Here is a 144179-nt window from a genome sequence, read left to right on the forward strand (position 1 = left end):
TCTCTATCCTATCTGCCTTATCCCCCAGCACTTGAGCTAGGCTTCCAACCATGGACCAGTCTTCCTGGCCCTTGTCTCTACTGTCCTTAGGATTTTAGTCTCTTACTATTATTTTATATTCCATAAATGAGTACAGTTATTTTATGTATGTCCCTCTCTGACTCATTTCACTTAGCATGATATTCTTCATGTACATCCACTTATAAGCAAATTTCATGACTTCCTCTTTCCTAACAGCTATGTAGTATTCCATTGTGTTGATGTACCATAGTTTCTTTAACCAGTTCTCTGTTCTCAGGCACTTCGGTTGTTTCCAGTTTCTGGCTATCGTGAACAGGACTGCAATAAACATACAAGTAAAGATGTCATTTCTACTGTGCTTTTTTTTGCACCTGGGATATATTTCCCATAGCTGAGTTATATGGAATCTCAATTTCTAATTTTTGGAGGATTGTCTATGTTGTTTTCCAAAAAGGTTAGACGAGTTGACATTCTCAGCAACAATGAATGAAAATTCCTTTCTCCCCACATCTGTGCCAACACTGATTGTTCTTATTCTTTTTGATGTGTGCCAGTCTCTGTGGTGTCAGATGGTATCTCACTGTTGTTTTGATTTGCATCTTCCTGATTAGTGATATAGAACATTTTTTCATGTGACTTTTGGTTATTTGTATTTTTTGAGGAAGTTTCTGTTCATTTCTTCTTCCCATTTTTGATGATATTGGATATTTTTTCTTGTAAAGTTCTACCAGTATCTTAAATATCCTTAATATTAACTCCTTATTTGATGGATATTGAGTAAATAATTTTTCCCAGTCGGTGAGCTGTCTCTGTATTTTGGTCACTGTTTCTTTTGAAGTGCAGAAGCTTCTTAGTTTAATGTAATCCCATTTGCTTATCTTTGTTTCCAATTGCTTTGTCAGTGGTGTCAGGCATCCTTAAAGATGCCTTTAGCTGCAATGTCATGGAAGGTTCTGCCTACATTTTCCTTCATGTGCCGTATGGATTCAGGTCTGATATTGAGGTCTTTAATCCATTTTGATCTGGCTTTTGTGCCTGATGATAGACAGAGCTCTAAGTTGTTAGTATTTATTTATTTGTCTGCAAGTAGCTGTCCAGTGTTCCTAGCACCACTTCTCGAAGAGGCTTTCCTGCTCCACCTCACATTTATTGCTCCTTTATCAAAGATTAAATGATCATATAGTGCCTCAGAAAATCAACTAAAGAGGAACCATACAAAGAAAATTACGAAATACTACTTCAAGAAATAAAACAGGACAAAAGTAAATGGCGACATGTCCTACTCAAGGGTCAGAAGAATTAACATTGTCAAAATGGCAATACTCGCCCAAAAAGCCAGTGCAGTCCCTACATGCATACCCAGGGAGTTTTTCAAAGAAATAGACAAAAACACTCCTGAACTTCATAAGGAACAATAAACCCCCATGAATAGCTAAAAGAATCCTTGGGATAAAGAAGATGGGTAGCATCACCTTCCCCAACTTCACACTATACTACAAAACAGTAGTAATTAAAACACCATCATATTGGAATAGAAACAGACCCCCAAGACTAATGGAATAAAGTTGAATATCTTGGCACAAATTCTCAAATATTCTCAGATCTGTACATTTACCTGTTTGCTTACTTATCTGAAAGAGGGTGGGAGGAGTTTTCATGCTCTCAGAGCACAGCTTGAGAGGTCACTCCACCCTCAAAGGGGGAAAAACGGATTTTGAGGCCAAAAGAAGCACTTATTCTTAGAGGTTACCCCTGGATTTTCATACAGGAATAACTACATGGGATGCCAGAGATCAAACCTGGGTCATCTGCATGCAAGGCAAACACCCTACCTGCTATACTATTACTCTGACTCTAATTTTCTTTTCTTATGCAGAATTTTCTTTTCTTATTCATATTGGATTAGGGTTCACTCAATGACATGCTATTAACTCAATAACATATTTACAAATGCTATCTCCAAATATTGTTATATATAAAAGCAAAATGATTTGGGGGAAAAGCACAATCTAATTTCTAATACTTAGGTAGTAAATGATAGGTCTAAGATTTGAACAATTGTTTCTGACTTCAAAGTTCATTTTTTCCCTACCACATAAAAATTTCCCATGAAATTACTGTACCTTCTATTGATTTTACTGTGTTTCATTATACACCTATGCTTCTTACCTTTACCACCTGAAAGAAGCAACTTGGGGAAACCAAGGTTCTTTTGCTTCTAAGAAGATGAAATCATTGAGCTACAAGAAAAAGAGGCAGTAGTGGGTAAATAAAAGGATTAAAATATAGATGAAGGAAGTGGAATACTTATTAGTTTAAAAGAGACATTTATTCAAAAAATAGATTTTTTTCCAAAGTCCTAGATTCTCTTTTATTATTATTAGTGTGAGCTAGTTCAAGGGGAACATAAGAAACTCACTAGTTCTGCTATTAATGGCTTCAATTGTCTTTATTATAATTCTGTTAGATGAACAGAACTTTTTTTTATCATTTTAGAGAATAAGGAGTTGAAGTTCAAAGAGTTTGTGTAACTTGCCCAAGAGGTAGAACTGGGACTTCATTCCACTTCTTTTGATTCAGAGTTCAGTGATCTTTTGCTTGTCTGGCTGCCTCCCTATTCAGTATACCCACAGGATGCTGTGTGAAGTTCTATAGGTAGTTTGTAGATTCACCACAGGATATGCTTTCAAAGAACTTCTTTTGTGAAAAATCAAACTATCATACTCCTCATCCTCTTTACTCAGCTCCTGCTGAAGCCTGTGGGCACACAGATGGAGATATATATTCACATTTACTGAGTCCTGTGCTATATTTCACATGCAAGAATGCATTTCCTGAAAATGGGACTTACCCAGATGGAGGTGGGCAGAAAACTGCTACATAGTGTGATGGAGATATTCATAGCTCACATCTGTCCTCCAATATCTTCACTTGTCTGAGGACATTTACTCCCATTAACTGATTCTAAACACTATCTGTAAAAGTTAGAGTTGGTAAAAAGAAGTGGATTCTATGGTCACTGTCACAGCAGTTTTTCACTAGTGAGTTGTGAAATCAATTTTTTGTGTGAAGACCAGTATTTCAAATATAAAATAAAATAAAATATAAAATATTAAGAGTGCACTGTATGAAATTAAGAGGAATATTGTTTTATGAAAGTTTTTTGTTTCCTTTGTTTTTATTCTATATTGAAGTTCACATACTGTGCGTCCTTATGAAAAATGCATTTCTTGATAAATGGCAATGAAAAAAAGGTTGGGGAGAAACAACCTTTAAAAGAAAAGACAGCTCTTTATACTTTTTGAATTGAGGATACTTTTGATAGTACGATAAAAGCTATGGTTCTTTTTTTCAGAATAAATGCACATAAATCTATATCTTGGATATAATTTTAAAAGGCTTATACACAATGTGAATCTCACCCAGTGATCTCAAGTTGAGAACACTTGCTTGAGCTAAAATGGCATACTTTCCCTAGAAAGGAAAGAAGTGACTCTAGAGATTTTTTTCTGAATCCTTTTACTCAACATTTCCGTATTTCAGCTAGATACCTTTAGTATTTTAAGAGTTAGAAGTCTAAGCTAAACATGATGAGAGAGCTTTTTCATTTATTTAGCTAAAGTTAACACACTCTTACTAAATAAAATAACTGATCCTACAAGGTTCAAGTTATATCATACCACCTCAACCAAACTAAATTTAAGCAGGTAAAAAAATAAAATGAGCAACTAGATGAACCAGGTTGATCAGAGAGAGTTAAGGATTAAAATGGAAATAATTGGATAATATATGTGAAGTGAAGAAGGGATAGGTCAAAAAATTTTTTTTCTTTTTTGCTTTTTCTTGGGTCACACCCGGTGATACTCAGGAGTTATTCCTGGCTCTGCATTGATGAATTACTCCCGGAGGTGCTCAGGGGACCCTATGGGATGCTGGGGATCGAACCCAGGTCAGATGCGTGCAAGGCAAACACCCTACCCGCTGTGCTATTGCTTCGGCACCACAAAAAAATATTTTAATTGGAACTTCGTGTCAGAGAATGTGTCTCTTTAATTGATTTGGATTATTTAAATGATATTCATGATTATACATTCCCCATTACATTGTACTTACCAGAATGCTTTACAGTATTTCAAAACACTTGATCAATATTTATATATTTGTAATTTTATTGGCTTCATTTTTAAGGATTGTTGAAAAGAAACGTCATATTTAAGAGTATATCTCTAAGTATTAGACTGTCCCAGAGTAAATTATCACTTTGTTCTTTACTAGTAATGTAGTTCTGGTTAAATCATTTGGTCTTCAGGTTCTTGAGGCTTAACTCTAAAATGGGATTACTAGATTCTTAGTATTTTTAATAATACTAGTTATACTAATAATTACTAGATTTTTAGTATTAATAGATTTATTCAATATGGCAAACACAGTAACAACATGTCTCACGATGGAGACATTAGTGGGCCCGTTCGAGCAAATCGTTGAATAATGGGAGGACTGTGACTGTGACTGTGAATAGATTTATTACTGGTATTAGTATTACTAGATTCTCAGTAACAAAACAGTATTACTGGATTCTTAGAATAATATGATAATTAAATGCTAATAAATGTAAATAATACATTTGGATTTTGTACAAAATAGTACATTTTCTAATGTCCACTTGCCTACTTCAAAAACAACGATTTTATGCATGTACTCCAAACTTTTGAATCAATTCTCTGACCCTGCAACAGAATTTGTTTATGTGAAAGTTATAAGGAACTTGCTTTCAGGTTTTTCTCGATAATCCTCAATCCCACTGATGTTACCATAGAGTTGTATGTGTTTCCTCTCCAGAAGTCTAGGACTCAGAAAAAATTAACATCAGTGTACACACACAAACACACACACAAATTAGTAAGCAGTCTGAACTTTCTGGTCCCACATACCATTTAACTGAATCTCAGATTCATACCCTAATGTCAACAAAACCTTCCAAATTAAAAGAATAAAGCTTAAAAATCACATTACAAACTCGGACAAGTACACACTTTAAAAATTTCTTGTAAAGACCAATGATGGTGTGACATTAATCTAAACAGACATTTCCTGTAACCACTTATGCCCCATAATGAATCAGCAACTTCATGGAGATTTTGCATTTTATCTTTTGGTAGTTGTCTAAATATTTAATTGTTTTGGATGGCTCTTCCTATTATTTGTTTTTATTTTTTCCCCCTCAGATTGAATATCATCCTGAGGTGCACAAATACTCTTTTTTGTTCATGAAGCTCAAGGTCCGTTTAAAGGCAGGTCTTGGAGAACTGAGTATTTGTAACTTGCTCATCTATTTCCCTTAATCTTTTAGAGGGTTTGAGATATGTGTAGGGAAGAAAAAACAGATAAGCCAAATTGGATTTTGAGATGAAGAGTATCTACAAATAGACCAAAATTGACCATGAAAATGTAGCAAAACAGTATATATTTGGAGAAAATAAAAGTTTTATTGTTTCCCCCTTGGCCTTAAAACAAAATGTGTATGTTTTGTTTTCATTTAAAATTAAAAAAAAAACCCTCATTTTAATTGCATTAACTTCCATGATCCAGAGACTCACAAATGAATCTTAGAAGAGAGTATCATACCACAGAGATGTCTCCCCACCCTGTGCCAGGCTGATTTCATCCGGGCACTTCAGAGAGGGTAGGCGTGTCCCTCCACCTACCCCATATGAAAACCAGCAACCACAAATCTCCAGAACCCAATCGCCACCATGCTCACAGTTGACCTTAACGGGCTCATCCTGAGTACCCCCATGCATGACAATGAATCGGCTGAAAAAATCCAGGTATTCAGGCCTTGTGACTGAAAACTCCAGGCCTCCAGAGTCAGGAATAGGTTCCTTACCCCTATCTTCCCACCCTTCTGACTTCCTGGCAGTCATGCTCATGAACTGCATCTGGGCACCATTTAAGTGCATTAACGGCCATGATCCAGAGACTCGCAAATGAATCTCGGAAGAGAGCAGCATGCCACAGAGATGACTCTGGACATCTATTTACAAGTTTAGAATTCCAGGAGTGTGTGCCACAAAAGTGGCTGTGCAACATTTCATACTATTCAAAACAAGTAATACAAAATGAATTATTTAGCATGTTCGTAGGGCAGGCTTGGGTGGTGGTGGGAAAACTCAAAATAATGGTGGTGAGATTGGTGTTGAAATTTTGCGTGCAATAAGTTAATGTCAACAACTTTATGGAAATAAAATTTGAAAATTAAAAAAAGTCTTCCTAATATAAACCATTCCACCTTCTTCAACCACACCCCAGTCCAATGAATTTCTTTAGAAATCATTCTTATCTCTAAATTTCCCATAATTACTACTCCCCTCCCCTTCCCAAACATTTTTAATTTGTATAGCAAGACTGTACTTCAGAAGGGATATTTACTAATGGGCATACAGAGTCAGTAATCGAGTCTCAGTTCAATTGTGATGACAATAACTAATTTTTCATCAAGATATTTAGACATCAGAGGATAACATTTGTATATGCACGCACATGATTTTAATTTGTGTCATTTCTTTTTATTGCTTAGGCTATACATTTGATATACCAGTTTGGTTGAAGTTCACACTTGCACCTTGAAATAGCATTTAACACAGGACCTTCCTGCCTTCTGTGGAAAGGAAAAAATGCCTTCTAACAAATGGGTAGTTGATATTCCCCAGAAACACAGTCTTCTCATGTGTGACTTTATTCTTATTCTCATATTGAGGCTGTTACAGACTATACCAGAGAAGCTCACTGTAGTGAATGGAGCTCTAATTAGGAGCCAGGAGAACTACATTTGACACTCGTTTTGTTCTTCACTCGCTTAAATTGAACCTGCACTTAACCCTTCGGAGAGCCCTCTTTCTCTGCCATTTGAAGCAAGTATGTGGTTGAAGGAATTATGTGATCCTGTGGGTCCCTTTCAGTTCAATAAGAAAGTAAACGTATTGCAATATAGCATTGGTATGTCTAAGTAATAGCTTATGTCAAGTGAAATATTTTAAATAATTTGGTGTTTGTTTTAATGTATGACTTACTAATAATTTAAATAATCAATTTACTTTATCTGTGATTTTATATCCAAAGCAGGTCCGGTTCTCATTACTTCTGATGAAATACTGAGACCCTTGATCAGGATGTGTGTTGGAGTACAAGGAGCTTAGGTTTATCAGGTCACACCCATCACAGTGCTCCCAAGTCACTCCCATTACTTTGTCTGTAACTACTTCTTTGTGCTCTTTTCCCCAACCAATCTGTAAGGTCTCATGCTTCTTAGACACTGAAGCTGTACTGTAAGTTAATATTGCCTTTCTCCTCTCCTTATGTCCTTTGAACAGTTTAATACAATGGCCTTTTTGTATAGATACAGGAAGACAATTAATATTATGCTTTATAACTTAGGATTTAATTGACTTTGAATATTATTCACTCCTGGGCATCTGCTTTCTCAACTTAATCCTCAGTTGTCCTCACTTCCTAGCACCCCAAAAGCAGGGTCCCGACGTGGGACTAGATGGAACCAGGGCAAGCCGGTAAGTTATATGCTACCCTGGCATCGCGATGGTCCAGGCCAAGGTGTCATGATTCTTAACTGTAAAATCTTATCACGCCGAAGGTTGTATGTTCACGGGCTCACTGGATGGCACTGTTTCACCGCCTGCGTTCGGTGCTCTTGAGCCACTGTGTGTGGCCTGGATCGGAACGGCTGTTGGCCAAGGGCAGACGGAAGAAAAAACGGGGGCCAGGCCGGTCTATATCAATAGTAGTTTATTCCAATCCTCTTGACTCCTGTCTTTCTCTTCCTCCTTCTCTCCTGGGCCCCAGTCTTGGAAGCTCTCTCCTTCTGGCTCTGACTCTGGATCTCTGGAGCCCGAGCTCTTTCACTTCTGACCCCTTTTCCGAGCTTACGTCTTAGTTTATATAGCAGTCACATAAGGCGGTGACATAAAGGTGGGTTGAATACTGACGAATCAACAAAGAGAGGTAAAACCACTCCTCGAGGAGATTAACTCAAGGATAAAATCTCATCTACAGAGATCACTTCAGATTACTAGGAGATCCACCCAAGGGTGGGATCCCAACAAGGGTGTGTTCTTCCTTCAGTTAGTAATCTACTTAAATAGTTGTAATAAATCTACTTCTAATATTTCTAGCAATGTCATTGTGTATGAGCACAGTAAGAGATATAAATTTAGTTTGGTTCTTCCTGAGAACATCTCACTATACATTTCGCAGTTTCAGGCCAGGTTAATCTTCCTAGCTCCAGCAGGGTCCTAGTCTCGTCGTTACTTACTTTTGGATCATGACAGCATTTGTCCATGATCATGCCCTCAACTTATAGTTGAGTATCGTGGCTCTTTGGCCTGGCCCATTTCGATGCCAGGGTAGCTCACTGCTTGCCCTGGGTCCATTCAGTCCCTCATCGGGACCCTGCTTTTGGGTTGCTAGGAACTAAGGGCAACTGAGTCAAGAAATCAGATGCCCAGGAGTAAATATTATTCGGAGTCAATCAACTCCCAAGTTACAAAGCATAATATTAACTGTCTTCCTGTGTCCACACAGAAAGGACATTGCTTACAATAAAAGTTCAGTGTTCTTAGCTGGGTGTGACCTGACAAACCTAAGCTACCTGAGGAAGGACAAAAGAGTGTTATCCTACACTTAACTATAGGTTAAGAGTTTGATCATAGGCAAATGCTGTCATGATCCAAAAGTAACAATGAGACTAGGACCCTGCTGCTAGGAATAGGAAAGATATCTGGCCTGAGCACTGCAGTCTGAGATCGAGATGGCCCTAGGAGAGCAATTCTATAAGCTCAACGTATTTCTTACTGTGTCCATACAAAATGATTTATATTATGTATGCTTGTATGTTGGTTGGACAAGGAGAGGAGAAACACATCCAGGTAAATCTGTTCTAGGGTGGGTTGATCTGCTAAATGAGAATCTGTCCTAGAAGCAGTTTTCCTGGGTGTCCTGACTAGCTTGAATGAGACTGAACCTTTCTCCTCTTCAAACTGCCTTCAGTAAATGATTTCAGTATATTGAAGCAGTTTCCCTTATCTCACAGGAACCTAGCTGGTCTTAGATATGCAGATCCCAGGTGCTAAACCAGGCCTGATCTTTGAGATGTAGATGCCTGGCTCCAGGCATGCTGATCTTGGAGATGTAGATTCTAAACTCTAGCAGACTGATCTTTGTTCTCCTAATCCAAGTGCTTGTAGTTTGTAAAAGGTGAGGCCAAGATTACTGGCAGGTGGATGTAAAGAAACAATGTATGTTTTGCTGCCTCAATGATCTTTCTGTAACTCCTAATGATGACATCACTATATTGCGCCCTTTAGAGGTACTATGATCTATATAAGGGAGATTTCAGGGCTTTGGGGGGGGGTTGGAAGCGTGCGTCAGAGAACCTGGGAAGATGGGGCTGAGGACACAAGCTGAGAGAACAAAGGCGCACGTGCTTGAGAGATCCTGGGGTCTCCACAACATACATCTCTTCCATGTAATAAACTGCTGCTAAGACCAACCAGCCTGGCCCTCGTTTCCTTCCTTTACCTGACCATCGCCGTCGACCTCTGTGGAGTGGGGAAACAGCCTGAGACTACCGAATGTGGGCAGCAGGAGAGATAGGCCACTGCCATCCCCCTGCCGCCATTTTTTGTGTGTTTACACAGATGTGAAACCACAAAACCTTGAACTGATCTGAGTCTCAGTCACCTTTATTCCACACAGCAGCATTTCCAATCAAACTGATGTTCACGATTCTATTTCTGGCAGCAAACTGCTTGGCCACAGGATTTGTACAATTTCTTTTTTTTTTTCTCTCAACACAGCATTTTCTCAGTTCATGTAAACTCTGTGTTAATTATTTTGGCTGTTAGCTGAGAAAGAAGAAAAGCTCACATTTGCTAAATCAAGAATGACTAAGTGGATTCAGAAGTGCTCGCTCTACAAAATGGTTTACACTCTAAAGCTAACGCAGACTCTCTAGTTGCTTTAGTGTTTTCCTCACAGGATCTTTTAATCATTTTTTTTAAAATAAGATTTTGTTTTATTGGGAGTATTTGTTATTCCTTTTATTTTTCGTGAGAAGGTAAGGCGCTAAACCCAGGTTGACACCATCAGAAAAAGAATCTCAATAGCTTCTAGAAGAGGGGGAACATAATAGTTTCTTCAGCTAAGACACTGAAGTGTTAGAAGGTATGGTGTTTTTATAATGCCCTATAAAACTATGTCCAGTGAGTATATGACCTATGATGAGACAGAGACATAAGATTCTAATCAATCTGTTTATTCTACACGACTCGGTGCCTAATAAAGAAGGACCAAAAGTTAATTTTAAGATTTGCATAGAGGTTAGTGTAATTTCAGGATCTAAGTAAAGGAGAGAATCTGGATGAGATATTTCCCTCTAACTATCAGGGTAGTATACGTTTTTAGGTGCAGAGGAGAGAATTTAGCATCCTTCTTTGGTCTCAGGTGATAATTACGTTTTAAATGGTTAGAATTCTCTGGCTTCTATATGGAAAGAAATTGAGTTAGTTTATAGAAAAGAGAGGTAATTCACAGAACTAGGAACTGAGATGTCACAAGGATGGGTGATCAGACATCCTATGTGTCTGATTTTTTCTTTTTCTTTTGCACATATCTTATTCAATATGCATAGAGGGAAAGATAGCTGCAACTCTAGCTCCTGGGATCAGACTGTCTTATTTAAAAAATGAACAACTCCTCCCTTCCCCACAAAAAAATCAACAAAAACAACAACAACAACAACAAAAAAAAAACAAAATGAGAACATAGTAAGCCAAGGACCTTTAATTCCAACTCCACATTTATGAGGGGATGGATTTTATTGTTCTTATCAGATAAACATTCTTCCTTAAAGCGATGTTGGTAAGGAAACACATACCTGGCTACTTCCACTGTCTTTTTGTTTCTGTTGCTACTATAATTTAGCAAAGTCAGTCATAGATAATTACCTAAAAAAACCTTTGATGAGAGTCTAGCACCTGGGATATTTCTAGTCACACTAATGAAAGTATGGCCCAATATATATTCCCAGTGTCTCTGCCTTTATATGATTATGCAGAGGGAAATTTTCTTTCTGCCAAAATAGAAAGGAAGGTCAAAACAAAATACAAGGCATAGTTTTGTTGTTATTTATTGAATTTTAGGTATTATTTAGGTATTGTATACCTATATAATACCTAAATAATATAATACCTATATAAATAATAGGTTTAGGTATTATAACTTTCTACTGTGAAAGGGGAATTTTTTATTTTTTCAATGCCCAAAATATTCCACTGCACTAGACTGCATGTCTAGCAAACTCTCTTTCTCCCTTATGTAAGCAGCACAGCCATACAAGTCTTCCAATGCCTGACACATACTTACATTAAACTTTTTAATATTACAGTAATTACTATTTTTATGATTATGAATATGTAAATGTTATGGTAGAATCAGTAAATTATTGTGTCAGACAGAATAGGATAATTCATATCACAGTAATAAATAATACCAGAATCTAAAGAATTTTTTATCATGCAAATTCTTCTCCAGATTCAAGTAATTCTTTTAAACACTTTTTTATTTTACCCAGCAATCAAAAATATCTGGTCTTGTGACTACACCAGTTCAATAATAATAATAATAATAATAATAATAATAATAATAATCTCTATGGCAAAGGAGAACAGAACTTTCAGGGATTTTTTTAACTGATGTATATAAATGATTATATATGATTCATGCTCAACAATCACGGGTTCTGACATATTCTTCAGGTAATTTTAAAGCTCTTGAAATATATGACTTTCTTTATAAAAGTTTTTTATTTTTATTGACATATCATGGTTTACAATACTATTGAAACTGTTTTATAGCAGAGCTAGATCAGTCTCTCCACCAGTAATTTATGATTCGACTCACCATTAACTCAGGTTCCTGTCCACACTATGCACCCCTTCCCTCAACCCCAGATTCCTTAGTACCTGTCTCTTTAGTTCATGTCTCAGGATTGGTTTGCATTGGAATTTTTCTAATCCTTTTATTTATTTATTTATACCATATGATATGATTGAGTGCATTTGATATTTATCTTCTTAGATTGTTTCTGGATCATAGCTATTGCTAATAGTGTATTTTAAATGGCACCTTGTTGGAAACTTTTATTTGTTTATTTTTGCAGAGGTGGGGGTTTTTAGATCACACCCTGTGGTATTCAGCGTTTAATCTTGGCTTTGTGTTTAGGGATTAATCCTGGCAGCGTTCATGTGACTATATGTGATGCTGGGGCTTGAACTGGAATCAGCTGCATGCAAGGCAAGCACTTTATTGTCTTTTCTGGCTCCCTGAAACATTCTCTCATTTACAGATAAAAACCAGTTTTCATGGCAACTTGATCACAAAGAAATTTAGATCACATATTTGCTAATAATTATGTTTATATATAGACTCAGCTATACCAGAAAGGAAACAGTCACCTGCAAATGAAAGTAGTTATCACTATAAATTGTGGAAATATTCTTATTTTCCCCATGCCCATAGAGCAGAGTGTAGCACTGTAGGACTGTTCATAGATTTGCTTGAGCGGGCACCAGTAACGTTTCTATTGTGAGACTTGTTGCTACTGTTTTTGGCGTATTAAATATGTCACAGGTAGCTTGCCAGGCTTTGCCATGTGGGCGGGATACTCTCGGTAGCTTGCCAGGACCTCCGAGAGGGGAAGAGAAATAGAACCCGGGTCTGCCACATAGGGCAGAGTGTAGAACTAAAAAAAAAATGAATGAAGTGTCAGATATAGTGGCCTTCAACTCTAGTCAATTTGCCACACGTGTATTTACATTTTCAAACAATATCCGTTGTTAAAGTTCAAGTACCTGATAGGAGTTAGTACTAGGGAGAGTATAAAAATCTTAGTTTGTGGTTGGAGATGCTTAGTAGATGAGAAGACAGGAAAGAGTTGATAGAAGAGGAGTTCACACAAAACTTTAAAAACTTGAAATTAAATAGAATAAATAAATGGGACTAGATTTGAATTATACACGTAAACCAGAGACCTTGCTAATTCAAGTAACTCATATATATATTAGAAGGTAAAGCACATTGCTCATTTGTTTTTTGAATAATTTTTTCTAAAGTTCTTGACTTTTGTGTCATATTTTCCCCTTTCAACATTTGATCGTCCTAGTCTATTGTTTTCTTGTTAATGTAATATGTCTTTGCTTTGGCTCTATATTTGCTGTAGCCTCTCTCTAGAGAGATTTATGAATGCATTAGATTTCTAATCTTAGAAATTTCTAGAAAGGAACCGAAAGATAACCAGCCAATGACTTGAGATGACAGAACAGAGATTCATGGTTAGCATTGCTTTTCTTGTGATTGTTATTCTATCACTCATCTAAAATTGGGAATAAAGATTTTATAAAATAGAAGTGAGCTTATAGTTTTATACTGTATTCTAAATTTTGTAAACATTAAATGCCTTTCAATGGAAAATCAAACATTTTCTAACATTCATAATTAATGCCCATGTCTTTAGTCAGATTCATGACATTACCAAAAATTAGGTTTGAAAGCCAGAATACATCTTGCTCTAAAATGATGTCTTGTTTAATTTTAACTGTGTTACTATGGAAATGTTTTTCTCAATCAACCTCTGCTGCTCTGAAGCAGTTATTATATTTTATTTTTAGAAAACAATGTTTAAACCAAAGTGAAATATTTATTCTCAAATATACACTTGAATCTTAACATTGTCCTTTTAGTCTGATTAGAAATGAATTTCTCATATTTAGTGCTAGATTTAGAGATCATGTAATTTTTTTAAATTTCTTCATTTAAATCTCTTAGCCTTCATACTGGAGTGCAGTTTTTTGTAATTTGTAAATTGTGAACAGAATGACAAAGCATAAGAAATTAAAACTACTCACTCAATTCATTTTCTATTCCATCGCAAATAAATTTTATTTGATATTATTTTTAGAAATTATAAGATCAAGTGAGTGAAAGGGATGAAACCCTATGGATGTTATTTACTTCTAAAACCTCAGTAGTGCCTGGTGGTCCCAGAATTCTGTCTTCTTGGTGGGGTCAAATAAGTCAGTATATTTTTGTTGTTGTTGCTCTTATTGCTTTAGTCAGGACAAATGAACAGAGAAAAAGATAAGAAATTGAATTCTGCTCTTTTGGATCATGTCAGAGAAAAATCATGGTAGATAGAATCAGTGAGAAAAAAATTAGACAAGCTTATCTTTTAAAAATTATTTTTATTGAAAACGGAATCCAAGTCTACACAGAAAAACACAGAAAAAAGTCCAAAAGAGAAAAAAAGCTATCAGTTTCTAGATAACACTATTATTTTCTATTTTGGTATAGGTTTTTCCTCAATACACATGCATACAATAGATAATGATATACATGTTTTATATTTATATATACACATACAAACAAATATACTTATTTTATATGACTATTCATTTTAAATTTAACTATAATTTAAAATTATTGGTTACTATAGCCAATGGTATTACATAAAAATCTAAAAAAAATAACCTATTGAACTATTGCATATTCTAGGTACTACACATTATTTCACATCTACTATGTGTTTTTTCTCTACTAATTGCTGAGGTTACAGTTTCTGCCCCAGAGAGTAATCAGATTAATAGAGTACACAGACAATTTTGCAAGAGTAATAAATTCTGCCATAGAAGAGTGCCAGAATTATGTGTGAATACACATGATAGAATTTGATTAATTCTGAGAGTATGCAGAATTTTTTTACAAGAAAAGTTAAACATCTGAGTTTAGTCTTGTGTATGAATAAGAGTCTACAGAAACTGGGTGGATGAAGATATGCAGAGAATATGAGCTAGTTTACAAAGTATAAGAACAAAACTCATTGGAAAAAATTAATAGAATTCTCCCATCACCTATAACAGGAAAATGAGGTAGGAGAGGTGGAATAATGAATAAGATTGAATAATAAGGTAGGAACAGCAAATAAATACTTACACTACATTTTAATTTTTTTTAAGTACTTGAGACCCTAGGGGAGGATTTTAAATTTGGGAATTATAATCAGATTTGCCCTTTAGAATACAGTCTGGAAAATGAATGATAGATCACTTATGGAGTTCTGGAAATGAAGTGATGTTGTGATGTTAGTGATTCTACGAAAACAGATAATCACATGGCCTGTGAGAGAGATAGAGGCCTAAAGAAGGAGTGAACTTGAAAGTTTTATTTTGGCACTAATATTGTCAGCACTAACATTATATGACTGCATGTGAAACAGAAGGGAGAAGTCATGTTATTTTTGGATTTCTATTTGAAATATGGATGGTTGATGAAAAATTTTAATGAAAAAAGTTTTGGAAAGAAAATTATGAATTTGGGGTTAGATAGGACAGCAGGTAGGATGTTTGCCTTGCATGGAGCCAATTCGTGTACAATTTCTGACACCCCATATGGTTCCCCAGGTGCAAAGCCAGGAGAAAGAACTGAGCATTGCCAGGTGCAGTCCCAAACCGAAGAGAGAGAGAGAGAGAGAGAGAGAGAGAGAGAGAGAGAGAGAGAGAGAGAGAAAGAGAGAGAAGAGAGAGAGAGAGAAAGAGAGAGTTATTTTTTATTTTTTAACAGACTGGATTAGAGATTCATGTGGAATATTAAAATTAAGTCATTGGGAGGAAGGCTTAGACTGAAATTCTATAGTGAATACAATTACTGAAATCAGTGGAAGTATTACTCCAGGGTTTTCCGGTTTCTTTTGGATACACACCTATGTGTGAAATTTCAGAATTATATGCTAACAATATTTAAATCTTTCTAAGATCATCTTGAAGAAAGCCAAACTGTTTTCTAAAGCAGTAAAACTATTTCATATTCCCACCACAATGTTTATGAGTTCCAGTTTCTCCACTCAATATTTGTTATAATTTACTGTTTTTTTTCTCACCAGCTCATTTATTGTGAAGTAGATATTGATATGTATTTCCCCTAACAGCTAACAATATTGAGTGGGTTTTCATGTGTTTATGAACATATGATTTTCATAGAAATATCTGTTCAATTTCTTTTCCCATTTTTACTTGTGTTGCTTGTTCTTCATATCATTGAATTTTAAGAACAGCGGTAGGGTGTTTGCCTTGCACGCAGCCAGCATGGCCGACCCGAGTTCGATTCCTCCGCCCCTCTCGGAGAGCCCGGCAAGCTACCGAGAGTATCTCGCCCGCATGGCAGAGCCTGGCAAGCTCCCCGTGACATATTCAATATGCCAAACACAGTAACAACAAAAGTCTCCAATGTAGATGTTACTGGGCCCACTCGAGCAAATTGATGAACAACGGGAGGACAGTGAAACAGTGAACTATTACCTATTATGGATAAAGCATTTAATGAACTACATGATTATAGGTAAAGAAAAAGACTGTCTTTCAATTTGTGGGCTATCTGTGCCTTTTCTTCATATTGTCTTTTGCAGATAAAAGGTTTTTTGTTTGTTTTTAAAGATGAAGTCCAGTTAGTTTCTTTTCTTTAATATGGGGCAGGTGTTTGTGTGTGTGTTGCGGGGGGGGGGGGGGGGGAGAAGTAGGGAGGTGTCACACCTGGCAAATTATTTTAATTATTTACTCTCTTCTTATAAAATATAATAAACTCTTTTCTAATCTAAATCAAGTGGTAAGGCCTCTTCTGTTTTCTCCAGTTCAATCTCTGGTACCACATAGGGACTTCTAGCCAGACCAGGAGCAATTCCTGAGCTCATATCCAGGAGTAATCCCAGGGCACAGCCTGGTGTGACTCCCCCCAAAATAAAGTAATTTATTATAGTTTGTAGTCTAAGGCCAGGGTTTTATTGTTTAAAACTGTCTATATTCTTGTTTTGACTCTTGACATACCAGATTTTTGTGGTTGTTTTTCCTTTTTGTTAGTTTTATTTTGTTGATAATGATGTTTGCTGAGTTTCCAGAACTAACTCTGTAGAATCTGATTTTTTTTTTGCATTGTGCACTGCTAAACATTTATTTTTAGCTTAGTGGTCATATCCTGCACCAGCGTATTTCTAGGAAAATTAAAATAATTATTCCTTATATCTTTATTTTAAAATTTTAGGATATATCTTTTATGTAACCCAATTTGCAACACCACCTCAAGCATCTTCACTCTTTTAAGTAAAGGATTTATGTACTCTTGCACAAAGCTATTTAACTATGGAATGAGTCAAGTTTATTTAGCTGCTGCTTAGGTGAAATAAAAATTAAAGTTCTTACAATGAGGAGGGTAGACAGATAAACAGCAGCAGTCTTCTCCTGATGAAATTTGGGGAACTCCAAATCTATTCTATTCCTTCCAGTCACTCCAAGGCTGGCATAAAGGCTTTGGGACTAAGGGGGCTGGAAAAAAAAAAGACAAACTATGATGTCACACATCTTACTGTTTTTACCAGATTCTAGACATTTTTCTTGACTCATATTCTTCAAAACTTGTAATTAATTTTCAGAGTTCTTCTAGTAAAGCCTTAGTTTTATCATGTTTGCCAGGGTTCTCATGGTACTTCTCGTATGGTTGACTTATGAAGGCCTATACTTGGTCATCCAAATTTTTTGATTTGAGTTTAAAATTTCATAATAGTCTATGATCTTCAGGCAATGTTGAAACCTGCTGGTTTCTTTTATATAGAATAAAGAATAAAGAGTTATAAAATCTATGAAAGAGTTGAATTATATAACTGCTATGCTTCCTTCCGGCTCTAACGAGTCTTTCAGTGCGTTTTAGTTCAATACTGTTCTGAAGTACTTTCTTGCTGCATAGATTCAGAAAAAAATCAAGAACTTAAGCCATTATGTGCTAAATAGTTTATATTAGAAAAGGCCTTTAGAATTCCAGAGGATTGATTTACAAATAAACCTTGGAAGATAACCCTACTGATCTGGGTAGTACATTTAAATAAATGAGTTCATCCCAGGTCAAGTAATAGAGAGTATTTACCAAGACATATTTTAGATCCCTTAGAAATGAGCTTTTGGAAGAAGCGTGCTATTATATCCTAAATATTTGGTTTGTGTTTTGAGAACTCCTGGATTGATTGTTCTACCTGAACTCTTTGCAAGAGTGTTTATTAAATGTTTATATGTGCTCCATTTTGGTGCTTGAGAAAACTTTATTTTTACTGTGCCCGGGATTAAACCCAGGGCCTCATACATGCACAGCCTACTGCTGAACTACACTCCTAGACTCGAGGAGAAGACTTTGAAGCAATATTTCAAAGGAACAGGGAAAGCTTGAAGCTAATAAGTGTATTCAGGAAAGAAGAAAAAGGGGATGTGAGAACTAGTCATTGGATGCCTGAGAATTGGTGAGATAAACAGAGCATGGTGAGACCAGGATTAGAGAAGGGACTCGGGGACACGGGGAAAGAGGGAACTGGAGGCCAATTAAGGCTGTGTTGGATTAGAACAGGGAGAACAAAACAAAAAAGGATTTTTTCCACAGAGACTGAATTCTTTTTCCCGCTAATATTCTTAGCTTGTTTTCATTGAATTCACTGATATATTCTGGTAAAATTTTATTTGGGTACAGTGTGAAAATTTACCTCTCATTTTAGTACAAAACACTCATTTTTTTAATTAGCAGATTAAAGCACTAAAGGTTAAAGAAAACTACCTCTGTGATTTTAAAGGTACCAATGACTCTAAAACAAGAATATTGATAAATCAATGCTGCATTTAATGCGATTTTATTAAAAACTACTTATCACAAAACTTTTTTTGTATTCTCCTTCCTTTCTTTCTTTCTTTCTTTCTTTCTTTCTTTCTTTCTTTCTTTCTTTCTCTCTCTCTTTCTTCTTTCTTTCTTTTTTTTTTGTATTTTTTTTTTATTTATTTATTGAATCACTGTGGGAAAGGTTACAAAGCTTTCAGGTTTATGTCTCAGTCATGCAAATATCAAACACATTTCCCTTTACCAATACTTATTTTTTACCATGAAGATCCCCAATAAAACCCCACCCCCCACCCCTCCCCGTCCCTGTGAGGCAGATGAATTCTAGTTAACACTCTATCTGCTTTGATTAGATTCATTGTTTCAATAAAAGATTCACCACTATTATTTAGAGTTTACCCCCCCCCCCCCCAAATCAGACATGCTGAAAAAGCATTGTGAAGTGATTTGCTTTCTATGGCTGGGTTCAAGAATTAAATGTTGGTTTTGGATTTCTGCTCTTTTACCTATTGACCCTGGAAGTATTTCTACTGAAAGTCAGATAGTTAAGAAATTGGTTTCTGTGTTCTGGAGTCCTGGCCGTGCTGGAGAGCCGCTCGCGGGGGGCAACCGGTGGCCTTGGTAGGGCGTGAAGGGCGGACCGAAACGCCCCCCTTCCCATGAGGTTTTAGTCGCCCCCACACTCCCGGCTCATACCCGCTGTCCACAAGGCTCCCATGTGGCCGCCATCTTTCTTTCCAGAGTGGAGAGGGCGAATGGGGCAACACCCTTTCCCCTCTGGCAGACTTGATGGCCTGGATCAATGCATAGTCCGTTCACTTTTCTGCTCCAAGCTGCTGGGTTCTGCATTAAGTCCTTGTGCTTCTGGGGCCGTGGCCGTGCTGGAGAGCCGCTCGCGGGGGGCAACTGGTGACCTCGGTAGGGCGTGAAGGACGGACCAGAACGCCCCCCTTCCCATGAGGTTTTAGTCGCCCCCACACCCCCGGCTCATACCTGCTGTCCACACGGCTCCCATGTGGCCGCCATCTTTCTTTCCCGAGGGAGGAGGGCGGAAGGGAGCAACACCCTTTCCCCTCTGGGCAGAAATGATTGCCTGGATCAATGCATAGTCCGTTCACTTTTCTGCTCCAAGCTGCTGGGTTCTGCATTAAGCCCTTGTGCTTCTGGGGCTGTGGCCGTGCTGGAGAGCCGCTCATGGGGGGCAACTGGTGACCTCGGTAGGGCGTGAAGGATGGACCGGAACGCCCCCCTTCCCATGAGGTTTTAGTCGCCCCCACACCCCCGGCTCATACCTGCTGTCCACAAGGCTCCCATGTGGCCGCCATCTTTCTTTCCAGAGAGGAGAGGGCAAATGGGGCAACACCCTTTCCCCTCTGGCAGACTTGATGGCCTGGATCAATGCATAGTCCGTTCACTTTTCTGCTCCAAGCTGCTGGGTTCTGCATTAAGCCCTTGTGCTTCTGGGGCTGTGGCCGTGCTGGAGAGCCGCTCATGGGGGGCAACTGGTGACCTCGGTAGGGCGTGAAGGATGGACCGGAACGCCCCCCTTCCCATGAGGTTTTAGTCGCCCCCACACCCCCGGCTCATACCTGCTGTCCACAAGGCTCCCATGTGGCCACCATCTTTCTTTCCAGAGAGGAGAGGGCAAATGGGGCAACACCCTTTCCCCTCTGGCAGACTTGATGGCCTGGATCAATGCATAGTCCGTTCACTTTTCTGCTCCAAGCTGCTGGGTTCTGCATTAAGTCCTTGTGCTTCTGGGGCCGTGGCTGTGCTGGAGAGCCGCTCGTGGGGGGCAACTGGTGACCTCGGTAGGGCGTGAAGGACGGACCAGAACGCCCCCCTTCCCATGAGGTTTTAGTCGCCCCCACACCCCCGGCTCTTACCTGCTGTCCACACGGCCCCCATGTGGCCGCCATCTTTCTTTCCCGAGGGAGGAGGGCGGAAGGAAGCAACACCCTTTCCCCTCTGGGCAGAAATGATTGCCTGGATTAACGCATAGTCCTTTCACTTTTCTGCTCCAAGCTGCTGGGTTCTGCATTAAGCCCTTGTGCTTCTGGGGCTGTGGTCGTGCTGGAGAGCCGCTCGTGGGGGGCAACTGGTGACCTCGGTAGGGCGTGAAGGACGGACCGGAACGCCCCCCTTCCCATGAGGTTTTAGTCGCCCCCACACCCCCGGCTCATACCTGCTGTCCACATGGCTCCCATGCGGCCGCCATCCTTCTTTCCAGAGAAGAGAGGGCGAATGGGGCAACACCCTTTCCCCTCGGGGCAGAAATGATGGCCTGGGTTAACTCATCGTCCGTTCACTTTTCTGCTCTAAGCTGCTGGTTTCTGCATTAAGTCCTTGTGTTTCTGGGGCTGTGGCCATGCTCCAAACTTAACTCTGATTTTCAGGGAGAAAGATTGGGTGGTTTACTTCTCATTGATCACTTTGTATATAGAGAGATGTCACGCGGCCGCGTGAGCGGCCGCGCAGTTTTGAGAAAAAGTCCTCATTCCCGCATACTCGAGCTGTGTTTGTAGAGGCTTCTGGTCACCAGGGTTTCATCTGGGGGAGGCGGGATGCGGCGCCTACTCCATCTGGAACTTGCGGGTGCTCTCGGCTCTTTTTGGAACCTGTTTTTTCTTTTTTCTTTTCCTCCGGGATCCCGCACCCTCCATGTGTTCCTTCTCTTATTCTGAATGCTTAAAAGATGGCGCTGGGGGGCGGGCTGTGGGCGTGACTTCCGGAATCAGAGGTTACCTGGGAGGTGTAGTCCGGCAGATTTGAGAAAAAGTCCTCGTTCCCGCATACTCGAGCTGTGTTTGTAGAGGCTTCTGGTCACCAGGGTTCCATCTGGGGGAGGAGGGATGCGGCGCCTACTCCATCTGGAACTTGCCGGTGCTCTCGGCTCTTTTTGGAACCTGTTTTTTCTTTTTTCTTTTCCTCCGGGATCCCGCACCCTCCATGTGTTCCTTCTCTTATGTCTTCTTTCTTTCTTTCTTTCTTTCTTTCTTTCTTTCTTTCTTTCTTTTTTTTGTTTGTAATTTTATTTATTGAATCACCGCAATAGCAGGTACAAAGTTTTCAGGTTTAAGTCTCGGTCATACAATGAAACACCCGTCCCTTCACCAGTGCTCATTTTCCACCACCAAAACCCACAGTATACCCCCCCATACCTTTCCCCTACCTGTGGAACAGATGACAAAACTTTTTAACACATCATGCCACAACTGCACTTTCCACTTGAATTGTGAGTTTCTATTATTTCTACTTTGATTCATTTTTCTCCCCCTGTTTTTTTTTCTTTCAAGTGACTTATAACACATCTTTACGTCTACAACTAAAATTGGTTGGCCAGTTTTCCGCTGGGGCTGTCTCAAATATGCATGGCTTTTTGAGGCAACTGGAAATGTTCATGGTGGTCTGGGAATCCCCAGTTTTACACAGTCTGCTTTAGTGGGAAGCTCTATATCCATTCAGTATACCTTACTCACATATGTCTTTTGGCCAGAGAGACAACTGGCAGGCTATTGGAAGGGTATGTAAGGTATGTAAGTGGACTATTTGAATCAGACTTTTGATTAGCAGGGGTTTGGGAGGAAGTCACAGAACTACAGTCTAGAGATTTTAAAGTAACCTGCAAATGACACTAACATTATGAAAGATTTCTCCAACGACAGACATTTTCAATTAGCCAAATTACTCTAACAGGGCGTAGCCTAGGAAGATTTAAAGCAGAGCTAGTTTTCGGTGCCAGCCAAGAGGCCTACTCTGCCAATTGAAAGGCAAACACGTCTTTCCCTGCCAGCTTGCGATGAGATTGTTCTTGCAGTGACAGCAGATCTATCGTGTATGTTTGATTTAAGGTCCTTGATTACCATACCTTTGTAATTATTATCAGGAGATGATGAATTTTGGGAAAAGTATGGGTCTAAAAGGTAGAAATCCAGGAGCCTAATCAACATGCAGTGTGTAGAATGCATCTTTCTTCTTGATATTTCGATGCTTTTCAACAAAATGTTCTTCATTTGAATAAAAATGTAGCACAACCCTTACCAATAATTGTGATACATTTGCACTTTGCTAATCAAAATGTTGTTTCACAAGACTCTGATGGTGTTCACTACATCTTATAGATGGTACAATTTTTCTCCAGCGTGGCTAGATTAGATCACATATTTCACAGGAAGACCTGAGAAAGATTTGTAAAGCCTCCATTGGACCATAAAGTCTCCTTTCTGGGGGTAGAACTTCCACACAAATTCTAAAAGAGAAACAGAATTGTTGATACTTTTTAGTTTGTTGCTACTTAAGATCAATGATATCTGGATTATTTTGAATCTACTTTTTTAATATATATATAGATCCATATGCTATTTAAGAAAAACACATTTCAGAGGGTTCATTAGTTTGGGGGAAGTTGCATTTCCTTTATGATTCATAAGTTCAATCGAGTATTATATTTGCGTACAATCTTACCCAACGCCCCACATTTCACCTGTGATTAAAAGTCACATAACTGGAGGAGCATCAGGGAAGGGGATAGAAAGACTTACTCATAATTATGGAAGATATCACTGAAAAATAGAACTATGCAAATTTATGTAGGTTGTAGCTATGAATAGATCTCTTTATCCACCAACCCTATGTCTCAAATTTCCCCTAAATACAGTAGAGTTAGATTAGAATCTTTCTAAGACTCTTTCATCTCTGAAATATGATCCCATTAACTTAAGTTCTTTTTGAGTTGCTTAGTATTTAATTTGTGAAAATAGTTATTTATTACAATCAAATAATTAGTGTTTAAGAGCTATTTTCTCCCAAGATTTTACTCCTATTTATGTGATTGTAGATAATGGACATTTTAGGAATTTGAAAGCAAATCAAAGCATAACAATATCATAGCTATATTCAGGCATCCAGGTTTAGGATGAGAATAGGTCCTTGGGTTTGGAAAATATTATAACTATCGGGATACCTATGTCGAATAGACTCATTCAATTTAGAATATAAGCACACTTAATTAGATTTCAATGCACGTACGCTAGCATCAGATGCATCCATCGAGGACCTGATGGTACAAGCGCGAATGATCAAGTACGACATCATTGGTCTGACCGAGACAAGAAGGCACGAATCTCACCATGCTGTTTTCGACACTGGAGAAGAATTGTTCCTCGGAACAAGCGATAAAAGAGGTGTTGGAGGCGTTGGTGTCCTTGTCAACACAAACTTTGCAAAGAGCATTGATTCATTCGAATGCCTAACAACCCGAATCGGACGTTTACATTTGAATAGATGTGGCTCACTGCCTGCAGTTTCTATCTTCGTTGTCTACGCACCAACATCTCATTATGATGAAAGAGAAATCGAGAAGTTCTACATGGAGCTAGAGAAGTTCTATAAAGAAGACCACACCTTCTACAAGATCATTGTGGATGATTTTAATGCCAAGATAGGACTGAGAAGATCAGCTGAAGAACTTCACATCGGAACCCATGGCCTAGAATGGAACGAACAGGGTGAGAGACTGTCTGAGTTCATCATGTCGACCAAGACCATTCATGGTAACTCACAGTTCCAGAAGGCAGAATCTAAACGATGGACATGGGAGTCTCCCGGTGGACGATTCCACAACGAAATAGACCACATCATATTCAATCGACGGTTTTGCCTGACTGATGTCGCTGTTGTCCCAAAATTTCGAACGGGATCGGACCACCGTCTCCTTCGTGCAAAATTCTACTTCACAGAGCGGGGAGAAAGGGCTGCAAAGTTCAAAAAGAGAACTCCCAGAACGACCACCAACTGGGAACTCTTTGGTACTATTGCGGCAACATGGGAAGATGCCATTGTTGACAACATTGACGAGGAATACGATCGACTGGTTCAGCACCTCCATGAATGTGCGAGGAACGCCAAGAGAGAGATAGCCACAAAAAGTCGCCTATCTTCGAAAACTCTTGAGCTAATTCGCCAGCGTGGTTTGGCGCATGCCTCAGGCAACCGCAAGCTAACGTCCGAGCTCGCAAAGCAGTGCAGAGATGCGATCAAGGAAGACCTCAAAGAGAGAAGAGCAGAAGTACTGGTAGATGCGGCAGAAGCCGGGAAAAGTATTCGTAACGCCCGCCTGTCCTTCGCCAACTGTAAGACCAAGATGACTGCCCTCCGACGTCCTGATGGATCCATCACATCCTCCAGAATGGCAATGGAGAAGATTATCCATGACTTCTACTCAAATCTCTTCGATAGCCATGTCCACTTGCCGACATACCAAATTCCACAGGATGGGTATGTCGTTCCCAACGTTCTCCCTTCCGAAATCCGACACGCCATTTCGTCAGTAAAGAAGCAAACAGCACCCGGCCCAGACAAGGTCAGACCTGAACACCTGAAGAACCTGCCGTCAGTACTCATCAATACACTGGCTCGGCTCTTCACTCGCTACCTGTCTGAATGCAAGGTTCCATCTCAATGGAAAACCAGCAGGACCGTACTACTGTTCAAGAAGGGAGACATCCATGACATTGGCAACTATCGCCCGATCTGCCTATTGTCTGTCATCTACAAGTTGTTCACTCGAGTCATCCTGAATAGGATTGGCAGAACACTAGATGAAGGACAACCATGTGAGCAAGCAGGGTTCCGCAAAGGATTCAGCACCATCGACCATATCCACACGATAACCAAGCTCATTGAGGTTTCTCGGGAGTTCAAGATGCCGCTCTGCTTAACGTTCATTGATTTAAAGAAGGCCTTTGATTCTGTTGAGACGGAAGCGGTCATTGAAGCCCTAGCCAATCAGGGCATTCAAGCCCAATACATCAGGATCCTCCGTGAGCTGTATTGCGGATTCACTACCTGGATCTCACCATTCTACAAAGAAGTGATCGTTGATGTCAAGAGAGGGGTGCGGCAGGGTGATACCATTTCACCAAAACTCTTCAGTGCCAGCCTCGAGAACATCATGCGACGACTGGAATGGGAAGGAATGGGAGTGAAGATAGATGGTCGGCAACTACACCACCTCCGCTTTGCTGATGACATTGTTTTAATAACACCAAACATCAGCCAAGCGGCACAAATGCTGGCCGACTTTGACCGTGAGTGTGGAAAGGTAGGACTACAGCTGAATCTTACGAAGACAATGTTTATGAGAAACAGCCTTGTTCCTGACGCCCCATTCGCTCTCAATGGAACGACCATCTCCGAATGCAACAGCTATGTGTACCTAGGTCGAGAGGTCAACATGACAAATGACCTGGCACCCGAGCTGCGCAGGAGGAAGAGAGTGGCTTGGAACGCCTTCAAGAACGTCGAAGAAATAGCTAAGAGGACGAAGAACCTCTGGCTCCAGGCACATCTCTTTGATTCCACTGTTCTTCCTGCATTAACATATGCCTCAGAGACCTGGGCCCTACGCAAACAAGATGAGAACGCCATTCAGGTCTCCCAAAGAAGAATAGAAAGAGCTATGCTTGGAATATCACGTTTCACTCAAATGAGAGAACGAATCCGGAGTTCTGACATCCGTCGACGATCAAGGATCAGGGACGCTGTCTCATTTGCCAAGGTGTCGAAAATCAGATGGGCTGGTCACGTAATGAGATTTAAAGACGACCGTTGGACTAGAGCTGTTACTGATTGAATTCCACGGGATGTCAAGAGACCGCGTGGCCGCCCACCTACCAGATGGTCAGACTTCTTTGTCAAGATCATGAACGATCAGTTTGAGGCCCTCCATGTTCCCGGAGCGAAGAGATGCCATTGGGCTACACTAGCACGCGACAGGGACAAATGGAGACGTTACTGGCGCCCGCTCGAGCAAATCGACGACTAACGGGAAGTTAAGTGATTAAGTGATTAAGTGAATTTGATTGTATTGCATATGTAACTTCTCACTTAGTTAGATGGTAAGTTCCTCAAAGTTTGGGATAATATTTTGGGCTTTAAATATAGCTGGTATCCATCTCACACCTCAGAGACTGGCCCACATTCAAAAGAACAAAAGCAACTGATGCTGGCGTGGATGTGGCGAGAAAGGGACACTCCTTCACTGTTGGTGGGAATGTCCACTGGTTCAGCCCTTCTGGAAAACAGTATGGACGATTCTCAAAAAATTAGAAATTGAGCTCCCATTTGACCCAGCAATACCACTCCTGGGAAAATATCCCAGAGAGGCAAAAATGTATAGTCGAAGTGACATCTGCACTTGTTTGTTCATTGCAGCACTCTTTACAATAGCCAGAAACTGGAAGAAACCTGAATGCCCAAGAACAGATGACTGGTTAAAGAAACTTTGGTACATCTACACAATGGAGTACTATGTAGCTCTTAGAAAAGATGAAGTCATGAAATTTACATACAAGTGGTACAATATGGAAAGTATCATGCTAAGCGAAATGAGTCAGAAAGAGAGGGATAGACATAGAAAGATTGCATTCATCTGGGGGATATAAAGTAACAAAGTATGAGATTAATACCCAAGAATAGCTGAGATCAGCACCATGAGGATTACTCCATAACTTAGAGGCCAGCCGGGTATCCTAGAGGAAAGGGCTGTTCAGATAGAGAAGGGAGCACCAAATAAAGGATGTTTGGAGGATCCTCCCAGGAGGGCAGATGCATGTCGAAAGTAGACTATGGACTGAACATGTTTGCCACTCAATGCCTCTTTTGCAGACCACAACACCCAAAAGGAGAGAGAGAACACAGGGGATTGCCCTGCCACAGAGACAGGGGGGATGGGGGGATGGGGGTGGGAGGGATATTATCCATGGTGGTGGAAAATGGGCACTGGTGGAGGGATGGGTATCTGATCATTGTATAATTGAAACCAAAGCACAAAAAATTGTAAATCTACAACTTTAAAAAAAATAAAATAAAATAAAGGGAAAAAAATATAGCTGGTATCTACTGCTGTCTAATAATCCCATAATTAATGCTTGAATTGTATAAAATATTTTTTATAAAAAATAGTTATGGATATGGTATAGATAGTCGATGACATATTTCCTTTTAGTCATTAAATGTAAACAATTTTCTAAAAGGATGCAATAAGGAAAGACTATAGGATTAAATTTTTAAAAATACTGTGTTAAAGTAAATTCTACTCTAGTATAATTCACACTTCCCATAAATTATATTACATGTAAGTGGTAGCTCTACTTCACAACTAACTTGATTATTATATGATTATATTCTAGCTATGTGGCTTCTAAAAATAAAATTGCAAACTGAAAATGAGAAGATTTTGGTTAATAAGGCATAATCTTTCCACAGATTTTGAAGGATTATCTTCTCTCTCTGAACTGAACTATTACTTTGTTTTGTTCATTTGGCACAGTGAGGCAGTTGGTATTGTAGGACTATGCTGCTATTACAGTCTTTGGTATTTCCCTGCCTCCTCCGTTAGATTTCAGACTTGTTGAGAGAAAAGGCATAAATATTTCTGTAATTCAAGTGTCTGACTAGAGTTTTACTTACCTGCAGAGACCTTGATTAATATTTGATGGAATTTCATAGGCAACGCAATAGATACACTGTCCATTGCAAACTCATGATGAAATCAACAAACATAATTTACTTACTACTGAACTTGAAAATCCACAAATTAATCTTAATTGAAAATATTTTTTTATTTGCAGTAATTTAACAGCCCAAATATTTTTGGTATTCTCTTTATCTCCTGTGAAAAGTAATATTTAGAACACTTTGATATTGCCATAGAACATATGCTGGGATATTATGTAGGATAACTCAAATTTTAAATATCTTCAACTCATTTAACATAAATAATAGGTTGAACAGTATTTAGAAAAAACATTGTGCATTAAAATGGGAGATGACTTCCTAATTTACTGACAAAAGATTTTATTAGTAGAAATTTGAGTTATATTTTAAGATATGATATTTGGATATAAACCTTTTACAGTAATACTTAAATTGATTTCCTTTGCACAAGTTTTAAAGAAGTTGGTGACTTTGTTTAGAGAGAAGCAATCCTAGGTCTCCTAAAGTGTGGTAAGTAAAACATTTATAAAGTAGTACAAAACAGACTCTATAGAAAAATATCTTGCTGTCTTTCTATATCTCTCTCTATATACACCTATATATGTATGTATACATACTCTCCATACATATATTTATATATACATGTGTGTGTCATGGTCATGGTCCTCCCGTTGTTCATCGATTTATTCAAGCGGGCCCAGTAACGTCTCCTTCATGAGACTTGTTGTTACTGTGTTTGGCATATTGAATACGTCACGGGTAGCTTGCCAGGCTCTGCCGTGCGGGCAAGATACTCTCGGTAGCTTGCCAGGCACTTCGAGAGGGGCGAAGAAATTGAACTCGGGTCGGCCATGTTGGCTGCGTGCAAGGCAAACGCCCTACCTGCTGTGCTATTGCTCCAGCCCCATATGTGTGTATATATGTATATATAAATATATGTGTATATGTATATATACATACATATATATGGGTCTCTGGAGTCATTTTTAAGATTCAGGATAAAGATTAATTTTTATAGTTCAATATTTCATAAATATTCAATGAATGATTATTTCTCACAACTTATGAGTCTTAGTCTAAGCTTTTGTTTGGGATATGAGTGTCTGCTGGCTATGGGGGAAATGGCTGGAGCGATAGCACGCAGCCAACATGGCCGACCCGAGTTCGATTCCTCCGCCCCTCTCGGAGAGCCCGGCAAGCTACCGAGAGTATTCGATATGCCAGACACAGTAACAACAAAGTCTCCAATGGAGACGTTACTGGGCCCGCTCAAGCAAATCGACGATCAACGGGAAGGCCTTTACCTTTTACCTTTACTGATCAAGAAGGACTTGGTTTGAGAAAAATAGCAACAATACTTATTAATTTATTTTTAAAAAATTGTCATTGGATCACTGTGAGATAAGACTTTACAAAGCTGTTCATGATTAGGTCAAACAGTGCTCCAACACCCATCCTTCCACCAGTGTACATTCCCTAGCATCAGTGTCCCTAGTTTCCCTTTCATCCCGCCAATCCCACCACTCACCACTCCCCAGCCTGCCTCTACGGCATGTGCTTTTCCTGTCTTTCTCTCTCTCTCTTTCTCTCTCTCTCTCCCTTTCTTCCTCTGTCTCTTTCTCTCTGTCTCTCTCTGTCTCTCTGTCTCGCTCTCTGTCACTGTCAGTCTCTTTCTATCTTTCCCATGTCTCTCTGTTCCTCTGTCTCTCTGTCTCTCCATCTCTCTCTGTCTCTGTCTGTCTCTGTCTCTCTCTGTCTCTCTCTCCCTTTCTCTCTTGTTTTGGGAATTGTGGTTATAATAGTACTTTTTTGTACTATTGAATGATGTGAGCACTTAGTTTTTTGAGTTCTTTTAAATTTTTGGGCTAGAGCGATAGCACAGCGGTAGGGCGTTTGCCTTGCACGCAGCCAACATGGCCAACCCGAGTTCGATTCCTCCGCCCCTCTCAGACAGCCCGGCAAGCTACCGAGAGTATCTCGCCCGCACGGCAGAGCCTGGCAAGCCACCCGTGATGTATTCGATATGCCAAACACAGTAACAACAAAATCTCCAATGGAGATGTTACTGGGCCCGCTCGAGCAAATCGATGAACAACGGAACAATAAATACTCAACACTAAATACATCTTGAAAAACCTGGGAAAAATACTTTCTGGATAAACTCTAGAAAGTGTAGAAAGGATATTTAGTGGAATTGTTCACTCTTAAAATATTAAAATGAATGATGGTTAAGGGCTGGAGAGCTATTAGAGCAGGTAGGGTGCTTTCCTTGAATGCCCCTTATGCATGTTTGTTCCCTGGCACTAGATGTGGCCCATGGAACAATGAGCAATACCAGAACTGATCTCTGAGCTCAGAGCCTAGAGTAAACCCTGAGAACAGCCAGGTTCCACCCCCACCCCCAAAGCAGAAAACAACAAAAATAAATAAATAAATGAATATAATGACTGAAGGGAATTCTGTTTCATTCACTAAGTATAGTAGTAATTATCTTATAACTATTAATATTATGTTTTAATAAGTCACATAATGAACCTAACAAAGGTAAAATGTTTCAGAAGTCATGCTAGGTGTTTTATTTGTTTGAGTTTGTTTAAGGTACAAACCTGCATTAATAACTAAGGTTAAGAAGCTTAAGGATTTGAAGTAAATAAGCACTGCAGCTTTCTGATCCCCAGTTTCTTTCCTTTCCCTGAAAAAATAAATCTATGCTCCTAATCACATCGTGTTGATTTTCTGTGGTGATGAAAACTTTTTCTTTTTACTATCTACAATAAAGGTAGTTCTTTGCTTACTGGTTCTGGCATTGTCTCACACAGGAGCTTTCCAATAACTGCCAGTCACATGGTGACAATTATGCTTGATTAAGCAGATCCAGTAAGTACTTGATCGACTTTTTCCCATAAATGCTGACACTCTGCAGCCAAAGGAAAAAGAACACTTGCCATTATTCTAAGCGCTCTGACCATCTCTTCTTGAGCCTCCCAGTAATACTGAGTTTACTGAGAACTATTTTCTCAGATGTATAGACTCAGCCCAGATTCCATGATTTCTTTCAAACAGTCCTTTAGATGATTTGAATTTTTTAGTTCTGTCAGTCCTATAGCTATAACAGTGGTGATTTGTGAGATCTGAGTGTACGGTTGAGAAATCATCCATTTTGTTATTGGTCATTTGATTTCTGAGAATTCATTGCTATAGATATTGAAGTCTTCACAATTTTTCTCTAAAATGACAAGAGAAAGACTACTTTGTAAATCATAAATGTATGCTATTATGAAAATACTAAGATCCCCATGAGATGATACCATAACTAATGATTACGATATACATTTATATTCCACTGGAAAGATAATCTTTCTCAGAAGGTAGTCAATGTGTATCAGAATCACCCAATGAACTTGATCACTATCAGATAATCTTACTCTTTAACATAAAATATTAGGATCATAGTAGCTTAAAGTTTAATTTTATGTGCCTTTGTCATGTGAGTAAGTGATATTACTGAATGGTTCCAGTCTGAAGATTCCTCAGGGATTCAGGAATTTCCTATAGTGGATGCACAATTCAGAATTCTTTGTTTCCAGTCATAAAAATGAAGCAATGGGGGAAGTATAAGAAACTTCAAGGAAAACCAAATGAAGGGAATACATGACTCTCAAAGGAGAGCTTATTGCCCAGATGCTGAATTTGGCCAGAATAGATCAAATAAATCTATTTAATGCAAGGAGGCTAAGAATAACAGTAGGGTAATGGCAAAGAAAAGCAAAATCTAGTAGATATAATAACCTTAATATAATAAAATTTTAATGGGTGACCAATAATGACTTTATGGGCCAATACAAAAAATATATGGCCATCATGAGACTTACAGGTAAGTTATTTTTACATTCATATTGTCTGTACCATGATCTTTGGGAAATACAATAGGAACAAGCAACAGGAATATCTGAAATAAGGTCTGATTTTTATGTAGCTGATCCTCCCTCTAACTGAAGCCCAACCCTAGACTAAAACTAAGATTCAATGAGAAAATGGAGATCTAATTTTAAAGATGAAGTTAATGCTAATTGACCTTTTATAGAAGACAAGTTACAATATTAAAGCTGTGTTTGTATGTATGCATATATACATATGAATGTGTGCATGTGCAAGAATGTGTTTTTATTTTTGAACAAAGCTTATCTGGGGGCAATTTGTTTTAATTGATATTCATTGAGCATCAGGCCATTGTTTATTGTTAACTACTCATGTGAAGAGTTGGTTGATGTCAATAGCACAAACATTTGTTTCAGATAAATGGGTGTTTCACTTGGGTAAGTTTTAATTAAGCAACCTTTATTATACAAGTGGGGTTTTTTGAAACCATGAAAAACTACTATAATTTGCTAATTCTGTTGTCTAGAAACTGGAGATGTTGAATCTTTCCTATTACAAATTTGAATATTACTTTAGTTATGAATGTCCCAACTACGAGGCAACAAGAATCAGGGATACGAAAGTTTTCTCAGTGTAATGGAAAACATTCTAGTCGGAGAATCATTTTTTTTTGTTTGTTTTCCTTTGGGGGGGCACACCTGGCAGTGCTCAGGGGTTACTTCTGATTTTGTGCTCAGGAATCACTACTGGTGGTGTTCAGGGGAAAGTATGGGATGCAAAATATGGGATCCAGGCAGGCCACTTGCAAACCAAGTTCCTTACCCACTCTACTATAACTCTAGTCCAGTTAAATCAATTTTTATAGCAAATACCTAGGTACAATTTAACTCTCCTCAATTTTATAAAATCATTTTACTCTGAAATCATTTACTTTTATTTGTTTTTTTTTTTTCTTTTTTGGATCATGCCTGGTGATACACAGGGGTTACTCCTGGCTCTGCACTCAGGAATTACCCCGGGTGGTGCTCAGGGAACCACATAGGATGCTTGGAATTGAACCCAGGTCGGCTGTGTGCAAGGCAAATATCCTACCTGCTGTGCTATTGCTCCATCCCTGAAATCATTTACTTTTAACTCCTACATCCATACCGCTTGGTCTTACTCATATCACAATCTTGTAGTGAATTATTTGTTTACACATTAGCCAAAGAGGTAAACTGAACTCCTAACTCTTAGTCTCATATCCCTAGATACCATCACTATATTCATAATTACTGAAAATACCTTTACAATGGTATTTTACTTTTTACGTAGAGGAAATATAAGCACCTCCAGACAGTTCTTCCTGGTATACTTTATCTTTTAACTCTAAATAACAGAGATTCTACTAATCTCTGCAGCAAAGACAATAGGATGTAAAATCATGTGAGCGGGTGGAGTTTTATTGGAAAGGGGAACGACATCTGCATTTTCTAGTTTTGAACTCCTAAACTTGTCACTAGGTAGGGAAGACTTTTATGCTTCATTTTCTCCATTGTTTGAGATTTCCTCAATACAATTTATATTAATATTAATATATTAATTAATTTCTGTTGTGTATCAGAAATTGTGTGCAAAACACTTGCTAACACTGTTGCTTTCTTCTGTCAGTAGCTTTCCATGTAATTTTCAAGTCCTTCAACACTTTATAAATTCTTAGGCTTGGTCATTTACAAAAGAACCAAAGTCACAAAAGGACATTTAAGTTAGAGGGGATAAAATTAAGAAAAAAAAATAAGAACGCTAAGAAGTTACATAATGTCCTCTAGCATATTCCCTGTTCTGAGGACTAATGTACTGTAGCAATTCATCAGTCATTCTAATAGTCTTTTAACTTCTGTCAGAAAGCCTACTAAATGCTAACATCTTAAATGTTTAATATTCTAAAACATATTTTCATTAATCATGCAAATTATCTGGGCATCCATATTTTACAGTAACCTCTTTTGAGATTAGAGGCCTAAGGCTTTGTATGAGACCCACATTAGTGAGTTATATTGCAGATGAAATACAACCTAGGATTAAGGAATTTAAAAAATGAAAAGGGATAGTAAAATTCTAGTCTCTGTATGATATAACCTTTATTAAAAACTCAAAAAAATGCTGTTAATGTCACATACCTCTGATTAGGTACAAACCAACTACCTTGTTACATTCTATTTTATTACATAATGATTTCATTGAGATTACCCATTAGAGTTGATAGATGGTAAGTTGTGCCAACAGAAATGACCCCTACATTTCTTTACAATGTAGACTTTGGGTTCAGTTGTAAGAAATTTTAGACCATGTTTTCCTTGCAGATAGACTGCCCCGAGCTCTGCACCTTGTAAACTTCAATTTATATGCTGCCAATCAGGCCAATACCAGGGATTGTTAGGCACTTGGAAAATAAGTCTGGCAAATTCTCCTGAAGCAGATGGGTAAGGAATATTATTTTTTTTAATTTTATCGAATCACCGTGATATAGTTACAAGCTCCATGTTTGGGTTACAATCACAAAATGATCAAACACTTATCCCTCCATCAGTGCACATTCCCCACCACTAATATCCCCGGTATACCCCCACTTTCCCACTCTCCCCCTGCCTCCATGGCAGACAATTTTCCCCATACTCTCTCTCTACTTTGGAGCATTGTTTTGCTATATAGCTACTGAGAGGTTATCATATTTGGTCCTTTATCTACTTTCTGCACACATCTCCCATCTCAACCTCCAGCCATCATTTTCTTAGTGATCCCTTCTCTATTCCAGCTGCATTCTCCCCTTTGCTCATGAGTCAGGCTTCCAGCTCTGGAGCAATCTACCTGACCCATGTATCTACTATCCTTAGGTGTCAGCCTCATATTATGTTTTTTATACTCCACAAATGAATGCAGTCCTTCTATGTCTGTCCCTCTCTTTCTGACTCATTTCACTTAGCATGACAGTTTCCATGTCTATCCATTTATAAGCAAAGTTCATGACTTCATATCTCCTGACAGCTGCATAGTATTCCATTGTGTAGATGTACTAAAGTTTCTTTAATCAGTCATCTGTTCTAGGGAACTTGGGTTGTTTCCAGATTTTGGCTATTGTGAATAGTGCTGCAATGAACATATAGGTACAGGTGTCATTTCTACTGTGTTTTTTTGCATCCTCGGGATATATTCCCAGAAGTGGTATTGCGAGGTCATACAGAATCTCAATTTCTAGTTTTTGAAGGACTGTCTATATTGTTTTTCAGAAAGGCTGAACTAGTGGGCATTCCCACCAACAGTGAAAGAGTGTCCCTTTTCCCCCACATCCATGCCAGCACTGGTGTGTCTGACCCTAGTTTGAAACCCTGACACTATATATTGTCCTCTAAATCCTGCCAGGAATAATCCCTGAGCAGAACATCAAAAATAAACCCTGAGCACTGCTGGGTGTGATCCAATAAGCAAAAAATGAAAAAAAAAAAAAGTGTACAAGAGCCAGAACAAGGTGATCTCATGCTGAAGGGAGCTACCCCAACCTCACGGCTTTCCCATGGTTTAGTCTTTTAGTAAGGCTTCTCATTCATTGAACCCAAGGAATCCGAGAACAGAGACCAAGGATGAAGTATTATCTGGTCTGACCTCACTGACTGGTTACCAGGGGTTCACTTGTGAAAGATAAATCTGGAGAGAAGGCAGGGGGATCAAAAACAACTTAGTTTGATGTAAGCGTCTCATTTTTCTTTAGGTGATCCAAATTCATTGTCACCCTTTGAATAGTTTTCTCAATTTGATTTCTAAAAGTCACTGCCAATAATTGCTTTCATGGTTTGTTCTACAGTATCTTATTCATCATCTTAAAATCTCTAGTAGTTGTGATTTAATGAACATAAGTCCATGTGTAATGAACTTAAGTCTGAGTATTCGGGGTTATAAAAATACAAAGCTAAATGTCATCCATACAGTTCATTATTCTCTCTGTATATCTTTAGAAAAATATAGGGGCCAAATTCAGCAGTTGTCAGGGGCCTAGGAGCTCTTAGTCATATTGGACAGGGAGTATGTGCTTGTTGCTATGTGCTATGCCAAAGATTGGAACTAAGGCCTATCACATACTATGCATGTGATCGATGACTTGAATTACCTCTGCAGTTCCAACAGTATACTTTCACTGTCTGTAATCTGTATTGCTAAAAGAACACTACAGTCTTTACTTTTTATATCCGTTTGCCTTCTAATTATATTTTCTAGTCAAATATTTAACTATTACTTCTTGGCTCATGGATTCTAAGGTACAATAAAAATCCAAAGGGAAATGTATTTGTTGTTATGCAAAGATAGATTTTTCTCCCCCAGAGCATTCTCAATGATTGCTACAGGAATGAATGAGTAAATGTTTCAAGAATGAGTAGTTGCAGAAAACCAACTTACTGCTGTACAGAGTGCATGCAGCCTCCGGTTACAAGTACTCATGAATCTCCTTTTGTTGAGTTCTCTGTTTTTTTTATGAATATGCATATTGGGGAAAAACTCCCATCTGCTCTCTTTTAGCTGATTCTATCACATTTTTGAGCTGTGCATCATTATGGAGCTTCAGAGAAAGATGATCATTTACATTACATATGGATATAAAGGAGAGAGGAGTTGATGAATTGCAAACAAGTATAATTTATATAGACAAAGTATGCCAGAAGTGCTTTTCACCCCATTTTACTTTGTAAATGGAATGATTCCTGCCCATTCACTTGGCCTAGTGCCTAAGAACTCAGAAAAAGAAAAAAAAGATTCGTTGAGCTTTAGCATCAGGATTCTACTCTGTCCCCTTGAGTAAACAGAGTTCTGCATACAGGCTCCCTAAAGGATTCCAGAAGGTCAAAAGGGATCACTCACCATACTAGTATTATTTTTTCTATTTATTCCTCATAATTTTCTAATTTATAATATGTATCACACATAAACACTGGCACTCTTGGGAATTCAAATATGAGAAGTTTGCCTGATGAAGATAGAGAGCAGAGTAATGAAAAGCTTGTATTTTGTTCATAAATCAGCTTCTCTCTGTACTTTGATTCCCCTCAGCAGATTATTCGTCTAAATACCTCACAGTTTTCTAATTATTTAAATACCTACATTTAGAATATAAAACTCATAAGGGCTTCTCTGAGGTTATAGCACAATCAGCTGTGACTATTATATAAGATAATTGTAAAAGACCAGTCCTTGCCAGAAAGATAGCACAGGAGGATGGCATTTGTCTTACATGTAGTTGACCCAGGTCCAAGCCCCCCATATCACAAATTCCCTGAGCACAGGTTTGGGTCACTGCTAAGCACAGAGCCAGGATTAGCCCCAGAACATCAACAGGATATGGATCCAAAACAAATGACCGGGGATCCAGGTGCAGTAAAACCCAAATCTCCTATTAGTTTATTCATTCATTAGTAGAAGTATTCAGTTATATGGTCAATCATTCAGTTCTCAATAATTATTATCTCTGTCCAATTTTAGGAGTGAGAAATACAACATAAATATAACTTAGCCTCTTGCTTAATTGGCTGTGAGTAAACAAATACTCTTTCATGACAAAACGGCCATTTTTCTGCAGTTATGCTAGTTCATCTGAGTTTTCTCTCATTGTTGCTGAACAATACATTGTCCTAGATATTTGATAATTGTGTCTTAGGAATTTTAAATTAAGAAACTGGGGATGGAGAAACTTCTTAAAGGGCTGGGGTACAATGCATGGCATATGGAAGCTCTGGGTTCTCTCACCAATATTTAAGGGTACCCCATCACCACCACAAGCAAACGCTTATTACAGTGCCAGGAGTAGCCCCTGGGTACTGCTGGGTATGATCCACAAATAAAACAACAGAAAATTAAAAATCACTAATTCCTTGAGCAGATTAGAGTAGTATGCATAGTATTTACATATGTCATTGCATTTTTATTTTATATTCATAACATGGTATTTTATATTATCAATGGATAAAATTCAGTGGATTACTTCATAATTATTGATAGATGTTTTTATGCACATAGCATATGTATTGTGCTGAGTACCTTCCATTATCTCCATTATCTCATTCACACAATGGTGTGAAATATTATTATAGTTATTCTAATACCAAAAAAGCTTACAGGGGAAGTAACCTGGTCACTCCAATCAGAATCTCTAGAATATGTGTTTAGATTAACATCAGAAGGGCTGAGATGATAGTATGGGGGATAGGATAGTTGCCTTGCATGAAGTTTAATACCCAGCACCCTATATGGTTCCTGAGTCCTACCAGGAGCAATCCCTGAGCACAGAGCCAGGAGTAGGCATCAAAAAACTCTGGGCGTGGCTCCAAAATCAACATAAATAAACATTGGGTGAAATTAGATGAAGTCAGCAATAAAATGGGAAGGGGCATAAAAGTGATGGTTTCATCTATCTTATTTCCATAACCAAAAATTCTGTTCAGATTTAGAATCTGCTGTTCTTTTACCTATATTTAGTTTCTATTCATCTTGCTTTCAACATTTTATATAATTTTAGCATGACTTCCCACTTTATAAAGGAGTGCTTAAAGCCTGTATAGGATTAGTTATACAATTTTCTTTGTCAGTACTGGGGACGGAAGTGCGTGTGTGTGGGGAGTGATGGAGTATCTAAAATTTCTTCATATCATATTTCTCAGAACTTATGCTTCTAACGGAAGTTTCTCAATATGAAATGTCATCAATTTGGTCTCACTCAGGAAGTGGCAAGGCAGCTTGCCTGTAACCTCAGTCAGTTGGACATTCTCTACAACCTGCAACTCTTTAGCTTCCTTTCCTTTTAGGAGTTTTTCAAATTTTGCATGTTGTTTCTTTATTAATACTGTTGGCAACTCATTTTACATAAAAGCTTCAGGTAAGATTCATCATGATAAAGACCTTCATATTTTTATCAGCAATAAGATGGGAGGACATCCAGGCACAGGGGCAGGAGACTCTGCTTTGTTCTCTTCTGGGAGCTTGGTTTTAGTCTCTGGAACCTGGCTGTTGATGGGGTTACATGGAACTTGTTGGGTGTAACTGCCTAGCTACTGGAAGATGGGGGATCTGGGTAGAAGAGGCCCAGTCATGAACTGAGCAGGCTTGGAGATCTCAGTCCCAGGTCCCACACACCTGGGTTCCTCTGCCGGTTCCTTAAGTGTGAGGCTTGTCCTAGCATGTGGAGACTGGTCTCAGCATGGCTGTGGCTGGATCCTGGAGGTTTTCAGCTTCTGGGGCTCTGCTCAGGGCAGAGAGGGAAACTCAACCTGCCCCTTCAAGGGGCCCCATCCACCCAAATCCCCGATATTCCAGTAGTTAAAGAGTTACACCCAACCTAACCCCATCAAGGGCCAAAATCCAGAGACTATAAAACTAAGCTCCTGTAAGTGCGCACTACATTTGCAACCACACGACCACTTATTATCTGGTTCTCACTCTCAGAGAATCCAGAAGGCTACCAAGAGTATCCTGACTGCATATATGCCTGACTGGGAACACCTGTAAAGGTGATTGCAGGATACCTCAAAAGCCTCCATCCATCTTGGAGAGCCCAGCAAGCTACCAAGAGTATCCCGCCCACACGGCAGAGCCTGGCAAGCTCCCCGTGGCATACTCGATATGACAAAAACAGTAACAATGATGGTCCTCATTCCCATGACCCTGAAAAAGTCCCAAATATGTCATCGGACTACACTAGCCCATGACAGGAATGAATGGAGAAGTTACTGGCACCCACTCAAGCAAATCGATGAACAATGGGGTGATAGTGATAATGATAGTGAAGAGGGGAGGGGAGGGAAAACAATGTAAATATTCTAAACTTTACTTTTATGAAAAATTGTGAGGACTTTTCTACTTAGCTGGAATGAATTTTCTTTAGCTATGCATATTGTGATAGCACACTTAAATTTGTAGATGTTAGATCAGAATCATTGAGTTCTGGAACTTTTTTATAGACTTTCTACAATGACTCAGTTCATTTCAATAGAGAGGAGATGGCAAGATTCTAGTGCAGATTATCTGATTCTAAAGAGGCTTGACTAGGAGTCAAGGGCAACACACATTCCAATACATAAATATTGTTGAGTGAATAAATGAATCAATGAAACTGGGCAGATCAAGAGATTTCTCAATGGAAGCAAAACCAGTGTGATCATCAGGCCAATTGTAATATGTCAACCGTCCAACCTTTGACTCTCCAAAGTCTCAGACTCACATTCCTCTCATAGCAAAAAGCCACTTGTCTAAACCCCCTAGACTGCACCTGACCTTGGAGGAACTATTTTTTCCTTTTTCATTCTTCCTGTGTGGTTAAGAAAGATAGAAGGAGTTGAGGCTACCACAGCAGGGATTTGTAAGTAGGTTAAAAACAAACAAGCAAACAACAACAACAACAACAAAAAAAAAACAAGAAAAACGCACCAACACCTAGTGTGACTTATACTTTTGCAACACGGGTGTCCTTTTCAGATCTGTGCCCTGTGATTGGGTAGTCCCTCCTGAGCATTGGCTCTCTTGAGTGTCTTCTTCCCTTCCCTTCCCTTCCCTTCCCTTCCCTTCCCTTCCCTTCCCTTCCCTTCCCTTCCCTTCCCTTCCCTTCCCTTCCCTTCCCTTCCCTTCCCTTCCCTTCCCTTCCCTTCCCTTCCCTTCCCTTCCCTTCCCTTCTCCTGCCCTCTTGGATCTCATCTCTCTCCTGCTACTTCAGTGTCCTCAAGACCTCTGCAGCACTCTGCTCAAATATATTTCCCTTGACTGAGTACCAGACCTTCATCTTGAAGGTACTGAACTTGTTGTGGCTGAGTATCCTCCACAGGCAATTTTCACCATTATATAATCAAGTAGTGTCTTCGGTGCTTCCCAACCTGTAATTTCCTAGCATTTTCATAAAGAAACAACACTTTCTTGGTCTCTCTGAAGTATCAAGTTGAAGAAAAAATTTAAATGATGGTCAGTGTTGTCTGTCCTTGAAGGCTCTAGGGTAATCTGTTTGAAGTGGTGGCTATCATAAGAATGGGGCCATATAGACCAAACATGATTGCCACTCAATGCCTCTTTTGCAAACTACAACACCCAAAAGGAGAGAGAGAGAACAAAGGGGAATGCCCAGCCACAGAGGCAGGGTGGGATGGGAGGGAGAGGGATACTGGGATCCATGGTGGTGGAAAATGGGCACTGGTGGAAGGATGGGTGTTTGATCATTGTATAATTGAAACCCAAGCACAAAATTTGTAAGTCTAAAACTGTACCTCATGGTGTCTCACTAATAAAAATTTAAAAAACAAACAAAAAACAAAAGTACTTCTGAATAAAGAAAAATAATAAAAGAGGGGAAAAAAAGAATGGAGCTATGATGGAGGCAGAATTTTAGAAGTGAACACAGAAATAATCATGATGTCTTTTACTACTGAATTGTGAATCACGTACCGGATTAAATAAATATGGGTCTGGACAAATATGCTATAGGTTGAGAGTATTAATAGTGTCCTCCTGTATTTGAAATAACACCTGGTGTTTCCTTGTTTTTCCTAAAGTTTTAGTTTAGATAAATGTGGTAATTCTCAAGGTATTTACCTACAGTTTGATTTAAATAGAAATATGAGAGACCAGAGAGATAGCTCACTAGACTGAAGCATGTATTTTGCATGTAAGAGGTGCATCTTTGATCTCCAGCACTGCATAGTTCCCTAAGCATCATCAGGAATTACCCCAGGGCACAGAACTGGTGGTAACTCTGAGCACCAATACTGTGGGTAACAAAACAACAAAGCCAAATACACACACACACACACACACACACACATGTAGGGCCTTTTTTTTCTTATTTTTTGGGTCACACTGGTGATACACAGGGGTTACTCCTGGCTCTGCAGTCAGAAATTACTCCTGGCAGTGCTCAGGGGACCATATGGGATGCTGGGAATCAAACGCCCTACCCGCTGTGCTATTACTCCAGACCCACATGTAGGATCTTTTATATGAGAATAATCACTTTAATTAAGGTATTCTGGCAAACATGTCTTTAATGTCCACCCTAGACCTCACGAAGCACCAGGCACAGGGGATTAAAAAGTTTAACCAAAACTCACCTCTGTAACAAGTAGGTCACTGTCTCATGGAAAGCAAATGCTATACAAATAGATTAAATATATCATGATAAGTTGTACAACAAAGACACAAGTTACCTTTGAAATGATTTTCTGCTTTTGGAAGCATTCAGGATATTAGTACCTTTATAAGATATAAAATTTGGAATTAAAAAAAGACAAACTAGTAAATAAAAATTTAGGGTGTTCGCCTTACAAGCGGCCAACATGGCTGACCCGAGTTCGATTCCTCCGCCCCTCTCGGAGAGCCCGGCAAGCTACCGAGAGTATTCGATATGCCAGACACAGTAACAACAAAGTCTCCAATGGAGACGTTACTGGGCCCGCTCGAGGTGAAGGTTACTAGTATGATCTAGACTGAATTGTCTTCATATCCTATATCCAAATTTATGTTGAAATTTTAACTCCTTGGTGTATGATATTTGGAGATGGGGCTTTGGTAAATGCATACATCTTGAAGGTAGGGCCCTCATGAGGAGATTAGTAAGAAAATAGTAAGAAAAATACCATAGAAGTTGCATTCTCTCATGGTAGCTATATGTAAAATAAAAATAGAACCTTTCATAATACAAATTTCATAATACAACTTTGAATTGAACTAGGAGTAAATAAATTTGTTATTTTAAGTTACCTAACGGGCTGGAGCGATAGCACAGCAGTAGGAGCAGTAGGGCGTTTACCTTGCACACAGCCAGCCCAGCCGAGCTGGGTTCTATTCCTCCACCCCTCTCAGAAAGCCCGGCAAGCTACCGAGAGTATCACGCCCGTTCGGCAAAGCCTGGCAAGCTACCTGTGACATATTCAATATGCCAAACACAGTAACAACAAGTCTCACGATGGAGACGTTACTGGGCCCGCTCGAGCAAATTGATGAATAATGGGAGAACCGTGACCGACAAGTTACCTAATATGTGGTATTTTGTTATGGCAGTCTGATCTGACTAACACATACATATATTCAGGTTTTTAAATGATGTATTTAATGCATCTGGGTTTCAGAAGACAGATTTGAGTGAGTGTGAGTGGTAATTTGATTTGGGCATATGTATATGAAGTTTGACTATAATATCTTGTCTGAGGGACAGAGGAATAGCACAACAGGCTAAATGCATGTTTTCCAAGCAGGAGTACTGCTAAGGATCAAACTGCTTATGACCTCCTCAACACACTATAAGTGACCGCTGAACAGGAGTAACTGCTAAGCATGAAGATCTAATGTGAAAATACCTGAAATAATATTAATATTGAAAGTTCAAAGTATATTTATTGTTAATATAAGGTTATTTTTAATTAAAATATTTATAGTTAAAGATGAAACATGTATACACTTATTAAACATAGATTTTATTGATTCAGAATTGACAATATGTTGTTTATCTACACTTTTATAACAAAAAACAGTAAATAAATAAAAAAAGATTAAACTCCAGTGTAGGACAGAATAATTTGTTCCCACTATTAACTTACTTTTTCAATAATAAATGAAAAAATAAGAACTTGAACAAAAGCTTGTGATATTTTTCTAAGCAGCTGAGAATTCATATATTTGTTAACTTTAATTTTGGAAAGGGGGCTGGAGCGATAGCACAGCGGTAGGGTGTTTGCCTTGCATGCAGCCAACATTGCCAACCCGAGTTCAATTCCTCCACCCCTCTCGGAGACCCCAGCAAGCTACCGAGAGTATCTCACCTGCACGGCAGAGCCTGGCAAGCTACCCGTGATGTATTCGGTATGCCAAACGCAGTAACAACAAGTCTCAAAATGGACACGTTACTGGGCCCGCTCGAGCAAATCAATGAACAACGGGAGGACCGTGATTTTTTGGAAAATTCTTGACTTTTGTCTTTTCATTCTTTTGCTCCATTTTTCTCACCTAGTAGGACTTTACATAAAGGAATACCGCCAGGAGTAAACCCTGAGCATAGCCAGGCGTGAACCAGAAAGCCCTTGCCCCCCCCCCAAAAAAAAACAACAAAAAATCAATTAAAGGGATGCTATGCTATTGATGCTGTGCTATATATCTTGGGTTCCTGGTCAATTTTTAATTTTTTCTAGTCTTTGTTTCAATTGCTATTATTTCTCATAGTTTCTAAGTTTCATGGCTCTTTCCTCAGCTTTATTAGGCTTATAATAAACTCATTACTTTATGATGTAAAAAAAAGAAAGTGAATGTAAATTTTGCTTGGACAATTAGTTAAATGAACACAAGTTCCATTATTATTCATTCAGTAATATACACAAATCCAAAATTAGGTGTAAGAAAGGCGAGTCCCTTTTTTATTTTTGCAGAACTTATTATCTTATACAATAAAGGCAAACAACACTGTGTTATATATGCCAAAGGCTTACAATTACACATAAATTCAAGCAAATGAGATAGTAATATGTTACATTTAAAATAATAACTATACATAATATGTACAATATTTGGGAATGTTAAGAAATTATGAACTTTTATGTACAATCATTCAGATGAAAATGGTTTTGCTTTAGGTTGCATCTACAAAAACTATTAAAATTTAAGCTCCAAAAGGGTTAAAATCGTGCTTCTGTAGCGAAAGTTGAGAATGTCTGTTCAGTCACTTGGTTCTGTGATAGTAATCTTCTGTACCATGTCTGACAGATTTCCAGACTCCAGATCTTCTTTGCCATTATCTGAATTTTCTGATGAGATATAGCAACCGGAGTCCCTCGGGCAGTCATCTAACTGTGACTTATTTAAAGTGGTGCCTGGACTTAAGGATAAGGGCACGGATTCATTTTCTTGTTCTTGAATAGCTGTAAAAGGGAAAGAAAGCAGCAGTTAGACAGAGCCAAGAAAAATTTTATTCATATACTCATTCATCTGTTTCAACATTCCAACCTTGACTTTATTATAATTGAAACCTCTGTAAATAAACAATATGTTTGTTCATTACGAGAGAGATATTTGCACTCAAGTATTCGAACCACTGAAGTTTGCCCTTTGTTGCTCACTTGCAGTTTCATGGAATTCATGTGTACTGCTTGTATAAGTGAAGATCAATATGGGCTCTCATTTTACATTAATGATAAGTTGCCAGAAAAAGCAGATTGTATTCACAGTGTGACTGATGCCTTGTCCAAATACTCCTTAAAGTAACATTAGAAAAAGTCATTTGTAGTTTAAATGTACAATCCAAGTCAACAGAGATCTTTGTGAACGATTCTCAAATCATGATAATGTGGATTAATGAATAAAAGATCACTACAGGGAACAATATTAGGTAGGGCTTCAATTATTTGAAAATTAACTAACAAAACAAAGTATCCAGAATTTTACTCTGTTTACATTCATCAGAAAAACAGACATAGAAACCAAGTTGCTTTCAGATAACAAAACACTAACTACTAAGTCTTCACTATGAATATTGTGTTTGTTGTTTCTATTTAGTTCCTAAGAAGTGTTTTGTTCAGATTAGTAATTCTAATTCATCAAAAATGTATTCTAGAGTGAAGTGGCATCATCTTTAAGAAAGGGAAATTCATATTACAGATGAGTAAAAGGTCTTAAGCAGCCCTGTAAAATAGTTTTCATCTTCTTCAGAATTATTTTTCTTTAGTGTTCCCCACGTGACTGTGAGATTTCTTCCTTTCTTTTCCCTGACACTAGAAAGGAGTTTTCAGGTCATCTGCATTCTGCGGGCACTTCCTCATTATCTAGATGAATCTTAGACTTCCATTTCTTAGCTCTTTTGTGTGTCTTGCTCATTTACCTCCTAGCATCATGGATTCTCCATTTTGAGAACAAAGCACATGCATTTCAGGGTGAAACCTCTGCCTTCAGAACTTAGGAGTTTTTATCACATTCCAGTGGAAAAAAAAAGGTAAATCTCAAGTTCAAATTCCTTAAAAGGAAACAATTGTATAATTTTCTACAATAGACTATTGTAATGATAAACAATTTATCTTTAGAAAATATAACTGTGTCTTTTTTTAATATTCTTCTGCCTTTAAATGCATTTTCTAGACTCCAGCTATTGTCAACATTCCTTTACGGTCCAGTGTATATCCAATTGTTATCAACCTCTGCTGCAAAAGAGAATTGAGCCCTGGTGCCTTAAGGCATCCTGTATGTAATGAATTAACTTCTCTTCAATGTGTCTAGAATGGTGCTAGTTATGTACCATCTATAGGGAAATTGAGAAAATAGTCATTTGTATTATGTTGTGATTTAGATAAGGGGCTCAAATTAAGAAAGGCTAGAAACATGATTAAAAAAATGAGTCTATCATGTTCAAACGGATCATAAGTAGTTCTTTTAACCTCCTGCTCTTATACTCAACAATAAAACCATGTTGATGCAATTTTCCTAAATATCTTCTATGGCTTTATTTAGCTGTGTATTCAAGTGTCAGGTATTTAATCAAGTGATGGTATCACTAGATCTAAGTCTAAGAGGATTATATGATGGCTATTTTAAAAAACAACAACTACCGTTTATCAATTTCCTTTTATTAGTCATAAGAATGTTTAAGATTGGGGGGATCCATTTAATATTCATTAGTCTATGTGAATATCAGTCCTTCGCTTTTGTTTTTAAGCCCTTCTTTTATGAAAAGGCAGCTTTGAAATAGGACCCCAGTCTCTGAGGAAAACCTTTCTCTCTCTTGCCTCTGCTTTTCTTATTGCAAAGTAAATGAAATGAAATGAGCCAGCCCTGTGTTCTATTATACAAGTGTTTCTGGAAAAGGCCAGAGGAATTAGTCCTTTTATAAGCTTCCTGCCACATCAGCAATGATCACCATAGTTGGAGTGTGACCTTCTGAGTCAAAATGGTTTGAGGGGATAAGGCCAAATTTCCAGATTATATTTGAGCCTATTACCTGTGAATAAAATTAAAAGAACTGAGTTACCTTGCTTTAAACTGACATCTTAACTAGAATGTGGCATAGTAGAAACATTTTGCTACCAATGCTATCCTCATTTAGGTTGGTTACCAACAGTGGAGCACTAGAATTTAGGTTTAAAGAACTCTGAGTTTAAAAATCACATTTTTTTTTCTTTTAAAAAGAAGACATACTAAAGATTGTTACTTCATCCCCATATCCCTCCACATATTCATCTCAAAGAGAACAATGTAAACAATACATGAAAAAAGACTTTAATAAAGATATCATTGTGAAATATTAGTAATAAAGATGCATTTGTATTTTTTCTTTATTTTTACTCAGGAACCACTATTTCACATTCTTTAAATTCGACAGATTGATTTGTCTTAAATACAGATTATTTAGTGTTGAAATCTTTTGTTTGCAATTTTTATGGAGAAAGGAAATAGTTTCTCAGTATGAAAGTGACCCAGCAGGGTAATTTATGGAACAGCAGTAATTTGCTAAATGATTTCCTAGTGCAAAGAAAACAGGACTGTGCCTCCTCAAATGCTGCACACCAGGCTTGCAATCAGAGCCTGCAGCTGAGCGGCAGGCGCCCCTCAACTCCAACTCTAAAAAGGAAGGGCTGGTTGTTATGTCACAAAGTGGTGATAAAAGTTAGAAGGCATTCAGTTACTGTATATGGAGGATTGATATTCACCTCCACTTGTTTTTGTTTTGTTTTGCTCCTGACACAAATGACCTAGGTATCAGCACAAATCTAGGTTGTGTTATGGGTGGTTCTTTGGGCAGAGTGAATTAATTCACACTGGGCATCCACATTTTCTTTGTAAGTCATTAAATCCCTTCATGTGGTCAGGAAACAGAATAAAGCTAACTGACCTACCTAGACAATGAAACTATAATGTTTCTAAGTTTTGTCTCACAGCTCAAGATTTTGGGCTAACTGGAAAAGTAACACATGATAAGAAACAGTTTTTCCGCAAAATTATAGATTTTTCATAGGCCCTTGAATATATTTTTTAAACCCCAAATGACAACATGGCAATTTAAAAAATCAATATGTCATATAGTTATTAAAATAAAACACATACATATGCACATAATTCACAAATGAAAACATTTCACATTTTAGTTTTCCTCTGTCATGCTCAGATCAAGCATAGAATTTTGCATTTGGTTTTGATAAAAAGAAAACTCTTGGGACTGGGGAAATATATAACCAATCAGGGACACAGGCTTTGCTTGTGCTCAGGTGCGACATGGTCCCCTGAGCACTACTGTCATTGTGACCCTACAGGCCCCCAGTACAACAGGGACTTGGTCTTGGCATTAAGCCACCTACCTACTAACCTATGCATCCCATGGAGTGGTCCAGAGACTCCTGAGAAGTACTTGGGAGGCCTTTACCCAAATAAAAATATTCAGCTGGTGTACTTTTGTAATATATCCCCTAAAGATTCCAGGTTATAAAAATCCGAGTAGACTGGAGAATCATTACATAATTTGCAGAAAGGTCTCTCTGTTGACAGCTAACAGCTTGCATAACAGGAGTCTCTGAAAGTAGTTCTGCACTCAAAACAGGTCTGTGTGCTATATAATGAAACATCTCTGGGCTGGAGAGAGTACAGTGGGTAAGGCACTTGCACACAGCCAAACCTAGTTCTATCCCAGGCAATACATGTGGTTCCCTAGCGCTGCCAAGAGTGACTGCTGAGCAGAGACCCAGTCCTGTGAACATCCAGCTGTGACCCCAAAATAAAAATGAAAGAAAAAAAAAGAAAGAAGAGGAGGGGGAGAACAAGTAAAGAAGAAGGAAAAGAAACCATAGAGGGTTTTTGTTGTTGTTAAGAAATAATATTTAGGAACACATTTGTAATAAAGAAGTAATTAGAATATTAAAATCTGTGTATGTCTTGCCAATAATTTTTAGGCATTATAAAAGACCTATGGTTCCAAATTTTAAGCTGGTCACTGAGGGACAAAATGTGTCTTGGGGACAAGAATATAAGCTAGCTAATATAATTGTTCACAAAATAATTATATTGGGGTTGTGATATTTATTCAATCTCAATTATATTTAAAGTAAAGAAATCTTTAAGGAAATTTAAAAAGTTCCTAGCTCTGGGAAAATGATTTTGTGAGCAAATGAGAGAAATCATTCTATATTTATCTGTTAGAAAGCTGAAGATTCAATAAAAATGCAAACTACACTTGTTTTAGCATTTCTTTCTGAGGTTTATTAACCTGAGAGTTCAGATTTTGACTTTACTGTACAGTGTCCTTGGCATGAAGCTACTATTTCTTTGGGCCAAATATTAAAAACTAAAGCAACCTAGTTGGGTATAGAAAAATGTCTGTTCAATGAACAATCTCAATATCCATTAATTAAGAATGTGTGTGATTGATTAAAAGAAATATGAACCAAAGACAATAAAAGAACAAGAATTCTGTTGACAACCAAATGAAGATTCTTCTTGGATTTTTGAATTCTTCATTTGTTACTCAACAGCAATTGTCAACTATTCATTCATAACACAAGACTAGAAGTTTTGGGTCACACATGGCAATAGGAAATATAAATTTTCTGTTGATGTAATCATTAAAAAATTATAGTTGCTGCTGTGATACTACAGCAGGTAAGGGTGCTAGCCTTGCATGTCGCTGACCTGGGTTTGATCCCTGGTATCATAAGGTCCCTATACACCACCAGGAGTAATTCCTGAGTGCTGAGCCAGAAGTAACCCCTGCATACAATTGGGTGTGACACAAAAAACAAAAAAAAAAAAGGTATTATACTATCACAGTGCTGCAGAAAACAAGCATTTTATTGTTCTTTCTAGACAGGCATTTCAAGTTCCTTCTGTGGTTGGGTTAAAATTCAATGAATTTTCTTCTCTGGGAATAGTTCTCTGGTGGAAGAGTCAAAAAGTCTCGACTCAATTAACCTTATTTGTGTTTATAAAATGTGGCATTTTATTCATGACTCAAATCTCAGGGGTTAGAAGCAAAAGACAACATAAATAAATAAAATTCATGTAGCCAAATATCTATAACCACAACTAGATACTGAGTGTGTACTTATAAATAAATAAATAAGAGTAAAATGACTGTGTTCATTCTCTACCCTCTATATGTGGGTGGTTAGCATAATTTTTCATGAAAAAATGTAAGTTTCTTGAATCTAGATCCACATCATATGGCAAGTGGGCTGGAAACACCAGGTAAGCGTGTCAGGGGCTAGGGCATCAGGCAACCCTGCCATACTAGCCAGCCAACTGCTGGACTGCTGCTTGGCATGATTACAAATCTCCCCTGCTGACAGCTCATGTTCCAAGCTCCTGGCTGGGCCTTGCCATTTGCCCTGCATCTTTTTGGGCAGGTAGGCAGGTGGAAAGGCACAACTGGGGATAGCTGAGCAATGAGGGCTGCTGTGATCACAGCTGGTGCCAACAGCTTGGCACATAACCCACCCATCCCCCTTCTTTCGTAGTGCATACTGCAACCACAGGTTGCAGCAGTTACACAAAATATAGATAGACAGATTCTAGAACAGTTTCCTCATTCAGTTCTTAGAGCTTTTTTTTTTCATTTAAAATTGAATTACACCTGTGCTAAAGAGAAAATAAGATACTTGCATTAACCATTCTCCTCAAGGGCAATTGTATACATTTGCATAGGACCAATTTTAAGGTACCTTAAAATACTTCTGAATGTGGAAAAATGGAATAGTGAAGAATAAAGAGAAAATTGTTATTATAAAAAACAGTTAACTATCTTATTTGTGGCATTTCTCAGTAATGCAAAAGGCTGTGTCTTTTGCACACACACATTCACTATTTTCTTTTCTTACTAGCTGGGAACATTTACCCAAGGTAAATAAACCATTTTTAAATTCAAATGATAAACAGAGAAGCCCTAGCATGCACAAAATAAACAGATTTTGCTCTTTTGCTCTTTCACAAGCAAAGTTTCACCCCAATTTTTCTTTTTCTAACCTCATCTGAATTCCCAGTTGAGGGAGCCAGTGACCTAATTCTGCTCAGTTCTAATGCAATACAAGAGTAAATTCAGAATATCTATGTGTTGGTCTTGCTGGGATTGCAGAATTCCAAATTCATCCTCTTGGCCCATAGGTAATCCTGTGATCAGCTCTAATACTATTTGCAAGCCCTTCTATCACCTATAGGAGAAGCTTCTTTGGCGCCTGTCAAGTACTGACCTAAAAAGTTTAATCCGGTCTACATTTTTAATGTCTAAATGGGTACAATATTATCTATTTTGGCCTCCGTGACAATAAAACTGGCCTGCTGTAAGGCTTAAGAGTTTTGTTTTTCTCGCTATCCCATCCCCCCTCCTCTTGATGCCTTGAGATATAGCAAATATTCACATGGGACTTGACGTCTTCCCTACATTATCACAAATTTTTAATTCTTCTCAAAACAGGTGCCCACTTTATTCTTCCAAATTATGAAACATGGAAGCACCAAACTAGGAATATATTAATGTTCTGAAATTAACATTTTTCGATGATGAAAAGAAAACGCACACATAAAACCCTAACCAATTTTTCATCCTCCACCCCCCCATACACACAGTAAAGCTAACGATTTTTTACCTATGTCTGTGACATCCATTTGTTTTTAATAATGTCTTAGTTTTATAAAACCATATATTCAAGGTCTTTATCATTCAGGGTACATGAAGGTTGTGCATTTAATCTTTAGCATGGTTGTAGAAGCTGTGATTTACAGAATAGGGAATAGATAAAAATAAGCATGCAGCAACATGGTGTCGAATCATCAGAACTCACCATCTTATCAACAAATAGAAGTCATTCTTCTTTATTTCTTGAGAAAAGAAGTTTCATATAAGACAAATAGCCTTCAGTCAGAATAGCCTAACATGCAATATGCATCTTTTTGACATGTATATTCTAATACTGCTTTAGACTATAAGATTAAAACAAGAAAAATTTCAGGGTTGTATGTTGACAACAGACACTGGTTGAATCTGCATTTTTTCCATTTTTCATTTTCCAGAATTTGACTAAGTGTAGAAATGTTTATATGTTACTGGAGATTACTGAATGTTCAACTTCCAGTGACCTTCAAATGCTGCTTTCTAAAGTATTAAAAATGAAAATTACTGGAAGATTTGTACTTTTTAAAATCAAACATTGAAAGAGTGCCCTATCATGTTTTGGAGATAAAGTCTTTTGTTTGTAGAGAGCCAGGTATAGTAGATGTGTTTCTAAAAGATTTGAAAATGAGATCAAGGTATGTAACCTTGACAAGGTCACTTACTTTTAATTCTAATTTTTCTGTTGTGCAATGAAAAAACTTAGGGCAGATGTTTCTGGTTTTGTTTTAATTACACCTAGCCTCTAATATATCATTTATAATGCCCAATTTTTTTGTTAACACATATGTTGAGTGATGAAAGATATGAAATGAAGAAATTAAGTGGTCATCTCAGATGACCCAAGACGACTAGACTGATGTTACTATTATGAGTTACTGCTAAACTTTTTTTTTTATCTCTCGGAGAGTCAGGCAAGCTACCAAGAGTATTTCGCCCACACGGCGAAGCCTGGCAAGCTACCAGTGATGTATCCAATATGCCAAACACAGTAACAACTAGTCTCACGATGAAGACGTTATTGGGCCCGCTGGAGCAAATCGATGAACAATGGGAGAACAGTGACAGTGACAGTGTTTTATCTATAAGACCTGTCTACTGAGGCTATCTCTGGTCCTTCTCATCATAAATTCTGTTATAGTGCAGACATAGTAGACCTACATCTCGTAGGGGTCATGATTTACAAGGCTTTTAGTCCTCCTTTTTGTTGTTGTTGTTTAAACATATATTTTATTGATTGATTTTTTTTTTTTTGGTTTTTGAGTCACACCTGGCGATGCACAGGGGTTACTCCTGTCTCTGCGCTCAGGAATTATTCTTGGTGGTGCTCAGGGAACCATATGGGATGTTGGGGATCGAACCCGGGTCAGCCACATGCAAGGCAAACACCCTACCCGCTGTGCTATCACTATGGCCCCCTTTTAGTCCTCCTTAAGTTTTAATTTCTACACTCTGAGCTGGTAAAATGGACTTATAGCCCCCTAGATAATTGATAAAGTAGTAGAAAACTTCAATATCTGAATATGGATTGTTCTTTCCATCTGTGCCAGTTTGCATGTGTAGAATAATGAACTTTTCTAGCATACTTTCATAAAAACTATCACTTGCCTACTTAACTATCAGTTAGACCCCTTTGAAATTTATTGCTGGAAATATTTCCTCATATGTAACATGAGCTACATTTTTACCTACCCAGAAGTTTTATAGATGAAAAGTAATTATTTACGAGTGTTCCCCCCCTTCAAAAATCCAAAACAAAACTGAGCTCTCTGCTCATATTTCAGCATCAGATGATTTGGGAGAGTATTGGCAATAATACCGAGCATTATCAATTATAAGAACTCTAATCCTTAATCTGACATTGCTCATGAGGGACTGTGTTTTGAAGTGACAAGCTGTGAATGCAATGGTCTCATTAAATGGAAAGATACTGTTATATCAATTTACACTGATCCATTTTCTTTTGGCTTGTACTATTGAGTAAATTGACTATTTTGGCCTTTGCCTGCTTTTCTCACACCACCCCCCTCGCTTTTGGCATCTCCCCCTCTCCATAACTTCAAAGAATGTATAGAAACACCCGGGTCTGAAGAGGAAATCAATTCTGCAGGTTTCAGAGTAGTATTGTACATGAAAACTCTTTGAAACTGATGAAGGTCTATGTAAATGCAAGAGAATGAGAATAAAGTGAGGTACAGTTTCCCAAATAGAAACTCCTATGAGACAAATGATATGTCTATAATTAACACAGGCTGTGTGAAAATGCCAAGTTGGTGGGAACTGTCAATGAAGTTATAGGAAGTCCCTTGAAAGGAATGTTAAGAGAGGGGGATTCCTAAACCTGAGTGGTCTCCTTGCTCTCCGTGTAGACTGCTATTTGCAATGTTAGAAGTTATGGCATTGCATCACAAACACTGTCCTTAGCTTTCTAATTTTCTGGAACTTGAGCTAGGACAAATTACTCATTTTCTCAATTTCTCACTACAACAATGGAGACTTCAATATTAAAGAATATAATGAATGTAAAGATCTTGATTCAAAGTTCTGCTCATAAAAATATTAAAATAAAGGAGTTAATTGAGCCAGAGTGATAATACAGAGGGCAAAGTGTTTGTCTTGCACACAGCTGACCTGGGTTCAAACCCTGGCACCCTGTAAGGTGCTCTGAACTCTTCCAGAAGTGATCTCTGAGCAGAGAGCCAGGATTAATCCCTGAGTGAGCATCATTTTATGTGACTCAATAACAAAAAATGGTGTTAATAATCATATTAATATTAATTTTAGAAAAGAAGGTTTGTTATTAGATGCTCTGAGTATCTTCTACATCTCTGAAATCACGTACCTTCCTTTTCTCCACCACCCCTAACCCTATAACAAACTGAAATACTCCTTGAAGAGCTCGGTATACCTTAAACTTAGGGTTTTAGGAGCCTGACCAGATTTACTAAGAAGAGTTTTCAGGTTGAGCAATTCTAAAAACAAAAGTTATCTTATTTTTGAAGACACAGTTGGTTGAGCCAGTATTCTGCCAAAAGTAAATCTGCCTGTATTGCTCTATCTTCAGTTTATACTTACAAATAAAGAGAACCATCTCAGATAATGAAAGTGAATGTTGAATATTTTTGCAAGCTATTATAACATTTTGGAAGAATACTATAAACATGTACAAGATGTGCCTAGATGGTAATGAAATGAATTTTTTGTGTGTGATGTGAAGGCTCATTAGCTGAGAGCCATGCTCTGTGCTACTCTACGGAAGTCACATATGACATTTCTCACTAATGGCTCATGCTGTCACTAAATATTTGTCTCTAACTCCCTCAGTCTTTGGGAATGCAGACATCCACTTGCACGTAAATTAATAGCTCTGCAGAATATAAATGAGGTCCCCAGAAAAGTCCTTTCATTTTCTGAGTACAATAAAGAACAAGAGTCCTTTTCCTAATTAAAGACTGGATCAGAGTGGTTTTTTCCAAACCTATAAGAAAATACTTATTTTATGGAAAAGAATATTCTATATGATTTTCAGTAAATGAAACAGCAGCTTCATTTTTTTCCATAGCTGAACTAGTCACATTAAACTGTGATTATGCAATGAGGAGAAGGGTAGGTACACACACTTACTTTCTTCATCAAGGAGACTTTCAGCAGCTGATAGTAACCTCATCCTGTCTTCTGGATTATTAATGTCTAATTCAATGAGATGACTCTCTTTTATCTCCTTTAAATCTTCCAGGGTCTCATAACCATTGAGCAGAAGGGTTGAGGTGTATTCCTGTGTAGGAGGGAAAAATACATATAATATAATAAGATCCTAATATTTTATTTTTAGCTTTCTTTAAATTTAAGGAAAGTAGACATATGGAAGTCAAAGGTAATGCTAGAACTTTAACTGAACATTATTTACTTGTACTGGGTCTCTACATGTGAAGCCTAGAATATTTAAAATAGTATGCTTCATAATTCTGATATTCTGAAAGCACAGATATAAAGAAAAAAATATTTACATTAACCTATACAGAGCTAAATCAGGGATCAATTAAATAAATGAGTCATTCATCCCATTTGGCACTTCATTTTTCTAATAACTAAATTGACAAAGCTAACATGCCCTAAGTGTATCAATAAAATGTCTCTAATAGAGTAATTATGGGAAAAAAGTTTTAGTATCTATATCTTATTTTGTTTTCTTTAATTGAAAAAGCACCTATTCTCTTTAATTTCTTTAGGTAGGTAAATATATATATATTTAACCTATATATTAACATAAATATATATATAAAAGTTATATTTCTAAGCAAAAAGTAGACAGCTATTTGGTTAAAATGCATCGTATAAGCTTAAGAAAGTTCAAATTTTCTATTTAATAAAGTTATTTTATTAAACATAAAAGCAGTGTGAGGAAAGTTTTCTTTCCTTTTTTCAGCATAATATTTTGTCCATCATTTGCATCAATTTATATGGTTTAAAATTCACAAGCTTCATATTTCAAAGTCAGTTATTTATGTAACCTTGTTCTCAAATAAAATATAAATGCAAAGTGAAGTTGAATGCCTTTCAACTTCTTCAAAAAATTCCATTGCACTTGGCCATAATGTCATATCCCTATTTTTGCGACTAAACTTCAGTCAGATGAAGTATCAAAGGTTTAAGCAATCATGATCAACTTCTTGCCAATCCTTTTAGGGAAAAAAAAACACAGAGAGAGAGAAAGAAGTAAGCTTAGTGTTCTTTTAAAGATAGTGCAAACTAGGAGAAACTGAATTAGAAGAGAGTAAACCAAATCTTCCAACCTGATATAAGCATCTAACTATGCATTCTACAGTAAGCTATTTCACTTCCTTAGACCTTGGTTTTCTCACAGGTATGGAAGAAACAAGTGACGAAGAGATTCAAAGTTCCATTTAGGACAACTCCATTTAAAGCAATACAGGAAGACCTCAATAGTGTGTTTACAGACAGGAAGAACTCTAGAGAGTTCATACAAATAATTAATGAAAGTCTAACTATTATCCTGATATATTTCAAAATTATCTAAGTACTGTCATGTCAACTTGAGTAATAGAATCCAAAACCATAAATTAAGTGAAGTCACACATTTACATATATTTATATACATATTTCTATAAAACAGGTATTTCCTTCAATTTTGTTAATATAACAAGAAAACTGTTGGATTATTAAATATAAACTATACAATCTATATGACACAATGATTATAATCCAATTATTATGGGTGCTTAATGGTTTTATGAGCCTCATTTCTTCAAAAGTTACTTTAAAAACTATTAAATTTAATTGTCTTCTTTAATCTGGTTTAAATACTTGCTCTCTAAAAAATACAATTTCCTTTTGTTTTCCTTTCAATTAGTTCCCTGAGGGTTTTGATTTGTTTTGTTTTGTTTCATTTTTTATTTTTAATCTTCACTCTCTCTTATTCATTCTTATTTATATACTTTACCATGTCATCTCCCAGGTAGTTTTCATTTTTTCACTGTACTTTCTCAAGATTAATCTCTATTGTCATTGCTGATTGCCATTAAAAAGGTCAAGGGATATTAGAGCAACAAAGGTCCTTGCATAATGAAAGTAATGAAGAGGAAGTAAAAACTATACTTGGAAGTCAAATATTCCTTCTGTGTAGATTGTGTAATTTTAAACACCGTTACAGACAGATTCTGGCCCACTCTTCTCTGTTATCCATCAAATGCCACCAAAATCAAACTAGCCACAGGCTCACTAACCTGAAGTTGAATCATCTCTAAGAACTCCTGCAGACTCTTGTGCTTTTCGATGCCACTCCTTCGGTGTGCCTTTGTTTTCCTGGGGGCCACTTCTTCATCTGAGATGACATCCACATAGATAAACTTGAAGTTTCCCACCTTATTATTCAACATTCCTGTCCAAATCCCCATTGGTGTTTTGCAGATAATGTCTATGATGTCTCCTTTCTAAGAACAAAGACATAAACTATTAAAAAGATGGGGAGAGAGAGAGAAGAAACAACAGACCCACATGTAGGGCCCCCACCAAGATTTAATATCCAACTTATTTGTATTTTTAGTGTCTCTTCAAAGAAAAGAAGTTTAAACCAATAAAGTAGGTGTTTTTTGCTTGTACTAGTGAGGTACTATGAATGATAAGAACCTCTGCTTTTCCCTTAGGGAAGGTAGCTTGGCTGAAATAATTTTGTCTTTTCTTTTGGTAATAACTTTGTCTAACCCTCTTTTTGACTATAAAACCTTTCCCATATTGTACAAGCCCCCTGTAGAGAGAGCCTTTTTACTTGGCAGATGGGAGGCTGTCTGATTCGTGGATCATTTAATAAAGCCAATTAGATCTCTATTCTAATGAAATGTGTTCTTTTTTAACAGCATAAATCAAATTTTAGAATTCTTGTGCGACATAATTGGCAAGAAAAATGAAGTAATAACCATTATAATAATGAGAAATTATGGTAAAGGGGCTCATAGATAAGAAATCTAAGAGGAATTTTCATATAAAAGTTTAAAGAAACTACTAGCTGTGTTAAAGAATGCTTCAACAGGTTTAAAGAAAAGCTCCTATATGCATTTGGTGATATGTCTATAGTTTTTTTTTTGTCATCTATTAACTTCTACTTGTAGATTACAATATGATTTACAAAATATTTTTGTACACACTGGCTGGAGCGATAGCACAGTGGTAGGGCATTTGCCTTGCATGCAGCCAGCCCGGCCAAGCTGGGTTAAATTCCTCTGCCCCTCTTGCAGAGCCCGGCAAGCTACCGAGAGTATCTCGCCCGCACAGCAAAGCCTGTCAAGCTACCCGTAATGTATTCAATATGCCAAACACAGTAACAACAAGCCTCAAAATGGAGACATTATTGGGCCCGCTGGAGCAAAATCGATGAACAACGGGAAAACAGAGACAGACAGAGTATGTACTCCCATAACACATCTCTTAGGTACATGAATGGATGTCCTTGTTACTCTAAATGTTATAGGAAAGGGAACAAAAGCAGCAGAAAACTTCTCAAGATTTATATAAAGCTAATTGTAGGATGAGAATTCAAGCTAAATTGTCTGATCTTTAAAAGTATGTTCTTTTCATTAGCCTGTCAAAGCAACATGCAAGTAGCAAAGTCCAAGTAACCTATCATCCCTGGGGGGCTCCCCAATTAAGGAAGGGGAGGACAACGGTGTTTGTGATTCTATTTCTACTCCTACGTCATTTGAAATTTTTTTTGCTTATTTTTTTTTGGGGGGGGGGTCACACCTGGCAATGCACAGGGGTTATTCCTGGCTTTGCACTCAGGAATTACTCCTGGCGATGCTCAGGGAACCATATGGGATGCTGGGAATCAAACCCAGGTTGACTGTGTGCAAGGCAAAAGCCCTACCCGCTATACTACCACTCCAGTCCCTTAGTTTGAAAAATTTATGTTACAAAATAAATCCATGTAGGTATTGCATCCATCCAAAATTATGAAAATATTCAGAATTATATAGATATATACATGAATGCATGTATATAGACATGTGTACACTAAGGATAAATTATCTTGTATTTTTCTAGAAAAATTTAAATTAAAAAATTTAAATTGAAGTATAAATCATAGCGGTAAATATATATCTATCTATATAGAGATAGATATAGATATATAGATATACTTCTCAGAGAGCCTGGCAAGCTGAGAGTATCCTGCCTGCAAGGCGGAACCTGGCAAGCTACCGTTGGCATATTCAATATGCCAAAAAACAGTAACAACAACGAGTCTTATTTTCCTGACCCTGAAAGGGCCTCCAATACATCAGTATTGGGAAAGACAAGTAAGGATAGGCTTGGATGATGGAGACATTAATGGTGCCCGTTCGAGTAAATCGATGAATAATGGGATCACAGTGATACAGTGAAACAGTGATATTAAAGTATGGAATATGAAATAAGACACTATGGGATAGACAAACCAGCTGACCTTTTTTCTTTATTCACATTGAGGACTTTAGTTGACTAGAGAATGACACTTACTGGGAAGGGTAGAAAATCTCTTAGGGGTATTTATTTTATATAGAAAAATTATTTTCATGAATTATGTTTTCTATGTTTAAGTCATAGTTAACATTTTTGAAGTAGTACAGATAACTTTCTTCTACAGAGAGGACAATATAGATTCAATTATTTAGGCAATTTTTATGAATCTACACTCAAAATGTGAAGCCTGCCACTAAGAATATTTTTTCATACTGCTCTGTGAATATGTATTCTTTACCCAAATTGGCAACTGTTTATAAAAATAGAATTAATATGATTTAAATATCTAGTCTTTTCAATTTGTGATCATCTGTTATTCTGGCCCTATGAATTATTTATGCAGTTCCACTTGCCTTTAACAAATCCTAGGCTATATTGGATCAACTATGCAGACTTGAAAATCCCTGAAAGCTCCAAGGAAAATTTTAAGCATGACAGTTCTTTGCCATATTCTTCCTATTATCCTTTAAACTTACAAAACATATGCATTCTTAGAAAGCCCACAGGCCACTAAGTGGAGATCCAGTTTCACTTTTGGATCCTTTTGGATAAGACCCTTGATGGAAACAATAGTATTCAATCCTCAGTGGTAACTGTGGGATTTTATTGTCTCCTACAATAGCTTCACAAACATTATCTCTGCAGCACCTGAAGTGGTGCATTGGTATCTGTTAGGAAAGGTTAAAATCCTCAGTGAAAATGTGTCCAGTTTATCTCCTCCTACTCCCCTCACCTAAAAGTTAGCAGTCTATAGCTTCCTTTTCCTAAAGACAGATTTTAATTTATTTCATTGAAATGACTAAGGAGCCAGTTGTGGGTAGCAATAGTTTCCTCGTTATTCAGTTGAGTTTATTTATCTAATTTGATAACAGTAAAGGAAAAGAAAAGGCCTGGATGCTCTAAATATTAAATAACAGTACTAATGCTCCATAACTTGCAATAATTATTGTTTAACTCTGGTTGGTGTTGACAGCATAAAAATTTATGATTTTAGTTCCTTCAGCTAGCATGTATGTGACACGAAAAGAAATCATTTGACATCTATAAGATATTTTAGCACCACAACTTCATTCATTTGCACGATTCTAAGTAATCGTCCCCTTGAGTGTCAGTGGGACTGTGAAAATGAGGCATGATTATTTTGCTATATGACAGAAAGTCTGTGCAGATAAAATTAATCTCTCAAATTCATTTTGTAAGAAAAGGAAAATTATCTTGATCTTTCTGAATTAATCAGACAGATTTTCTTGTAAATAAAGATATGTGATGGTATAGAGGTTATGGAACTTGCCCTGCATGTGGCTGGCCCTGGTTAGAGTCCCTGGCATCACATATGATCCTCCAAACACTGTGAGGGGTCATTTTTGAGCAGAAAGCTAGGAAGAGCCCTTAAGTACTACCCAGCATGTCCTTCGCCTCCTTTTTTTCACCAAGAGATTTGAAGTGCATGAGTGACCATTCTTCCCGCAGGCCTTGAGGAAACTACAATGTTGTATTCTAGGTTAGGATCCTCAAGAAGCTGAGAAAGACCCCCTCAGTTGACTTTCTGCAAGAAATTGGGCCTTAGAGCCCTGCAACTAGAAGGAAAGGAATTCTGTCAGCAGCCAGAGAGCCTGAGAGAAGATCCTTTGATGCCATCACAACCTCTGACCCCTTGACTCTAGACCAATGAGAATTTAAGTAAAGACCCCAGCCCAGCTACCCATGACAAATCATACAGAATGTAGGTATATTACTCTGTACCTTGATTTTAAGGGAATCAGTGTCATAAGGGCTTGGCGTGAAGTCAGTATGCACCCTGGCCCGGCCATGGAATGGTCCAGAGTAGAGGCCATTGTCGTCAAGTCGAAAGCTGTCTCTGTTACTTGTCCCATCTGAACAGCTTGTGATTCCACCTGATGAAGGGATAACAGGGAGTACCAGTTTTTATCAAAGGCTTATCACATTCTGAACCACTGTGTAGATACAACATAGCAGTGGGAATACCGAAACAATAGGGTGACAGTCTCCATATAGGCTTTCAAGTGACAGACCCCTGATCCTGCCTGCTAGTCACGCTTCATCAGCAACTAATGCCCTCTGAGCCACTTTTGGTCTTTGCCCAGTCATTCTGACTATCCTCAACCAACAACCCAAACACTCTCCATGACTGAGTCCAGACAGTCTTTGGAGCATTGGACACTTGTTAAAGAGGCAGATAATATGTAGACTTAACACCCCCCACTCCCTAGATAATTAATGAGCTAGGTAGTAGAGACTTATTGTCTACCCCACATGCTAGTCAATTTTGTATATCTAAACAAAGGCAGGAACTGATAACAGCAGCTTGATCTGTGTGTACTGTTGATCATAGAATCCCATGGTTCCTTGAAGCTAATCAAAAAATAGCAAACTGCTCCCAGACTGCTGACTCTCAAGAAAAAGCCATCTGAAGGCAGGGAAGGCAGTACTTTTGCTTAAGAGAGTGTGAGGGAAGGAGACAGTATATTTCAATGTCTGAGCTTCCAATTGGTTTTAAAAGTTCAAAGCTGATCATTTAAAACTCCAAATTCTTGTCCTCTCTTCCTCCCCTTTCTCATATTGAATTTCAGGGGGAAATGAGAAAGAGTATCCCCTTTCTTTCTTTCTTTCTTTCTTTCTTTCTTTCTTTCTTTCTTTCTTTCTTTCTTTCTTTGCTGTCTGGCTGAGGACAGTGGCTTCCAATGAAGATAACTATTTCTTGACACTTTCTTTCATTTAAATCACTTTCCTTCATTGTAGCATTTTTGTGCTCTATAATGAGAAAACAGCCCTGGTTTTGCTAACATTTATGCAAATGATTATGGAGAGATATGAAAATTCTTACTCTATGTTGTATATGAACTGGTGTTAAAAGGGGAGGGAGAGGAGGAAGTTATCTCTAATTACAGAAATTAAGTTTTATGTGGTAACATTTGAATGGACCATCTCCTCTAACCCTCCCTTCTTGTGACCACTCAAGATTTTCATGGCTTCTAGTCAATATCATATTTGACCATATTTAGCATTGCAGTTTGAAATGTGTAAACTTACAGCAGAAATGAATATAAGTGAAATCTGAATTTCACACATGTAAAAATATATCCCTCAAATGTTTCTGCATTAGCTTTTTCCCCCCTCATGAAATAATTTTTAAATGTATGGGAAAATAGTTTAAAATTCAGAATAATTAAAACATCTGGTCTTTGCACTGCATCTTCAAATAATAGAAGCAGTTGATTTAAAAGGAAATGGAAAGCAAACTCTGAAAAGATTAGATGAGTGTATCAGTATACATGCAAAATATAATAAAATGTATAAGGCATTCTCCACTATCAGTAATTTTCATACAACTAGTGTAGAAAAATCTATGACTAAATTCTGAGCAATTTCCTTCTTAGAAAAATACCAGTTGAACATGTGCTGATTTCTTTTTGTACCTAAATAGAGATTTTCTTTTGATTTCATATTTGTTTATTTATTCTTTACTCAATAATGCTGCATGGAGATACAAAAAGTATATGCTAGAACTTAAGCAAAGATCTTACTCTTTTTGAGATATCAAGGATAAAAGGAAAGAAAAGGAAGAAAAGGAAAGAAAGAAAGAGAAGGGGAGGGCAGGAAGGTAGAAGGTAGAGACAAAAAGGAAGGAATAAGGGAAGGAGATAAAAAGACCCAGGCTTTATTTGAACACACTGAGCATTTTTTAAAATGTGCATCAGATAATAATGATTCTCTTCAACGTACACTTTTATTTTTGGTTTAATCACCTACCTCAATCTTTTTGAGGCATATCCCAAGAGTCCTGCTGATTACAGTGGGATGGTTCAACAAAAATCATAATTTCACCAGTATATTATTTATCATTTCAAACAATCGCAACTGGATGGTTTTAACACATCCTACATTTTTGTTATGTCTCTTATCAGGTAACTAATTGCTGCTAATTTGACACTTGTTGCTAATTTGAGAAACAAAACCCAGAGAAGCAAATTTGTTGCTTTTAAGAAACGTAACCATGGAACTCTCATTTATGAACTTGCCCTTATTTTATAATCTTACTTGATGAGCTATGTCCACTGTAGATACTGTCCATGGAGTCGCTGGCTTCAAGGGAAATTTTTTCCATGCGAGTCCCAATCATGGGGTCACTATTCCGACAAGGCAGGGTATCCTCTTCATCTTCCTCATCCTTCAGTAAACATACCAAAGGTTAGTGCAGAGAACAGATTTTCATGGAGATGTTCACTGTGTGCCTTGATTTAACAAGCAAGATGTACCTTAACAATAACATACTTAGGAACACATCAACATAAAATCTGAGAGTCACTGATCTTTAGTTTGGTTCTCACTGAACATTTTGTAGGGTACTCCAAAAAGTTCTTTAGCTGAAATATTTCCCACATTATGAAATTAAATAAACAGCAATAATCCTTTTTATTTTAAAATTAGGATGATAACAGCAAGACTCTCTAATGAGAAATTTCAGATTTATTGACATATGTGCTTTATCTATTAAAGCACTTTTGTTTCTTTGTGTTCTTTTTTATCATTTATTTACCACCATTACTAATCCTCCGAGATCTGATATTACAAGTATAAACTCTGTATAGTTGTTTCACGTCAGTTATTTGCACCCTACCAGATCACTAGATATGAATAAAACATGCACACTTTGCAATTCTAAAGCAAAGCTTATCTAAGAAGCTTTACAAATTTCATACTGTGCTTGCCACCTAGTCAAGTGAAAAGCAAATCTTGCATAAAATTAGGAAAGACAGACAATTTCAAAACAAATTACATCTGCTTGAAAACATCTCAAATGTTTTCCATATTTAGACTGTTTGGACAAAATTTATGAATTTCTTAATATTCCTCAAAGTGTAATTGAAAGTTTCTCATTTTTTCAGATATTTAAATGTTGATAAAACTTTAGATATGCATGGCATATAATCATATTTATCTTTTGCTTTTATCCATTTCTTTGTTCACTCATTCGGTCATTCATTATAAGTTTATAGAAGAATATTTTAGCAAATTGGCACTGCTTTGAGAACTGGGGGATATCATGGTAAAGGCAGTAGGAATTCTGTAATGAAATTAACTAAATTTCACTAAATTTATGTCTACATATATATGTCTGTGATATTGGAGAGGTTTACATAAACAAAATGAAAAATGCAATTCAGAAAGTAAGTGCTACGAAGGAAGTAAAACTGACTGATGTGGGAGATTTAACAATTTGGATTCAAGTTGTGGGAAGGTAGCCGATTGAGAAGGACTAAATTCCAAAAATCTCTTCCATAAGAAACTCATGCTTTGTATATCAGTGCGGGGTAAAAAGAAGACATAACACATAAAAGATTTAGAGACAGTTTTCAAAATAGATGTAATAGCAGTGTAACTGAACTCAGAATGAACTTGGGTTGTACAGTGGAAAGCAACCAAGCCATGAAGGTAAAATTAAGAGTGAGGGTAACAAGAGTGTTTGAGCTGCCATGTTCTCATGGGAGCCATGCACCCTGCCTATGACCAAAACAGAGAGAAAATATATAAATATTCTAGTTTGATGTGTGGTTGAAATCTTTGGTTCAAGTATTCATCAATATGATCAAAGTTTTCTTAGAACAGTATTGAAGTCTGAGACTCTCATTGATCTTTCCTTATTTTACAGATGTCAGGTTGACATTACACTCTGAAGTCTTTTCGTTACTATTTCTTTTTTTCCTTTTTAATCTTTGACAGGAATATTCTACACAATAAAATTTATTGTGTCTATTCCTTTCTGGGATTTCCTGCCCATAGGTGTAGAGTAAATACACCATAGTAAGAAATGTATTGTGATGACATTGTGAAATTTTAATCAGAGAAATGAAAATTCTCAATTCAACTGCTGAAAGAACTTTCTAGCTTTGATGTGTAGGATGTATTTTATGGGAACAGAGGAAGAAAGAAAACTAATTAGGTGGATATTATGGTAATCCAGGCAAGTGAGTTTGTTACTTGATCCAAAGTAGAACTAGTTTACATGGAAAAAAGTAGATATTTTAGGATAATTTAATTTTAGAATCAAGAGAATGTTCTGAAGAACTGGTATGAAAATTAAGAGAAAGAAAGAATGTCAATTTATTAACTTCCCTTCTACCAACCCCCACGAACACTCTCTTACTTTCTAACCTAATATTGTGGTAGTTCTTGCCTGTTAGCATCGGAAAGACTGAGCTCGAAACTATTTTTCAAGATTAGAGCTCAAAGAATCAATAATTATGTTTTGGATATGCTAGGTTGTGGATATCTATGTCAATGATAATACAAATAAGCAATCAATTGTATAAATATAATAGATTTTAAATAGAGATTTGACTTTGAAAACAATGTTAAGAGGTTGAATATGTCAATTAGAAGGAGAAAAGACACTGAAAGTGCTCACAAAAAAGTCTCAGGAGTATTCAGTAGTTAGAGAGATAAGAAATAAAGCAGAATTAAGTGCCAGGAAGATAGTTTAATGGGCTAATTGCATGAGAGTGTGCTCTGCATGCAGGAGGTACAGGTTCAATCCCTGGCACTCTATGTTGCACTGAGCTCTACTGAAAGTGACCGCTGAGCACATATCTGGGAGTAATCTCTAAACACTACTGGGTATTCCCCACCCCCAAACAAAATTAAACATAAAATGAACAACAGAGAGAGAGAGATACTGAGTGAAAGAGAGACAATAAATAAAGCAAAGTCAAAAAAGAAATCCAGAACAACTTCCAAGGAAATCAAGAAAGACTCATATATTTAAGTTGTCTTAAATAGAAAAGTAATATAAGAAAGCAGAGTGATCACTGGATTTTACAACATGGAAACAACTACTGGTTGTGCCAAAGTTTTTGGATTTATTGGGGGAAAGAGTTCTGTTAATGTAGGTTAAAAAGAGAATGGACATAAGACATATAAACTAGGGAAGGTTATGGACTAGAGAAATAGCAGAGGATAAGGTGTTTTCCTTAAACATGGAAGACCTTGGTTTGATACTTGAAACCCCACATATAGTTGTCACACGGCATCAAGAGTGATGCTTGAGAAGTGTCAGGAGTAGGCAATAAGTAATGCTGAGTGTGACTCCAAAAGCAAACTATTTTTTAAAAAAAAAGACACATGCCGCTCAATAGAATAATAAAATTGAGAGCCCAGATATCAACTTATGATCCTTATATCTATGATCAGTTGAGAGTTAGAAGAGTAGCAAGACAATAGGGGATAGAGCAGTCTTTTTAGCACGCAATATCGATATCTGGATATCTACATGAAAAAAAATTGAATCTGAACTACAACATATTATATAGAAAAAGTAATGAGTCATATACCCAAGTTCAAGAGATACATCTGCAAAACTCTTTGAAGAAACTTACTAAGCAGAAGTTTCTACACATAAAAAATGTGAAATTAAAACAAAATATAAATTGAACTACATCATTTTAGTTGCAACCATTAAAAAGTGAAACTATAATACATATATTGGGAGATAATATATATGTTGTATATTACCAGACCAGGTACTTGGGCCAAGAGTATATTCTAACATGCTTATAATTCAACAACAAAAAGACAATCAAATTAAAATACAGGTAAGACATTGGCATAAACATTTATCTATAGAGGGTATTAACTGACTAATAAATACATGAGAGAATTATCAACATTATTAGTGATTACATAATTGTAAATCAAAATCACATTGAGCTTCTTATTCACCCAAATGAAATGACTAACATCAAAAACATTACAAGTGTTGACAAAACTGAAGAATGTGAAACTCTACATTGCTAGTAGAAATGTAAAATGATGTAGTTGCAATAGAGTTTTCCAGTTTATTAGATAGTTATTATAAGTTCATAAAAAGAATTGCCTTATATAAAATCTTGCACCAAATTATTAATATAAGATTATATTTAACAGCCAAAATATGGAAGTAACCCAAATGTAAAAAGAATGAATAAAGGTAACTGACTGATTTCTTCAGAATATTACTTAACATTAAAAAGGAATGAAGTGGACTGATTAGATAATATAGTGGGTAGGGAGCTTGTCTTGCACTTTGATGACCTGGGTTCCATCCCCAGCATCCCATATAGTTCTCTTAGGATGGCCAGGAGGCATTCCTGAGTGCAGAGCCAGCTTTAATTCCTGACCATTGCCAGGTGTGGTCCCCAAACTAAAACTAAATAAATAAAGGAATGAAGTACTGATAATTTCTTTTAAAATATATATATATATATATATATATATGTGAGATGATCTTTCTAACTTCAGTTTTTTTTACTAAAATGTAATTCAATACTTTCACTCAGCTTCTAAGTACTATGACAGATGTTGAAGTACTTCATGAACTACAAAATACTACAGAGTTCAGGGGAATTTATGAAATATTTTAAAAATAATTTAACAGATACAACATTATACTTACCTTTTCCTCAGAAAGAGCTTTGATGTACTTTTTAGCCACTTTTTTCTTCATTGTCCAAGAGATATTTCTCATTTTTTTACCCAAACCTGCATTATTTGAACTTTTGTGTTGTTCTCCACTACTATTTATGAGTTCCTCTTCATGTACCTATTTAGAATTGTTCGAATTAAAAAAAAAGAAAAGAAAGATTTGATCTTAGACATTTTTGAGAGAATCCAAATTTGTGTTTTTCTTAACATTCAAGGAGACAGTCCCAAATTTCAAACAACATGGATGTAATACACAATTTTAAAGTTTTTCAGGACCAGTTACCTATGTTTCAAAACAGAAAGTAAAACTTGTGATTTTCAAAGGTTCGTGTTTTCACATCAGATTTTAAAAAGGGACTTTTGGCTATTTTTAATAGTGTATTAAAGAACAACGTTAGTTATTCCCAGTACTGAAATGAACAACACTGAACTAAATGTCAGGCATGAAATGTGGTTTTGTTTTGAAAGTCTGTAGCATCTATCAAGGTGGCAAGTGGTTAAAAATATCTTTTGCTTGTAGAAATTGAGATGGTGATTATTTTAAAGAAATTTTAGAGTTACTTAAATCTGAAAAACTGCCTTTTAAAATTTTTCAGATTTGGCACACCACTAATTTTCCATATTTTTAAGCGTGTAAATACAAAGAGTAAAATTTAATTACTTAATAGGATCAAATTCTCATGTAATATGTACACTCTTCTAATGAAATCTCTTATTTGGGCTATTTTCACCTTGTGCTGATTCATAATCTTTTTGACTTACTATCTATATGAAAACATCTCAAAATAAGACAAATTTATAGCCCAAAAAACTCTTTAACTGGACATAAAATGTGACAAAATATAACATGAATATTATATTATGTAAGTATATGAAATTAAATAGATATCATTTCTAACACTTCCCAGTTCTTCCTTGCTCTCTATAGCTGTGAGTCTTAAAATTGGTCCCCAAAACAGCAACTGTAGCATCTGTTGGGGTGAATTAGTATTTTTCAAAATTCTACTAATTCTGATATTGCTGAAGTATAAAAACTGTAATTAAGTATTGTCACTCTAGACTCTTTGTTGCTTCTCTATTGTGCTCAAAACAATCCTTCTAGATAACCCACCAATGTCTTTATTCAGCCAGGTGTCTACTTACATGCCAAGACATAAGTAACTCACATGGCAAGACATAAGTGAGAGATTTTTTTTCTGACTAATCACCCTATCTGATGTCTGTTTCATGAAACAGGATTTTTGTTTTTACTTTGAGTGCCTAAAATATTTGTAGAAACATCACTGCCTCCCATATTTTTGAATAAACAAATTTCATTTGGAACTTTTGAATGCTTTTTCTTTTGGACTATAGGTTTTAATCATACATCCCCAACGTCTCAAGATTAACAAGAAAGGACCCTTAAATGCTATCCCGTCAATCACTATTCACCATTGTTTGATTGGTGAAAAGCCAATTATTTCCTCAATATAAGGTAAAAAAAGGTAAAGGCCCTCCCGTTGATCGTCGATTTGCTCGAGCGGGCCCAGTAACGTCTCCATTGGAGACTTTGTTGTTACTGTGTCTGGCATATCGGTAGCTTGCCGGGCTCTCCGAGAGGGGCGGAGGAATCGAACTCGGGTCAGCCATGTTGGCTGTGTGCAAGGCAGACGCCCTACCCGCTGTGCTATCGCTCCAGCCCTTTGGTTAGAGCGTGGTGCTAATAACGCCAAGGTCGCGGGTTCGATCCCCGTACGGGCCAGCAGGTTCCTCAATATATAGATAAAAATATATAGGAAACATCTCTTTAGATAACTTGAATACTTTAATATGAAGGTTTAATTACATAGTTAACATCATTATTAATCAATATTATGTTTTGCTTCATATCTTAACCCAAATTGCCTATGATATATATGAACGGACAGCCAATTTAAGCCCTCATTGCACTTTATTAATTTCTACATTCAAGGTTATAAAGGCAAAGATTCTTTGCTCAATTCAAAAGCCTTACTAAATTATAACTTGGAGACACTTTCAATTTTTAGTTAGCCTTTTGCTTCTCTTTTCTTAATCAACTTTCTCTATCTTTATCATGAAGTACAAACTAAAATAAAGGTTATAGTAAACCTATGTTAATGGACAATTGCTTAGTCATAAAACAATCCAAAATATTTTTAATTTTAGATTTTGAAATATAATTACTTACATAATCTTGAAGAAAGTAATCTCTACATACTTTTTTAGGGAAGTGGGGAGATTGGGCCACACCTGCAATACTTAGGGTTTACTCCTTCAGAGTTTATACTCAGGGTTTCACTTCTTGCAGAGCTAGTATGGGGTGCTGGGGATCGAACCATAGTCAGTTGCTGTGCTATCTCTCTGGCCTCTCAATATACTTTAATTTTAGTATTTTCTGTGATGTTCTCTTTCATGGTCTGAAAACAACTATGTAGTAGGATGAAAGAACATATGTATTAAATACATATGTATATACATGCCAATGAAAATATTAAGTAATAGATGTTACTTTGTGTCTTTTTTTTTGCCTAGAATAAAGACCCTCCCGTTGATCGTCGATTTGCTCGAGCGGGCCCAGTAACGTCTCCATTGGAGACTTTGTTGTTACTGTGTCTGGCATATCGAATACTCTCGGTAGCTTGCCGGGCTCTCCGAGAGGGGCGGAGGAATCGAACTCGGGTCGGCCATGTTGGCCGCGTGTAAGGCGAACGCCCTACCCGCTGTGCTATCACTCCAGCCTAGAATATCAATGCTAAAATAAAACTATTTTATGGGCTGGAATGATAGTATAGTGGGTAGGGCATTTTCCTTGCACATAGCCAACCTGAGTTCAATCCCCGGCATCCCATATGGTCCCCCAAGCACCACCAGGAGTAATTGCTGAGCATAGAGCCAGGAGGAACCCCTAAGCATTGCTGGGTCTGACACCCCCAAAATAAAAACCAAAAAAAATTATTTTAAAACAGTAAATGCATATAGGAATCTTTAAAGTATTTTGAGAAATAAGATATGATAAAGTTATTTAAAAAATAAATAATAAAATATAGTTACCAGTATGTCTAATAAAATTAAATAAGATACAGTAACTAGATAGCCTGCAAGTTTGTCCAAACTTGCAGGCTATCGAATGTAGCCTGCCCACAGGGCAGAGTCTGGCAAACTCCCCGTGGCATACCAAATATGCCAAATACCAGTAACAATGATGGGTCTCATTCTCCTAAATAGCCTTGAATATAATCTCAGGGCCAGGATGAAAGAGACGTTACTGGGGCCTGCTCGAGGCAATCGACGAATAACAGGATGATGAAATGAAATGAAATGAAATGAAATGAAATGAACAGTAACTAGAATGTATAAGAAGAATTCCATAAAATTAAAAATCTATTTATATAATACATATGGAGTTACTGCATGGGTTTTAATAGTAAACATGTATACATGTATTTTTACTTTTCTCAATATGTATTCTTACATTCTACTATTTTACTAGTGTGTGTGTGTGTGTGTGTGTGTGTGTGCACGCTCTTGCACACAATCTGGGTTACACTTTGCTATGCTCAAGGTTTATTCCTGACTTTGTATGGAACAATCGCTCCTCATGGGACTCTGGAGACCATGTGTGGTGGTCATGTTCAAGTGGCTTACCTCCTTTACTGTCTCTCCAGGTCCATTTTATTATTTATCATCTTTCATTAATCAGGTATCCTAATTATTCCATGTTTTGTATAGATAATATAACAGGATGGCAATTTTGTTATATTATCTATACAAAACATGGACTAACTGGGATAGCTGATTAATAGTAGCTAGTAAATGACAGAGCCCGTGCAATAGTATAGTGGTTAGGGCACTTATATTCCATGAGGCTCACCCAGGTTTTATTCCCCCACACTTTTTATAGTCCTCTGAGCACCGCTGGGCATAATCCTTGATCAGAGTCAAAAGTTAGCACTTTTAGGTGTGCCCCCAAAGCAAACAAGTAAAACAAGTAATTACTGAGAAAAAAAAATTAGTGGTAAAATATAAATATGAATAGTTCATATATAACACAGGTAAAATATTTAGTACTATGATTAATTTGTGGGGCACTTTTTTTAAGTCATATTTAATGTAGTCATTGTTTTCCAATATGTATGCAATTATCAACAAATGAATATTTTCAGTGCTTATGGTGGCTTTTCACTTCTACTGGGTAAATATGATAAATTCACTTAATTTATTTGTAAATAAAATAATCATAACATCTTTAAGCGGGTAGGGCGTTTGCCTTGCACATGGACACCCTGGGTTCTGGGTTCAGTTCCTCTGTCCCTTTTGGAGAGCCCGGCAAGCTACCGAGAGTATCTTGCCCACGCGGCAGAGCCTGGGCAAGCTCCCCTGTGGCATATTTGATATGCCAAAAACAGTAACAACAAATCTCACAATGGAGACTGCACTGGTGCCTGTTCCAGCTAATCAATGAACAACAGGAAGACAGTTCTACAGGACAGTGCTGTTCCTCACTTCAGAAATGCACTGAATTTGGGAGTCAAAAATTTGGGGATTCTTAAATTCATATGCTTCATCCTCAAACATTTTCTGTGTCATTTTCAGTGCATTGTTCAGTGGATCATTAAATGTGGGGGATTGGACGGGAGCCTTCTACATGCGTGCACACTAGCCCTTTGGTCTACTTTGTAGCCCACCTGCTGTACTTCTTGAGACCTTTTTACTCTTAATATGGAGCATGGTACTAGGTACTAAGCATTTGTTTGCTCATTTATCAAAAATATATATGCAAGACAATGCTTTAAAACATCTGTTTTTCTTGCTGTACTTTGCAAAAGTGACATTGGTTTTGTAATTTTTCCATAATGTATTTATAGAGTACTCAAAAAGTGAAATAAAACACTAACCTCAGTTGAATTATCTGATTTTGAGATGGAATTTTTCCGAAAACGATCAAAATTCCCAAAACTACTGCTGCGCTATAAAATAAGAAAGGGAAAGGGAATTTAGCATTTGTGATTTTCACTATAAAATCATTAAAATATTAAGTTATAATTCAATAAGCATCAGTCTATTGCTAATACAATATTGAAAGTTTACTGTACCTGGAATACATAAGAAACTGATAAATTATTATTAATTCGTACAGTAGAGAGGTAGTATGTCTTCATATGCTTTGTGCTATTATGTCAATCACCTTGAGAAAATCAGTTGAATTATTTTATGTTTATAGTATTGCTTTTGAGCTTGGGAATAAATTTACTTCTATGCTGAAATGGCATATATTATTAATAAACAACCAATAAGTAAATAACAATACCACTTACACACACTCACACACACACAAATTAAGTATCGTAGTAGATGAACCATTTATATCATAAATATAATATTTCTATAAAAACATGAACACAAATTCATTTCCCATAAGTCTTATAATTTGAAACTATTAACACTTATAGCATGAAAATCAGAGAGATGTATTAATTTATTGAAAGAAACACAGTCTAAGCTTGGGAATAAAACTGAAATTTTCTATATATAGAGCTACTATAGAAATACAATGAGACTGCTGGGTCAGTTCATCTAGTGTTTTGAAAATAAAAGCTCAATGTTAAGAGATTTGTTTCCTTGGATATGTATTGCATACTACATTAAAATTTATTCTCATGAAACATGTTCAAGTCAGGTAAAAAGTTCCTGATGTGCTACATAGTAAATGATTCTCCTAAACGTGTTCCCAAAAAAATATCTGGAGTTTTGGATTAAAAAAAAATTGGTATCGCCTCACTTTTTTGTATTGAATGGGATGGCAAATGGTTGACATTTGGTTCTCTATATATCTATAAACTGTCAGCATATCTTCTGCCACAAGAACTCTTATCTTAAGCTTACACAATTTTAAAAATAATATTGAAGCAGGCAGGTAGATGGGGAAGGGCTTTCTATGGGAGTGGGTGCTTGGGAAGTAATAAAAACCAACTAGCCCTAAGGCTGTCAGGACCTACCCTGTGGACACAGAAACTAGGACCTGATAAGACCTTTACTTGGCACCAGCACAGACCCAGAGAAGCATCAGCACAGACCCTTGTGAGAGAAATTCCAGGGGTGGAGATAAAAAGGATAAAAAGGTCAGGAAAGGAATTTTAAAGAAGACCATCAAATAGTCCCAACTCTACCCCTTGGCAACCCCTAGCAATGGACTCTTACTTAGACAGCCCCATGTGGGGGCACATTGGGTGAAATCCTATAAAAGCCACCTCGAACAAAGGTTGTGCACACATTATGCAGCCTGGGCCCATGTTCAACCTGTGCCCATGTGTTGTTCCAAGTAAATGCAGTGCCCAAGCACATAGCAGCTCTTGAGCTGTGTACTTAGGTGCTTTCATATCTTATGCGGGGATGTGTTGTAGGGCTCCCTTTCCACTCCGGAGAAGCCTGTGTTCTCTTGAGTGTTTTATTCTCTCTCTCTCTCTCTCTCTCTCTCTCTCTCCCCCCCCCGCCCCCCGCCATTGCCCAAAATTTCCAAAAAAAAAAAACCCTGTTTTTTCTTCACTGCTTGACTCCTCCCAAAATTCTTTTCTTTTTTTTTTTATTTATTTTTTTCCCTTTATTTTATTTTATTTTTTTTAAAGTTGTAGATTTACAATTTTTTGTGCTTTGGTTTCAATTATACAATGATCAGATACCCATCCCTCCACCAGTGCCCATTTTCCACCACCATGGATAATATCCCTCCCACCCCCATCCCCCCATCCCCCCTGTCTCTGTGGCAGGGCAATCCCCCGTGTTCTCTCTCTCCTTTTGGGTGTTGTGGTCTGCAAAAGAGGCATTGAGTGGCAAACATGTTCAGTCCATAGTCTACTTTCGACATGCATCTCCCCTCCTGGGAGGATCCTCCAAACATCCTTTATTTGGTGCTCCCTTCTCTATCTGAACAGCCCTTTCCTCTAGGATACCCGGCTGGCCTCTAAGTTATGGAGTAATCCTCCTGGTGCTGATCTCAGCTATTCTTGGGTATCAATCTCATACTTTGTTACTTTATATCCCCCAGATGAATGCAATCTTTCTATGTCTATCCCTCTCTTTCTGACTCATTTCGCTTAGCATGATACTTTCCATATTGTACCACTTGTATGTAAATTTCATGACTTCATCTTTTCTAAGAGCTACATAGTACTCCATTGTGTAGATGTACCAAAGTTTCTTTAACCAGTCATCTGTTCTTGGGCATTCAGGTTTCTTCCAGTTTCTGGCTATTGTAAAGAGTGCTGCAATGAACAAACAAGTGCAGATGTCACTTCGACTATACATTTTTGCCTCTCTGGGATATATTCCCAGGAGTGGTATTGCTGGGTCAAATGGGAGCTCAATTTCTAATTTTTTGAGAATCGTCCATACTGTTTTCCAGAAGGGCTGAACCAGTGGACATTCCCACCAACAGTGAAGGAGTGTCCCTTTCTCGCCACATCCACGCCAGCATCGGTTGCTTTTGTTCTTTTGAATGTGGGCCAGTCTCTGAGGTGTGAGATGGTATCTCATTGTGGTTTTGATCTGCATCTCCCTGATGATTAATGATGTAGAGCATTTAGAACTGCAGACCAATGGAACAGGGTTGAATACACTGACATCTCTCCTCAATCATATGCTCATCTAATCTTTGATAAAGGTGCAAGTAATGTGAAGTGGAGTAAGGAAAGCCTCTTTAATAAATTGTGTTGGCATCACTGGACGGCTACATGCAAAAAAATAGGCTCAGAACTCTGCCTAACACCATGTACAAAAGTAAGATCAAAATGGATTAAAGACCTCAACATCAGACCAGAAACCATAAGGTACATTGAAGATAAAGTTGGCAAAACCCTCCATGACATTGAAGCTAATGGTATCTTCAAAGATACCACGCCACTGGCCGAGCAAGTGAAAACAGAGATAGATAAATGGGACTATCTTAAACTAAGAAGCTTCTGCACCTCCAAAGAAACAGTGACCAAAATACAAAGACAGTCTACAGAATGGGAAAGGATATTCACCGAATACACATCTGACAAGGGGTTGATATCCAGGATATACAAAATACTGGTTAAACTCCACAAGAAGAAAACATCCAACCCCATCCAAAAATGGGGCAATGAAATGAACAGAAACTTTCTCAAAGAAGAAATCCGAATGCCAAAATTCTTTTCTGTGAGGGAAAACCAGGAACCTGAAAGGTCTGGGGAAGGCCTAGGACTGACTTTCCTGTAAGGAGCAACACTCCTAACAGACTATCAGTCCGAGATTTTCCCAGCTGTTCTCCTGCTGGCAGAGGTGGATGGAGAAAAAGCGGGTCTCCTCCTGACTTTATATAAATCACCTGGGACCCCACTGGCATCAAGATAATGGTACCAAAAAGTGATGTAATAATTTGTAAAAAACAATAACTGGAATCAGTCATCTATAAAACCTTGCATGGTTCTTTCAAAAAAATCACAACTTAAGTTTAAATCAGCTTCAAAGAGTATTAGTCCTGACATACACTCCAACTCATGTCTCCCCACCAGCTATCTTTAAAACTCCTTGTTTCCCTTTTAAATGAACTGAAATAAAAAGATCCTGACATGTGACAAGGGGTGAGCTTGACAGACAGTGCGAATATCGCCCTAAGGATGATGGCTGTGTTAGACACAATTAACGCCTTTTGCTGACTTGCCACCCTTGCTGAACAAGTCCTTCAGCTTGTGGTGAGAGGGGAGAAAGAGAAGGACTGAGATTGAGAACTAGGCTGGCAAATACAAAGGCTCCTCATGCAGGGCTGACTAACCCAGAATGACTTCCCAGAGCATTAATCAGTTCAACTTGCCTCGCAGGCATTTCTATCAGGACATCATTGCCCAGGGATCACAAAAGGAAATTGAGTGCATTGTTGCCCTGTTTATAAACAACCTCAACATAGGGAATCTGTTACTCTTTTATATACTTGAAACTTCCTTATGTCTTAATTGGAACCTATGCCTAGAGCAATGTTGTAGTCTACATTCAGTCTGCCTATTAAATATTAATGAGAGTTCTAGCATGATCCCCACCACTGGATAATGGGTCATGCTGCCCAGGAGGGCAGAGAATAGGCTCACTTCAGCATTTCTCTACACTATCTTCTGCCATTAAGTAATCAATAGTCACCACCTTTTAAAATTAATTCTTCCCTAATTATATCAATAAAGGAAAGCAGATTTCGGAGCAGTGGTTTAAGAAGGCTTAAGGACTACACATTGGGTTTTGTCAGTCATCTCATTACAAATCACTCAACAGCATTAAGCCATGATAGTAGTAATATCCATCCACGCTAAGATACCCTTAAGAAGCGAATCAAAGTATTTAAAAGAACATTTGTGAAATTTCATTATTCTCCAGTTTAAAAGTTAGTGACTTTCTGTGATGGTATCATAAAATAGGTTATAGCAAATGATGAAAAAGAGCTAAAGTCTACTATGAGGTATGGGCAAATGAGCTCATTTATAATTTCTGTTCCTGTTCAGTTTCTAATGGAAACAAGTCCTTTATAAATGCATGTGTGTTTCAATATTGATCATTTCATATTGTACAATCATTTGGATTCAATTTAGCCAATCGTATGCTGCAATCAAAGCTCTCTAGAGGTGGGGTTTTTGACTTGTGTGAGATTTTTTGTTTGTTTTTGCAATAATGTGCACGGAACCCAGGGCTTCTTACATACACAAAGCAAGCATTTTATCATTGAGCATTGAGCAACATCATGGGTTGAGAGGGTGTTTTTTTTTTTTCTTGGAGGGGAAATGGCACCAACACTGGTGGTAGGTATGGTTGAGTATTGCACACACACGGAAGTGAGAAGCTACACACATAGAGAAGAGCAAAGCTAACCCACTGAAATGATGAAATATTGTAAACCAGTAATAAGTTCATGTAAAACACCACTGTTATAGAAACAAATAGTTATAACTAGGAGGAATAATACTTAAAACTTCATTTCACATATACATCATGCTGTTTCCATTGACATTAGATCATATTTCTTTTTTAAAAACCCTATGTAAATCCATACTTTTTCCTTGTGTAATCGGATGTTTATGACATAGCAGATAACTCAATAGGGAAATTTGGCATTTATGTAGCAGAATTACATATGGATTTACCCTTTGACTTAAAATTTTCCTTTCCAGACATCTAAAAATGTATCTGGATGTTACTCATTTATATACCCCTATTCACTATAAATGTTACATTATCCAAAAGCTGTGAATCCCTAGGTACAAGAGGGAACATTTGAATTTGAAAAGTTGAAACAATAAAAATGTAGATAGCTGAAAGAAAAAAAATTATCAAACTATCTCTTTTTTGTCATTGTTGTTTTGGTGTTTGGGGCTTATTCCTGTCTCTGTGCTCAGGGATCACCCCAGACTGTGCTCAGGGTACCATATGTAGTGCCAGGGATTGAACCCAGATTGGAGACATGCAAGGCAAGTGACTTAACCCCTATATTATTTCTCTTGCACTTAAAACTATCTCTTTATACTGCTATAGTATGATTTCTAGAACCAGTAAATGAAGTTAAGTGTAAAATGTATCCAGTAGATGACCATTTATTTCAGGACAGGAATATATGGGTATGTTTCAATATAGGCAAACAAATTCATTCTTTGTCAGTGGAATGGTACAAACTAAGGAGGAAAATATATTAAATTGTTCTTCTGAATATGCCTTATTATATAGTTTGACTTTAAGTACATGTATAAGTTTTTCTTATTTATAAACAAATTAAAAATGAAAACAACTCAAGTGAAAATTAAATAATTTCAAATGAAAACGAAACAAAGGAACCTAATTTCATAGTGAATTGGTGACTTAAAATATATCAAGTGATTTTAAAAAACAGTAATTTAATGCCTGAGGGACAAAGATAATGACAAACTAAATCCTAAGTAGCCTTGAGCCATCATATTGTTATTAGTAATATCTCTCTATAAAAATAATATGTATATTATGAAAAGGGAAATATTAAAATTTTAATTTGACATTGTATAAAATATATTTCAGAGTAATTAAATTGTCATGAGAGAGAAAAGTTTCTTCTTCTACCAAATCATTAGAAAATTAAAAAGTTACAAAATTATCATTTTGTGCAACTTTAATGTAATAATGAGTCAGCAATGATTCTCATTAGCTATTAAAATTACAAGAAAAGATAACAGAATATGTGCTTCATCGTGGAATTAATATTAACAATAATATATGTATATGTATATATGCATGGGCTGGAGCGATAGCACAGCAGGTAGGGCATTTGCCTTGCATGCGGCCAACCTGGGTTGGAGTCCTCCATCTCTCTCAGAGAGCCCCGCAAGCTACTCAGAGTATTCTGCCCCCACGGCAGAGCCTGACAAGTTCCCCGTGGCATATTCGATATGCCAAAAACAGTAACAAGTCTCACAATGGAGATGTTACTGGTGCCCACTCAAGCAAATCGATGAACAACGGGAGGACAGTGCTACAGTGCTACAGCGCATGTATATGCAGATATATGTTTATGTCAACTTTATGTAACTAATACATATTAGTTATATTATAAAAGAAAACATTGAGGGTCAGGGGAAATAGTACTGCAGCTATCCCTTGTCTTACGTGCAGCTGACCTGGGATTCAATCCTCAGCATCCCATATAGTTCCCAGGGCCTACCAGGAAGGATTCCTGAGTGCAGACCCAGGTGTAGCCCCTGAGCACAATAGGGTATGACCCCCAAACAAAAATAAACACAAAACCCAGTAAAATACTTGGACAAAGGATGTTAAATGACTCCAAGAGGATAGAGTAAAAAGTCAAGACAATGAGAAAACCTTGCTAATTTTATTATTCAGAAGAAATAATGAAAGAGGAAAGGTAAAGTCTAGATTAAGAACTCTTAAAAGTTATGTCAACCAAATAAAATGTAGTGATCTTGTTTACACAGAGGTCAAAATACTGTAACAAGAATATTTAGGATACATCTGAAGAAATTTCGAAAATAATCATATACTTGATGACATTCAGTAGTAGTTGAGTAACTTACAATAGTCTGGGGTATTAAATCTATGGGTTTGAAGAAAAAGTCGATTTAGAATCATTGAATGACTGACTCATAGATATGACATGCTACTACATGTTACTTTTTAATTTTACACATGTCTGTGGTTTTTAATAATAAAATGCTGAATTAAAAATATACCTGTGGGGGCCGGAGTAATAGTATAGCAGATAGAATGTTTTCCTTGCATGCCACAAACCCAGGTTCATCCCCGGCATCCCATATGGTTACTCGAGCACTTCCAGGAGTAATTCCTGAGTGCAGAGCCAGGAGTAACCCTTGAGCATTGCTTGGTGTGACCCAAAAAGCCAACATATCTGTGTAACAGCTAAAAACAACTTGCAAAGTGTTAATGTGTGAAAGCATGAACATATCCAAAAACTTCCTCTCAATTTTGCTAAAACAGCACTTAAAAATTCTTTTTAAAATAAGAGTTAATTTTTTAAATTAAAGAGTTAGTAGTTATACAGCTTTCTAAGGAACTAAGTAATACCATTTTATAACTAAATTTGCTTGGGTAATCATTATTTACAAGTATACACTTAAGGAGAAACAAAATTTTACTCTCTAAATTCATTGTAATATGATGAACTTAAATGGATGTGTATATTGTAAGATCATCTTTTGTTTTGTTTTGGTTTTGGTATTTGGACCACACCCAACAGTGCTCAGGGGTTATTCCAGGCTTTGCACTAAGGAATCTCTCCTCAAGGGCTCAAGGTACCGAATGAGATTCTGGGGATCAAAGCCAGGTCAGCTGAGTGCAACGCAAGGGCCCTAACTTCTATTCTATCTCTCCAATCCCTATTGAATTGTCTTTTGAAGATAAGATTATATGCATTTATATGGTACAAATTATCTTCTTCTAAATAATCTATTAGGTTTCATAAAAACAGGACTAAGCAAGTGTCACTTGGGGTGTTTGAATGTATTTTTGTGTGCCCCCGCACACCGCAATAAATAATATAAAAGAACCTGAGTTCTTTTTGTGTAAGTCATCTTTTTTCTCTAATTTTGTCATTTTAGGTAGAAATCATCTAGCTCTGTGTTTGAAGAAACTGTTATGGGAATAAAAACTTGCAAAACAATTTTCTTCTTAAAAGATTTTTTTCCCCATGACGTACTTTCTACTATGTCATTGCGTTTCAAAGATTGTATATGCTTGTTTTATTTATTTTTTATTCCCAGAGAAAACAGCTCTCTGGGAATGAAGGAAAAGTGGAAAAGTATCTTGATAGAAAGAATATAACTTCATAGGTTTCCTAAAATAAAGAATAGCTTAAATTTCTTATTATGATGGCGATTTCATGGTCTTGTTTTGAAAATATAATCATAATTTTGATCAAAATCTAAAGAACTTGACCTTTATTTTCAATTTTTTTAAAACCAATCACTAGCATTTGGGATCTTCAAAAATAACCTCACTTCCGTAATGACTAAATATTTGGGTAAGGCACTGGTGGAAAAGTTTCACAGTCTATTTCAAAGAAAAAATTTGCATATGTGAGTCAGACATCCACAGTATTTTGAAATATACTGGCAAATCAAACATTACACACTCTTCCAAATGAATTTTCACATTTTCTAAATATTGCAGAGAAAGTGTTGTAATAGGTTCTTGGTGATCAAAATTTTCTTTCAGCATAGTTTCGGTAGGAATATTCTATAATAATTGTATACTACATTTTAATAAGCTTTTATCCAAAGGCATTCGAGGATTTACTTTTTCTAACTAACTCAGGTGCTGAGATACGTTGAAAAGTGTGAAACAAATTCAGCTCACTTAAAATAATCTGTTAGGATTGCCTCAGTGTTAAGTAATTAAACTATCACGCGGTGCCAGTGGAAGACCATTGTGTGGGATTTGTGGGGAATGAAGGCTAAACACAATCATATCAGTGTAATATTGTTTTCAACACTAACAACTTTAACTTTGGATAAGCCACCCAAATATTCAGATATGAATGCTCTAAGTACATCTAGACTGTTAGAGCACAATATATCCTACTTGATCTCTCAGATTCAGTAACTTTTCAATCAACTACCAAAAAAATCTAAAGGAAGTGAAGATTCTGACTCCACTATGGTGCATTAAAGTTGTGTCAGAATTTCCATGTTAAACCTTTCTTTCAGAAAATGTCTTCTGCTAAAATTGAAAAAGACTCAAAGAAAAGTACCGAAAGGAAAGAAGCTAAAAATGAAAAAAAAATACAGAATGATCCATAACTTGGAGAAGTGGTTATTCACATCAGCCTATTTAATGTAACAAAAACAAATCTTATGAGGAATAGATTATCAACTGCTTAAAATTCTCAATTTTACATCTGCGTGATACGACAAAATACCAGATCTCCTGATTTAACCTGCACCCTGAGACTTACGTTACAGTGCACTTTGAAGATCTGAAGATTATATTCTAGTTGAAAGAGAGTCATCAAATAAGACTTAACACTGATGTGTCTTAACTTTCTGGGAGGAGGAATAAAATATAGTATGGCAAATATTCAGCCACTTGATATCACTGATTCTTGTAAAATTCTACAGAATAAACTGAAATAGAAGTTTGCTTTTTAAAAATTGTGACCATGATCAGATGACCTTCAACTGCCATGTTTTTTTTTTGTTTTCTCTATTTCAAACTTCCTATTTGACTCACTCACTCACTCTCATTTTTATAGTTACAGTGGACATAACCACTGAACAAACATATTGAGTCCACTCTGATTGTCCTGGAATTCTTTAATTAGACTACTGCTTCCTTGAAATCTTCAAGAATATTGCCAAGGAGCCCAATTTTATACTGTTCTAGCCCTAAGTGGCTCTCTGGATTCCTTCTGGGTGGAAGGTAGATGTGATAACAAGCGATTCTCTCTGTTTATGTCCTGTTGTCCTAAGAAAACTATTTTCTTATTTTTTTACATGCTTTATTTGTAGCCTGTACCTGTTCACTGTCTTTGGGAGAAGTTTGGACACATAATGCCAGTGTACCATACATGCACTCTTCCAGCCTCTACATCTGCTCAATTATTTCTCCAAATATTGCTATAGGCATTTATTTTCATAACAGCTACTCAATTATGTGCTTACCATCCTATTCCTGAACCACAGCAATAATTTTTTATTTCTCAATTCTCAAATTCTTTCTCATTTAATCATGAAACATCACCCCGCCAGAGCTGAATTTCTATCATGCCAGGTCATGTAACTTCATCTTTATTCTCAAAATGTAAATCTTGCTTTCACATCATTCTGAAGGCTACTGAGAGTTTGCCCTATGCCAGTTCATCTACACTTAAATCACAAACACAATCTTCCCTGGCTTGATTGAGGTATTTAATTCTTCAGATTACGGATGAAGAGAATTGAAGTTCAGAGAATGCAGGTAATTCTTCCCTAGTGAACAAACTTAAACCCACACTCAGCATAGTGCACATTCAGGATTGCTCATATCCAATAGTGCTATCAATCTGATTAAGTGAAAATCCTGATGTTTCTTGCTGGTCAATATGGACACACTCATGGTCCTTTCTTCTTTCACCTAACCAAATTGAGTTTATTCTTCAAGGGTGGGAGCTGTCTTGGTATTATTAACTATGTGAGAACACTATTGCTTTTTTCTCTTAAGCACTGCAGCTACTGTAATAAAAATTCTCCAGTCATGAGATTCAGGGAAAACCAGAGCAGATGACATACCCCATTTCACTTTTCAAATTAGATATCAAAAATCCACATGTTTCACATTTACTCAAAAACAAACTGCAGCTTAATAATATTATGACCACAGTAAATAGCTTGCTTAATTTTAATTAAATACTATAGATTTCACAATCTGCAAGTCAGTGTAAATACACTGAGTGAAGTGATATCTATGGTTAAATTGTATGAACGACATCAGACTGTCAGTCTGAATAAGTCAAGGATGTATCCTGGAGAAATTTACATTCTTTTGTCTTATTAAGGAAAGAAATTCAATATCAATGTTACACAAATATAGAAGTTTTTCCTAAAGCATATTTATATAAAAATAGCAGTGCATAATAGAGGTCAGCTTAGAAATTTATGTTAATTCACTTATAAATACTTATACTAATTAGTATATTGGAAGCACTTTGTGTGTATATGTCTATACCTATCTGACTTATAGCAAGGCTAAAGAAACATGCATTAGAATGTTCACAGATATTTGGAAGTGACTGAATTTCGTACAATTTGAATCTTCTTTTATTTATGTGTGTGGAGGAGGTGACACAACTGGCTCTGATCAGGGCTTACTTTTGTGTCTGGGATCACTACTGGAGGGGGTTAGAAACATTTTGTATTGCTGGGGATCACACCAAGGTCAGTCACATGCAAGGCAAGTGTCCTACTAGCTGTACTATTCTCCAGTCGAATGTAAATATTCTTATCTAGCTTCAAAAATTATTACTCTAAGAAATTCTGTAGTTAACTTATGGACTTCTGAGAAATTGTCAAATCCCAAGATGACAATTGCTAAAATTATGAGAAAATAACAGAAATGGTATTAGACCACAGACTGTACATTAAAAGGAGCAATTGTGTGACAAATGTATAGTGCAATTATCTCCTACTCTCTAAGGGAAAGAAAAAAGATTGTTTCTTATGGGTATAATAATTCTGATCATTAGAAAAAGAGTGGTGCATTCGGTCTATAAGTGAGAAGAAAAAATTCTTTTTATTTTCTAGTGTCTAGATGACCTACTGTTCTAAACCTTTACCAACCAGACATTTTTTCAATTCTTTTACAGGCACAGATAATTTAAAAAAATCGAGAGGAGTTGGAGCAATAGTACAGGGGATAGTGTGCTTACCTTAAACACAGATGATTAGATTCAATCTCCAGCACTCCATATCCCCTCAGCACTGCTACAAGTGATCCCTGAACTAAGTAAGCCAGGAGTAAATCCTGAGCACTGCCAGATATGGCCCCAAAACAAGACAAAGCAAAACCAAAAAGAAACAAAGCAAAAAATAAAATAAAATCAAGGAAAATAATAATGAGAAGTGTTCTAAAGCCATGTTCAGGCTAAAGAGATCATTAATGATGTCCACCAAGGTTAGAGAAGATAGCATGTAAAATAAAGAAAATGATGAGAGAGGAATGAGAAAGGTAGTATATTTTCTGAATTTACCATTCTTATTATATCATGGAATTATGGAAGAATGATGGAAGAATGTTTAGTACTTTAAAGCCCATAAAAAATACATTAAAATATTTAATGTCGAATATTTTTGCCTCAAACTTTAGGCTCCTGAATTTTATACCAATTTTGCCAATCCAATGTTTGTAAACTCTATTTTACAATTTTTCAAATAAAATCACCACAAAAGAGGCACACATTCAGTGTCTGTTGCTTTGAGATTATGGGTTAAATAAAAATGTGAGAATTAAGTTGGGAAACTTGAATTTATTTTTAAAACTTTACCATCAAACTCTTTGAGAGAAAAATTCCCAGTTACTTCCATAAGTCTTAAGCATCCTCCATATTCACTGACCTCTGGGTACATAATAACCCTTCTAAAGTCTTCCCTCGCCCCAGGGATATTTTAGTCATGCAGTGATCTCCTTGAACACAAGTAATGACAAACAATAAGCTAATTCTCAAGAAGTTTTTTTAAGTCATTTTTACTACTTTTAAATGAGTGCTTTTGATGCATGATTTTGGTCCCCCTGATTAATGGTCACCGCCAGCCCAGCTTCTGGAGTTGTAATGTTTCCGTGAGCTTCTCTCCAGCAGAGCCCGACCATTAATCCAGTGGCATATGTCAGCTCAGCAGAGCAAGGTCACTCTTCTGCTTCAAGGGGAACCTTTTTAGAAATAATAAAACTGACAGAAAGTTCTTTTTTGCATGCTTTATGCCACCTGAGGTTGAGTGCTGCAGTTAATATCATAAAGCTTATAAACATTCCCATCTCGGGCAGCAACCACTAGCATTATGCTTAGGAATTTAAATGATTATTTTTTTTTAAGAACAGACATGTTTATGTGGGGCAAATATACAGTTTGTAATCCCAAACAGGGAAAGAATGAATGGGAAGAAATAGTAGTTAGTTCATGCAGGGATTCTTGGAAGAGATATTTGGGTGCTATAACTTCTCGTTGTCAGTATATTTTCCTTTCTGAAAATTTGGACTTGATTATATGAATATTTGAGTCTAATGAAGGATGATTTAGTAGTATTTCAGGAAGGGTTGTGGTAGAAGTAAACTTAGTTTATGATCATTCCTAAGTCTACAATACCATGTCTGAGAATTGTAAACTGTTTTTTGTTGAAAGACTTTTATTTAAAGAATCAACCGTTATTTCATTGGCAATGGATACTCTAAAATTTGTAATATTATGTGGATATTTATAATTTTAAAGTAATTTGAATTGTATAGATATCCTAATGTGAAAAAGATAATGGCACAATAGATAACACTGTAAAAATATATATTCATATAAAAATTCATATATTCAATAAAATGAATTACATATTTCCCTAATTTAAATTTTAATAATTAAATATTTTAATTTATTTGCTATAATCATGAAATATTAAGAAAAAACAATCAGACTAATAACATATTATTATACATTATAAATGTAATTTGAGAAGTAAATTTATACATTTTCAAAGTAGATTAAATCTTGAGCTGTGAATTAAAATTACTGAAATAATATGTAATAGAGTATATTTCATTATTCTTTCATGTATGTCTCATATGTGTATGCAGATACATGTATGGAGTGAGTTGGTAAAAGGAAATTAGTCTTTCCAGGAGGCCAGTTCCTTGCCAGGTTTTTATTCCCAGTGTCAGTTCCTCACCTTGACAGGTACAGGAACTTATACTTGTCAAGATTATAGAAATAACCTCAAGGGGACTGACCCATAAACTAAACTGTTAAGATAGCAAAGTGACAATACCTAACACTGATAAGGTACGAGAAATTCAACTGTCAAGAAAAAAGCATATTCAAGTTAACTGATTAAAAAGAAGTCTGCTCTAGAGGAACACTTCACAGCGCACAGATAATTGCTGGAAGTTTGGTTAGTACAATTTAAGTCACAGCAAAGTGAATTAGCTGTGATCAAGGACACAAGATATGAAACTCTAAGTAACCTGAAGTTCATGTGTCACCTGAGTGAACAAGTCTGTGTAGCCAAGTAGATTCTTTGGATTAAATTGTATTTTCTACTCTTTCATTCCGAACTAGGCTTCTTGAAAAGCAATCACCTTTCAATATTTTTTATTCAGATTACAATTTTTGAATATTTGTTTAATTCACTTCATGGTTCTAAGAATGGATGCATTATTTTGGGGGGATGTTGCCAAGATCTTTATCAGTGACCCACTTACAAACTGTGACCTACAGTCAATTTCATCTTCGGATGAGTAATATTATCCATTAGTCATTCCACACTCATATTGAAAAATCATGACTATGTGCTATTTTATAAATGTTTTTGGTTGTAGTCAAGGTATTACAGAAAAAAACATAGAATTTGAAAGCCAGAGAGATTAAGTTCCCTGTTTGCCATCCAAAATTTTAGCAATACAAATCTTATAAGATACATGACTCCTTAGTGGTGGATAGGACTTAGATAAATATATTGAAATAGACCATGGTGTTCAACAACAATTATGGAAATAGAAAAGTGGGGAATAGTAATTGATCTCATACTATGTGTCAGGAAATTTATATGGTGATTGAATTTTTTTTCTTTTTTTCCTTTTTTGGTTTTTGGGCCACAACCAGCAATTTTCAGGGGTTACTCCTTGCTCTTCACTCAGTAATCACACCTGGTGGTGCACGGGGGACTGTATGGATGCTGGGGATCCAACCTAGGTTGTCTGTGTGCAGAGCACATCCTACCCATGGTACAGCAACTGCCGTACTATCACTCCTGCCCCTGACTGACTGAATTCTTATATAAGTCCTATGTGTCTTGCTTCAACATATTCTTTTTTTTTTTTTCAGATTACTACACAAAAACTCAGAAGGAGATTAGTAAAATGTTCAATGATGAAAAACTGCCAAAATAGAACTTCAAACCCTGGTTATCTTAGAACTTAGGTCCATGGTCCCTACTGCTCTGTAAGGATGCCTTCTGATAAACTGCCTTGGGCTAACTGAATGACATTTTTGTGAGGGAGTGAAGTGAGGGTCCTGTAAAAAATAGATATGGGTTAGAAAACACTAGAACAGTAGATAACTTCCTTTTGCTCTTCAGAGGAAACCAACTCTGTCAGAACTTTGATCTTTAGATTCTAACCCCAAGTTCTGTGAGAGAAAACAAAGTTAGGTTCTTTAAGTTAGATCACCCAAGGTATCGTGTTATGGAAGCCCTAGAAAACCAAAACATCCAGACTAGGGGAAAACTTCCTAAATTCTTCATCTGAAAGAAAAAAGAGAACATCGCCAGCTCTATTGACAAATGGTTCTTTCCATCTATAGAAGAGTCACTTTGTCTACCACCAAAGACAGCTTAAAACCCTCTTCTATTCTTATTAATCATTTCTTAATGGAAGACATTTTTGTTCTCTACTAAGAAATTATGAATGTCTTGTTTCTAAAAGTTCACCTAACTACTTAATGCAACAAAGAAAGAGAAATTAATCAGTTTGGTAATGCTAAATTTTGAAACTTAGATATATAGAGTATGGATTTAATTTCATTATTTAAAAAAAATCACACATGCATAACACACACACACACACACACACACACACCCCAATGCACACACAAACTTCAAGGATATTGAAGCCATTTATCTTCAGTGAAAAGCAAGGGAAGATTAAAGAAATAAGTGTATCATTAAATTGATTTTTAACAAATGCAATGCATTGGTAGTGAAGGTAAAACTATATTATGCCAATGAAATATCTTTTTTCTTAAAAAAAAAGAAAGCTGCTCTTACTGTTTGTCTTAGCCATTTGTCTTTTAAGCTTTTTGCATATTATTTGGACTTTTTTTCAAATAAATCCCGTTTATTTGACCGTAAACCTTTTTCACAACTTGCTTTCAATACATTATTACAGATTCATATTATGTAAAATAGAACATTTTGAAGACTGCAAACTGTTTTAATCAATTAAGTATACTAAAATCATCAACTTATTTATTAAGTTCTTCTTAATTGAGATGTCCTAGAAATTAAAGTTCAATCCAAAAGACTGTCACACTTTTGCTCATCATATATATTCTAAAGTAGAATATATATCATGGTCACGGTCCTTCCATTGTTCATCAATTTACTCGAGCAGGCCCAGTAACATCTCCATCGTGAGAATTTTTGTTACTGTGTTTGGCATATTGAATACATCACGTGTAGCTTGCCAGGCTTTGCTGTGCAGGCGAGATACTCTCGGTAGCTTGCCGGGCTCTCGAGAGGGGTGGAGGAATTGAACCCGGTTTGGCTGGGCTGACTGCACACAAGGCAAACACCCCTACACCCCTTCGCTGTGCTATCGCTCAACCCAGAAAAATTATATATATATATATATATATATATATATATATATATATCTTTTTTTCCTTTTTGGGTAACACCCGGTGATGCTCAGGGTTTACTCCTGGCTCTATACTCAGGAATTACTCCTGGTAGTGCTCAGGGAACCATGTGGGATGCTGGGAATTGAACCAGGGTCGGCCGCGTGCAAGGCAAACACTCTCCTCGCTGTGCTATCACTCCAGCCCCAAAGTAGAATATATATTTTTTAAGTTGCATGCAACTTGGGGATGGTTATTTCGTGCGTGTGCACAGAGGAATGAGTACATTTCTTGGGGTGGGGGGGGCAGAAAGGAAGTACAGGGGATAAGATGCTTGTTTTGCATGTAGCCAACCCCAGTTTAATCCTTGAAATGCCAAGCACCATCTGGGGTAACTCCTAAGCACCCAGTAGAAAGTAGTTCCTGGGAACCTTCAGTTCTGTTTCCCAGAAAACAAAACAAAAACAAGCAAACAAAAAGCCAAGAATTTGCCTTGCAAAGTAGGTACTACTTGGAAACAAGAACAATACATGCTTCCTAATTACTTTCATTAGTGGACAAGTTTCAGTTTCCTGTCCCTACACAGGTGTATACACAATGCACAAAGAGAAACCTAATTTTGCATCTTTTCAATGTCTACTATGCTACTCCACTTCTGAGCTACCACAGACTCCTGCCTTGTCTTTCTAATAGCCACCCAACTGGTTTCATTTGTACTTTTTTCCTCACTCCTTTGTGTATAAGTAACTTAAAAGAGAGAATGAACCCACTAGTCTACAAGCATCTTCTCTCCTCAAAATCTTTTAAGAATAGCCTAAATTCTTGACAGTGACCAGAAGGTCCTCTATTACTCAGGTCTTTGAGATTTCTCTTCTCCATATGTGTGTTCTGTTCCATGGTTCCTCAAGAAAACTCCTTAATTTCCTTTAGGTCCTTTAAAAATTTTCCTATTTTCATCAAGACTTCCCTAGTTCATTTTACTCCCTCTCCTTTTCTTTCTTTTTTTCTTTTAAAGCATCATTACCTACCATACTGAATATTTAAATTACTCATCTCACTCATTATCTGTCATTCCCACTATATATAATTCTTCTGAGAGCAGGAATCTTTCTCTTATTCATGGCTGTGTCTTAGCATGCAACGAATGAATGTTAGTTAGCATTCATTCATTCATTCAGGGGAAGAGGGTGGCATTGTAAGAATAATAGGTAGATAAATGGACTGGTTTATTAACTTATTTTGAAATTTTAAGTAGAAAGATTGTTTTCAGATTGTGAAAACTTAAAAATGATTGAATCTTCAACCACAATCCTATATTAAATACATTAAACATTTAAAGAGAGTTGTCAGTTACTAGTGTTTCTTAGTTTTTCATTGATTCACATGTGCACCCTAGTTTGAAAATCTGTGACACACAATTTCCCAACTTTAAACTGCTCACAGAACTCTTGAGTATCTTGTTATAATGTAAATTCTAATTTGGTAGGCCTAACAACTCTGATGTTGCCAATGCTGTTAGTATATAAAACCATATTAAATACCAATTCAACTTAACCTGGATGATCTTTGTGATGTATTTTCAGATTACCTCTGTTTTTTTCTCTTGACCTGTTTGATTTGGTTCAATGTTTTCATTATAATGGTTTAAATATTTCTTGGAAAACAAAATCTGACCCAAATACAAACTAAATATTGTGTACTTTTTAAATTATATCTTATCTGGGACCATTTTGAAACACCAAAATATTCAACTGAATTCTTCTAAATTAAAATCTTGGAAATTATAGTATAGATGAAGAGGTAGAAAAAGTAATAGGTGGTGTTGATGGGGGTACAGGAAGCAATAGGTTGGGAAGAAATCTTGTCTCTACAGTTTAAATCCTTTCTTTAAAAAATAGTACTTTGGTCAAAATATTTCTTATATACAGGACTGTTTTTATTTCCTTTAAAAGGATTAGAGAGGAGGAGTGGTCATGATTATATGCTTATCATAGATATCTTCAGAAGTTTAACAAAATAATAAAGTAAAACCTGTGTGTGAGTGCCTAATGTAAATATTGGTACATGTATGCACGTCTTTTCTTTACTTATACCTGGTTAAATAAGAGTTAAAATATATCTTAACAGTCTTGATAGAAAAAGCAATGAAGAAAACTCTTTAATGCCACAACTATGTGTCATCCTTGTCTAGGAGCATAAATTTGCACAGCGGGCAGTGCAGTGAAAACAGCTCATAATCAACTCATCACCTCTCATCATTGCTAGGATCAAATGCAAATGGGAAAGAATGCCACTTCAGTCATTGCTAGTGAAAATTAGCATCTGTGACACTAATGGTGTCTCATTTAGTATGCACTTTAGATTTTAAAAAATGGTAAAAAAAAAAAAAGGGAAAAAAAGCTATTTTCAGAACTCCATTATTCCAGTGCTTCCCTTTAAGATAACAGTGGGATTTGAATCATTTTACTCAAAGAGAAACCTAAGTTAAAATTTATTAACACAGATCATTAATCCCAGCTAACCAAAGGCCAACTTGCTCTAATTACATTTACGGACTTTCATTTGTGGTGTCTATATTCCTTTCCTATTTTGAAGTTTCTACTATATTCCCTGACCTGGAACAAAGATCCATTATTGTGTTGCCACAGGAGTCTCTAAAGAATCTTGCATAACATATATACTGGAGTACTGTTGAAAGTAAAACTTAAAAAATGAATTACAATTACTTTTACACATATACATACAAACTATCTTCTATATATTTAGATTTCCTTTAAGAATAATGCACTACTGAGTATTTACACAAACAAAGCTGCATACTTCAAGACAGAAGTAACTTCATTTTACAAATATTTATCAAGGTAGAAACAGGAGAGATATGCATGGTTATACTTATTTAAATATTACGCCTTGTTTTTTGAAATAACAATGATACTAGTGGATTGTTTTGCAATTGTAAATATTGAATCTTTGTTGGACACTTGAACAGATTTTTGTAGGTGTAATTTCTTCATCAGTTAGTCAGAAATGGAGGGACTCCAAATTCCTTTCTAACATATAAAGGCAGTTAAAGATATGTTTTTACCTGTTTTCCTTAAGATTTGGATAGCAATTCAGGCAGGCATATAACTAACATCCACAATCCTTTTGCTTGCTAAGGCAGCATGTTAATTAAAGAACAAAAGCACTAGAAGTTGACACATGGCATTTCATGTCACATAGTTTTATATTTTATCCAACTATGTATATTTGCTCAGGTAATCATTTTTATGTATTTTCATCTATGTAGAAATTCTCTGAGAAATTCATGTAAGAATGATTCTCTCAAAAATTTGTTATAAAAAAATTTAGGCTAAAGGAAAACTCTGAACACAGCAACTGGTATGTCGTGAACTAGTGATTAATAGAGCAAACTAAGAAAAAATATTTTAAAAATAGTCAGGATGAGGGGCTGGAGCGATAGTACAATGGGTAGGGCATTTGCCTTGTATGCAGCCGATCCAGGTTCAAATCCCAGCATCCCATATTTTCCCCTTAGCACCGACAGGAGTAATTCCTGAGTGCAGAGCCAGGAATAACCCCTGAGCATCGCCAGGTGTCACCCAAAACAAACAAAAAAAAAACAGGAAAATTATTATATTGTGTTTTAAAGTATGTACAGAGAACAGTGACATGAAACTGTGTCAAATACAAATGAATCCTAAATATTTTGTACACTGGAAGGAAACAAACAGTATTATTAGCACTATTAATGAGGAAGTAAAAACAGAATTACAGAATGGAAGTTCAGTATCTTTGCATATGTGTTAAGGTTATTTTGACAGACTAATCTTTATCTAGAATATTCAGCAACAATTATAAAGTTAATGTGATTTTTATCTACAAACCATCAAGTGTTCTGAGACACAAATTGAATTTCTGGAGTTTGTTACGTAGTGATTTCTTTTGTAGTATTTTTTCAAGGTTTCCTTATTTCTCATACCAAATATCTATTGTCTCCTCCCCTATCATTTTAGAATACCAATCTAAATTTCATAATAGATATGAAATTTATTGGTCCTTTTGTAATGGGATTTGAAGGAAAGAATTTAAACCAAAAGTGGAGAAACAGTGTAATAAAGGGTAATAAAGAGGATACATTAATAATAAAATTAAACGTGGCAAACGTGTTTTGGAATACTGTTTTATTCTAATATATGTTTCATGAACATTTATATTGATAAGTTTTGTGAATATAACATTGTTTGGCCACATAACTCAAGAATCTATGACTGCATTTTATAATTATTAGTATTTTAAACCTCATAATGGGAACATCTATTTTAAATCACCAATATTAAATTCCTCCATTTATTTCCTCTTGAAATAAATACTTTCAAAAATTTTATTTGAGATAATGTTAAGTAAAATATGCATTTGTTATTTTATTTCAATATAAAGTCATCTAAAATATAACCCACGGGAGTTAACATGAACATTTAACATTTTTCTCATTTTAAATATTAGCATTTTATCTACCTTAGCATTTGTAAGAAAGGGAAAGAAGGAAGTGAAGGAAGAAGAGGAAGAGAAAGAGAGAACGAAAGAAAGAAGGAAAGAAAGAAAGAAAGAAAGAAAGAAAGAAAGAAAGAAAGAAAGAGAGAGAAGAGAGGAAGGAAGGAAGGAAGGAAGGAAGGAAGGAAGGAAGGAAGGAAGGAAGGAAGGAAGGGAGGAAGGGAGGAAAGAAGGAAGGAAGGAGAAAGAAAAGTCAATAATTTTGAGAGTATGGCACAAAAGATGCACACTTCTTGGTTACCTTGAACTACGGTCTAGTATGTGGTTAAATTAGTATCGAGATCTGCTACATTTCAGATTGATTTTTTTTCTTTCATGCCCTCCCAAAAAACTGAAGGGATTTACTCTCTTCAAATTACTAGCCATTTATTTTTAGGGAACATCATGACATCAATCTCTTCCAACTTTTATGGAATCTGTTCTTATTCTAAAAAATACACAATTAGCCAATAGGATAAATGTGAAATAAAGTGGTGTTATTTCTAAGGCATCATTATAATGATTAGGAAAATATCACTTCCACATTAAAGGGAAAGACTGTTGATTTGGTTGTATAAAATACACGCAGATATATACACATATGTCTCTTTAAATTAATACAGAACAAAACTATTAATTTAAAGAAAATGGAAGTTCATTCACAACAAAACTTAGTAATAATTTTCTAATATGACCGCTTTCTGTGATATAATTTGTTTTCAGATAATACATATGTAATCTTATATAATTAGAAAACAATTAAATGAACAAGTCTCCACGTTAATTTACAGTAGTTCCTGAAATTAAGAAATGATGATGACAGTGTGTCATTTTAAAAATAGTTGAGTGAAATAAAGCACTGTAGCACTGTCTTCCTGTTGTTCATCAATATGCTCAAATGGGCACCAGTAACATCTCCATTGTGAGGCTTGTTGCTACTGTTTTTGGCTTATCGAATATGTCACAGGGAACTTGCCAGGCTTTGCCGTGTGGGCGGAATACTCTCAGTAGCTTGCCAGGCTCTCCGAGAGGGGCAGAGGAATTGAACCCGGGTAGGCCAGGTCGGCCGCATACAAGGCAAACGCCTTTCCCACTATGCTATACCTCCAGCCTTTGAGACCTTATGGATCAGAAAATAATCTTATTCTACCATCACAAGTAACTGGTAAATTTAACTGATTCTCAGATTCCAAGTTGAAAACAACTTAAAATAGTCGAAGCCATCATGGCTGTTACAATTTTAAGATAACAATGAAACATAAAATTGGGCCCAGTCATGAAATTAGAAATTAGAGTGAAATAAAAAAAATACTAATTACTACATAATGTAATCCTTAAGATATACTCTAACTTAAATTTTAAATACTTGGGGGAAAATCACAAAATGCGTATTTGCTTTTGTGATGTATCCTTTATGTATATAAAGCATAGAATTGTGAGCTAAATATTTGTTGTGTAATCAAATGAGTTTTCTATAAAATTAATCCTCAATGAAAAGATAATTTAGAAACTTTCTTGTACTCTTTGGATAAGTTATCTTGAACTTTAATTTTATTAGAAAGAAAGAATTTATGATATGCTATCTTTTTTAAACTAGGATGTTTATATTTTACCAGAATTTTGTACCATAAGAATTTTGAAAATCACTTTTCTTTGTTTCCAAAGATTGTAAAGCATTTAATTTTAGTTATTTTCTAGAGAGGTTTTGTGGTAACTTACATAGGGTTTTAGGACATTGACCACTGTTCAATGTCACACAACTCAAAATTTACAATCAATTCCCAACTACTTTTCTCAGAATGGGTAGAGACCAATATAGATAATAAATAAAGACCAATATTACATAATAAATCAGTCCTTAGAAAGGACTCTAAACTCAGTCATTGCTATTTATGAATAAGTCAGAAACTCTGGCATCAATATTTCATAAACACTTTCTTTTATGTTACACATGAAGCTAACTTTAGAGTTCTACAATACAATCTAAATTTTATTATCTCAGGCCTTACTTTTTAACTGGCATCTATTTTTAAGGCAAGAATAGACTAATATTCCAAACAGAACAACTTATTCTATCAACTCTTTCATTGTGAAGTTTCACACTTTCTAAATCAACTCAATCTTCTCTTTTGAAATGCTGTTTAACAATAATTCATAATACAAGACACAATATTTAAGTTTAAAAATATAAAAAATATATATTTAGCCCAAACAAGCCCAATTTATGGCCTTTCAACAATTAAATTTATTATGAAGAATTAAGCACTTAATAGATACATTCATTTTGTTGGCTATTAAGCAGACATAAACGTTAAAGTCTGTAAAATGCACACGAGGTTTATTAACCTGTCAGACAGAAGCCACAAAACTGATTTCCATGAAATTCAAACTTCAGTTAAAATATTAATGATCAAAATATGCAATACATGATAAACTTAGACATTGTTGACTTATTTAACATCAAACATGCAATACAATTTACCCCCATACTTGCAAAGAGGCATTCAATCCTTTGGCTGAATTGATTAATGACTTAAAAATAAGATGAACAAAGGGTGTGTGTATAAATGTGTGTGGTGCGTGTGTGTGTCCGTGTCTGTGTGTGTCTAGTAAATGGATCAGTTTTATTTGACTTTGTGAAATTATCTTACCTTGGGTTTCTGATGTTTTTCCTTCTCTGAAACATTGGATGTTTTTCTCTTCAGCATTTTGAATTCAGACAACTAACTCTAAGCAAGCACACTTTCAGTTGTTACAGAAACAACTGAAAACAGTCAGCAATGTGCTGTCTGTGATGTATATAATTAGATAAGTTTGAGTCCAGTGACCTGCCACTTCCTCCTTTGGTCAGGATATGACTTCAACATCTGTACTTGTAATACATTTTTTAAAAAACTGTAATTCTTTAGAAACCATTTTACTGTTACTATTATAGTTTATGACACATTTTCTAAAACTCAAACTTCTATATTCCTCCAGTTACTTTGAAGACCAGAAAGATTTTTTTAATCTTAAATTTTTATATAAAAATAAATCTTTCCAACATGTTTTACGAGTAAAAGGAAGAAAAAAAATATGTGTAAGGAAATGAAAAACAGTGACGAACAATTTTCTTCTATAAGAGTGAATAATATACTAAAAGTACTCAATTTTAGATTCCTAAGTAAACATAGAAAGTAAAAAAAAAATTTACAACACAAATCTACTTAAGTTATGTATGTCTGTATACTTTAAGAGTATGAATGAAAGTCATATGAAAATGGAAACATAAATGTAACTCTAGAAATAAATGATTATGTGAGTTGTTACTTTTTAAAAGCACATTATTATTTTGTAAGGAATATGAAATCACTCAAACAAAGTCCTCAACTAGATATCTTTCTGCTACAAATTCACATAGTACATCTATATACAATTGCTGATAATTGCTGTTCCAGTGATGGTGCAGTTGATCAATGGTATATTCAAATGGAGTATCTTGGATAATCATTATTTAACATGCACACATAATGTAGAACTAATATAGCCTAGAGGGATTTTCCTCCTCAAACTAAAGAGGTTAATATTTTCATTATAGCATCAAAACAAAAATACCTGGAAAGTGGAAACAAGAAGTTCAATTTTTTATAATAAGTAGGGATTTACCAAGTGTAGTACTGTGGAATATTTGAAACCCTAGTCCTATGAAAACAGACTTCTTAAAGAAATTAACCTAGATTTCTGTTTATAGAATACCTAGGTTGAAAGTAAATGGTGCTATATTCTTAATGATTATCTAGATTAGGTAACAAATCAACTGATTATTATTTCTCAGTTTTCCCTCATATCTCTAAGAACCACCTCTCTGAAGGCCAATTGTGGTGCCCATATTTTACTAATTCATTTATAAATGTTAAATTGAATGTCAGTTGTGTGATGTTTGATGACATATCAAGCCTCCTTTAAAAAGATAGCTTTTTAAAAGCTTATGCTCTTAGAATTGTGGGAATGGATGTGTCAATATTATGGTTAATATGCTTCTACCAGGTAATGTGAGCAGAATTGTACTTTTTAAAGTCTAACAGGCTAGTGTTATAAAAATAATACCATAGTGGATGACTCTGAGGGTGGATAATTCTTTCCTTCAAACTTTCTGTTTCGTCTTAAATTACAATTGTGGCTCAAGTAAATCATCTTGTTTTGTCTTGTTAAAAAGTAAAACTAATGAAAACGTATAATTAATATTTTTCTTCTCTATGCCATACTCATTTATGAATAGAAATTTAATTTAGTTGAAGATTCAGTTAGTAAGATGGAAGTGATAATTCTTGTGCTTACTAAATGATAGGGTTTTAATTATAATAAAAGTACTAGTTAAGGGGCTGGAGTGATAGCACAGTGGTAGGGCGCTTGCCTTACATGCAGCCAGCCCGGCCGAGCCGGGTTCGATTCCTCCAGCCCTCTCAGAGAGTCCAGCAAGCTACCGAGGGTATCTCTCCCGCACGGCAAAACCTGGCAAGCTACCCATGATGTATTGATATGCCAAACACAGTAACAACAAGTCTCATGATGGAGACGTTACTGTGTGCACTCGAGCAAATTGATGAATAACGGGAGGATCGTGATCTATTATCTTATACAACAAACTTTAAACAACAAATTTAAGAGTTTTTGCAGCAGGCTCTGATCACAGAGAATTGTTCTACTAGTTAAAAGCATGTTTATTTATCATTTAACTAATATTTTCGTCAAGAAATATTTAGGAGAGTGGAAAGATAATACAGTGGTTAAGTGACTTTCTTTGCATTCCATGAACCCCAGTAGATGAATCCGCAGCACCACATATGGTCTCTTGAATACTGCAAGAAATGATTATTGAGCACAGAGCTACGAGAAGCCCCACAGCACCTTTAGGTGTGGTTCCCAAAGTAGAAACTATATAATAATAGAAAAATATTGATGTGACATTCAAGGCCTATTACCTTAAAACCATGTGAAACCTCTTGACCTTCAGAAAAATATTAAGTCACAATACTATCAATCAATTCTGTGGAATTCTGAAGCCACTGATACATTTAATAAATGACTCACAGTAAGCCAGCCAATTCAGATATCCAATAGACAAAACAAGCATGTGCTAGAGCTAACACTTGGTACATCTTACTCCATTCATGATTAAGCCACTAGGCTACATGTTACATAAGATGTGTTTGAAATAAGGAAATTGCAACAGAGCTACATTGCAGTGCTTTGTTTCACACTTTACCTTTCTGGCCTCATAACCCAGGTGAGGTGAAACAAGGTTGGCACTCTTGTGGCATGAATTTGTTACGATTCCTTTTTTTTCTTCTTTTTTTTTTTTGGCTTTTTTTTGGGGGGGGGAGGGGGGAAAAGATGGCGTCTCACTGGGCAATGCTCAGGGGTTACTCTTGGCTCTGCGCTCAGAAATTACTGCTAGCAGGGATTCAGAGGCCATAAAGGATGCCAGGGATTGAACCCGGGCAGCCAAGTGTAAGGCACATGCTCTCCCAATGTACTATTGCTCTAGCACCTGTTACTATTTCTGAGTCATTATTTTTGACAAATTGTCAATTTTTTTAAGAACGCCAGAAATAAAACCAACATAGTTCTTATCAAATGACAGCCATTGGGGTATCTTTTATGTGAAGATGAAATGAAACATAAAAGTTGCAATCTATCTAATATTTATTGTTGGATCAATAAAACAAAGATGATCAAATTCAAACCAGGGATCAGGAGATATGCAACTGATGAAAATGTGGTCTGATTCGAACATCTTGGGTACCTGATGATCTCGATATTTATCTCATTGCCTCCTACCATAAAGTTGAAGAATAAAATTAGATAGCATTGTATGGATTGATCTCATCTAAACCTGAAGATAGGGATAGAGAGTTTTGAAACCAAATATTTTAAAAAGGATCTCAATACTCCCTTCATATTGACAACTTTTCTAATGTGTGCCCTTGGACACAGTAAACCTTAGGCATCTGTGTATCACTGGAGAAAGCATGACGAAGAACTGTTTTAGTAACTATAGCCTCAAACTCTCCTGATATACATCAAATGTATTATTTGAGGAGGACAAAAAAGACACAAGTTTTGAAAGTTTACAAGAACTTGTAAAATAAGGGAAAGGTGCATGATGGGATACAATTTTGATCATATTTAACATACGATAATCATCTTATGGAGGAATAGATATAATGACGTTCAGACATGCACGATGTAGTCACATGTGATAAAGCAATGACCTTGATGGTTCCTCTTTTTAAGAACTGTTTTTTCCTAACTACTTACACCAGACTTCTCCCTAAAGAATGAGGAAGAAATATTCTTTTTGCTTTGTTTTGGGGCCCACGTATGTCTAGGACTTACTCTGGCTCTGTGCTCAGAGATCTCTTCTTGAAAGGTTCAGGGGACCATAGCCATATGCGGTATTAGGGATTGAACCCAGCTTGTTGGTGTGCAAGGCAATTTCCCTACTCTCTGTATTATGGCTCCAACCTAAAGGAGGAAATATTATTACTTTAGTGAGAGAATTATGTTTCTGCTGGAAATTTCTTAGTGGAAAGGAACATAATGATTTACTGTATGCTTCAATTTCTAACTCTACTTATCTATTCTTTTTTTTACAATTTTGACATTTAAAATTATATTTTCATAAAGCTGTTCACAATAAATTTTACATTCAATATTTCAACACCAATCCCACCATTATTACACCTTCCAACCACCATTATTTTGAAATTTCCCACCACAATCCCAGCCTGTCCTGTAGGCAGATGCTAAATATTTTATTTTGTATTGATTTTTATGAATAGTATGAGATGTCGCATGGCTCCTTTCCTGGAATTCTAAAATTTTTAAATATCTGGAGTCCGGAGGCATCTTCTTTTTTTTTTAAAGTTTTATTAGTGAAATATCATGCGGTACAGTTGTAGACTTACAAATTTTTGTGCTTGGGTTTCAGTTCTACAATGATCCAGTACCCATCCCTCCACCAGTGCCCATTCTCCATCATTTACATTGTTTTAAAAAATTCTGTTAGTGAAACACTATGAGATACAGTTGTAGATTTACAAATTTTTGTGCTTGGGTTTCAATTGTACAATGATCAAACACCCATCCCTCCACCAGTGCCCATTTTCTACCACCACGGGTCCCAGTATTCCTCCCACCTCCCATTCCCCCCGTCCCAGTCTGCCTCTGTGGCAGGGTATTCTCTTTTGTTCTCTCTCTCCTTTTGGATGTTTGCAAAAGAGGCATTGAGTGGCAATCATGTTTGGTCTGTAGTCTACTTTCAGCATGCTTCTCCCATCCTGGGAGGATCCTCCCAACATGTTTTATCTGGTGCTCCTTTCTCTATCTGAGCTCCCTTTTCCCTAGAGTGTGTGGCTGGCCTCCAAGCCATGGAGCAAAACTATTCAGGAATTACATACATACTTGAGAACTGATGAAACTATGCACTTCGGTGCCCCTTCTTTCACTGACTATTTTAAAATCATATTGTACGGATAGAGATCCGGATTTCGCCTGAAGCTCTAGTCTATTCTTACCATATGGTGGATAAAACACCTTGTTTAAATGTAAACTTTTTTGTTTTTTGTTTTTTGATTTGGGGGCCACATGTGATCGTGTGCAGGGCTTACTTCTGGCTCTGCTCTCGGGCATCATTCCTGGCCAAACTCAAGAAATGGTAGAAGGTGCCAGGGATTAATTTTGTTTGTTTGAGGGGGAGAAGGAGGGTACAATACATATGAAATTTTCTTGCTCTGAAATCAGGGATCACTTCTTCACTCCTGGCATTGATCAGGGGACCATAAGAAATAACAGGTTTCAAATCCAGATTGACCGCATGCAAGGCAAACATCCTACCAGCAGTGCCATCCCTGTGGTCTCAGTGCCGGGGATTGAACCTATGTCAGCAACCTACAAGGCAAGTGTCCCACCAGCCACACTATCTCTTCCACCCTGATGTGTTATTTTAAAAATAATGGATGGGATATATATTCCTCAGGTTAATATGGGATTAAAGGAAAGGAGCACTGGTGGCTTGTCTATATTACTAATCACAAAGTCTTGAAGTTATCTATCTTATTTATCTTATTGCCCAGTAAGAAGGGCATCAAGATTTGAAGAAAAGTTTGGGAAGAAAAGATGTATCTTACTAGTAATAAAGAAGGGAGGTATTAAAGTTTTTTTCTTTTCAACAAGGTCACCGATTAGGCCATTTTATTTTTTTTTGGGGGGGGGAGGGTCACACCTGGCAATGCTTATGAGTTACTCCTGACTTTGTACTCAGAAATTACTTCTGATGGTGCTCAGGGTACCATGTGGGATGCCAGGTATCAACCCGAGTCACACAAGTGCAAGACAAATGCCCTGACTGCTGTACTATCTCTCCAGCCTCTAGGATAATATTTTAAAATGAGTTTTTTCAAATAGTTTTAAAGTCAACAGAAGAAATTAATATTTTATGTGCTACTTTGTCATTATATTCACTAACAAGGTAATATCTAAACCTCTCCTTTCATGTATTCACTAACAAGATTATATCTAAACCTTAGGATGGTAGTAAAATGTTAATTTATTTTGTCTCACATAGAAAAGAGAGAGTAACATAGGCTAATATTCATAGTATCCATTCATTCCACAGGGATGAAGCTTCTATAGAAGAGGGAGCTTCTATAGAAGTTTAAGTATTTTAATTCTGATAGGATAATCAATCACATGAATATGTATGTATCAAGCAAATTGAGCTGGATTTTGTTAAACAATGAATTTCTCTAACACTTTACTTGGTTTGATTTCAAGCTTGTGTCTAATCTTCTAATGATCATCTGACTATGTGGATAGCTCAGTCTGCAGGAGGAGAATGCAATATTCACACAGATATAGGCTCCCTGAAACTCTGTAATTTCTATTTCTCACTATAACTTGATAGATCACTAGGATGATTAATTAGAGTTTGTCTCCCCAAATTACACACTTTAGTTTGCTCAAGGTATTATGCTTTGAGAGCAAAGAGTTGCTGGTCAGTCCTTGAAATGACTCTTGGGAAAGATCCTGGTCTTGGAACTCCGCCACCCCTCTCTCTTCCCTCTCTCTCTCTTCCTCACCCCCATTCTCTTTCTTTCAATTGAGAATTACAGTTATTCATGACTGGTTTAAGCACACCCATTCAACACTATGGAGCTTGGCAACAAACACCAGAACAGATAAGATCTGTCCCTGCACAGACATAGAAAGATTGCATTCATCTGGGGAATATAAAGTAACAAAATAGAAGACAATCACCCAAGAATAGCCGAGATAAGTACCAGAAGTTTCTCTCTATGGCTTGGAGGCCAGGCACACATGCTAGAGGAAAAGACAGCTCAGATAGAGAAGGGAGCACCAAATAAAGGTGTTGGGAGGATAAAGGTGTTCAGGATGGGAGATGCATGCTGAAAGTGGACCAAACATGATTGCCACTCAATGCAAATCACAGCACCCAAAAGGAGAGAGAGAACAAAGGGAATGTCCTGACACAGAGGCAGGGTGGAATGGGGGGCGGGGTGGGAGGGATACTGGGATCAGTGGTTGTGGAAAATGGGCACTGGTGGAGGGATAGGTACTGGATCATTGTATAACTGAAACCCAAGCACAAAAATCTGTAAATCTACAACTGTACCTCATGGTGTTTCACTAATAAAAATTAAAAAAGAAAAGAAAAGAAAACCAGTAGAGAACAACAACAACAAAAATTTAAAAAAATCTGTCCCTGCACAGCAGATAAGACCTGTCCCTGCATAATAACCCAGTAGGGAGGGTCTGGGCACATTTTACAAGCACCAGGTATCCAGCATTGAGTCTCACCCAAGAATTATCTCCTGAGCTAAGCAAGTCATTTCTAACTGCAGCACCTAGCCCTAATTGGGATTGGGCTTGTGTAAAGCAGAGTTGGAAAGGTGATAGGTCAGTAATGCTAAACTTTATGTGATTGGACCATCCTCTTAAGCCTAGACCCCCTATAAAATACGTGTGTGTTTGGCAATAAAGTGAACGGCCATTGGCTGTCAACCGGAGTCGTTTCTCTGTGAACATTATCCATCCCCCCACATCTGCCTTGACTCTGTGCACAAAGTGTCTGGGTAGCTGGGGAAAAATTGTTCTCCAACACAACACCAATCCCTTTACCAGTGTCCACTCTCCTCCAACAATACCCTCTACCCACAACCATTTTTCTTCCACCCACCATTCAACCTCCTTGAGAGACACTTTTTTGGGTAACTTTTGGGACTGTGGTTTACAGTACTGTATAACCTTGTCTTTTACTTTAAATTTTAAAATAGAGTGTGGCGGTATGTACCACTGTAGCACTGTCCTCCCGTTGCTCATCGATTTGCTCTAGCGGGCCCAGTAACCTCTCCATTGTGAGACTTGTTGTTACTGTGTTTGGCATATCGAATACAACACTGTTAGCTTGCCAGGCTTTGCTGTGCGGCAAGATAGTCTCAGTAGCTTGCCAAGCTTTCCAAGAGGGGTGGAGGAATTGAATCCAGTTCAGCTGAGCCAGCAGAGCTCAAGACAAACCCCCTACCACTGTGCTATTGCTCCAGTCCAAGCTCTATATTATATAATTTCTCTCAATTAATGTATTCTTATATTTGTCTTCCTAATTGTTGAAATATTCCTGTAAGCTTTTCTTTCTTTTTATATTTTTATTCTTCACCCCAATTCATTCATTTGTTTCTTTTGTTGATGTTGTCATTGCAATGACCTGGAATTGTATATATACCTGGTCATGGGATCAAAAATGGTAATGCTTAGTACAGGTCATCCAACAGACTTGTAGTCACCGTGCTCCCTCACTAATGTTTGCTTTCCTTAGTTGTGATACTTGTGCATATGCTCACCAGGGGCCACACTGCCTGGCCATGGTGCTGACACATCAGTTTAGTTGTGGTGCTTGCCTCTTGTCACATTCTTATGTGCTGCTTGAATATATCTGGCTGCATTGCATCCAGAAATTAGTCGCGGTGTAGGGATCACAAACAACAAAGTTTCAACAAGAGAGATGCCAGGGTCTTGCTCAGCACATAGAAAAAACAAAGGATTTGAGCCTGTATTCAACCTTTTACGAGGCAGGCCCTCTACAGCACTGTGTTATTTCTCCTAGTTGTTATTTTATTATTTGTTAATATACTTGCAAAAGAAATAGCAACTTTAGATAAATAAAAATAATAAATGAACTAAAATAAATGGTGAACCTGAAGAACTGTACAGGAATATACGAGAGAGAGAGAGAGAGAGAGAGAGAGAGAGAGAGAGAGAGAGAGAGAGAAAGAGAGAGAGGCTTTGATTTCATCTATGAATGACAAGATGATATTAGACTGTAAAACAAAACAAGAAATACCAACTCAAAATTGACCAAAATACCTAAGAGAGCTGATCAAGTTCCACATAAATTAAAAATATTCCAAGTTTTTTCCATAAGTTAAATTTATATTTTGTAAGTTTTTTTTATCATAATAAGTGGTGACAAAATTTATCCATTTATGATTCGGAGTTATACTCAGAAAGTAACTTTATTCTCAAAGTTAATAAAGTCTATCATTTTGAGTATTTATACCTCCAGCCTTAGGCTGTGTAATTTATACTTTTTTCCAGTGGACCTTAAACAATTTTTATGAACTGTTCCTAACATTATCATCTTCAATTTTCAGGTGAGGTCATGTAATGTATCCACTTTGCACAAGTAGAAAGTAATGGAGTCAGGATTCAATTCAAGGTCTCAGGCTTGTAAATAACATGTATGCCATAGTTAAGCCTTAGCTTCCCTACAGGCCTAATTCAGCAGTGATGTTTGAGGGCTGGGATCAAGAAAAGTAAGGATTAAAGAAACGATAATGATGAACTCTTGGTTGATGAAAACGTTTTAATATTATTTATGTATATAATTTTAAGCAGTTAAATATGTAGCTCATCTAGAACATGTCTCCTTCATTAAGACTAAAACCAAAGATATAAACCTACTTCTACTTCATAGACCTTCTCTAACTCAAGATAAACTCTAAGAAGTATCAAGAGACCTTCAGTGGATATCTTTAACTATCTTTTTGCTAATTTTATGCTGATTAAAATCTGGATAAGAACACACAAATTAGATGTGCCAGATTTTATGAAGTTCTTTAGATCTTAAATTTCCATGATAATGAGTATTTGTAATGTAACCATCCATATAATATCATTACAGTAAAGTGAAAAACAAGATCATATTGTTTCCTTCATCTAGTGCTTAGCACCCCAATTTATGCTTCTGAAAGTGTTTATTATTCTCTTAACCTTTGACTCACTTTCACAAGTTTTTGCTTTCACTTCAACATCACATTCAATGCACGGTTCCTTTACACTTCTAAGCACCCTTTTAAATTCTGTAAAAGTTCTAAGACTTATGCTAAAAACTTTGGATAAATGAATTTCTCTGTCATATCTTTCTACCTAGACTTTCTCTTTTAGTTTTTGCTATCATTTTTCATTAGTTATATTTTATATACTAGCCCTATACTTCTAACATTTATGTGTTAGATGTTATCTGTTGATTCCTGTCTTTGTCTCTGGGGATTTTCACTCTCAAAATCTCTAATTTTTATTTAAGTTTTTATTCATTCTTGATTTTTAAATATTGTTCATGAAAAAATAAAATTGTCTTGAATGCTTTATGATTTCCTTATTGTTCATTTTAGAGTCCATAAAATTCTTCCTTTTAGCTTTTTAGTAGTCTCCCTGTAAATGGTTGGTTAATTTGTTGATTTTATTATATACTAACTAAATTTCTCAGGCAATTCTATTTGTTATTTAACTCAGATATCATACTTGTAATTTCAAACAATAAAATGAATAAATTTCTTTTTCTGAACCAAGTGGTTTGGATATTTTCTAAGTATGCCGTGTTGAAACTAAAATGGAATTTATCTTCTGGTTTAGATTCTTTTTGGCTTGAGTCCCATGTCATTCTACTTTGTCATCCTCTACTTCAATAAAACAAACAAAAACAAAAAACAAAAAAATCCACTTACTGAATAGCATTGCTATAGGTATTTGAACATCCTTCACATCTGAATGACATTTTCACTTGGTCGATTGTCTCGAGCAGGCCCCAGTAATGTCTCCTTCGTCCTAGCCCTGAGATTTTTTAAAAAGTGCCATATTCAAGGCTCTTTCAGAGTTAGGAGAATGAGACCCATCATTGTTACCGGTATTTGGCATATTGGGTACTCCACGGGGAGTTTGCCAGACTCTGCCATGTGGGCAGGTAACATTCGGTAACCTGCCAGGTTGTCCAAAGTAAGAATGAGATAATAAGATGTCCTGCGGCCGCAAATGCGGCTGCGCACTTACGGGAGCTGGGTTTTATAGTCTCTGAGTCTTGGCCGTTGATGGGATTACACAGGCGCCAGGGGGCCAGTTGGTAGGGGTGACCCCTGCCTACTGGAATTTGGAGGATCTGGGTGCACGATGCTCAGCCCCGATCCGAGTAGGCTTGGAGATTTCAGCCCCAGGACCCGCATGCCTTTGTTCCTCTGCTGGTACCTTCATGTGTGCGGAGAGTGGTCTCAGCATGGTGGTGGCTGGTTCTGGAGGTCTTCAGCTGCTAGAGCCCTGGTCGGGGTGGGGAGGGAAACTCAACCCGCTCCCCTCCAAGGGGCCCCAGCGAGGACAGCCAGGCGCGGGGGCAGGGAACTTTGCGCTATCCTCTTCCGGGAGCTGGGTTTTATATTCTCTGAGTCTTGGCCGTTGATGGGATTACACGGCATCAAGGAGCCGGTTGGTGAGTGTGACCCCCACCAACTTAGTATTCTGTTCTATTTGACTTAGTATTCTAGCTTTATTTTTCTTTAGAAAGCTGTCATTGTCTTCTAGCTTCCAGAACTGGACTTAAGTCATTTAAAGCCACTGTAATTCCTAATTTATAGTATATTAACTGTTTGCCTTGTCTTCACTTCTCCCTCTCTTCCCTTTAACCTCAATATGTCTAAAATGTCATACTGTATGCTTTAATATGAGTTATTTTTTTTTCTCTATACTGCTCGCTCCATGGCATTTTTAAACTAGAAACACAATTTTCTAGTCTGTTTATTTGATAAATTATTCATTATTCTTTCCCTATTCTCTTTCTTGAAATATGAATAGTCCAATGTTAGGCTTCTTGAATTCATACTCTCAATAAATTATATTTCTTTGTTTTCTGCTCCCTACATTTTATTCTGTTATATCACTTCTTTTTAGTAAATCTTACTATTTTTCTCTATTTGAATAACATATACATATTATTTATTGAAGCAACATTTGTTTTCAGGATTGTAAATGAATGAATACGCATTTTAGGAGTGTAGAATTGCTACATCATGGCCACATTCAAAGTGCCAATATCTCTCCAAGAATTGCCCAAGGATCCATTCTTTCCATGTTCCCTGAACTTTGGTAATCTCAGTTCTTCTGTCAGAATAAACGTCTGTTTTCATTGGACATTATTCCCTTGCTTTGTTTTTTTGCTTGTTTGTTTTTGTTGTTGTTTTGTTTTGTTTTTATGTAGCAGTGAGACAATCTAGTATTTGTTTTTCTAATTCTGACATTTTTATTTTGCTTAACATGACACCCGATGGTTCAATTCAAGTTCTAGCAAAAAGAAAAGTTTAACATTTTAGTATGTGAGTAACATATATACCAAAGCACTCTGATCTAGTCAGTGGCAGTTGTTTTCAGATCTTGACTACTACAAATAGTAAGAAAATGAACATAGGTGTGTGTGTGTGTGTGTGTGTGTTTACTTAAGGTTTTGTCTTTCTGGAATATATATCCAGGAATGGAATTTCTGGATCATATAGTAGAGCTATATTAATTTTCTGGGAAATCTCCATACTATTTTCAGTACAGACTGAACCAGTTTATACTCACATCAATAGTGAATGAAGTTCTTTTTTCTTCCTGAAAAGCTCTTTTCATATATATATGTATATATACATATATATACACACATATATACTCACAGATCATATATGTATATTATATGTTATATATTGTATATCATATACGCATATATATCATATACATATGACTGGAATTAGATGCTATCTCATTGTTTTGATATGCATTGCTCTGATAATCTCTTATGTCAAGCATTTTTTTTATGTGTTTGATGACCATGTATATCGCTCTATCACTCTGTAGGTGACATGACTGTTGAACTCTTCTCCAGATATTTTATTAGGATTGTTTGTATTTTTTCTGTTGAGTTTGTGAGTGATTATATATCTTAATATTAACCTTTTGTCATGTTCAGTATGTGAATATTTTCTCCCAGTCAGTGGGATATCTTTGTTTTATTAACAATTTGTTTTGAGTGTAGAAAATTTTTAGTTTCATGTAATCTCAATGTTTATTTTTGCTTTTATCCCCATGCCAGGGGAGTTGAGTCACTGAAGACACAACTAAATCCAAGATCGTGGATTTTTATTTCATATATTTTATGGATTTGTTCTAACATTTAGGTCTTTAGTGCAATTTGAGGTATAAGAGATGATCTACTTATATTCTTTTGCATATGTCTCACTGATTTTCCAATAACCACTTAAGAGACTTACTTTTATTCATTCTACACTTTTGGCTCAATTTTCATAAATTAACTGGCCATATGTGTGAGGAGTGGATTGTCAGGTAAAAGAGATGAGAATTTTGTCATACATAAATTTTTGAGTTTTTTGCACTTAATTCAAGATTCTAAATGACAGTTAAATAGCATTATAAATTATATTATATTATTTCAATAGATCTAAATAATAGCATATTACTCTTAAAATTTGAAGATATTATTATCTTAACTGAAATTTTATTCAAACATAGTACACTTCACATGCACTATTTAAACCACTGCTTAATTTGTACTTTTTCCCCAGAAGCACAAGAGGAAGGTTGCCTGTGCTGATTGATAGACCATGACTTCCTGTCTTTACATACTGAAAAAATGTATTAATAAAATATTGTTGAAGATATATAAATATATTTAAACAGGTGTATATGTATATATATATATATATAAACAGTGTTCCTTTCCTCTGAAAATATAATCTAGTACTAGGAGAACAAAGATGTTTCTATTTTCTTTCTACTGTCACTCATCAGAAAAATTCATAGCAGATTCAAAAAGTGACCAGATTATTTTTCAGACCTAACATTTGAAAGCTTGTTTGGAGGTTCATGCAGGAGACCAGAGCTACTCAGATACCCTCAAATGTTCCATTTCTATTCAGGGAAGACGATTCTCTTCCAGTACACAGCTTGGGGAGAGACACAAGTGGAGCAGTGATGGAAGAAGACACACACCTAGCCAGCCAGATCAACCTGGGTGATCAATGGGATGACATGTTATTGTCAGATCACCCATTGTGCCAGATCCTTAAAGTTATATGATAGTAATTGTAGAGCCTCTGTACTTAAACAATCAGAACTTATTTATATCTTCATCCCCTCAGTGCTAGCTACAGTATAATCATAATAACAGATGTTTTAATTGCATCAGTTTAACTACAAGAGAAAGAGAACATGATGGAGGAGGATGTTTTTAATGTTAAAATGCTTATCACACTTGCATAATGAAGTATCTTAAGGGTCCAGGGTGGATGAAAGTTCAAGGCCCAAAGTTTCATTCCCAGATACTACATGGTCTCCAAGGATTACTAAGTACCCTTTGGTGACCCTTACATTTCTGCGTATGATCAGTGCTGCATTACTAGGTCCTAGCATTAACCATCTGATCTGGTTGATTAACTATTGGTATTAGTGATCCCCCAGTCCCTTAATCACCACTTAGCTGTATTTAAGTAATATAAGTTACAGATAGGTATCACTGAAAATTGAACTTCTGAAAGTCTAATTCTATCCCCCTCATCTTGCACATATTTTATATTGCAATATCTTTTCTTTAACATGAACAACTTCTTGGGACACTGGGTATATCCACATTGCCCTTACTAACATATATATCAGGTTTGCACATACCGCATAAAAGCTAAAATGAGGCTCAGTTCCACTGAACCTTCCTATATTCTTATTTTAAAGCAATTTTGTCAGTGATGAGAAGAGAAAAATCAGGTGATAATTTACAGAACTTTACAATGCTACCCATATTCATATTATTTCCTCTCTATTAAAAACTTTTCTATAACTTAAACATCTTATACTTGTGAGAAATAAAAGTCTTGTTTCCTTTGTCAATTAAATGGTATGAAGTGCATATACAAGTTAGCATACGTTCTCCGCAGCCTCCCCAAAGCCAACTGATTTACTAAAAACCTAGTACTAGTTGGAGAGAAATTGAATTCCCTGAGTTCTTGAGATCCTGTTATTGTAACTGCCTGAAGTGACTCAGCCCTTTAATACTCTAGTAACTGTCCTCTGTGAAGAAGCTGGCTTGCATTGTGCATGCATGCATGGAGACCCTGTGAGGTGAGGAGTATATAGTCTCTGTTGGTTTGCATTCAGTCAAGCTATATTAACTTGGATCTAGCATCTGTGGTCTCAAAATTTCAATTTCCTTCTTGGTAAGTGGAAACATATTTCCTCTTGAAATATTTGATGGGAAAATCAGACAACATAAATAAAATTTCTGACAAAGTCTTTTTAAAACCTGTTTTTTCTTTGGTACATTTACACAATGGAGTACTATGTAGTTGTTAGAAAAGATGAAGTCATGAAATTTACATACAAGTGGTACTACATGGAAAGTATCATGTTAAGCGATATGAGTCAGAAAGAAAGGGATAGACATAGAAAGATTGCATTCATCTGGGGAACATAAAGTAACAAAATAGGAGACTAACACCCAAGAGTGGCTGGGATTAGTACCAGGAATTTTGCTCCATGGCTTAGAGGCCAATCACACATGCTAGGGGAAAAGGGAGCTCAGATAGAGAAGGGAGCACCAAATAAAGGGTGTTGGGAGGACCCTCTCAGGATGGGAGAAGCATGCTGAAAGTAGACTCTAGATCGAACATGATTGCCACTCAATGCTTCTTTTGCAAACCACAACACCCAAAAGGAGAGAGAGAACAAAAGGGAATGCCCTGCCACAGAGGCAGGGTGGGATGGGGGAGGTGGGGGGTGAGAGGGATACTGGGATCCGTGGTGGTAGGAAATGGGCACTGGTGGAGGGACGGGTACTTGATCATTGTATAATTGAAGCACAAAAATGTGTAAGTCTACAACTGTACCCCATGGTGTCTCACTAATAAAAATTAAAAAATAAAAAAATAAGAAAAGAAGAAAATAAATAAAATAAATGGTCCTATTTTCCTGGGCACTACCGGGATAACTAATGTTGGGCAGCCTCTAGGTCTGTACATGGAAATGCTCTGGAAAATGTGTGGGGCTGGGGCTGGAACAGGAGTGTCTAGATCATGAACACAAAGGCCGTAACTCCCTGCACTACTTCTCTGGCCCAACCTGCAAAATTCTTAATAGTATTAGTTTTTCATCTTCTTCAAAAACAAAGATAGAAAAGCATGAGGTATCCTGAAGTTTCAAGCCTATCTCATTCTGGTATATGATCCAGGCACCAGTCATCTTCATGGAAACATGATAAATTCTTATTTCCACAGTGTGACATTCTTCTTGTGTAGCCTGATATTGTCTCATTGTCACATGCAATGATATTTGAATATGCTATTTATCTTCAGCCTCCTCTTTGGGGAAATTTCTATAGGGGAATTCAGTTTTGCATTCATGTAAATTTGCTAATCATCATTTAACTGTGAATTTCCATTGGCACTTAGAAAATCTTCATACTCTTTCCTATGGTCAAGGGTGCCAGAATGTGTCCTTTGCTGTCTGCCACTGCCCTTATTTCTTTCTGTGATCCAGTAATGCTGCTCCTTACTCTGTGCTCAGATTCTGCTGAGTTTATCAATGACGCTTTTCTCTATCAATGTCAACTTTTCTCTTCTGCTGGAGGTGCTCCTTTTAACTCTCTCCATCACAATTCCTTGACATATTTAAAGTGTGTGAGCCAGAGAAGACTCTTAGAGACTGCCAGAGGAGCTTTTTGCAAATAAATACAGATAGGTTTTCATTTTTTCAGATGAAGGTTTGTTTTCATTGTTTGTTCTCTTGGGGTTTGTTTGTGTTTCTTTCTTTCTTTTGATTACCCAGAAGTCATTTACTAGGCCTTTCACTAGCAATTATTTAGAGCCTGGAGCATAGAGAGGCTGAGGAATTACTTGTGAATGGATGAATAAACTGAGCTCTGAAATGTACATGCTCTCAGCCCTCTCTTTAAATTAGCAAAGGTAAGGGGTAAGAGGCAGTTGGAATAGAGAAGGGACCACCATCGCAAAGGTAGTTGGGAATGATCACTCTGGATGAGAACTGCATGCTGAAAACAGGTAAAGGAACAAACATGATGACTTCTCAGTAACTGAATTGCAAAATATAATGCCATAAAGGAGGGGGGAGGGAGGGAGGAGGGGAGGGAGAGACAGAGACAGTGACAGAGAGATAGAGAGTGAAAGAGACAGAGACAGAGACATAAACACAAACAGAGACAGAGACAGAAAGGAGAGTGCTGCCATAGAAACAGGCTGTGGGAAGGTGGCAGGAGGGAAACTGGGCACATTGGTAGTGGGAAATGTACACTGATGGAGGGATGGGTGTTGGAACACTGTATGTTTAAAACCTGACCATGATCAGCTTTGCAACTCTCATGGTGACTCAAAAACAATTAATTTTTTTAAATGGAGAAAAAAATTCAAACATATTTTCCTCAAATTTCTAAGGGATTATAAAGGCAGATTAAATGTAGCAAGATGTTTTAAATTTTTTAAAAAACTTGCAAACATTTTGTAACACACAGACTATTCACCACATAACAAGCTTTCTTCTTTATGGGGGAATCCATATTATATATTGACATTCTTTCCTAGTGATCATTATAATCTATAATTGACTCATATAACATTTTTTACAAAGATTTAAAAACCTTTTATCATAAATTATTTTATTCTATCAGCTTTCTTATCAAGTACTTAACTTACTAACTCAACTCCTGATTCCAGGCCTTCTGATTCTAAGCCCCTGAGCTTTCCTGAAAAACATTTCTTAAAATGAAATGCTTCCCCTGCCAAAATAGAATAATCTTCACACTGTCTTCTCTATGAACACTTTTTTGTAGCATTTCAGCAGTTTTTTATAAAAGACAATACAAAATATATTATTTTGATTGTGCCTTGGGACAGAGATTGGGGTTTGGGATGGAAACATCCCAAATTTGGTAATGGGAAGGTGTAATGTTGGTTGTATTGGTGTTTAAATATTAACTGCAATCAAATATTGTGAATCACCTTATAAAATAAAAAAATACAAAAATAAATGAAATGCCTCCTTTACCCTCTAAAATAAATTATATAGGGATAATTTCCATGAAAATTATGGCCCTATAGTTCTCTAAATATTAGAGCCTTATTTGAACTTATCAACTCAATCTTTGTGGAGATGAACTTTAAAAAAAAAACAATTCTTCTCCCTTGAAAGAGAAAGGAAACTGTTTTTAATATGAAAAATACATGATGGGGATAATTATAGCTTATTTTCCCATGGCTTTTAGTGCAATCAGTAAGTTTGTGATCTAGTTTAGACAAAGCCATCATTACTTTAGAACGTAGAGGTCTCTATGGACATCAGTCGTTACACAGAATTTGCTTAGTAACCACTTGAAAGGGCACCAATTTAGAAACTACAGAAGTCTGTCACTTAACTTGAGTCATCACAGCTCTGGAAGACCCTAACATCTCCTGTTTTTTGTTTCTGTTTTGGGGACAGGCCTTACTACCATTACTGATGGTGTTCAGGAGACCACATGCAGTGCTGGAGAATGAATTGGGATGGGGTTAATGCAAGATAAGTAATTTATACTCTGTCAGGTGTCCAAAGGTGAAAAAGCATGGGCTCTGCCTCCCAGAAGTGGTAGCTTAGCAGACCAATGAATATTCAGTGTAGCAGGATCTGCACAATCCAAGACCCAATCACACTGCAATGAGAAGAAAAAGTATAGAGTGCAAGCTATATATTTGTCTGGATAAATAAGACGTTTTCAAAAGGAGACAATCTGTGAGACAATTTTAAGCCATGTAGGAATTTTCTAGCAGGCAACGGGAAAGATGAGTACATTTTAGCAATGAGAAGACGATGATAAAAATCATAGTCATGAAAAGTATATATTGTAGTCTCAGAATGATCAGTAATTTTCTATAGTAAGTGTGTATGGACAGCATTGGGGGGATAAACAACAGATGATGAGAATAGCAAGTATATTAAAATATCAGTCTATGAAGAATTTGAAGGGTGTGTGTTTCTACATATATCCTCAAAAAGTAAGTTGAAGTCCTAATCCTGAGTACCACAGAATATGGCCTTATTTGGAAACAGAGTTGGTGCACATATAATTAAAATGTGCTCATCCTGAATTAGAATGATTCCCAATCCACTGTGATTTATATCCTTAAAAGGAGATTTGGACATATTCACACACAAAAGAAAGATTTTGTAGATACATGCAGGCAAAAGATGCTCATGTAAATATAGTACAGAAATTAAAATTACAACATTATAAGTTAGGGAAAACCTAGAATGATTAGAAACTGGAAAAGGCAAGACACTGGTCCTTCTGTGAGAGCATTAAGAGATAACATGATGTTACCATTAATTTGATTTTGAACTCCTAGCCTCTAGAAACTAAGAGTTTTTGTAACTGTTGTTTTAAGTCATCCTCTTTGTGCTACTTTAGTATGACAGCCTTAGGAACCTAATATATCAGGCTTGAGGGATAGTACAGCGGGTAGGGCGTTTGCATTGCATGTGGTCAACCTGGGTCCGATTCCTAGCATTTCATATGACTCCCTGAGCATCACCAGGAGTAATTACTGAGTGTAAAGCCAGGAGTAACACCTGAGCATAGCTGGGTGTGACACACAAAAGCCCAAAATAAACACATAAATAAATAAATAAACACATCCTGCTAGAGTACAGTACATTTGAATGAAATAAAGTACATATTTGCATGGGACAGGGACCACTAAACTGTCGCCAAAGCAAGAAAGTGACATGATTAATTTTGTGTATTAGATAAGAAGCTTTGGCTGAAAAGTAGAACAGAAATTGGAGATGAGTAATGGAGAGAATTTACAAAATTTCTAAAACTTTTTGTTTCCTATTGTTCCTCAGTATCTACCTATCTGTAAAACAAAATGAAAGCATATAAAAAAAGATATAAAAAAAGATCACATTTCCTTTCTAAGTTGGTGAAAAAAGGTTATATTAAATCTCTCGTGTCTGTATAATGTTATCTGGGTAAAGAAAGGGAACATACTTTAAAATTCAACCCTGTCAGGCCACCTTATTTAATGACGGAAATGTCACAATGAATAATGACAGCATTAATACTACGATATGGACACAAAATGATTTTTATATTGATAAAAATAATTTAGTTTATGAACTCATAACCATGAAATGAATGAAATTAATTTTCCAGTAGTAAGCTATTTGAGTTCCTGTAATTATTTTCTTTCATCTTAACTTAATTGGAGAAGCTGGTTATATTATATACTGGTATTGAAATGTCTATTCCTATAAAATTCTTTAAAGAATTGTTAAGAAATGTATAAATTGATATTACATTTTATTAATATCATTGGGGTAATTATGTTATGTCTATTAGGTATATTTCCTAGAAACAGTACATAAATAGAACTCTTCACACAAGCTTATAAACTCTAACTGTGATAGGTAGCATTCAAGATTATGATAATTCTATGGCTATACACTATTCACAAATTTCTAGTTTTGAAGAATGAAAAGAGACTATTATAAACATGAATTATAATTGAAATGTTTTCATTATTTAAGCATAAAGCTATATAAATCTCTCTCTCTTTCTCTCTCTCTCTCCAAGTGATATATCTTTACTAAAATAACAACAGAATGTAACAGAGAGCAAGTGGACACTAGTAAGGCATTATGATAACCCTGCATAGTTTCATCGTGAATTTCAGAGAAAATACACTAATAACAATAAACATGTCTCACATATTTTATTTCATTTACTGAATACCATGACTGCCACTTTTTAAAAATCATCTCAATTGCATGCCATAAGAAAGAGCTATATAGAATCACTTTCCTTATATAAAACATGAAATCAGTAGTATAATGATTGAAAAATCAATGATATTTATTTAACATACTTCCTTAGTAAAAAATGTATGCACACAATTTAGCATTCAGATATCTTGGTCAGTGATAAATAAAATTCTTAAGTTCCTTCATCAAAGTTTGGAGTCAAAAAGATGGAAAGGCTTGGTTAAAGAAAAGAGTGATATTTAAGGGTGGTATTGGGTCACTTAATCACTTAACTTCCCGTTAGTCGTCGATTTGCTCGAGCGGGCGCCAGTAACGTCTCCATTTGTCCCTGTCGCGTGCTAGTGTAGCCCAATGGCATCTCTTCGCTCCGGGAACATGGAGGGCCTCAAACCGATCGTTCATGATCTTGACAAAGAAGTCTGACCATCTGGTAGGTGGGCGGCCACGCGGTCTCTTGACATCCCGTGGAATCCAATCAGTAACAGCTCTAGTCCAACGGTCGTCTTTAAATCTCATTACGTGACCAGCCCATCTGATTTTCCACACCTTGGCATATGAGACAGCGTCCCTGATCCTTGATCGTCGACGGATGTCAGAACTCCGGATTCATTCTCTCATTTGAGTGAAACGTGATATTCCAAGCATAGCTCTTTCTATTCTTCTTTGGGAGACCTGAATGGCGTTCTCATCTTGTTTGCGTAGGGCCCAGGTCTCTGAGGCATATGTTAATGCAGGAAGAACAGTGGAATCAAAGAGATGTGCCCGGAGCCGGAGGTTCTTCGTCCTCTTAGCTATTTCTTCGACGTTCTTGAAGGCGTTCCAAGCCGCTCTCTTCCTCCTGCGCAGCTCGGGTGCCAGGTCATTTGTCATGTTGACCTCTCGACCTAGGTAGACATAGCTGTTGCATTCGGAGATGGTCGTTCCATTGAGAGCGAATGGGGCGTCAGGAACAAGGCTGTTTCTCATAAACATTGTCTTCGTAAGATTCAGCTGTAGTCCTACCTTTCCACACTCACGGTCAAAGTCGGCCAGCATTTGTGCCGCTTGGCTGATGTTTGGTGTTATTAAAACAATGTCATCAGCAAAGCGGAGGTGGTGTAGTTGCCGACCATCTATCTTCACTCCCATTCCTTCCCATTCCAGTCGTCGCATGATGTTCTCGAGGGTGGCACTGAAGAGTTTTGGTGAAATGGTATCACCCTGCCGCACCCCTCTCTTGACATCAACGATCACTTCTTTGTAGAATGGTGAGATCCTGGTAGTGAATCCGCAATACAGCTCACGGAGGATCCTGATGTATTGGGCTTGAATGCCCTGATTGGCTAGGGCTTCAATGACCGCTTCCGTCTCAACAGAATCAAAGGCCTTCTTTAAATCAATGAACGTTAAGCAGAGCGGCATCTTGAACTCCCAAGAAACTTCAATGAGCTTGGTTACCGTGTGGATATGGTCGATGGTGCTGAATCCTTTGTGGAACCCTGCTTGCTCGCATGGTTGTCCTTCATCTAGTGTTCTGCCAATCCTATTCAGGATGACTCGAGTGAACAGCTTGTAGATGACAGACAATAGGCAGATCGGGCGATAGTTGCCAATGTCTTGGATGTCTCCCTTCTTGAACAGTAGTACGGTCCTGCTGGTTTTCCATTGGGACGGAACCTTGCATTCAGACAGGTAGCAAGTGAAGAGCTGAGCCAGTGTATTGATGAGTACTGACGGCAGGTTCTTCAGGTGTTCAGGTCTGACCTTGTCTGGGCCGGGTGCTGTTTGCTTCTTTACCAACGAAATGGCGTGTTGGATTTCGAAAGGGAGAACGTTAGGAACGACATACCCATCCTGTGGAATTTGGTATGTCGGCAAGTGGACATGGCTATCGAAGAGATTTGAGTAGAAGTCATGGATAATCTTCTCCATTGCCATTCTGGAGGATGTGATGGATCCATCAGGACGTCGGAGGGCAGTCATCTTGGTCTTATAGTTGGCGAAGGACAGGCAGGCGTTACGAATACTTTTCCCGGCTTCTGCCGCATCTACCAGTACTTCTGCTCTTCTCTCTTTGAGGTCTTCCTTGATCGCATCTCTGCACTGCTTTGCGAGCTCGGACGTTAGCTTGCGGTTGCCTGAGGCATGCGCCAAACCACGCTGGCGAATTATCTCAAGAGTTTTCGAAGATAGGCGACACTACTTCCACTACCCAGCCGTCGCCACACTCCAGGATGCTTTCCGGACCCGCGCGGCAGCTCCGGCCGAGACCCACGCACAACTGAAGACCCACAGAACAAGATAAGTGGAACTCTCTGAGACCTTGGACTCCAGGCTTGGCGGACCCAGGGACAGAGCTTCTCTGCTTGCTCCCACCACCACAGGTGACAAAGGGATTCTAATCAGGAGCCCCACCCTACCCTGCCCTGTCTGCTTCCATCAACCACCCAGGGATCGAATTGTGCACAGGAGACCCACCCTACCCAGATAAATACCCCACTGGCAGATTTCCACTCTCGACACTACTTCCACTACCCAGCCGTCGCCACACTCCAGGATGCTTTCTGGACCTGCGCGGCCGCAAGCGGCCGCGCTAGACATCATAAAACACTAAATACCCATCTTCTGGAATTGTCGTACCATATTTGATAGGGTTCAAATATGGTAACACCTACAAGGGTGATTAGAGGTCACCCCAAAAGCCTCTATACCTCTCGGAAAGACTGGCAAGCTACCGAGAGTATTCCGCCCGCACGGAAGAGCCTGGCAAGCTATCCGCTGTGTATTCGATATGCCAAAACCAGTAACTACAACTGGTCTCATTCACCTGACCCTGAAGGCTTCACCGACATGGCAGCACTGAGAAGGATGAGAAAGGAGAGGCCGACAAAATCTCAAGGCCGACCTAGGCTGCCACAACGAAGGAAGACAAAAATGATCGTCTGTACTTTCAATGCACCTACACTAGCATCAGATGCATCCATCGAGGACCTGATGGTACAAGCGCGAATGATCAAGTACGACATCATTGGTCTGACCGAGACAAGAAGGCACGAATCTCACCATGCCGTTTTCGACACTGGAGAAGAATTGTTCCTCGGAACATGCGATAAAAGAGGTGTTGGAGGCGTCGGTGTCCTTGTCAACACAAACTTGGCCAAGAGCATTGATTCATTCGAATGCCTAACAACCCGAATCGGACGTTTACATTTGAATAGATGTGGCTCACTGCCTGCAGTTTCTATCTTCGTTGTCTACGCACCAACATCTCATTATGATGAAAGAGAAATCGAGAAGTTCTACATGGAGCTAGAGAAGTTCTATAAAGAAGACCACACCTTCTACAAGATCATTGTGGGTGATTTTAATGCCAAGATAGGACCGAGAAGATCAGCTGAAGAACTTCACATCGGGACCCATGGCCTAGAATGGAACGAACAGGGTGAGAGACTGTCTGAGTTCATCATGTCGACCAAGACCATTCATGGTAACTCACAGTTCCAGAAGGCAGAATCTAAACGATGGACATGGGAGTCTCCCGGTGGACGATTCCACAATGAAATAGACCACATCATATTCAATCGACGGTTTTGCCTGACTGATGTCGCTGTTGTCCCAAAATTTCGAACGGGATCGGACCACCGTCTCCTTCGTGCAAAATTCTACTTCACAGAGCGGGGAGAAAGGGCTGCACAGTTCAAAAAGAGAACTCCCAGAATGACCACCAACTGGGAACTCTTTGGTACTATTGCGGCAACATGGGAAGATGCCATTGTTGACAACATTGACGAGGAATACGATCGACTGGTTCAGCACCTCCATGAATGGTATTGGGTAAAACGGGTAAATCTACAGTTTTGGTTGCTAATGTAGTGATGCATTATTTTGACATGACCTTCTCCAGTGTTTAATACATGTGTGGGCACACAAGAGGAGAATCTGTATGGAGTGATTTTTACACAGTGATATTTTGGATAGAAGGAACACCTTGATCAATATTGATGAGAATTTCTTAGCATGAAGAATGCATTTATCCAAGGAAAGGATAGGATAAAATATTTGTGTGGGTGTGTGGACACATCAGTAGCAGCAGCAATAGAATTATCTATTTATCTATACATATAGATAAGAAAGACTAAGCAGTTGATATGGATGCACGTGAAATGAGTGACAAAAATTAACAAAAAAGATCCTGGTCTGTAGTGTTAACTGTATTACCCACTGGTAGTCATTTCATTTATAAATACCATTTTGGGGGAGAGAGAAGTCGGGGCCACTTCCAGTGGTTCTTGGAGATTTCTCTGATTCTGTGCTCTGGGGTTACTTCTTATGGTTCTCAGGGAACCATCTGAGATTTCAAGGAAAAAAGTGGGGTTGGTAGCATGCAACACATATGCCTTAACCCCTTTACTTCTCTCCAGCCTGTAACATCATTTTTAAGTTATCATGGGTATTATTAACCTTGATTTTATAACTAAGGAATGTGTCACTTCCTTATCTTCTCCTCCCCTTCTAGTTTTTCCTTTCTTCACTTCCCTTTTGTAATCACAAGGTCTAACAATAATATCACTTTCTCTTACCCACATCACCTGCCTAATATTTTTCTGGTGCAATCAGAAAAATAAATTAAAAACAGATGAACAATAAATTCAGGACAATAAACTGTAGCAAGCTTCTCTTAACAGCACACAGTTCTGGAAGAATGCAAAAAGGGATTGAAAATCAGCTGGAATTGAGCAGAGTGATGTGGGTGAGAACAAAAGGAAGACACCAGGGAGCATGTCAAGCCAAGAGGAAAACAAATTTTGATTCTTGTACATCAATGACATGGAACTCCTGGAAGATCTAGGAGATATGTTCCAACTATTCTCCTACATAGATTGTGTAAACAATCATGGTAGTTGTTGGGAAATATGAAAATATCTATGTTGAATTTGATGATGGCGTTGAAGCTTAAAAAACAATGAACTCAACAAAGTGTTCATTTATCCCCAATCTATAATCTTTCCCCTATAGGGTAAGTTTTGCTTTCTAAAATTTTAATTTTATTAATCATGATCAACAAAATTATTGATAGTTGAGGTTTAGATATATAATGTTTTAGAACCAGAACCAGTCCCACATCCAAATTTTAAAAATTTATCTGAAAATTTTTAACGTATATACATATATATGTGTTTTAACATATGTATACATTACTGAAACATATGTTAAAAATTATATATAAACAATACACACATACACCACACACACTCACACACACCACACACGCACGCACACACACACATATATGTAATAATCTTAGGACCAATGAATCTTCTCATAAATCTATCTTATCAGGGGCAGAGCGATAGTACAGTAGATAGGATGCTTACCTCGCATACAATTGACTTCGGTTGGAGTTTTGTACCCAGTACAGTCCCCTGATCCTTGAGTGCCGAGTCAGAGTCAGCCCTGAGCATAGAATGTTGCCAGAACAAAACAAAACCAAACAACCCCCAAAAATCCCTTACTATGCAAACAATAAGTTTGGTGAAAAGGCTATATTTTCTCCACTACACTGAAGAATTTCTGGGGGTAGTTTAAGAGTAATGTGGTGTGTTTTTTTGTTTGTTTGTTTGTTGTTGTTGTTGTTGTTGTTTTGCTTGTGTTCTTGACCAGATGACTGATTAAAAAAACTTTGGTATATCTACACAATGGAATACTATGCAGCTATTAGGAGAGATGAAGTCGTGAAATCTGCCTATAAGTGGATAGACATGGAGAGTATCATGCTAAGTGAAATGAGTCAAAAAGAGAGGGACAGATATAGAAGGAATGCATTCATTTGTGGAGTATAAAATAACATAGCATGAGACTAATACCCGAGGACACTAGACACAAGGGCCAAGAAGATTGCTCCATAGTTAGAAGCCTGTCTCATGAGCGGGGAGGTGAGTCTGGGGCGGGGGTGGAAGGAAGCTGCAGTAAAGAAGAGATCACTAAGAAAATGAAGGTTGGAGGCATCAGTTGGGATGGGAAATGTGTGCTGAAAGTAGAAAAAGACCAAACACGATAACCTCTCAGTAATGTGGCTTATGCATGCCATGGATTTGTCATTTATATTTATTTATTTAGGGATCTCCCAAGCTATGTTCAGAAAGACTGGCAGTTACACCCAGTGATACTCAGCCATGTTGTGACCAGAACTTTACTTAGGCTTCATGTAGGCAGGTGTGTCCTTCCCCCCTTTATTTCTTATTACTAAACTCTGAATTAAAATTCACAATTCCTTCTTTAAAGTACTGTGATCTAACCCTTGTACTATGCTCTAGAGACTTCTAAACAGCATGGTGGGAATAATGTTGGTCATTCTAAAATGGATTTTTTCCTGTAAATAATAGGGCTTTATTAAATATCGGCAATTTATACATATATTTTCAAAAGGCAATCTTATGGTAGCAGTAATGAGCATATATTGGGCCAACGGGGACAAAAAAAACAAGGACATGTCCTAGTTGATTTGTTTCCAATGCCATTTTTGCAGATTCATATTCTAACTAGCTGTTTTGTTGTTTAATACTTAGAATGATGTATAAATTCTTACCTGCTAAGAATTTATACAGAAACAAAGACTAAATTATTGTGTTGGTTGAAAATTTTTTTAACAATTTCTATATAATTTATTTTTCAATTGGGATTTTATGGGGTTTTTTTTTGAGAAGCATGCTGAAAGTAGACTATAGACCAAACATGGTTGACAATTTTTAGCAATAACCACATTTGCATCATGGTTCCTTTGGTTAAACTTATGTTCAGTTCTGTTTGAGTCAAGAAACTCTTTTCCACTTTCATTCAAACTGAATCAGTATCCGATAAATACAATCATCAAATTGACTGTGGTGAACAAAGATATCCAAGGGTTGCGGTAAATCAGAGAAAGAACATTACAGAAACTAAATATTCAGTTTCAAATAGTCTTCTAACATAAATATTTCAAAATCATCAGATTTGCTATCATTTAACATTGATGATTTTCATTCCTTAAAATCTATTCTGACATTTATTGGAAGATTAAAATCAACTTGTTGCATCCAAATTGAAAATTACTGGTTTAGAACAGATACAGGCAGAGTAAGGTTACATGAATTGAATGAAACCTATTACTTATATTTCTTTTGTGCCTATATTTCTGTTTTCTGGTATAAAGAAAACCTATATAAGCATATTCATAAATGTATATATCAAGCTTCAGTTCCCTCAAATTTAAAATGTTTGTTTAATTATTTTAGGAATTAGATATCATAACTAAGTGATATAAAAATTTTTTAATAAAACAGGTTACCTAAAAAGGGAATGTGCTTGCCATGGGGGGAAGGAGGGAGGGAGGCAGGGAGATGGGTGATGGTGAGAGGGATACTGAAAACATTGGTGGTGGGGTGGAGAAAGGGCACTAGTGGAGGGATGGGTCCTTGATTATTGATTATTGTATGACTGAAACATAAGCACAAAAGTTTGTAAATTTGTAACTGTATCTCACTGTGATTTATTAAAATAATAGTTATAATAATAATTAATAATAAATAAAATAAAAATGTTTGCTAATTAAAAAAGAAAAACAGGTTACTTATATAGTTAGCAGATTCAGACATTCTCTTTGACTCTGGGTAAATGGGGTGTATTTTGTGCCTTAGTGGTTAGGCAGAGTGCTGTATTAGAGCTTTAGTTTAGAGTGAAGTGTTGGCAGACAGTTCCTTGGCTACTAGAACTACAGAAGGCAATACACTAAAACTAAGGAGTGTTCTAAGGATGAATTGGTAAGAAAGAACTGAAAATCATTATTGTGGGAAAAATATATTGGAGAAATGTAAACAATAAAGTCAGGCACAGTTTTTATGTGCTTAAAATTTGTGTTGGATTTATTCATGTTGAATTTAAAGCGTGGAAAACACAGCAACCAACTTCACAGAATAAGATTCTATTTAACAGCTATTAAAGAAATAAAATTATTTATAAAAATATGAATAATTACATTTAAAAGGACTTTATAAAATATGAAATATACTATAGTAAGTTGCATAGTGTTCTGTTACACTCTTTGGGTATTTTTCCAATTTCTCAAAATCCCCAAACACTCTATAATGGAAGTTTTAACCCAGTCACTTTGGAAAGCACCAAGCATCTATGGAAAGTCCTCAACTGTACCCAGGGGTCTCATACTTTCATAGAGAGTTTTCATAAGGACATGAGCTTCCCAGTGCTTTCAATGTGAGGTCACTTAGATGATGTGATTATTTTACCACAATTAGATTCAGAAGACTGACTGAAATCTGAGTTTAGCTCCAGAACAGGAATTGAGTCACTTATTCCATCCTCAGAGTCCCATTGCTTTATTTGTAAAGTTAATTTACGTTATATGTTTGTTTTATCCTGGGGTGAGGGGTCAGGGGAGTTGGTACATTGGTGCTCTAGAAGAGTGGTCTAGCTAAATATCCAAACCAAGAAGTCATCAACACCGAGGTAGGTGGGAATTAGTAACAAATGCCTAGGTAATTTGGTAATTTTGATGCAGTGAGTTCCTGCAACCACACAATGAGAAGTGCAGTTTTAGGACATTCTACTCTACCAAAATTGTGCAAGAGAGATTGCTTTATTTGTAATCTTCAGTTGTGTGACAAATCTTTCTTTCTTTGCTCTTTTTCTCCATCTATAAGCTCTTGACAGTCTGATTCTCATTTTGAAGGAGTTTCTACACTTCCCTCACAAATTGAACTGTAGCAACCACTTTTTCATAGCCAAGCAGCACTGAATTCTAGTTGTATCAAAGCGGTCTGGCGAGAAGAACTGTGTGCAATGCCTTCTTGCCTAATTATTTGGAAAGATGCTTGACATTTTACCTTGTGAATTACAAGACTCAGAGAGCTAGGAGATCATATAGGGGTTAAAACATTTGTGAGGGTCCTGATTCAGTCCTGGCACCACATCGTTCCCCAAGAATTATCCCCCAAGAATTATCCAGGTGCAGTCTTCGAGGCAGCAAACCACTGCTGGGGTTGTGTGGGTGATCCTGATACTGTCACCATTGAAAGTGGATTTTCCAGAGCAAGCGGCTTCTTGAAAATTGTATGAAATATTTGCATAGGGAATTCAGAGTGTTAAGAGGCTAGACTGTTTTTGTATAGTTTAAATAGACAGGTCCTTCCGAAATGCCCAGACCTCTCCTTTACCCGTGTACTATGTCATTAGTTCTGTTTCAGCTCGGCCTGGTCCTGTCTACTCGCCTCTAGTATACACATTTTGGTGCTTGCATCATTCTCTGTCCAGTGGACTCTTTCTTAGTCTGAAATCTTGTCACTGGGTCTTTCCCAGACTCCATCCCAGCTGTACTAGCACTACTAATTTCTGGCCACCACCACATGAAAATGTGTGATACCCCTGTGTTCTGCATTTATACTTTTACCCCAGCTGTCCCAGCTTTCCTACTCCTTGTCCACGGCCACAGTTTGCAGAAGGGAGGGGGGAGGGACTCCTGTGTTCAATATAGGTCCTTGGGCCTCGGAGTCCCGCCTGAGTATATAATCTAGGTGAACATAAGCCCTATCTGATCCTTTAGCCTGCCTAGGCATATGCAGAGAGATATTGAGAGAAGCCATAGGGGTTTCTTTTTATCTGTTGCTATCTCCCACCCTAAGTCATCCCATTATCTATTTTGATTGGCTATCTGTTCGATCAGTGAGATTTAAAGTGACCAGCTAATTCCACTCCTCACAATGCCCAGTGGCCTAAGATTCACTGGGAGGGGCCCTTGGGCTTCCTGTGCCCCAATTGAGAAATGCCTCCACCCCATCCCAACAAAAATATATTTAACACTCTGACTTTGAGAGTATTTTAGAGGGATTAGTTTCTATCTCTTAAGCCTAAGATCTCATACACGCAAAATAGGACCTCTATTATGAACTGTGCCCTCAATCCAGAGTCTCACTTCTGTTTATTTTTACAGTCAAGGAAATAATAGCCAATAGAATTTGGTTTATTCTCAAACCAAGAGTCTTCACAAAATTAGAAGTTCTCCACTCAAGGGAAATCTAATTGAGAGCCACGCCTGTGTTCAGTAAAGATTATTTTTACTATACAATTTCAAAATATATATCCGGTGTCTTAAATTGAAGAAATAAATCTTTATAAAAATAAGATGCAGATAACTGCAATTAACTATTTCATGAGTTTTTTCTTCATCAATCTCATATGAGGAAAACAGAATCATTGAAAAGAATATATTTCTTTAACAGAGCAAAATTACCCATAGAAAGCATTAAAATTACTTTCTCTAAGGAAAAACTCTTACACATTCAAGAAAAGATCTGAATGCCATTTCAGTTTTCTCTTAGGTTATTTTCCCTATATATACACTGAAGGGTAAATTGCTGATCTTCTTCTTTATCTTAATGTTTGTTTTCATGGATTACTGGTGCATTTCTTCTGGTAATAAAGACCCAAGACACAGCAAGCAAAGTTCCCTGGAACTATTGCTTCCATTCTCCTCTTCAATCCTGCAAACTTTGAAAGATATCGATTGTACAATTGTGAAAAATTAACTTATCCAAAAAATAGCACACATAAAATGGAAAATGGCCAAAGCAACTCTAAGAATATTGTCTTAACTGGAAGTTGTACCATTAAGTGCAACAACTTACTGTATTCCTGTTATAGCTCTTTGTGATACATTTATCACTGTGTGGGAACAGTTTAATCTACTCCATACAGAGAGCAGTAGGAAGTCTCACTGGCCTCAAAATATGATGGTTGATGGTCCTTGCCACAAAAAATACTGATCTAAATTTCTTGCAGGTGGAAAGTTAACTTTTTTTTTCTAAAAGGAAATAACCCCTTTCTAAAAGTCAAATTTGTTTTTAAAGCTGCGGTGTCTTTAACCACTTCTTTTTCCAGTTTTTCAGTTGACACCTTGTCATGACTTACTGTGGGTTGCATCAATCATTCTGGGATCTTACAGAAAATATTTTGTGGTGGTGACTATCACATGTAAGAAACTAAGTGCTCTTTGCGGGTGACTGCGCAGGTACCTCTATTTCTTGCCAAATCATTCAGAATGCCTCAAATCCATTAAATCTCTCCACAGGGAGGGAAAAAAATTTCCCCGCATCCTAGAGAGAGAATTTATGAGTTCATTTCAATCACCACAAATGAAAGCCACCCTTAGTATTCATTAGAGATTTTACAGTAGGAATATGCATTATCTATGTGCATGGTCCTTGGGAGTCTAATTTCCTTTGAAATTTTTCATGGCTTCAAGTCACCCTGTAGAAACAATGGCTTATGTCCAAGCAGAAAAAAAATAGAAGGTAAATGGATCAGATTCTGCTATCCATTGATAATGACTCCATTATGCCACTGTGATGGCTATGAACTTTCTGGTTGTAAAAATTAAAGAACAGATTTGGAATGTGCAGACATGCTCTTGTATCACTTCTATGCTGTCATCTGTGACCACAATTCCTAAAGTGAATGGGGTTTTTTTCAGTTTGTATCACAAAAGATGATTTTGAAAGTAGCATTACTTCATTGGGATAAATGGAGAAATATATAGGTTGAGCATGTTATAGACTTGAGCTTTTCATTAATACCATAATACCACTAGGATTTAATTTACCATCATTTTACATTGATTACTTCACCAATATATTCTCTTCATCCTAATGCACTCTCTTCACTTTATCATGATTTTTACAAAATAGAAATTTAAATATGTAACTCACACCCTCAACTAATAAGAAACACAAGAAAAATCTATGTATCCAAAACCACTTTTGCATAGTTTAGGATAACATTGTCTTGTGCTTTCTCCTCTGCCACAAGGAGCTTAGGTTTATTGAGTAATACCCATCACAATGCTCCCAAAGCACTCCCATTTCCTTGGTATTCATCTTTAACTTCTTTGTTCTCTGCTTTCTCTACCTGTTAACCACTCATTTCTTTTAAGCAGTACCTGTGACTTGTAAAGTGATTTGTAAAGCCAAATTCCTCAGAAATCTCTGATTTTGTATTTTAAGTAAAATATTGCTTTCCTCTTTCCTCTTTCCCTATGTTCTTTGCATAGAGCAATGTCCTTTTTGTATAGGCATAGGAAGACAGTTACTGCTATGCTTTTCAAACTTGGGAGTTAGTTGACTGCGAATAATATTTATTCCTGGGTATCTGCTTTCTTGACATAAGCCTCTGTTGCCCTTTGTTCCTAGCACCCTAAAAGCAGGATCCTGACAAGGGACTGGATGGACTCAGGGCAAACTGAAATACCCTGGCATTGAAACAGGCCAGACCAAGCTCCATAATACTTAACTATAAGTTAAAAGCGTGGTCATGGACAAATTCTGTCATGATCCAAAGAGTAATAACTAGATTAGGACCCTGCTAGGGTTAGGAAAGACTAATTTGGCCTGAGAACTTTAGTCTGGGATCTATAGTGAGATGTCCCCAGGAGAGTCACCCTACAAGTTTAATGTATCTCTTACTGTTTCCATACAAAATGCCTAATATTAGGAAGTAGAATTAAGATAAATATTTAAATGGTTGTAGGACTAAGGAAAGGAGAAATACTCTCCTGGACAGTATTTGGCCCTTGAGCCTGAGCTTTTCCTTCTGGGGAAGCTTTAGAAAAGCTTTAGAAAAGCTTCCCCAGAAGGAAGGGCCTTTACATAAGTTGACTGTGCTGCCTCAACTGTGTGGGGCTGTTACTCCTAATGCTTGGAGGTTGGTGTGAGACAGAGGCAGCGAGATGGAGCAGAGACATTTAGCATGGGGGACAGGAGGAGTCAGGAATGATGGGCAATGTGAGACTGGAACAGGCACGTGGGGAGAATGCATTAAATAGCAACTGATCACCAACCAGCCTGAAGGCCCTGTTCTCTCCTTCATGCATCTGACAGCTGCAGGCTGGGGTGGGAGAAGCAGTACATGGTCACTAAAATGCACGCAGAGGGTGAGAGAGATCGGCACCACAGCTGACCTCTCATTTATTGACTACACACATAGTTTCTCCTTAATTAGCGGATGAAAAAGAAAACAGTATAAACTCCAATGATAAAACTCCTTTCTCAAATTCACCCAAACCATTCTGACCCTTCTTTCCTTTTTCCTTGTTTTGACTGGTTAACTTTAAGCCCAGTTACCAACCCGTTAGGGCTGGAGTAATAGCACAGCGGGTGCCTTGCATGCGGCCAACATGGCTGACCCGGGTTCAATTCTTCCACCCCTCTCGGAGAGCCCGGCAAGCTACCGAGAGTATCTCTCCCGCAGGGCAAAACCTGGACAGCTTCCTGTGATATATACAATATGCCAGAAATAGTAACAATAAGTCTCACAATTTGTTATGAGACATTACTGGTGCCTGCTTGAGCAAATCGATGAACAACGGCAGGACAGTGCTACAGTGCTACCAACACTTTTCAAAGCATTTCCTGAATACTTCTTCACTGGATCCAATCTGTCTTTAATAGACCTCCCACTAGGTCTAATTGCTCTTATCGAAGTTGCCATCTCATGTTTATTAGTGCGATTATTTCTATTTCTGTATTTCAGAGGTTTGCAATGTCTGTTTTTGTCCTCTTTATCTTGCAAAACATAAGTACTTCAAAACAAATTGAATAAATACATGAGCTACTGAATTTAATCCATTTGTGACCTGCTAAAAATTTCTCTCTCTGAGTGTTGGATTATTGTATGACTAAAATCTGGTCTTAAACAGCTTTGTAAATATCTCACAGTGACTCAATTTAAAAAAATTAAAAATAAATAAGTAAATAAATAAATAAAAATAAAAAGCCCATGCTCTGCATGAGAGATGAACTTCGGGTAGTTTGGGTTTGAGTTGAGCTGCTAAGAGATCATATTTCTAATCCAGTTATTCATCAGAATGGTTGTATTTAATAGCTAGGACCATGAGATCATAAAGATCCTATAATGAATATTCATAAAAGGTTTAAGAATGAATCCAACCAGTTACTTCACAACTTCTCTGGAAGAAGAAGGCACATGAACTACCTTTCTTCATTTTTCATTTGCTTCTGTAAAAGGGTAGCTTGTGCATGGGTTTTGGGTTCATTATCACTTTGAGATAGAATATCTTGGCATACATCTGGGATGTGATTATGACAAAATATATAAAGGAGTTTGAAACAGCTGTAATCATTACATGTAAAACATTACTATCATGGTAATAATCTAGACGATCAGAAAAGGACAGTGATAAGTATGGGCAACTCGGTTCCACCATCTCTAGTTGTGGAGTCACCATAACCACCTCTGGGAGCTAAAAGCAGTAAAGAGAGAGCAGCGAGAGAAAGAGAAAAAAGAAAAGTGCCTGCCATAGAGGCAGGCTGGGATAAGGATGGGGTTGGAGGAGGGAAAATGGGTACATTGGTGTTGGGAAATGTGCACTGATATAGGGACAGGTGTTGGAACATTATATGACTAAAACCCAATTGTGAACAACTTTGTAACTGTGCATCTCACGGTAATTTAGCACTGCACTGTAGCACTGTAATCCTCTTGCTTATTGATTTACTTGAGCGGGCACCAGTAATGTCTCCATTGTGAGACTTGTTATTGTTTTTGTCATATCAAATATGCCACGGGGAGCTTGCCAGGCTCTGCAGTGTTAGCAGGATACTCTCAGTAGCTTGCTGGGTTCTCCAAGAGGGACAGAGGAATCGAACCCGAGTCAGTCGCATGCAAGGCAAATGCCCTACCCGCTGGGATATCGCTCCAGCCCACAGTAATTTAATTAAAAAAATAAAATAAAATCAGTTTTTAACTACCCTCAGTGTGTACATCGAAAGTTATGGCTTTCTTACAAGGAGGGAGAAAACTTGGCAAATTATATAAAAACAATCTGAAACATTAACAAATATAATGACATAAAGTACGGCACTATATCTATAAAGCAAAATTACTAAATGTTAATGGTCTGATTGTGAAAGTATGTGTCTTAATAGTCTTTAAAGGTCTCAAATTCTAGGACAGTACTAAACATGTCCTAGACATTTTGCTGTTGTTCATTGAATAAGGACTATCATTAGAACACATCGTTACATTTTTAAATAGTAATAATTTCCACTAAAATAAGTAATTTGCCTTCATTTTATTCTAGAAATCTATCAGGTATAGTAGATATTTTATATCCAGTTCTTCTAGGACTCCACACAAAGAAATTTTTCCTCATGTCCATGTACTAAAAGAAGCCCTGAAGCGCATAAAAATCGACTGTCACCCAATACAGTTCATATAGAAACACGCACAGTGAGGTAACATTCTATAGCCAGGCTTCTTGCAGGGTACTTCCTTAGAGATTCTACCAGGCATTACTCCTCTTTATTGCCAAATTTATTTTTTCTGCTATAAAATTTGAGGGCCATTGAGTGAGAGGAAGTGTAGATTGAAAATAATGAGGTTTTAATTTCATACTTTCTTTACCATCATCTGTCAATCCTAGGCACTTCCCATATTCATATGCATCAGTTTCTTCAGTTCTAAGATGGCAGCAGTGTTCTCCCTAATTTATAGAACTTTTTTGTTTTAATTAGAGCTCATCATTTTATTAATGATGAGAATACCCTTATGTCATTTTTAAATTTTAGTTACTGATTCTTTCTAAAGTCCCTGTTGGTATTTTCTGTCTATAGGTTTTTAATAAGAAAAAATGTAGGAAACATATTGCATCTTGAAAGCAGGGATGCATTATTAAGATATTAAACCCCTACCTTGAATCAGCACTTTTGCATGCATCATTTAACTTTACACTGCAAGTTAGGAGCAAATCTCTTCACTTTTACAGATAAGAGAAGTATTAGCCTAGTCTTAAATGTTCGAAATCATGATCTTTGCGGAAGGTTTTTGGGCTTTTATAGATGTAGGTTTAAAATACAACTCTCCCACCTATTATTGCTTTGCATACTTTTAAACCTCTTTGAGTTCCAGATTTTTATTGTTAAAATGGGGATAATAATTACTCCTTATAGAATCACGATGCAAAGATAGTAGACAAAAAAGAACCAGAGATAGATGCTAATTCTGCAGAGGGTGTGATATTTATTTTCTGGACATGTCTACAAGAGGAAAATAAGATTTTGAAGGGATGAACCACCCAAGGTGGTATTGTATGTGCTCTTGTGTGCATATGGGCAGGGATGGTATATGGTAGGCTATGATGGCAAAAAAATGATACCATCTCCAGCCCAGCACTCTGTATATAGTAGAACTATAGCTCTACCCCTCTCTTTAACCCCACTTAAGCTTTATATTTTATTTTATAATTTTTAGTTTGGGGGAGACACCTCGTCGTGTTCAGGGCCTTTATGTAGTACCAATGATTAAACTGACTCACACATGTTCAAGACAAGTAGTCTATTTGCTCTACCAACTTTTCTTCCTCACCCATCCATTTTCAAAGCAGAATTTGATCCTCTGAAATGGTATTCAAAATCAATTTCAGGAGTATTGTTTCAGCCACAGAATTAAGGCTCCCAAGAATAAAAATAGACATTTTAGCTCAAAGAAGTTTTGAGTTAAACTTTTTCTTTACCTACCTTTTAATTTTAGCACTTAGTTCTTGTCCAACATGATCATTTCTGGCTTCTATTGTCCTACCTGATAACTTTCAGTATTTGAATTGCAAACCACAATGCCCAAAAGGGGTGGGGGAAGGGGAGGGAGAGTGAGAGAGAGAGAGAGAGAGAGAGAGAGAGAGAGAGAGAGAGAGAGAGAGAGAGAGAGAGAGAAGAAAAGTGTCTGCCACCGAGGCAGGCTGGGGTGGGAGATGGAGGAGGGTAGTGGGAAGGAAACTGTACACTGGTGAAAAGATGTTGGAACATTGCATAACTGAAACTTAATCATGAACAGCTTTGTAGGGATCTATCTCACAGTGATTCAATAAAAAAATTATCCTCAACATTTTATCCTCAATATTTTCACCTATGAGGATACAATGAGGATGGTTGTAGAAACCTTAAAAGAAGATGGAGATTAAGCAAACTGACCCAAAGAGATCGATCGTAGTTAGTGACAAAATGGAGTTCTGATTTTAACCTCTAACACCAACTTGTACTTTGGTACACATCATTCTACACACTCAAAATATGACCTATTTTTGAGCTTGTTTCTCTGACACAAATAAAATCTACAGAACATTTGGAAAGATCTTCAGGGTTTATTATACAAAATGTTCTAACATTTAAACCTCTGTCCTCCTAAGAGTTTATGTCCAGCTTCAGTGATTTGCTTTATTCTGTTAAATCACTTAAAAGGAGTAATTAAGGAGGAGTTTTAGTTCTTCTTTGGTCAATGAGGATAATTTGCCAGTCTACAGATTTTTATTTATTATCTCCTGCTTACATTTGAGGATGCTATTGAAATAAGCTTCAGACTTTCTTGTGGATGCCAAATATAGTTATAATTGATTATAACGAGTCCTATTTCATCAGAGTTGTTAGAAGTGACAAATACTTTACAATAACATTCAAAAGGTTTCCTTGTAAGAATACTAACTCAAATTTATCTTTAATTTGATGCACATGATAATAAACAAGCACAGAGTTGGAGGAAAGGGACAGAAGGGCAGCAGAAAGATAAAGAGAGAAGGAATTCTTGTTTTCTAAAATAATCTTATTTTCCATAGTACAACAAGATGACAAGTTTTCACTGATTTTTTTACTGCAAGTTTTTACTGCAAGTTTTACTGATATACATGATATTTATGTAACTGGGTAAATCCAAATATCAGCTCAGATAATTAGCTTGGGTTTAGATTCTTCAGTGATGTGCATCAGAAGTTCAACAATAAATCTCTAGTTAGCCCAGTTTCTAGAATAGCACTTCACACAGAGAGCCACTATGTCTTATTATTATTCAAGATTTTATTTAAAATACAATTTAAAATCCTATAGATTTCATTTATAATTTAAAATGCTATAGATTTAATTTACAATTTACTATATAATTTACTTTCCATAAGTTTATTCTAAATAATGTATCTTAATATGATATAATATGCCGTTATGCAACGCTATGATTTAGGTGTTTCTTCTGTGAACTCTTTTCCAATTTGTTTGGCCACATTCTGTGATACTCAGGGATAATTTCCAGCTGTAAGCTCAGGTTTCACTCTCAGTCATACTCAGGGGACCATATGGTGATGGAAATCATAGCATGTGTTAAACCCCGGCAAGCTACCAAGAGTATTCGATATGCCAGACACAGTAACAACAAAGTCTCCAATGGAGACGTTACTGGGCCCGCTCAAGCAAATTGATGATCAACGGGAGGGCCTTTACTTTACTTTACTTACTATTTCCCTATCTTTTCAGTGAACTTTAAAAATATATAGATGAAGTGTGCTTATATCATGAGAAGTTTTTATTCCAAATTACTTTATATAAAAGTATTACAAAATATTTGTCATCCTAATGAAGTAGTTTTACCAATTTTTATTAGTTCCTCATTTTAATCATTTCCTTTGAGTAAGATTCCATAACTTGTATTATAAAGGTGAAATGTTTAGTTGTTCATCATTATTACCTCTTAAACATACCTAAGCTTCCATGTACATAGACTAAGTGGTTCATAGGACTTTGACATGACTTTGTTAACTGAATAAATGAACTAATAAGTGAATGAGTTAGTAAATAAGCTGTATAGAATCTTCTATTTCTCAAGCTTACTTAGGAAAATGTTGATTATTCTTACAGAAAAAATATTGTAACTATAATTTAAAATATGTCCTGTAAAATATTAATAATTAGTAATTTTCCCTGCTCACTTAGGTTACATTATTTTTAAAATCTTGATTTTCAAGTTTATTAATTTCAGTGCATAGTATAGGAAGTATTTTTAAATCACTTTTTCACTTTTTCTTTTCTAAAAATAAAATGTATTTAATGCAAATTAAATTGAATTCATAAATTATGCTGAAGAAAACATAGGAAAAACCCTCCATGACAATGAACCTCAAGGCATCTTCAGATTCAATAGTCAACAAAGGGAATCAAAGGTTCAAAAAAAAATTTATCAAATTTAGGAAATTTTGCACCGCAAAAGAAATGATAGCCAAAATAAAAAGACACCTCAGAGATTGGAAAACAAATTATTTATCCATCACTCACCTAACAAAAGGTTAATTTTCAAGATATACACACTTGTAAATTTATTTTTTATTTTGAACTTCTTAGTTTAGATTACCATTTATTCTGCCTTCCCTCTCTCAACTTGTCCATCTCTATTCACTGGAATTTCATCTCACCATAATTCCAAAATAAAAGTAAAAAAAAGTAAAGGCCCTCCCGTTGATCGTCGATTTGCTCGAGCGGGCCCAGTAACGTCTCCATTGGAGACTTTGTTGTTACTGTGTCTGGCATATCGAATACTCTCGGTAGCTTGCCGGGCTCTCCGAGAGGGGCGGAGGAATCGAACTCGGGTCGGCCATGTTGGCCGCTGGTAAGGCGAACGCCCTACCCGCTGTGCTATCGCTCCAGCCCATTCCAAAATAAAAAGATATATTTTTGATATATTTTGATAAATATAAAAAAAGATATATTTTTGAGCTATTCTAACACACTTTTTGGTTTGTGTTTCTTTGTTTTTTGTTTTTTGTTTTTGCTGTTAGAGTCCAAAACAAGGCTGTTAAGCTACAAGTAATTATCTAGACTTTGTCTTCAGGTGATATAAAAAAGCAGTCTTCTTGGCATGCCATATTTACTGAACCAGAAAGCCCTCAACAATGAAAACTCAAAACCTCTTTGTCACAAGACCAGTATTGCGAAACAACAAAAAATGTTCATAGAATCTGTGATATTAGCTCTGTAGCACTGTAGCACTGTCCTCCCATTGTTCATCGGTTTGCTCGAGCAGGCACCAGTAAAGTCTCCATTGTGAGACTTGCTGTTACTGCTTTTGGCGTATTGGATACACCACAGGGAGCTTGCCAAACTCTGCCATGCAGGCAGGATACTCTCGGTAGCTTGGCAGGCTCTCTGAGACGGATGAAAGAATCAAACCCGGGTCGGCCACATGCAAGACAAGCACCCTACCCGCTATGCTATCGTTCCAGCCCTGATATTACTTCTGCTCCTACCAACTCCTCTAGGAACAATACACCTCTTCACTCTCATTTTACTGGTCCTCTCAATCCACATTTCTTTTCATATTTTTCTGTATTCAAAATGTACAAGATGGATTCTTCTCACTAATCTACTTTTTTGGTTTTGGTTTTTGTCTTTGGGTCACACCTCAGGGATTATTCCTGACAATGCACTTAGGGATCAAATCAAGGCCTTTGGTGTGCAAGGCAAGTGTCCTCTCTGCTGTACTATTACTCCAGCCCCCACCTACATTTTAAAAACTATTCTCTGTAGTATGCATCAAATCAGTAGAGAAGAAAAGAGGAAAAAGTGAATGGCAAACAGTATCAACAAAATTATAAGGATATAAACAAACATACACACAGTATAGTAAATGGATGGTACCACTTTACATATAGTAGAGAGTGTATGTAAAAGTTGAGAGCGTATGTAAAAGTGTATGTAGAGATCACATGGAAGTCAGATTGGGAGAGTGAGTTCACATTTAATTCTGTATGTTTTGGGTAGACACTTAAACATCTGGGAGGAAGCAATAATCCAAGGTTTGTTTCAGAATAATTAATCAGGGAGGTTAGTCAAACAAATTAATTGACTGTCACTGTCCTCCCGTTGTTCATCAATTTCCTCAAGCGGGCCCAGTAACGTCTCCATTGTGAGACTTGTTGTTACTGTGTTTGACTTAGCCTGATGTGTTTGGCGAGATACTCTCAGGAGCTTGCTGAGCTCTCTGAGAGGGGCGTAGGAATTGAACCCTGGTCAGTCGGGTTGGCTGCATGCAAGGAAAATGCCCTACTGCTGTGCTATCGCTCTAGCCATGCAAGGTTAATTGAAAGTAGACTGGATTCAAAGAGGCAGAATATGAACGATGAAAGTAGAAAAACAAAGTAGAATATAAGTACAAACAGCTTATTGTTGTTTTGACTTCTTTTCCATAATTAGTAATTTTGGTAGCAGTTTTTAAACTCATGCATTTTGTAGTAGAACTGACTCTTAAGAAAATTTGCCAATAGCAATAATTAAGAATCCACTGTTCCCCGAGTGAAATGAAAGATCCATTGTAAAATCTTGTGTTCATTTATTTCTTGGTTGGGATTAGGCATTAGCATGCATCCTCTTTCTCTACTGACACAATTCTGAAAAAAACTAGCCACACTTTCTTTTTGGTTCTGAGGGGCTTAATACTTCAATCTCCATTTTTTTTCATTCTCTAATATTGTTTAAAGGAGATTTTTTTATTTTCTCACATTGATAATTTGGATCACTTGATCATTTAAAATCCCATTACTCATTGATTTGCTTGAGCGGGTGCCAGTAACATCTCCATTTGTCTCCATTTGTCCCAATGGCGTCTGCTTCCTACAGGAACACAAAGCACCTCTAACTTTTTGTTCAGGGTCTTGATGAAGAAGTCTTTCCATCTTGTAGGTGAATGGCCACGCAACCTTTTGATGTCCTGTGAATCCAGTCGGTAACGGCTCTAGTCCAGTCATTACGTAAATCATATTATGTGTCCAGCCCATCTGATTTTCAACGGCTTGGCAAACGAGACAGCATCCCTGATTCTCGAACGTTGATGGAGATCAAAACTCCAGATTCCTTCTCTCACTTGAGTGAAGCATGATAGTCGAAGCATAGCTCTTTTGATTCCTCTTTGGGTGACCCGAATAGCGTTCTCATCCTGTTTTTGTAGGACTCAGGTCTCTGAGGCGTATGCTAGTGCAGGAAGAATGGTGGAGTTGAAGAGATGTACCTGGAATGTACATCTAGAATACAGCACACAGAGGATCCTGATGTACGGAGTTTGAACGCCCTGTTTGGCTAGGGCTTCAATGACTGCTTCAGTCTCAACAGAATCAAAAACCTTCCTTAAATCAATGAACGTTAGACATAGTGGCATCTTGAACTCCCAAGAAACCTCAATGAGCTTGGCTATCATGTGGATATGGTCAATTGTGCTGAATCCTTTTTGGAACATGGCTTCCTCGCATGTTCGTCCTTCATCTAGTGTTTTGCCAATCCTATTCAGGATGACTCGAGTGAGCAGCTTGTAGATTATGGACAACAGGCAGATCAGGTGATAGTTGCCAATGTTGTGGATGTCTCCATTATTGTACAACAGAATGGTCTTGCTGGTTTTCCACTGGGACGGAACCTTGCATTCAGACAGGTAGCGTGTGAAGAGCCAAGCCAGTGTATTGATGAGTACTGACAGCAGGTTCTTCAGGTATTCGGGTCTGACCTTGTCTAGACCAGGTACTGTATACTTCTTTACCAACGAAATGGCTTGTCAGATTTCGGAAGGGAGAACATGGGGAACGACATATCCATCCTGCAGAATTTGGTATGTGGGCAGGTGGACGTGGCTATCGAAGAGATCCGAGTAGAAGTAATGGATAATCTTCTCCGTTGCCCTTCAGGAAGATTTGATAGATCCATCAGGACATCGGAGGGCAGTCATCTTGGTCTTGAAGTTGGCGAAGGACAGGCGGACTTCGTGAATGCCTTTCCAGCTTCCGATGCATGGGCCAGCACTGCTGCTTTTCTCTCTTTCAGGTCTTCTTTTATAGCTTCTCTGCACTGCTTTTCGAGCTCAGATGATTGCTTGTGGTTTCCTGAGGCTCGCACCAAGCCACTTTAACGAATGAACTTGAGAGTTTTCAAAGACAGGCTAGTCTTTTTGTGGCTTTCTGTCTCTCAGCGTTCCTCACGCAATCGTGGAGGTGCTGAACCAGTCTATCGTATTCCTTGTCGATGTTTTCAACGATGGCATCTTCCCATGTTGCCAAAACAGTGCCAAAGAGTTCTGAGGTGGTGGTTGATTTGGGAGTTCTCTTCTTAAACTTTGCAGCCTTTTCTCCATGCTCTGTGAAGTAGAATTTTGCACGAAGGAGACAGTGGTTCGATCCCGTTTGGAATTTTGGGACAACAGTGACACTGGTCAGGTAAAACAGTTGATTGAATATGATGTGGTCAATTTCTTTGTGGAACTGTCCACCATAAGAATCCCATTCCAACATTTAGATATGGCCTTCTGAAACTGTCAGTTACTATGGATGGTCTTGGTCAACACGATGAATTCAGTCTCACACCCTGTTTCTTCCATTCTAGGCCATGGGTCCTGATGTGGAGTTCTTTGGATGATCTTCTCTGTCCTATCTTGGCATTAAAATCACTGACAATGATCTTGTAGAAGGTGTGGTCTTCTTTATGAAAGTCTTCCAGCTTCATGTAGAATTTCTCAATTTCTTCTTCATCATAGTTGAATGTTGGTGCATAGATGACAAAGATGGAAACTGCTGGCAGTGAGCCACGTCTATTTAAGTGTAAGCATCTGATTTGGGATGTTATGCATTTGAATGAATCAATGCTCATCGCCAAGTTTGTGTTGACAAGGACACCTATGCCACCAATGCCTCTTTTGTCGCATGTTCCGAGGAACAGTTATTCTCTGGTGTCAAAAGTGGTGTGATGTGATTGATGCCTTCTCGTCTCAGTCAGAGCAATGATGTCTTACTTGATATTCTGCGCTTGAACCATCAGGTCCTCGATGGATGCTTACCATGCCAGCGTACATGTGTTCAAAAGTACAGGCAGTCATTTTAGTCCGTCTTTGTTTTGGCAGCCTAGTTAAGCCCTGAGATTTTATCAGCCTCTCTTGCTCATCCTTCTTAATACTGTCATATTGGAGGCTCTTTTAGGGTTAGAGGAATGAGACCCATTGCTTTATTATTATTAATATTCTTTGATTCTTATATTCTTATTATATAATTATTTCTCATTATTATATTATTTTCTCTGTAGACTGTACTTAAATTTTCTATACTTGAGTCTTTTGTTTTTTCCTTTTTCATCTTTGATTTTTTTTTTCTGGAAAGGACTTTGCTATTGTCATTTTTTCAATTTTCACACAATTTTTATGAGTATATTTCAAAGTGTATTATACATTTAAAAGTAAAAAATGAATATCTGCTTCCCTCTTTCATGTCTACCTTCCTTCCATTATTCAAGATTATTGAAATAACTTGTTTTTGTCTTATCTAAATTATTATCCCAGGTTTGAAAAATATTATTGTTATTAATAAAATATTATTCTAAAGGAAATTTTAAAAAATGTATTATTAAGCATTATATAAAGAAAACATCATCTCTTTTGCAGCATGCAAACTTTATTCTTTCTTGCCCTTATTCCCAATCAAGGTTATGGCTCATTTTCCTCTCTTTATTAAGATATTTCAAAGCTCTTGGAATCCAGAGCTTTATACGTACTCTTCAATCACAATTCCTTAAAATTGATTTTAAGTACTTGGCTTCAAATATTGTTTTTGGTTATCTCCACTACTACTTTGCTACTTTGATTAAAATATATGTAGAGTCTCTCAACATCACTCACTGACTATTAGAAAAGACCCCACAGACCTAAGTACTTTTTCCTTTTTTCTTTTTCTTTCTTCCTTTCTTTCTTTCTTCCTTTCTTTCTTTCTTTCTTTCTTTCTTTCTTTCTTTCTTTCTTTCTTTTCTTTTCTTTTTGGGTCACACCTGGCGATGCACAGGAGATACTCCTGGCTCTGCACTCAGAAGTTACTCCTGGCCATGCTCAGGGGACCATATGGGATGCTGGGAATCGAACCCAGGCCAGCCGCGTGCAAGGCAAATGCCCTACCCGGTGTGCTGTCTCTACAGCTCTCGCCTTCACATCTCTTATCAGAGTATAAATTTCCATAAATCTCATCTTTTACTTTTCTCAACTGAATCCATATCATAGTTACACCTCTTTCACCCTATCCAGATCCCACTGATGTTACAAGGACCCAAACAGCATATTAAACATTTCTGTGTCTCAGTCTCCTGTTGACTTCTGTAAAGGACCCTTCATAAGCAATATGTTTCTCTGTCTGGATATAGTTTCCTTATAGTATCTCCAATAAGTTAAATATTACTTCTAAGTTTAGCACAAGTCTGTGAATGCTTTGGTTTTGGGGGATAAATATTATCCTTCATGAATGGTGTCCTAAGGTTTCATTTAATCTTCCCAACTGTCCTAGATATGGATAGTATTGTTGTACTAATGAGCATTTTAGTATGCAAAGCAAAGAGTCATTCGGGAGAAAGTTAGTGGGTCTGAAACCAGTGCAAAGAAGTGGAATTAGTGGACTCAGGAAGGTAAGGTGTTTGTTTAAGCTCACTTTGAGAGTAATGTCAGAGCTGGCATTAAACTCAGTTCTATTAGAGCGATCTTTGAGAACATTAAAAAAATGGGCTTAACAGAAAAATTTCTTTGAATAAATAAGGACTTTCTGGAGTAAAGTCATTTTCAGAGCACCTCAAAACTCTAATTTGATAGTGAGATCAAAGATGCGGGAAACAAATACTGATAAAATTTCTGATTTCAAGGAAAAACAACTATGTGGATTGGTTTTACTTTCCCTGAAATGCTCAGTTTAGGCACAGTTCCAGCATATTTGCATTTATTGGTATGCTTAAATAAAAATATTGTCAAATTTTAAGCTCCAAAATTACATAAATGTCACCTCTGATGACCTGTTTCTGATAATAAGTAACATTCATTTTAAAAGATCATCTTTTCCTCAACAATATCTGCTTTCTGTATCTTTCACAGAATGAAAATTAAATTACAATCTAAATGATACCCCTGCAATTACTACAGAAAGAATTAATACCTACACTAAGATCAAACTGGATATTTCCCACTTGTTATTATCATAGAATATATGTATGGAATAGAAAAATACTAATTTCACTCATCCAACTTCTTTCACTCTAGTATCTCAAATCCCTAAGTGCAAGTGGTCTCATTAAGTTTACCAAACCAATTTAACTCTAAGATATTCTTGAATCTTCTCTCCAAATCCACTGAGGTTTTCCTGTCACAAATGCTGAACATAATTATCTGAAATTTTGAGCATTCTTCAGAAAATGTTTGACCTTCTGCACATAGAACTCACTTAATCATTTAGTTTTGCACTAAAATAGACAGAAATACTAAAGTAGAAAGGAAAAATAGTATTATTTTACATATGTAACTCTACACAGACTTCTTCCACAAACACGTATACACAATAACTGAGTTTAAGTATAACTGAATTATGTAAGAACAAGTAGAATAATGTATTATCTGAGTCATGAAAACAAAATTCATTGATTTCTACAACTCTGTTTAGTCAGAAAGCAATTCTCAAATATTTTATTATTAACTATAACATTCTAGCTACAATGGAGTATATCAAGGAAATTTCTTGTAGCAAAACAGCAAATGTGCAACCAATTCTATCACCGTGTAAATTGTTATAAACACCATGAATCCAGGTGTTGTGTATTCTTTATAATCTATGTCTGATAACAAAGATATACACTGTTTGATATTGTACTGGCAAAATGAATACAAAATAGGGGTTGATAAATACATAGTGAAAATATATAGTGAGCACAGAGCCAAGAGTAAGTTCAAGCACTGCATGCTGTGACCCAATTACCGCCATCGCCCACCACACACACACATACACACACACACATACAC

General features: G+C 36.9%; 1 protein-coding gene across 1 annotated transcript; it reads right to left on the reverse strand.

Annotated features, from left to right (window-relative positions):
- Positions 1-44734: 44734 nt before the first annotated feature.
- SAMSN1 (SAM domain, SH3 domain and nuclear localization signals 1) lies at positions 44735-97081 on the reverse strand. The gene is made up of 8 exons (XM_056135469.1): positions 97019-97081; positions 73168-73239; positions 68244-68390; positions 63854-63983; positions 61538-61689; positions 57526-57732; positions 55406-55556; positions 44735-45065 (listed from the first exon to the last, which is right to left on the reverse strand). Exons 1-8 carry the CDS (start codon positions 97073-97075, stop codon positions 44863-44865), a joined length of 1119 nt encoding a protein of 372 aa, XP_055991444.1. The 5' UTR covers positions 97076-97081; the 3' UTR covers positions 44735-44862.
- Between the last annotated feature and the right edge of the window lie 47098 nt (positions 97082-144179).

Source organism: Sorex fumeus, unplaced genomic scaffold (genome assembly GCF_029834395.1).
Source record: "Sorex fumeus unplaced genomic scaffold, SorFum_2.1 ptg000115l, whole genome shotgun sequence".
NCBI classification, from domain to species: Eukaryota; Metazoa; Chordata; class Mammalia; order Eulipotyphla; family Soricidae; genus Sorex; species Sorex fumeus.

Bases quoted from the DNA above. Each gene is read 5' to 3' on its own strand.
- SAMSN1 (XM_056135469.1), bottom strand. From the start codon at position 97,075: ATGCTGAAGAGAAAAACATCCAATGTTTCAGAGAAGGAAAAACATCAG. The intron at 68,391-73,167 runs GTTAGTGTTTTA...AATTCTAAATAG, and splicing joins AATCAGATAATTCAACTGAG to GTACATGAAGAGGAACTCAT. The intron at 63,984-68,243 runs GTAAGTATAATG...TGTTTACTGAAG, and splicing joins AAGCTCTTTCTGAGGAAAAG to GATGAGGAAGATGAAGAGGA.